Source organism: Meles meles, chromosome 21 (genome assembly GCF_922984935.1).
Source record: "Meles meles chromosome 21, mMelMel3.1 paternal haplotype, whole genome shotgun sequence".
Taxonomy (NCBI): domain Eukaryota; kingdom Metazoa; phylum Chordata; class Mammalia; order Carnivora; family Mustelidae; genus Meles; species Meles meles.
This window is the reverse complement of record NC_060086.1, coordinates 10,802,615-10,926,605: the sequence shown is the minus strand read 5'-3', so window position 1 is coordinate 10,926,605 and position 123,991 is coordinate 10,802,615. Positions and strand designations below refer to the sequence as shown.

Here is a 123,991-nt window from a genome sequence, read left to right as displayed (position 1 = left end):
GGTCACCGAAAGGCATTTCATTTACTCATTAACAAGTAATTGTTGCTGTCATTTAACTAGATACACCGAACTGTGTCTTTCAACACAGCTGCACCAAGAGGGCCTTCCTAAATGGAAGCTAATGTTTTATTCATCAGCAAACTCCAGCCACCTACTATGTGGCTAGGGACAAGGAATACAAAACAAATAAGTCACAGGTATAGCATTTCAGAGGCTTAGTGGCCAGGATGAAACAGACACAGGACCACTGACAAGGACACAGTGACTGCGGTGTGTGCTGAGGGTTAAACATAAATGACAAGACCATTCTGCCTGAGAGGAAAAAGATGGGAAGATCACAGAAGAGTCATTAGAAGACCTCCAACCAGGGGGCACCTGGGTGGCTCAGTGGGTTAAAGCCTCTGCCTTCGGCTCAGGTCATGATCTCAGGGTCCTGGGATCGAGCCCCGCATCGGGCTCTCTGCTCCGCAGGGAGCCTGCTTCCGCCTGCTTCCGCCTGCCTCTCTGCCTGCTTGTGATTTCTGTCTGTCAAAATATTAAAAAAAAAAAAAAAGACCTCCAACCAGGACTTAAATGCAGTGTTCAAGTTCGCTGGACAAGAGCATTGTAGGCAGAGGGAAGGACTTGTGCAGAGGCATGAGAATGAATGTATTTTCCACCACAGATTTCAGTTCAAGAGCCATAACGTTGTAGCTGCTGGGTCGTCTATATGCACACCTGACTCTAACGAAAAGTTGGGGAAAAAAATGAGGGGCGCCCAGGTGGCTCCATGGGTTAAGCATCCGACTCTTGATTTTGGCCCAGACCCTGATCTCATGGTCCTGGAATCAAGTCCTACACAGGCTCTGTACACAGCCGGGAGTCTGCTTGAGATTCGCTCTCTCTCCCTCTATCCATCACCCCACTCTCCCCCGCCCCCCCGCCACCTGCTGCCCCACACATGCACGCACGCACATGCACGCGCGCTCTCTCTCTCATAAATAAATCTTCTTAAAAAGTTGATAAAGATGATAAAAGGAATTGGCCCACATAAAATTCATCAGCCACAATTTTCTGCTAAGCCTGCGGACTAGCCCTTATCCTGGGCTTAAGGTACTTTGATATCCTTTCATCGTTTATCAAATTTATCAAAAATGCTATTTTCTAAAGATATCTAGAACAAGTAGATGGGAAGTGTTTAACAATTCTGCTGAGACAGAGATGAAATTTGGTGAGTATCTTCAAGTATCCTCTTTGCAATGACTTTACGAAAGAACATTTTGACCCTGCTTTCTGTGTAGGATTTGGCAGCTTATTTTATTTCTCCCAGATGTATCACTTGCCTTTGTCAGTGTTATTGGGCATTTGAAACACTTTCGGGGAGGGGGGAGGGTAAAAATCTCCCTTTGGATCTAACTGTAGTGCTTCTCAACCTGTCTTTTGAGTCCCAAACCTCTTCAGGGAATCTGATGGAAACAACCATCATCTGGGTCCTTTGCCAGAAAAATTCATATGTGCAAACAGGCACCAAATTTACATCCAATTTCAGTGGATTCATGATCTCCTGAAACCAATTTGTGGATCCTGTAAAGAACCATAGCCCCTAGATTAAGAACTCTCAGTCTGAAGGAAATGATCAAGCAAATCACACTGGGAATATCCCATATGTGTGTGTTCAGGAGCCAACACAGCAGAAACCCCTTTGGAAGGCAGTGGGTATGCATCCTGAAAAGAGGGTGGCTATGGCCCACATACACTCATACTCTGGCCCCCTACCACTTACCAATTGGTGGCAGAGCAAGTGTATTAAAGTCACCAAGCCTCGGTTTATTCATCCATACAATGGAGATAATAATAGTGCCTCTCACCAAGCAGACCCTTGGTGAATGGTAATTCTTATTAGCACATGTGAAATGCAGGCTAGTCTTTCCTCCAAACCTACTAGTGCTATTACCCTAGGGAAATCAGGAATATTGTGCAGAGATTCCTTGGTGGCTACACCGTGCACCTCTCGGGAGTACACTGCTATGCGTGAGCTAGTACCTATGGCCAGTGGCTAGAACAGACCAGCCTTTAAGATCTTTCCTAGATCCAGGATCTGAGCCTCATTTGCTTTTCACCCAAACATTAAGTTTTTAAAACAATCAGATATACAAAATTGTGATTAGCCAACACATTTATCTATCCTTCTATGCCAAGTAGCCTTTAATTATATACTGAGCTTAATATTACCAATATGCAGGGCGCCTGGGTGGCTCAGTGGATTAAGCCACCGCCTTCCGCTCAGGTCATGATCTCGGGGTCCTGAGATTGAGCCCCGCATCGGGCTCTCTGCTCAGCAGGAAGCCTGCTTCCTCCTCACTCTCTGCCTACTCGTGATCTCTCTCTCTCTGTCAAATAAATAAATAATTTTTTTAATTTTTAATAATTTTTTTTAATTTTTAATAAAATTTTAAAAATAAATAAATCTTTTTTAAAAATTACCAATATGCAAGTCTTATTATATTTTTATCATTGATAGAGCTTATTTTTGTTGACAGGATCTTTTGTTTATTTGAGAGTGTGCATGCATGAGCAGGGGGAAGGGGCAAAGGGAGAGGGAGAGAGAGAATCTTAAGCAGATGCCACACTCAGCAGAGAGCCCACATGGGGTTCCATCTCTGAGATGGTTCAACCCTGAGATCATAACCTGAGCCGAAAACAAGAGTTGGATGCTTAACTGACTGAGCCAGGAATCCCAGTCACGTCTTTTTTGATTTAAATGTCTATTGACATCATTGTAGGTTCACATGTAGTTATAAGAAATAACACAGAGAGATCCCTTGTGCACTGTCTCTTGTTTCCCCAATGGTAACATTTTACAAAATTATAGTACAAGATCACAACCAGGATATTGACATCAATACAATCCAATGATATTCAGATTTTCCCCGTCTTACTTGGACTTCTGTGTAAGTGTATGAAGTTCTATACATTTTTAATATCTGTGTGGGTTTAAGTACTCACCACCACAAATTACTGAACACACCAACAGCACACCCTCCTCATCCTCATGTCCTTTTATCCCACCACCACCACCTGGCAACTAATCTACCCTCCATTCTTAAAATGTGGCCAATTCAAAAATGTTACATCGGTGTAGTCGTATACAATATAGTCTTTTAGAATAGGTTCTTCTCACACAGCATAATTCCCCAGGAGACTGAACCAAACTGTAACCTTCTTATATAGTATATTCCTTTTTATCACTAAGTAGTATTCCACAATTTGGATGTATCACCTTTTAACCATTCACCCATTGGAGGACAGCTGGCTAACTCCACAGTTTTGGGTTACTATAAGTAAACAGCTATGAACATTCGTGTGCAGGCATTTCTGGGAACATAGTAAGTTTTAATTTCTCTGGAATAACAGCCTTAGAGTACAATCGCTGTGTCATATGGAAATTACACGATTAGTGTTCTAAGAAACTGCCAAACTTTTCCAGAGTGGCTTTTTTTAAAAGATTTTATTTATTTATATATTTATTCATTTGTTTGACAGTGCCACCAAGCAGGGGGAGTGGCAGGCAGAGGGAGAGGGAAAGGAAGCCCGAAGCAAGGTTCAATCCCAGGACCTGGGATCACAACCTGAGCCAAAGGCAGACGCTTAACCCACTGAGCCACCCAGGTGCCCCAGCATTTTACTTTTCTACCAGCGAAGTTTCTCTGCATCCTTGCCAGCATTTGGTATTGTCACTGTCTTCCCTTCTGGCCATCCTAATAGGTTAGTGGTTGTGTTTTATGGCTGTAGAATTATTTGAGATTTAGATGATTTCTTCAAATATATGCAGCCAAGTAATTAGGGACAATTCTAGAAAAAAATAATTCCTTTAAAGATCCTAGTTGTGGGGGCGCCTGGGTGGCTCAGTGGGTTAAAGCCTCTGCCTTCAGCTCAGGTCATGGTCCCAGGGTCCTGGGATCGAGCCCCGCATCGGGCTCTCTGCTTGGCAGGGAGCCTGCTTCCTCCTCTCTCTCTGCCTGCCTCTCTGCCTGGTTGTGATTTCTCTCTGTCAAAGAAATAAAAAATTAAAAAAAAAAAAAAAAAGATCCTAGTTGTGGGGCACCTGGGTGGCTCAGTCAAGTAAGCCTCTGCCTTCGGCTCAGGTCATGTTCTCCGGGTCTGGGAATCAGGCCCTGGGATTGGGGCCTGGGATAGAGCCCCACATTGGGCTTCCCGCTCAGTGTGGAGTCTGCTTCTCCCTCTCCCTCTGCCCCTCCCCCCAACCCTGCTCCTGCTCTCTCTCTTTCAAATAAATAAAATCTTTAAAAAAAGAGAGAGATCATAGTTGAACCTCACAGTCAATGTTCAGAAACAGATAAGGCCATAGTGGAAATGAGAAAATGATTGAACTACTTTTATAAATTTAAAAATGTAGTTTTGTCTACAGAGTAGACACTTAGATGAGCAGTGTTTTAAACAATTGATTATCCTAATAAAAGTAATCAAGACACTGCTAAGAATATGATCAACTCATTTTTTCCGACATGACATTTTTTTTTGTAAATAAACAAAGTTGATGCCCAGGCTTCTGGTCTACTACTCTCTCAGAATCTCATGATTCTATTGGTTTAGAAAAATAAGTATTCCCTAAGTTTGTTGCATCTCATCTGTAATATACAAGCAACAATAACCAAGGAAATCAACAAATCAAAGGAAATCCCAAGCAACACTCTGAATCATTGTGTATTGGCTAAAAATTGTTGCTAGTTTTCGGGCAGGGCTAGAGGAAACGCTCCTGTAATAAGCCAACGGTTCTCAAAAATGTGGCCCACAGAGCAGCAGCAGCAGCAGGGGACTGTTAGAAATGCAAATTCTCAGGCAGCATCCCATACTGACTGCATCAGAAACTCAGAAGGTAGACCCAACAATTCACAGTTGAACAAACCCTCCAGGTGATTCTGATACGGGTTTGCATGTGAGAGCCACTGTGAAAGGCACTTTCGTATCACCCCAACTTTAGGAAAAGAGAAGTGATGTGCAAAATCCAAAACAAAGATACTTTGGCCAGAATGTCAAAAACAGTTATAGGTAATTTAACCAAAAATGAGATATATTAGAAGAGTTTCGGCGGTGGCAAGGTCAGGGGGAGAGGTTACAGAATCCTTGCTAGATTTCACGATAGAATATGGGCAATGATCAAAACACCTGAACAGCCGAGGAGAAGATTTTTTTTCTTAAGGAGAAACAGTATGGCCAGGACGCAACCCCTGCTCCCCTAGGACTTAATGCCATCTGTCCGTACATCTTAAGATTGTAAGCACTAGAAGTTCCCAATAGGCTGAGTCTATACCAGACCCTGAAGCCCTGGCTGCCAGGGGACAATAAGAGGGGAAGATAAAGCCACTTTGACTTTTGTAGTGAGAACCAGACACTGCCTCCTGTCCAAACGACACACAGGAGGGCCTTCTCCCTAATAGGAAGAGAACAGAACAACCCTCATGGCTAATGTGTGCCTCAAGAACACGATCGGGGAAGGAGGGCAACAGACTAACATTTGCTATGATTTGATTAAACTGATACCAGGAATTTAGAGAGTTCAGTTTTTGATTCCCCAAGCACATGCTGACTCTAATGTGAAGACAGAGGAATCCTAACAAGAGGAAAGGCTGAAAGAATTCACCAGAAAATTCATGAATCACACACAGTCGCGCTAATTATAAAAAAAAAAAAAAAAAAGAGTTGTAGTAAGTGCCCATCTGTGACAAAAATTAACTAGGGTTTGTGCTGGCAAGGAGGTGACCCAGTTCTCCAGTCCTACAGATGCACTGAACCAGTCACCAAATCATTGCTCTCTGCATTCTGCACAGGGTTTGAATCAACCTCATCTTTCTGTGGAGCGCCAGCAAGGCTCTAATCTTACCCTGATTGTGCAAAAATAGAAACAAGTACAGATGAATGTGACAAAGTTTCCCCTAGTACCAAGAAAGGGGCGGGAGCTGTGTACCTCATTATTTAAAGGCATTCATATAAACAAATTAAGTTAATTTGGGGTTCTGGTGTGTGTGAGGGAGCGATGCTTCTATAATTATTAGCTTCCGTTCCTGCTAAGTGCACATGATAAAGATTTTTCAAGGATAGCTATTTCCAATCCAAGTTCATCTTTTCTTCAGTGCCCGTCCATAGCACTGTCCACATGCTTAAAGTAGACGCTCTGTCCATCGTCCATCTCTCTAGACTGCATCAACCCTCTGTCTGCCCAGGATCTCCCTAGAGGGAAGGGAAGGTGGGGCTTAGGCCACAGAATAGGTTGCTGATGCCCATTTTTTCCTCACCAGGAAACCGGTTTTGTCATTTGTATGCACTGATTTTAACATAAGTTCACTTTCCCTCTTTATTATACTGTAGAATATGAGCAAACATTTATCAGGAAACTTCAGTGTATCCTGCAATGTGCAAGGAATTTTTTTTTTTTTAGAAATATTTTTGTTCTGAAATGTAACACATGTAAAGAAAAGTGAAACTCCTATGTAGTCACCAGGAGGTAAAGAAATAGAACATCTCCAGATCCCAGAAAACCCCTACATTCATCCTCCCAATCACAATCTTTCCCAGCCTCCTCCGTGAGGAACCACTCTCCTCTTATTCGAATTTCTTCACTTTTATTCATAGTTTTATCAATTAAGTATCTCTTTTGCCTGTTTTTGAACTTTCTGTAAATGGATCCATACAGTTTGGACTATTTTGCAACTGATTTTTTTTCTAACTCAACATTATGTTTCTGAGATTCATCCATATTATTGTGTTGTGGCTATAGTTCGCCTATTTTTATGGTTTGCATAGTATTCTTTGTATAACTATACGTCAATTCATCCATTCGTAGACATTTGAAGGTCCCACTTTGGGTCTAATGTAAACATTATGTTAAACTGCATTTTGACTAATATGAGCATTATATTAAATTGCCTTTTCTGATTATTAATAGGGTATTACTTTGGCTATTTGGAATCCCTTTAGCCAAGTGCACATGCAATATTTGGGGGGTTTTTTTCTCCATTTTTTTCTATGGGATTCTCTGTCCTTACTGATTTATAGGCATTCATTATGTAGTTTGGATATGAGCTGTCAGGTTTTTTTTTCCCCAGTTTTTTTATTATGGAAAAATATGCATAATATAAAATTTGCTATCTTAACTACCTTTAAGTGTAAAGTCAGTGGGATTAAATACATTCAGAATGTTATGCTTCACCATCACCCATCTCCAGAACTCATTTCATCACGTAAAACAAACTCTGTACACATTTAACAATGCTCCACTGTCTCCTTCCCCTAGCCCCTGGCAATCACCATTCTGCTTTCTGTCTCTGTGAATCTGACTATCCCAGAGACCTCATATGAGTGGAATCATATGATATTTTGTCTTTTTCTAACTGGCCTGTTTCACGGAATGTAATATCCTTAAGATTAATCCATGTTGGGGGCGCCTGGGTGCCTCAGTTGTTAAGTGTCTACCTTCAGCTTAGGTCATGATCCCAGGGTCCTGGGATCAACCCCCCCATCAGGCTCCCTGCTCGGAAGGAAGCCTGCTTCTCCCTCTCCCACTCCCACTGCTGTGTTCCCTCTCTTGCTATCTCTGTCAAATAAATAAATAAAATCTTTTAAAAAAATCCACTTTGTAGCAGATGTTAGAATTTTCTCCCCTTTTAAGACTGAATAATATTCCATTGCCTGGAGAGACCACACTTTGCTAATCATCTGCTCATCTGCTGTTAATGGACATCTGGGCTGCTTCCAAGTTTTAGCTATTGTGAATAATACCATTGTGAACACGGGTATACAAATCTCTCTTCAAGACCGTGCTTTCGATTCTTTGGGGTAATACCCAAAAATGGAATTGTGAGATCCTATGATAATTCTATTTTTATTTTTTGAGGACTCACCACACTGGTTTCCATAATGGTCACACCATTTTACATTCCCACCAACAGTACACAAGGGTTTCAATTTCTCCACATCCTCCTCATCATTTCTGGTTTTTGACGGTAGCCATCCTAGTGGCCATGAAGTGGTATCTCATTGTGGTTTTGATAATCCATTTCCCCCATGACTAATGACATTTATCATCTTATCACGTGCATGTTGGCCATGTGTAGGTCTTTGGAAAAATGTCTATTTAAGTCCTTTGTCCATTATTGAATCAAGCTGTTTGGCAAAGAATTTTAAAAGGTCAATAAGGTATGGCCCTGAATTTTGTGGCTCCTGTCTGGTAGTGGAAACCATCACATAAGCAAATAGTGTATAAATAAGAGAGAAGAGCTACACTGAAGACTTACCTTTAGGGGACAAGGGGAAGGGTTTGGCTGCTTCACCTGGATGCACATGGAAACAGATTTGCACGTGTCTTAAGCTTCAAGTTTCTAAAGCGTTTCCAAAAATGAGCTGTGATTCATTCAGGAGCATTACCAATTTAAATTTGATACTCAGGATGTATGCCTGATAACTTTTTTCTCATAAAGCAGCCCCAAAACTTGCTTTTTCAAAGACTTGAACAGCTTTCTCAACAAGCCACATCTATTTCTGCTGTGAGTTTTCATCTTAGGTTGTCACTTAGAGGTATAATCAATTTAGACATTGCAGTTTGCTCAGCGAGCAAAGTCTGTGATGTCTTAACTAAGCCCAGGACAGGACTGCCATGCCTCTCTCTAATAAGTCAAAGTCTTTGGAACCATATGGGAATACAGTTTTATTCTAAAGGAAAGCACTAGCTGCAAAGGAGAAAAACTGTACTAACTACATTGCATTTGGATTATGGTTGGATTCTCTACTCATTGATGAAAATGAAGACTCTTGAATATTGTTATCTCAAATAAACTATATTGCATCTGAATGCAATACTTTGATAATAATGGGCTGGTCTTAGGAGAATGCCTTCCTTCGAAAAAGGGTAGAGCTAAGAATCGTTAGAGGCGTTTAATGGATCCTTCCCCTAAAGTAGTTTCCACAGTCTGAATGCAATCCTTTGCAGAATAATTCCTATTGAAGCAGGAGGGAAACGGGTTATTGGGGGACTGGGGCCAACAGTGCATGACTTAGGCAAGCTATGAACTTGTCAGTGCCTGAAATACTGTATTGGGGTAGCACTAGGTTTTTGGTTTTTTTTGTTTTTGTTTTTGTTTTTTGACAAAGAGCTAGTTCTCTTCTTATTAGGAAGAATTGGACTGCAGGTTCAAAAGAAAGAGCTGCCAACTTGACCCTTGGTCCCTCAGCTTAGAACGTTCCTGGAGTTTTGATAGAAGAGTACCTGTAGTTGGGAAGCCAGATTTATGGCCTCAGACAAAGAGAAAGAAAGGCCCTGTCTGCAGTATAGCTGGTAGGTATTCTCCTTGGAAATCCTTCTAGAGAAGTCCCATAAAAAATCACTTTCAAGCTTCCCACATCTGCACCTGTGTCTTCACCTTCCAACCAGTGATGGTGGAGTGTCCCCCCACCAAAAAAAAAAAAAAATCACTTCCAAGCCTCCTTTGGATTCTGATATCTCGATGACCCAAACACTCCCTTCCCTACCTTTCTTCAAGACTAGAGACATGTCACAAAATCTTTCACGATCACCAGAGTTTGCTTTTCTTAAAATGCACAGAGATCTAAGAACCAGGGTAAACCCAGGACAATTAATCCCCCAGTGATCCCCACATTAGGGATACAACTGTGAGTAGATCTGGCATCAGCAGAATGGGCTTAAATGCTCCCCTATTCGCTGGTTATGTGATCATGGGTGATTTCCTTACATCTTTGAGCTTCAATTTCTTCCTCTATAAAATAAATAGAATACCAACATCATGCTGTTTTTATAAGAATTACTGGTATGGAAGATGTTACAAAGACACTTTGTAAAAGTGTCATTTCAATAATTGGTCTTAATCTAGAGGTGTTTGTATCTACACCGCCGCCTCCCAGAGAAGACTTTCCTTCGTAAATTTATTCAGCTGAATGTATAGGTAGTAACCAGTTTCCCATAAGTTTTTTTTTTTAAGATTTTATTTATTTATTTGATAGAGATAGAGATCACAAGTAGGCAAAGAGGCAGGCAGAGAGAGAGGAGGAAGCAGGCTCCCCGCGGAGCAGAGAGCCAGATGCGGGGCTCGATCTCAGGACCCTGAGATCATGACCTGAGCTGAAGGCAGCGGCTTAATCCACTGAGCCACCCAGGCGCCCCTCCCATAAGTTTTAATAACTGTTAAATGTTATGATTCTCCCACTTCCCCTACCCCCACCAAAAAAAAAAAGAAGAAAAAAAAAACTTTAAATGTTTTCTAAACAATCACATTTCTCAAAGAAAAGCAAATCAGACACATGGAATCTTTTGCCATTTATGATTCACCCAAACCGAGTGAAAGGGTGTTTACTTTAGAGAAGAGAAACTCACACAGTGAAACGCCTTTTTATTACTGGTAACTCCCAAGTCATTTATCAGACTTTCATTGTATGGAGTTATGCTTCAGGAATTCAGGACTCAAACTCATATTCATGCAATACACCATAAGATTACACAATTCTAATGTCTTTGAGGTTTTCTATTTTTAATTATTATTAAAACACTAGCAATAATAGAAGTGGGACTCCCCTCTCTTCTAGCCAGAGATTAGCAATTTGGTGAATAGTCTCCCAGAATGTTTTTTCTATACATATACTACTAGATATATAATATCCTCACCAATAATAATATATATATTTATATACTATATAAATATAGTAATATATTAAATATATAATAATATATAAAATATATTAAAATATATAAAATATAACGAAAAAATACATATATATATAATACACTGGTATTTCTTTTTTTTTTTAAGATTTTATTTATTTATTTGACAGAGATCACAAGTAGCCAGAGAGGCAGGCAGAGAGAGTGGGGAAACAGGCTCCCTGCTGAGTAGAAAGCCCGATGCTGTCCCAGGACCCTGAGATCATGCTGTGAGCCAAAGGCAGAGGCTTTAACCCACTGAGCCTCCCAGGTGCCCCTACACTGGTATTTCTTGATTTAATTTAAGACATTATCTGACTCCCCATTGTGGAAGATAAGGAGTTCCCTCCTCCTGACTCCATTTTGGTACTTGCTTTGTATTTTTGCTTCTTCTATTTGTACTTTACAATTTTTTTTGCGCTCATGTTTGCTCTTCCATCAGCCTGTAACTCAAGATCTCCTCCACATTAGATGAAGATATCAAGACCCTACCTTCTCTTATGCTTGTCCTCTACACTCCCAACTCCATATTTATCAGGTAAACTCTGACAACGTCAAGGATGACAGCATTCACATTCTCTTCTGCAAGCAGAGTTGACTTCTCTGTTTTATCTGCTGGTTCCATGAGTTAATTGTTACAGAATCAAGATTAAAATCACACCACATTTTGGTTTGCTTCCTGTTTGGCCAGGAGTTTCTTACATAATTTTTTAGCTTTTATTTCTAATTGCCTTACTTTCTTATTGATGGAAGAGATTTATGTTTTCTTCATCAAGTCATTAACATGATCTGACTTCTTAGTCATTCTGTTACTCTGGTCTGTTTCATTCCTCTCGTTGAAAATATTCTGTCTGGAGCTGCCTTTCTGTTCTAATAAGGAACAAACCACTTTTCAGCTTCACCGTTCAACTGTTATTCTGGGATTGCATTTCAATGGATTTCTCAGTTGATTCCACTATTTCTTTTATCCTGTGTTTTTCTTTTTAGTGTTGGTGGAGGGTAGGATGGGGAGGATTGTTTTCACCCTTTTTTGATGGTGTACATTCTCAAGTAGCTGACTTAGAAAATAACTTGAAAGGTAACCCTCCTGAGTTTATATCTGAAAATACCATTATGCCTTATATGACTAGAGAATTCTCAGTTGTAAGTAATTTTCCCTCAGAACTTTCAAGGCTCTGGAGTGCCTAGTAGCTCAGTCAGTTAAGCATCTGCCTTTGGCTCAGGTCATGATCCCAGGGGCCTGGGATCAAGACCCACATTTGTTGTGTAAGGAGTTCTCCCCCAACTCTTACTCTCGCTCTCAAATAAACAAAATAATTTAAAAAAAAAACAAAAAAACTTTCAAGGCTTTGTTCCACTATATTCTACCATTCAGTGTCCCCAGAGAGAAATCTGATGTTAGTCTCATTCTCATTCTTTTGTACATAACGTTGTTTCTTCTTGGAAATTTTTTTGGATTTTCTATTTATTCTTGGTGGTCTGAAATTTCACAACACTGACTGTAGATATTCATCTTTTTCTCATTTATTCAGCTTTGCATTCCAAGTGAGTCCTTCAACTTAGAGATTCCTTCAATCTAGAGAGTCCTTCAGTTTTGATAAATTTTTTTTATAATTTGTTTGATATGTCTTTCCCTGTGTTTTCTCAATTATTTATTTATTTATTTATTTATTTTGGAACTCTAGTTATTCAGATGGTGGGCCTCCTGCATTGATCCTCTCTCATTTTTTCTCCCAACTTTTATATCTCTTTGTTCCATCTTTCCTTATGTTTACCTTCAAACCCTTACCTTGAATTTTGTCCTGATAATTAATCTGAGATGGTTCCTGGTTCCTGTTTCATTGCCTCTTCTTGTTTAATGCCTGCAGTCCCTGTCTTCTCAAATCTGTTGAAAATACAGAGAACAATTTCCCTAGTGTCTCTTGAGTTATGTCTGTTTTTCCTGGGAATAGTTGTTTCATTCACCTTGGCCTTTCTCTTTTATTGTGGTTTTCTCCTTGTGCCTGATCATGCGTACTTAAGAATGGGGGCCTAGGTTAATTTTTCTGGATAATTGGTTCAGATTTTTTATTTTTTTATTTTATTTTTATTTTTTTTTAAGATTTTATTTTATTTATTTGACAGAGAGATAGAGATCACAAGTAGGCAGAGAGGTAGGCAGAGAGAGAGAGGAGGAAGCAGGCTCCCCGGGGAGCAGAGAGCCCGACACGGGGCTCGATCCCAGGACCCTGAGATCGTGACCCGAGCCGAAGGCAGCAACTTAATCCACTGAGCCACCCAGGCGCCCCCAGATTTTTTATATATACACATCTGTGTGTTCCCATTAGGAATTCTCCCATGAATAGATTAGCTGACTGAGTATCCTAAAGAGTGATCTTTGTCATTTTGCTCTACTTTATGGGAGTTTTCCTCAACGTCATCATCCAACCCTACTGTTGCATTGTTCATTTCTACTATCATTTTTAATTTCCAAGAGTCCTTTTTGATCTTGGACTTCTGAAAATAGCGTCTTATTTTTGCTTCATGGAAGAAATACCTTATCTCTTGAGTATGCTAGTATTGTTTTTTGTTTAATTTTCTTTCCTTTGTATGGCTTTTCTTTCAAATCCCCTACCAGCACTATTTGTTTTTGTCTCTTTTATGTCAGAAGGCTTCCTCAAATGTCTGGTGATTCTTGATCTATTTATTTAAGTGAGATACTAAAAAGCTGATCAGAAGTGGTGAGACCCTGGGGTAATCTAGTTGGGTTGTTTCCTTGTGGAACTCACAATGTCAGTGTCTTTAGGTCTTTCCTCTTGGGAAGGTCACATTTCCCTGAGAAAGATCTTCTAGGATCCTGTGTGGAAGATATACACCTGCCTGGTAGCATTCCATTTATCCAGTAGGGTGTGGGGTAAGTAGGGGCTCACCATTCCCTAAACAATTTACTTAATCCCCCTGCATTCAGCATGAATCTGCTTTTAACATTGCCCAATGTATTCTATTACAGAGACCTTTTTTCTACCCAAATGAGGAAACAATCTTTCAGTTTACTATCAGGGTAGGGAAGGGTCAGATGATCAGCTTTGTGGAATAAAAGAACACAATGGCTTTTAAATTTTTTTTTTTAATTATTGGGAAATTCCTATGTTCACAGGAAAAAAAAAAAAAAAGAATGGCATAATACCCGCATCCCCCATGGTCCCATCACCAGCCCCTGCCGCCGTTATTGCATTGCCAGTCGTACCCTATATATCTCTCCCTCTTCCACTTCCCTTCTCCTGTACTTTGAAACAAATTTCAAACATCATTCCATCTGTAATCACTCAGTACATACCTTTGAAAGATAAGGACTTTTTAATAAACATAACCTTAACATGATTATTCAACCTAAAAAATTAACCTAAGAAAACCTAAAAAATTAACACTTCTTTAATATCAAACCTCCATTCAATGTTCAAGTTTCCAGTTATCTCCTAAATGTCATGTGTTTTATTTACTTTACATTTGTTGCAACCAGAACAGAGCTAATAAGCCACATATTCTGGTGATAGTCAATAGTCTTTTAAATCTCTAAGTTTCCTTCATGTGTGATTTTATTCATTGGAATTTATTCAATAAGGAAATGGAATGGTCTTGCAGAGTTTGTTACAGTCTGAATTTTGCCAGTTGCATCTCTGAGATGTAATTTAACATTTTTCTCTGTCTTCTGTACTTCCTGTAGGTTGGTAGTTGGATCTAGAGGTTTAATTGCTTCTATTGGTCTGTCTTCAAGTTCATTAATTCTTTCCTGTCTGCTCCATTCTGCTATTGAGCCCATCTAGTAAACTTTGATTTCTGTTATATATATTTTTAAGATTTTATTTATTTATTTGACAGAGAGAGAGAGAGATCACAAGTAGGCAGAGAGGCAGGCGGGGGGAGAGGGAGCAGGCTCCCTGCTGAGCAGAAAGCCCAATGTGGGGCTTGATCCCAGGACCCTAAGACCATGACCTGAGCCAAAGGCAGTGGTCTAACCCACTGAGCCACCCAGGTGCCCTTCCGTTATATTTTTTAGTTCTAAAATTTCCATTTGGTTCCTTGCTTCTTCTTTCTCTTTGCAGAGACTTCACTGACCCTAGGCTATCTTCAGAATGATATCTCTTAAAATGTGAACACAGGGGCACCTGGGTGGCTCAGTTATTAAGCATCTGCCTTCGGCTCAGGTCATGATCCCAGGGTCCTGGGATTTAGCCCCACATTCGGCTCCCTGCTCCGTGAGAAGTCTGGTTCTCCCTCTCCCACTCCCCCTGCTTGTGTTCCCTCTCTCACTGTGTCTCTGTCAAATAAATAAAATCTTTTTAAATAAATAAATAAAATGTGAACACATGGTGGAGTGGCAGAGTGGGGTAGTCAGCCTCTAAGGGGGCTCCCAATGATCCTGTTTCCTAGTCTCCACTTTCTTGTGTAGCCCCTCCCACATTCTACTAGGGTCAGTCTGTGTAACTTACAGCATATGGTAGATGTGATAGTAAATCAGCTTCTGAGATTATCTTATAAAGGACTGTGGCTTCTATCTTGAGCAGTCTCTCCCATGTACGCACTCTTAGATCACTTGCTCTAAGAGAAGCGAGCTTGTCCTATGGAGGGCCTGTGTGATGGATAACTGAAGTCTCCAGCCAACAGCCTTGGACAAACTGAAACCTACTACCTACCACGTAAGTGAATTTTGAAGCACATTCTCCCCCAGTGAAGCCTTCCGATGAAATGTAGTTCTAAGAGAAGTTTGAATGCACTCTCTGGAGACTTTGAGCCAGAACCAGCAGCCAAGCAGTCTCCAGATCCTTGACCCACAAAAAAATGTGTGACCATAAAAAACTAATAGGGTTGGTTTTTTTTTTTTTTTTTTTGAGCTGTTAAGTTTTAGGGAAATTTGTTCTATAACAGATAATACATCAGGGTTTGTACCTGAGTCTCTGCTCTACCACTTAATAAAAGATGCAAGACATACTGAGTAACATTGTGAGCTCCACTTTCTTTCATTGGAGACTGATAACCATTTCTGCCACACTTAACCTTTTCAAGGTTATGACTTGCACATCAGAAAATATGGAGACATTATACAACTAGTAATTTACTAAGCCCAAGCTCCCTATTTTGCAGATAAAAACTGAAAGCCCAAAGGAATGTAAAGAATTGACAGATGAAGCATTAAGGAACAGAGATATTATAGGACTTGCCCTGGCTTCAACTAGTTAGAAAAAGAGCCAGGACCAGACCCCAGAGCCCAGAACTTCACATCTGGCTATTTTTGCTACCATGCCTAAATATCATGTTCTGTTGTCATTAAACATGGTCACCCCATGTTTCAGGAAGATCGGCAACAGGTGAAGTGGGGGTTGTAGGGTAGACAGGAGAATGGCTTCTCTTCCATGGTACATGACAAGCTTTAGGTAAATGCAAGAGTCATTTGTTCCAGCTCAGCTTTTACATCATAAAGCTGACATTGAGCCAGTTACTCCCTTCTTTCTGGTGCTCTGCCAGTCATCCCAACACCGAGTCCAAGCTCCTAGGCAGCCAGCCAGAAGGTGACTAACACCAACTCTTTGCACCTAAGCCTTGTCGGATAGGCAGATGGTTCCTTTTTTAAAAACCTCGCTAGACAAGTTGGTATCAGTATCCTGCAACTACAAATGCTCCTTTGTTATGCAATTTTTGTAAATATAGTTGACTGGGAGGGGAGAAAAAGGCTAATAGTATTTTGAGTCAACAAGGTCAGGCCATTTGGGCAATGACTAACCTCAACAGGATTTCAAACTTTTTTTCTCAAGGTATTTTTGTAAAGCACCTCACCTTCTGCCTTCCCCTCACCTTCAGTCTTCGGACGGGGGAGGGGGAGAAGGTGGCATTTTTAAATGTTGAAAAAGAAGCGCATCTCGATCAGATAAAAGAAAAAAAATGTATACATGGACTCAAACTGGAAGGGAAAAACACAAACGTAAATACGGTTGTGTTGATAGGACATCTGGCTGGCTCAGTCTGTAGGGCATGTGACTCTTGATCTCGGGGTCATGAGTTCAAACTTCACCTTGGGCATTGATTTTACTTAAAAATAATCAATCCAGAACAGTTGTGTTGAAATGGTAGGATTATTTTTTTCCATTCTTAGTTTTGTTTTTAATTTTAAAAAATTTGTATAGGATCGGGGCACCTGGGTGGCTCAGTAGGTTAAAGCCTCTGCCTTCAGCTCAGGTCATGATCTCAGGGTCCTGGAATCGAGCTTCGCATCGGGTTCTCTGCTTAGCAAGGAGCCTGCTTCCCTTCTGCCCTCTCTGTCTGCCTCTCTGCCTACTTATGACCTCTGTCTGTCAAATAAATAAATCTTTCTAAAAAAATTTGTATAGGATATATAATAACTATTATGTATACTATATAGAGATATATACAATTTGTTATGTATTTAACTCGTGTTTTCAAACTTTATACAATGTATCTTGACAGAATGGGATTTAATAGATCTTTTCCATTTAAATTTTTTTAAAAGATTTTATTTATTTATTTGAGAGAGAGAGATCACAAGTAGGCAGAGAGGCAGGCAGAGAGAGAGAAGGGGGAAGCAGGCTCCTTGCTGAGCAGAGAGCCCAATTCCAGGTTCGATCTCAGGACCCTGAGATCATGTCCTGAGTGGAAGGCAGAGGCTTAACCCACTGAGCCACCCAGGTGCCCCAAACTTTTCCATTTAAATAACTAGTTACATTATTAGTTACATAATTAGTTTCTCATCCATGTTTATCAGTTAAGATTCTTTAGTTCCAAGCAACAGAAACTATTTCTGGCTATCTAAACAAAAAAAATTTATCATAAGAGTATAGAAGAGCAGGGGCTTCTTGGGATTGAGTCCTACATCAGGCTCTGCAATCAGCAGAGTCCGCTTGTCCCTTTCCCTCTGCTCCTCCCATTCCACTCGTGTGCATGTGCTAATACATGGATAAATAAAATTAAAAGAAAAAAGTATGGGGGAGCAGACAGGACCAAAGGGAAGCCTTGGAGAAGCAGAAGTCAGGTAACCACTGAGCATGTCTACTCCACGGAGCATAAGGTCCTGCTGCTGGAGTAAATGAACCCTTGCCAAAATTTGTTTCTTCTTGCTCAGTCCCTGGGTCTAAGAATCAAAGTCCTTGTCGAGTGGGATTCTGCTTGGTTGGAGATGTACCAAGCTAGGGTGTCCTAAACTGATGAATGAAAGAGGGAATTGAAAAGGAGTTTCCCGGGTCCTCTCCATTTCCATGTGGAAGAGCAAAACACCGAGGATCCCATCCCACCAGCACAGCTCTGGGCAGCGAGCATCGTCACCCCAGAAGTTGATGAGGATACCTATCAGAAGATCTCATGTCCACTAAATCCTAGATTTGTTCTCGCCATTCCATGAAAGGTTTGTGAGAACATGAATGTTCTTCCAGCAGTATTTTAGATGGACTCCCACCCAGCTTTCCTCCTCACTTGTCTAGGACCAGCAAACACCTGCTCTGGGCACGACATTTTGGTGGGATCCTTCCGCACCACAAAAGAACGTAATTTGTATTATTTGAGTATAGAGGTGGCTCAAGTCCAATCCTCCTTAAAGCATAATCCCACATGCATCACAACGCTGCCTAGGATCATTTTCCTACATCCTTCCCACCCTCCTCTCACTCTCCTTTTGACTATCGTCCACACAGCTTTCCCTGAAGAATGTTCTGTATTAGCAGGCATTCCATGACAATGGAAAGGGGAGAGAAATATAAGAATGGTGGGTTAAACCAAGTCTACAAAGCTGAAATTTGTCTAACTAGCTGTAGACCATTCTACTGTTTTCAGGGTTCTTCCTTTAAGATCCTTAAAGGCAACCACTAAACCACACATTCTTAGAAAAAGAATTCTAAGTGACTTTAAGACATAAGCAGTTTAACGGCAGTTTTGATAGATGGAAGTGAATGTGTTGAAAATTTTATTAACATTTAGTTTAAAATGCTTTACACCTGTGCCATGCCAAGACATAGAAGGTTCTTAAGTTCCCTGTTAGGGTTTGCTCCTTGGTTTAGGAATCAGGGGGCCTTGATATTTTTTTGTGAAGCCGTTTAAGAATTCATGATCTTGGTCCAGGGCTGGTAATATTGCGCCACTTTCTTCTCCCTTCAGGGAAGAAGAGACACTATTATACCTGCACGCACTCAGCCTACTACTGCTGCACTGTTGACTCTTCAACATGTTCCGTGGATTAGCAATTCAGCCTCAAGTCTCCCTCAGAGGAGAGGAGCACAGAAATATTTCTCAGGCTGGATCTTCAATGGGAGTTTGTGTGTGTGGTAAAACATAGATACCAGAAACTTGCCATCTCTAACCATTGGCTCAGTAGCATTAAGTATGTCCACATTGATGGGCAGTTACCACCATCCATCTGCAGAAGCTCTGTACCTATTAAATACTAGCTCCCCCTTTCCTTCTCTCCCCCAGCTTCTGGCACCCATCATTCTGCTGTAGGTCTGTCTGAGTTGGACCCTTCTAGATCTCTGATGTAAGTGAAAGCACTCAGTATTTGTATTCTTGTCTGGCTTATTTGTAAGTGCAGTTTTGATGCACAGAACAGTGCCCTTATGGTGATTAGGGACACAGCATATGGATCTGTTACTTCCAAATCAGAAGTCTTTAGCCTGGGCCATTGGAGGAGTCCTAGAGATCCGAACCTCCTTTAAGAGATGGGTCTCCTAATTCCAAGATGTTCGTAGGAGCCTTAACCCAGAAGCTGCTGACTGCTGTTCTGGGTCCTCTCTGCTTAGAGAGCATCCTCTTGGTCCCAAACCAGTATAGGCAACACACCACCAACATGGTCCCATTTATTGTATGGCTCCGGATTTTGCTGATTCAAGTTTGATGTCTAATGGGGTGCCACCCCAGCCTCCTGGCCACTTAAGAACTTTGAGCTTACTGTCTTCCTATGAAAAATATCTAATATAAATGTAACTCAAAACCACAATGAGATACCACTTCACACCCATGAGGATGGCTATGATTAAGAAAAGAAAAAAAAAAAAAAGGCAAGTACTGGCAAGGATATTGAAAACTGGGAACCCTCCCGCGTTGCTGGTGAGAATATAAAATGGTGCATTCACTATGGGTAACGGTATTGTGGTTCCTCAAAAATTAAAAATAGTACTATCCTGCGACCCAACAATCCCATTTCTGTATATACACCCAAAAGAACTGAAAGCAGGAATTCGAACAGATATTTGTACAACCATTTTCATAGCAACATTATTCATTATGGTCAAAAGAACAGTTCAAGTGAGTATCTATGACGAATGGATCAACAATGTCATATCCACACAATGGCATATTACTCAACCGAAAATATAAAGGAAATTCTGGCACCTGCTGCAACATGGATGACCCTTGTGGGCATTGTGCTGAGTAAAATGAACTAATCCCAAAAGAACAAATGCTATAGGATTCTACTTATGTGGGGTACTTAGAGTAGTCAAATTCACAGAGACAGAAGTTAAATGGTGGTTGCCAGGGCGTGGGGGTGGGTAGAGGAAGGATGGGGTTAGTATTTAAGGGGGACAGAGCTTCATTTTGCAAAGATGGGTAAGTTCTAGAGATGATGCTGGTGAGGTCTACCTAGCAATGGGAAAGTACTCAAGGACCCTGAACCGTGCACTCAAAAGTGGTTAAAATGGTACACTTTTATGTTGCACATTACAATAAAAAGTGGTTTAAAGAAGTGTCTAATGCTAGCTGGTCATTATTCCCTGCTTCTGCAGAGAAGTTAGAAGCCCTGTGTACAGTTTATCCCGAACCCCATCTTCTGGGAAGAGACAAAATGTGTTAAGTAGCAAAATGCTTTTCAAAAGTTGGGCCTGCTTTAGTTGTGTTTCTCAGCAAAGAAAAAACAAACACCTCAGCATCATATCCCCTCCCTTCCTCCATCCATCTGCCCGTCCCCATCAAAAGAAGCAAGTAGGGGGGTAAAAAAGAGAATAAAATCCTAAACCAGAGACAACAGGACAAGCTTTTATGGGCCTAGAATGGTCTTCCAGGAGCCAGGAAGCTGTCATTCAAAGGCGGCCCATTCAACACAGATGGGAGAGAAACTCAGAGCTAAGTCACGAGAGAAGCCGTGTCCGGTCGCCCACCTCAAAGAGCAGAATGGGCACCTGCCCAGTCATCGCGGGCGTGCCAGGAGGCATGGGCACTCCTTTCCCCTCTGAAGTCGCTTACCTCAGAAAAATGGTTCTCGATAATGTTCAAAGCCGTCAGGGCAACCTGCGGGTTCTCATGAAGTTGCAAAGCCTCAATTTTATCAATGCCGCCCATTTCTTCGATCAGAAGACACAGGTTTTCCTTCTCTGAAAGCTGCTCTGCTGCCTGTGGGCATATAAAGAAAAGCAAAACTCTGGGCAGAATCCCTTCAGAGGGGAACTTCACCACTGTGGAGTCAGACCAAAGGCTCCTGTTCCAGAATGGCAGCCACAGTTTAACTGTGCCCTCATGAAGATGGCAGGATCGGGGTGTCTGGCTGGCTCAGTTAAGCATCCAACTCTGGATTTTGGCCCAGGTCATGATCCCAGCGTTGTGAGATCGAGCTCCCTGCTGGGCTCCATGCTGGGCATGGAGCGTGCTTAAGATTCTCTCTTTCCTTCTCCCTCTCGCCCTCCCCCTCTCTTAAAAACAAACAAACAAAAAAAAACCTACTTCAGGATCTTTCTCCCCTTTTAGGTGTTTATAATATATGTATTTAGGTTATATTAATATTTAGGTTATTAGTATTTATATTAGTATTAGTATATAATTATTTATATTTATTTTATTTTTAAATTTATTTTTATTATTTTATTTATTTATTATTTTTATTATTTTATTTATTTTTATTTATTTATACTAACTAATTAGTATATATAAATATTAGTATTTAGGTTATATTAATTGCACAAAATACAATTTTGGCCAAGTATGCTGCCCTCCGTAAATACATTGCTATTACTATTTAATAGATATCTCCCTTCTAATTAATGGTAATTGTTTAAAACACAGTTTGAAAAGATGTTCAAGTAATGCTATTTAAATGCAGGTGTCTGGCCCTGCCCTCGCTGGAAAGCCTTGAGAGGTAAGACTGAGGGGATGCTTAGTAACACCATGGCAAATAACCAAGTCCCTAGAAACAACATGAGTGGATTTAATCCAATGTAGATCATTGGATTTATCATCTAGTGCTATTCCTTCACTCAAACATTTGTACATGTGCCCTGGGCGAGGCCTTCAGAACTAGAGATCAAGATGTGATTTAGAAAAGGCCTTTTCATAACTCACATTCTTGGGGCAGACAGGTAAGTAATTGTTGCAGTACAGAAAGCAGAATATAGTAGATGATTGGTGGTTTAAGTTACAGAAGATGTGCATAAAAGGCTTGGAAAGTAACACACATTCTTTAAAAAAAAAAATAAAGAGATTTATTTATTTGACACAAAGAGAGAGGGATCACAGGTAGGCAGAGAGAGAGGGGGAAGCAGGCTCCCTGCTGAGCAGAGAGCTCCATGCAGGGCTCAATCCCAGAACCCCAGAATCATGACCTGAGCTGAAGGCAGAGGCTTAACTCACTGAGCCACCCAGGTGCCCCAATGAAAGTAACACACATTCTTGATGAACAGGGCTGTGCCAGGGTCAACCATAGGATAATCATGGCATTCCCCAAACAAGGAGGGACAAGGACAAAGACATGAAGGAATATATGTCGCATATTAGGAAAAGAGGGAGTAATTCAGCTCAACAGCCTATTTGGGGGAATTGAAGAGAAATAAAGAAAAGGCTTTGGTGGCAACTCTTGAAGGACTCTGCTCTCTATTTCGTGAGCAGTAATAAGAAAACCTCTTGTGGTTCAAATTAAACATGATTTAGTCCACACTGTCTACCTGATCAGAGTTTGCACTGTGTGTCTAAATCCTGACATACTCTTTCCTGGCCACAGGTCCAAAATGAGGTTTTTGGCTCTGAAAAAAGAAACCGAGGCAGAACAAATGTGCTAGGTTAGCCTTAGAAAGAATGCTGGAGAGTGTAGGATGACCAAGAGTGGTCAGAGCTCTGGAGAAGGAGTTTGGATGTCGACACCACAGCAAATGGCCCCAAAGTCACTTCAAAGAACTTTATACTCTGCTGCCGATTTGAGACTCTCTCCTACCTCATCCTCCTAACCTGCTATTTCAGTGCCTCTTGCTGGTCTACCAGATGTGGTTTTCCCAGACTCTCCCAAGGAAAAAAATCCCAAACATTTAGTTCAAATGAAACAGATGAAGTTAAATTTCTATAGCCCACAAGTGTGCTTTCACAAATGTGTGATGTCGTTATGTCCAACCTTGTCTGCGGGTGGGCCAAGTCTCTCCTCTTCATCTGTGTGATTTGCTCAGTCTTAGTGTCTAATTGGGTGCTGTTTCAGATCCGTTCCTGACTCAGGTCAGTTCTTTCCAAGACAGTAACATGAAAAGGATGCTTAAAGTGAGCTTTTAAAAGGAGTCCCCTGGTGTTACTTTGAAATTTTTCCAGCAGCTTAGTTGCATATAAAAGGACCTTAAACAGATGAATATAGCCAGCCTTCAAGATGGCCTCAGATGCCCCCTTCCTCCTGGTACTGAACACCCTTGTATAGTTTCCTCTGATGTTGAGTGGGGCTGATCTGTGTAACCAATTGGATGTTGTTGAAATGACTTCCAAGGCGAGGTCATAAAAGCCACTGGGGCATCCACCTTGCTTTCCTAGATCACTTGTTCCAGAGGAAGCCAGCCGCCATGATGTGAAGACACACAAAGGGCCCTACGAAGAGGTCCATGTAGGGACAATAACTTTCCAGGCATGTGAGGGAGTCATGTTGGAAGATGACCTTCCAGCCTCCATCAAGTCTTCAGATGAGACTGCAGCCCCAGATGACACCCCGAACCTCATAAGAGACCCTGAGCCAGAACCTTCCAGCTTAGCTGCCCCCAGATTCCTAACCCCAGACACTAGGTGAGATAATATTTGTTCTAGACCACCAGGGAGTAAATCAAGTATGCAGCAATATAGAACTGACACACGGTTCATGAACATAGGCTTTCTGTCGAAATAAAACTCTTCGAGACCTCTAATTCAAGTCTTTCTAGTCAGTTTCAAGATCTATTCCTGCTAACTTCTTGCTGGTCTTTTGAGTGTATCCTATGTTTTAGCCTTCTAAAGAGCTAGCCATGTGGTTCACGGACTGCTTTCCCCTGCTTTGAACCTTTGATTGGTTTTTCCATTTCACTTAGAGTCAGCGGAGTTCTCCTACACCTTATGTTATCTGGATGCTCTGAGCCTAACCTACCACCTTCTATCCATTCCCTCCCACTCATCCTTGAGTGCTCTTCCTCAGATATCCACACAACTCACTTCACTCTTCTCAGGGCTTAGCATAAATGCTCTTCCTGAGACAAGTTTCTCCTGCTGACTGCATATGAGGGATTCTCTCCCCACTCTGAGCCATCAGCGACGGCCCTTTCAGCCTCTAAACTCTCAACTCTTGTGTCTGGTTCCCTCTCCATTAATACATAAGCTCAATCAGAGAGAGGATGTTGTTCTGTTGTATGCTGAGCATCTGAAATGATGCTGGGCACACAGTCGCCCCTTTGAAAAATGAAGAGGGACCTTCTTTGAAAATTCTCTTGTTTAGGTTACCCATAGGATATTTGGCCAGGAGGGGGTGAAGGAGTGGAAAGAGAATCCACATGAGAGTTTTAAGAATCAAATTAAACACCTTAAATTTGGAGACTGCTATTTAAAAACCAACCTGCTTAGAACAGCTCACCTGGAGGATAAAAGAGAGAACATCAAGGATGATTTTAACAATTTTGGTGTCTTGGATGGTAAGCAGATTCACCAGTGGTTCCAGGACACCAGAGTGAACAAGGTAGATCAACTGGTCTATGGTGCCTCCAGTTGTCAAGTTAGCCACGGTCCAAACAGCCTCTTTCTGGACTTTAAATTCTCCCTGCCGAAAGAGAACATTTAGATTCTTTATAGGTCCTAAGGAACTTAAATACAGTGATGCTAACTTAGTTCAATTTGTAAGTAGGCTGGGGACAGCCAGGACAGTCTGTGCAATTTACATGGACCACCTCAGCAACCTGCCTCTAGTTCCTGAGCAGAAGACAGCATCTTCGAGAAGCCCAGAAGCAGGCAGGCAGACTCCCATGGGGCCTTAGAAGAAGGTTCTAAGTTTGAAGTAGACTTACTTCCTTAAGTTACAGGTTATAGGAAAAATAGGCATTATGCTTGAAATTTTAGGTTATAGTGACCTAGGTTAACATTTCTGGTCTTTCTGTCATGGGAAACTATGGATGAAAAGCTCCCTAGCTATAAAGCTGAGTACACAGAAGCGATCTCAGGGACTGAGCCAGCCCAGAGGTGACAGAGGAAGGCCACTGAAACATCTCTCAATGTATCCCTTGCATTTATAAGAAACACTTTGCCCAGACATATGGGAGTCATTTATTGTAGAACCTTCTATCCCCAGGCTGGAGTTATTCCCATTTTATGGTTGGGGAAAAACTGTGACTTCGGCTTAAAAACACAAAACCAAAAACATATCGATAATCAAAACACCATACGGCTCCAAGCCAGTTGTAGTTCAAAAGGCAGTTTGAAATAAGAGTCCTCCTTGACACGTGATTGGATGTTCTGTTTAGAATATGGACAGACTCACGGACGCACACGGGATAGGAAGCATCCGAGGGATTGGGTTGAGCCCCTGATTTGAGTGGGGCAGCTGGGAACCCACCATCCAACCTGAGGGCAGGCGTCCCACAGCAGCTTCTCCTTCCCACCCTACTCCACCGGCCTCCCTGCTCCCTATAAGACTGAACCACCCCTGGCTGGTGTCACATGTACATGATTTAAACAGAACTCATCCATCCAAAGGTGACCAAAAGAAATGCTGACACATAGTAGCTGTCCCAGGGAAGGGAAGTAGGAATCAGGAGGAAGAAGGAAGCCTTACTGTATTTACACATTGTATCTGGATTTTCAGTGTCTATTCCCACTCTCATCGATGTCATTTTTTTTTAACGCTGAAAAGGCCACTTTCTTCGGTGTATCATATCACCATAACCTGATAGGTTTTTCCTCCTAAAACAAAACACCCCCCCCCATCTTTTGGCAAGTAGAATGGATGGTACATTCTTTTAACACTAAAGATAAGCCAATATTTACCAGCTCAAGATTTTCCTGACTGTTAGAGCTGTGGGGATCACCTTTCCGTGGAACAATGCCTATTTAGTCTCCTAAATCTTTTACTGGTTATCCCAAACAGGATGCCTCTTCCTTTTTCTAGGGCAAGTTAGGAAACTAAGGTTTCCTCGCTCTGTTGGGATCTCAATTGATTTGCTTCTTAGCCTGCCTCTGAATTCCTGAAGGAGTTGAACACGGGGCTGATTGGAAAATAGCCTTTTGTCGTGGACACAGAGGGCACCACTCACATTTTTTAGCAGAGCCACCAAGGGAGGCAGCATGCCGCAAGCAATCAGCCGCTGGATGTGCTGGCAAGGCCCTGCAGCCACGTTGCTCAAGGCCCAAGTTGCCTCCTTCTGGATGGAGGACTTGGGGTGCATCAGGAGCTGGGGCAGCACGTTCAACATGCCCGCGTCGATGGCCACCTGGGTCTGGTGATCTGTTCCCGTGACGATGTTCCCCATAGTGCGGAGGGAGGGGGTCTGGAAGAACAAGGCTACAAGTACAACCAAGCATTGCAAATTTCTGGGAACAGAAGGGGACAATCACACCAGGCTCTGCGCGTTCCCAAGTATTCTTCATGCTAGATTCATGGCACTCTGGAAACCCAGGAATAATTATTAAATCCTTGATCCCTGTTAATTCAGCACATCCATGGTCATTTGCATAATTTAAAGGTACTTGCTAGCCTCTCAATAGTTCCAGCTCATGTGAGATAGAGGCCAAGGGATGCCTTTATTAAGAAATCATGCTGCCCCTTTTCGTATCCTTGTGGTGGGAAAAAAAAAATCGCTACATTGATTACAGGGTTTATAATGTGATAACTTCTACCGAGTTTGTCTTTAGTACCAATGTCAAGTTTCTGTTGTGTATTTAATTGGAGCTAATGAGATCCCAACGGCATTTTTTTTTTAAATGTATTCACAAACTCCCTCTCAACTCCAAAGGTCCCCAGGAGGAGTCTGCAGTTGGGCTCAAGATACCCATCCCCTGAGGGCTGACTGTGCATGTTTTTTGGTTCGTGTGCACTGTAGTGACTGCCCCCATGCAGACGGTTCTAGAGTTTTCCTAGCCTTTTATGCTGGGTATCTGCTATTTCAGTGAGAGGTGAAGTAGTGCTACAGGCCAATCACAGCCTCGGCAGGACAGCTCCAAATGAGCCCTATACCCCCCAGGACTACCAGCTTCTTCTAGATATTCTTATACCCTCCCTCTCCCCTATACTATCCTCAAACTAACCTTGACGTCCAAGGAATACTATGCAAATTTAGGCATAGATGATCACTAAGGCTGCATAAATATTCAGCATAGGCCACAGAAGTCAAAACCAACTTGATGTTGGTTTCCTTGTTTCATTTTACCTATACTGAAGTAGACTAACAAACTGGGGAAAGGATAAGAGGGAATTTTTTTTAGTACTTGAGTAAGAAATTCAAATGTTACAATGAGTTTTATGTTAATACACATGCCTGGGCGCACACACACACACACACACACACACGCTGTATTAGCCAACTTGTTAACATCCATATGCACCGACCCCTAGAAGGAAAGGCCACAAAAGAACAGTTTACTGGGTAGAGGGATTATTTTAATTTGGTGCCTGTCTAGATTTGCTAGTTGTCAGATTAAGACAGAGTAAGTTATTTAACATCCACTAGGACTTTGGGTCAAAACAGATTCAAGTCTTTGGCTAGGGAGTAGCAGAGACCTGGGAAATGTAGACAACAAGCTTTGTTCTAGACAAAGTATGAGACCCGAATGTGGAAGACCAGGGCTGGGAGAGGTCTCGTTCAAGGGAGTATGACTCACACATTCTCCTGTGAAGGCCCAGACAGAGACAGACGGGACTGGGGACATTTACCAAGACATTGAGCTCCGAGCTGCTCATGAGCTGGACCAGCCTGGGCAGGACCCCCGTGTTGACCACTTGGCCAATGCGCTCGTTGGAGCCATCAGTGAGGTAGGACAGGGCCCAGCAGGTGTCCGAAAGAACTTCGCTATCTTGGTGCTGCAGGAGGTGGGACAGGACAGGCAACATCTGCTTCACGGCTTTCACGGAAGGGTAAGGGTTCTTGTTTCGGCATAAGTTGGACAAGGTCCACGTGATGTTCCGCAGAAACGTGATCTGTAACAAGGAGACTGCTTCCAGCATCGGGTGCAAAGGAGGAAAAATGCCAGTGGCTTATGTCCTTCCCATCCCTGACCAATACTATTGACAAGCATGATGCAAAGCATTTGAGCTTCACGCAGAATCTGTTCTCGATCGCAATGCATGCTAGGAAGACTGAGAATGAGGTTCAGGTTTCATACTCAAATGTTAGGTGGAGGTTTCCTTGTATTCTTCAAAAAAGTTCCTCCCGCCTTGACTCAGTTGATGACCTAATCCATTTTTCATTGACGAAACAAAGGTGAAGCAGAAGTTACTTGGTCTGCCCATCGGTCAGTCACTTTACTGACATAGGGTAACCACATTCTTGATCTTTGTTGGAGGGTCAGTCCTCCTACCCCGCATCTGGATCCCACTTTTGCCCTTGAAGATTATATCCCCATGATCACTTCTCTCCCCCCACCCGCCACCCCTCCCACACTCTGGGACCCTCCACCTCTCGAGCCATCTTCCTGCTTCTATTTTTCCAGAGTCCAGCCTCCAGGATCATCGCTATTCACTGTCTACCTTGCAGCTTCCATTTGTTCCTCTACCCTTTCTAGTCTGATTTATTTCTGCCCCTACTTCTTTGCATTGAGTGATGAAATCAGCTTCTTCCAAGCTACCAAATCCAACAGCTGTTTTTTCAGTCCTAAAGTTACTGCTCCTCTCAGCCATCTTTAGTACCCCTCTTGGAAAAGCTCTTCTTGACACCTATGACACCAAACCTGTATTTCTCTTGCCAAACTTCTCAGTCATTTGGGCAGACTCTGACTTCTGATTGTCCGAGCCCTCGAGACTTTGTCCCAGGCTCTACTCTAGGTCAGAGGTTGGCAAACTTTTTCTCCAGGAGGTCAGAGAATAAACACATCCAGCTTTATGGGCCATAGGGTCTCTGTTGCAACTAGTCCTCTCTGCCCTTGTAACATTACAAAAGCCACAGGCAGCATGGGTCTAAATAAATGGCAATGGCTGTGGTCCAATAAAACTTTATTTACAAAGCAAGCAGCTGGCCCCACTCTAGTTGATCCTGCCCAGCTAGATGGCGGATACGCGCATAGTCATCGGGATCTGCATTATCCATCCACCTGACATTGCTGCGGTGTGCCTCTTACTCGCTTCAACTTGTTATGTTTAACTAACGCTGATTCCTTTTTCCCTCCATCTTCCCCATTTCTCCAGGAGAACAACCTAACGTGAAACCAGAGGGCATTCTTCCTTCTTCCTATCCCCCGTGTCCAGTATTGTGGCATCCCAGCTCCCTCTGATCTCACTTTATCAGTAGCCAAAAGGGTCTTTCCAACTATCAGATCACTTCACTTCCTGCTTGCCTCTGCCAGCAAGTGGGTGTCTAAGTCCTTCATCCCACTTGTCATCTTGCTCTGTTCTTTCCTTGCAAACTCCCTGGTCGTGCCAGCCTCTTACTGGTCCTACCATGTCAGGTTATCTCCCACCTTGAGGGATGGGTATTTCCTGGGATTTTAGAAGCTACCTTACCTTCATTTTTGTTTGGGGAAAATCTAGAACCAACATTCATCCAGCGGGGTTCCCTGTTGTTGCCACATCAGTCAACTTGGACTCTAAGGTTCGAACCTAGACCCAGTACCTAGGAGCAGAACTGGTGATCCATTAACTCTTGTCTGTGCCCCTTGAATGGAGAGCTTAGTCATCTACTTTTGCAGGATTGAAATCTTAGAAAAACTTTAATGGACCTCTTCCAATGTCCCCTGAAGAAAAATTAGCGCTATAGGCCCTTGGGGCCAAATGAGAATCCATCTCTGCCCAATGTGATATTCAGTCCTAGGTCTTACTTCTTTTTTTTTTTTTTTTTAAGATTTTATTTATTTATTTGACAGAGAGAGATCACAAGTAGGCAGAGAGGCAGGCAGAGGAGTGAGAGGGAAGCAGGCTCCCTTCAGAGCAGAGAGCCTGACGTGGGACTCGATCCCAGGACTCTGAGATCATGACCTGAGCCGAAGGCAGCGGCTTAAACCACTGAGCCACCCAGGCGCCCCCCTAGGTCTTACTTCTAACTGCTGTCGTAAGGGGCAAGGCAGCAACCTCATGACCTAGCATTGACTTGAAAGTACTCCCCCAATTTCAGAAACTTGTTACCTAGTTAGTTTTTCTACTTTAAAGATGCTTACGGGTATAGATGATGAAACGAGGGCCAGCAGATATGGAATGGCATTGCTCGAGATAACGAGGTCTCTGAATTCTGGGCCATCACCTACAAATAGATAAAAATGTGACATTCAGGGGACACCTGGGTGGCTCAGTCAGTTAAGTGTCTGCCTTCAGCTCAGGATATGATCCTGGAGTCCCAGGATGGAGCCCCTGGATTTAGCGTCACCTCGGGCTCCCAGCTCAGCGGGGAGTCGACTTCTACCTCTGCCCTTTACCCTGCTCGTGGTCTCTTGCTTGCTCACTCTCTTTCTCTCCAAGAAATAAAATCTTAAAAAAAAAATTTTTTTTTAAAGAATGTGACATTCAAATCGGGAGCAAAAGGAATCCTGAGCTAAGTGGCTACTTTTCTGAAACCCTGGATAAAGGGTGAGAAGCCAAAACACATCCCCGGGCTAGACAAGTACATAGCATAGCCATGAACTAGATCCTGGGTCTCCATCATGTCGTTTGGGTAGACAGGCCAGACGGGAGGAGCAGACACCACACAGCAGCAGTCTGGGGACACATGAAGGAGTCAACCAATGGGCCCAGGAAGTGCCCTTGAGACTCTAAATGCTGGTGGCACTTCACAACACAGATCTCAGGAAGATGAAGGCTATTGCAGGCCAAATTGTCTTTACAGGAAACTTTGGCATGGGGTGGAATCTTCCAAATGCAGCTTAGAATCTAGCCTGGGAGGTGGGTCAATGCTAGCTACCTGCTGTCTGCTTCTCAGGTGAGAAAACTGATTTGAGACCTTAGCAGTCTCCATTTTTAATTCTTCAACCACCAAGGCAAGGCATAGGTTACTTTAAACCACCCAATTTTGCCTGTTCTTTACTGAACCAAGCAAAACGAGGGACAAAGTCTCTGTAATAGGTGCTTCCTTTCTGCAAGCATTTAACAAGCAAACTTATTTTATATTCTGTGTTTGCTAATCCCAGTATCTGAAGTCCTTGGAGGTCTAATCATACTGTTTGTTTCTGCTGACTCAGTCATGGTGGATTGTTGATTCTCTGAACTTGAAACTGCTAATATTTGGCTGATCATAATTTATCAAAATCCTGAGGGGCCCAATTGAGTTCATATGCCCCCAGGAGCTTTGTATTTATTTTCAGCCAGGGATCCTGGAGCTTCCAAGCCTACAGCACTAACTCTTCATTTTTTGCTTTCCTGGACCACGTAGGGAATACAGCATCAAGCCCCAAATTCATGAGGCCATATTAGGGTTGTCTTTACAGGACAGACTTTAACTCCACACTGAGCAAACACTTTTCTGGTCTGTTCCCTTGGCAACTTTTGCCGGAGGTAGAATTCTTTCAGGCTCCTGGGTGATGCAAGAGTCTGTCCTAAGTACTGCACAGGTCAAAGGCTTGTCTTTGGTTCATGAAGCCATTAAGACCTGAGGCTGTAGGACTCCGGTATTGACAAATGTCACCAGGCAGCCAGTAGCTTCGGTACACACTGCATTATCTATCTGGTCATCACTTTAATTTAGAGTCGGACTCTGAACCTGACTCTGGATTTTGGAAAAGCCTGCCATACTCTTCCCAGCGTTTCTAGATATTTATAGTGAGAATATCAAATCTTTATGCTACACAAAGAACTCCCATAGCATGCCAGACAGCTGCCCACTGGTTTCCTCCCCACCCTGAGGAAAGAGTCTCACCTGCGATATTACCAAGAGCCCACACCGCCTGTTCGCACACAGTCATGTGGGGGGAAGACAGGAGCTCAACCAAAGGTGGGATGGCCCCACCTTCCACAACAGCTTGAGTCTGCTCCGAAGTCCCGGAAGCGATGTTGGTCAGAGCCCAGGCTGCCTCAAACTGCAAGCAGGGGTGAGGCGACAACTTCAGGAACTCCACCAGCCTGGGAATGAGCCCTGCTTCAACAATCAATTTTAGAGGAGGGTTCTTTTCTTGGGACAGCATTTTCCTTTGCAACGAAAAGAGAGGGAGGGAATATATATATCTATACATATATATATATACACACACACACACATATGACAAGTCATGTGAGGCTGATATTAAGAATCTCCTTTATAAACATTCCTGGCATTCCTAGCTATCAAATGAGACTAACATCTGGACCAGAGCTCCTTAATATTCTCAAGTCCAACCTATAGCACTTTGCAGTGACAAAGCAACATTTTTCCCTTTAGGTATTATCTATGAGCAGAGATTCCTATAGAGGCCAATTTAAATTAAGCAATTCATCTCTGACAACGCTTGCATATCTTAAGTTGTTCTCAAGGACAGTGGAGAGAAACGATTTAGTCTTGCTTTTGAGTGGACTTGCCTCTTACATCGTGCGGGCATTTTGCCAGTGCCACGAAACCAAATAGGCCACCGGAGCTCATTTCTAGCTAGGAATCTATAAACCACAGAAGTCTGTTTGGCAGTACCTGGCTGCCTGGGTGGCCTGGAAACATAGGTCTGGATCTGAGGCGTTCACGCCACTGATTATTTCTTGCAGGGTGAGGCTGACCTGCAAGGAGAGACACATTCAGGTCAGAGTCTCTGCCCACAGGAACCATGAAGGTCATCTAGTCCAGCCATCTGTCTGATTAGAACAGGCTGGCTTGGACAGTATGTCCCAACCTGCACATTGGTCTTCATTAGGGGAGAGAAGAACACTTGGTGGTCTTATAGGTCTCATGGATCTGTGGGACACTCCCCATATTCTGGGGAAGGGGTAATTCCTATCATCACTTGGATCCCCAGCACCTTTTCATCCCATGCAGTAAGAACATGTTAGGGATGACCAGCAAAAATGGCAGAGGAAGGACCTCCCAAACTTGTCTCCTCCATAAAAACAAGAAAACCTACACAAGTAGATCAACCTTCCAAACTCTAGAAATGGACCAAAGGCTTGTAGCCATTTGTTTTCTTTGAGCCAAAAAGATTGTTCAAGAAAAACAGCTAATCTCAGCAAGAAGGATTCTAGGGGAAAAAGTGTATCGACATATGAACGGGATTATACATCATGACCAATTAGAATTTAATCCAGGAGGGCAAGGGCTGTTCAACATATGAACATCAGTATAGTAGGTCATAGTAATAGGCTATAGGGGGGAAAGCACACAATCGTCTCAGAAAATTCAGGATAAGCATTTGACAAAATGCAGGCACGCTTCTGTGAAAATAAACATTCAGCAAGCTGGAAATAAAAGGCAATTTCCTCAACCTGATAAAGCCATCTAATAAAACCCCCAACAGCTAGCTCCATACTTAATGGTAAAAGACGGAAAGTTTCGCCTTCAGATCAAGAACAAGACAAGGATGTCCACTCTTGTTATTCAACGTCATATTGGAAGTTCTAGACAGATTAATTAGGTAATTAATCTGAAAAGAAGTCATCCAGATTGGAAAAAGAAATAAAATTATTGCTATTGGCAAAATTCTAGAACTTGTATAAGGAAGATTAAGGAATCCCCCCCTCACACACACAAAAAATAGAGGTTCAGGAGGTTTCAGGATTAACATATGAAAATCACTTGTGTTGCTATATACTAGCAATGAACAATCTAAAGTTGAAATTAAGAAAATAATTTTATTTTCAGTGACATCAAAAAGAATAAAATACTTGGGAACAAATTTAACAAAACTACGTGACTTATATGCTGAAACTACAAGAAAAATTAGAGGGTATCTAATAAATTAAAAAATACCCATGATCATGAATTAGAAGACTTAACATTGTCAAGATGGGAATACTCTTAGAAACTGATCTATAGATACGGTGTAATCGCCAATAAAATCCGAGTTATCTTTACAGAAGAAATTGACAAATTGGTTCTAAAATTCATATGGAAATGCAAGAGATCCCAAATAGCCAAAATAATCTTGAAAAAGAAGATTATTCTTGGTGGAAGACACTTCCCAATTTCAAAACCTACTACAAAGCAATCAAGTCTGTGTTGTGCTGACATAGGAGAAACATATTGATCAATGGAAAAGAACCCAGAGTCCACAAATAAACTCTCACATTTATGGTCAATTGATGTTAGACAAGGGTTTTAAGACCATTCAGTGGGAGAGAGGATGACCTTATGATGCTGGGACAACAAGGTATCCACATGCAAGACAATGAAGTTGGACCCCTACTCACACCATTTACAAAAATTGACTCAAAATGGATAAAAAGGTCTAAACATAAGAGCTAAAACCATTAAACTCTGAGAAGGAAACTTAGACATAAATCTTTGTGATCTTAGAGCACTCAAAGGAGTCTTAAATAGGATACCTAAATCACAAGCGACCAAAGACAAAAGTAGACAAATTGAGCAGTTACAAAATTTAAAGCTTCCATGCTCCAAGGATTCTACCAAGAAAATAAAAAGACAATTCACAGAATAAGAGGAAATATTTGCAAATCATATATCTGGTAAGGGTCTAGTCTCCAGAGTAGACAGTATAAAGAACTCTTACAACTCAACGATACAACAAATTACTCAAGTTTCAAAATCAACAAAGCGCTTGAAAGGACATTTCTCCAAAGAGATCTACAAATAGCCAATAAGCACATCAAAAAATTATCATCAATCGTTAGGAAAACATATCAAAATTGTAACCCTATAGCCCTTTGAACCCACTAAATGGCTATAATCCAAAAGCAGACAACAACAAGCGTTGGCAAGAAGGTCAGAATGTACAAAGGTACAGCTACTTTGGAAAATAGCCTGGCTACCTATTTGTTTCCTATTGTTACTGTAAAAATCACCACAAATTTAGTGGCTTCATACAAGATATTCTCTTACAGTTCTGGAGGTCAGAGACTCATGATTGGTTTCACTGGACTAAAGGCAGGTCTGTCTCCTCCTGGAGGCTCTAAGGGAAGAATTGGTCTCCTTCCTTTGATCAGCTTCTGCTGGGGCCACCTCCGTTCCTTGGCTTGTGACCCTCTCCTTCCATCTTCAAAGCACAACATGTTAATCTCTGCTTCTGTGGTCCTCCCACCTTCTGCTCTAACTTGTCCTTCATCCTTATAATAAGGACTGATGTGATTACACCGGGGCCTGATGCGGAACTCGATCTTGGGACTCCAGGATCATGACCCAAGCCAATGGCAGTTGCTTAACCAACTGAGCCCCCCAGGAGTCCCCATATGATGAAGTATTAATCCGCTATAAAAGGGATGAAGTACTGGGGCGCTTGGGTGGCTCAGTGGGTTAAAGCCTCTGCTTTCAGCTCAGGTCATGATCCCAGGGTCCTGAGATCGAGCCCCACATCGGGCTCTCTGCTCAGCGGGGAACCTGCCTCCCTTCCTCTCTCTGCCTGCCTCTCTGCCTACTTGTGATCTCTGCCTACTTGTGATCTCTGTCTGTCAAATAAATAAATAAAATCTAAGAAAAAAGAAAAAGGGATTAAGTACCAACGCATGTTACAACATGGACAAACGTCGAAAACATTACACTGAGTGAAAAAGCACATATGGCAACTTAGAGATTGTGTACAACCATTCTGTTTGATGACAACTAGCGCATCATTAGACCCACTTGCCAGACTGTCCCGTAAGAGTCCTGACCCCAGTCAGGTGCAATGATGCACATGGATGGTTAGGTGGGACCCAGAGGGTGGCAGATCACAAAAGGCATGTAGATACAAGGCTACTAGAGTCAAAGAAGAGAAAGCCCCCCATCAGGGCATTCCAGAAAAGATCTGCAAAGACAGTGTTGGCCTGCAAGTCAACCCAGAACTTGCGGTGAGGGAGGCTGGGGTGGATGGAGAATGGAAGATAGAGGACAGCATTCAGGTCCCAGACAAGACTTTATGTTTAGCCACTGGATTCTCCTGAGAAAGAACTTCTGTAACCCCTCATTTCCTATTTGGGACCAAGGGGTAGCAAGTGCATTTCCATGAGAAGCAGCACCTTGTGTACTGCTCAGAACACAGATCTCAGATCAGTCACAAACCTAACAGCCTTCAGCTTTCCAAAACCCACCAGCTCAGCTCAAGTCATCATCTCTCCACCCCTCTCCGCAAAGACCCTCCATTAGAGCTTGCAAGTGCTGAATCTATTACACATTTTCCAGCCAGAGAAACTTCCTAAGTGTGTATTTCACATACACAACTGTCCTGACCACCACATTCCCAACATACCCCTTTGGTTAGCTGTCCAGAAGCTGGTTCAGGGGAGAAATTGGTGATATTTCTTCTCTTTAAGGCCTGCTCATCTTTCTTGGCCTTGCGGAGTTCCAGGCTGACTGCCATGCGTTGTTGCCGCCGGATCTAGTGAGGAAAAGAAAGAACTGGAGCCCTTAGAGAGCAGGGAAGTCAGGTTCTCACTACATTTCGCTTTTAGCACTCACTTCAAAGTGTCGGATGTCACTTTTACAGATACAACAGGCTGGAAGTGTTAAGATCACACAGTAAATAGTCTCAGCATGGCCTACCTCTTCCACTTTCTCCTACTATACCATGTCCCCAAAAATCGTCAACCTTCTTCCCAAAGTGAGGGAAGCCTACCTATAGTCTTGGCAGGCCAGGACACTCTCAGCTGTAGAGCCGTGTGAGTAAAGCATCCCATCGCCCCAAGTCTGAGCCCATTCTCCCCAGCGCTGATTAGTCCCTGAGGAGCAGGGCTGGGCCTCTCAAATGCAGGGATCCAGGCAGGGCTGGGGTCTATGAAGTCTAGGAAGACATGCCCCACATGACACTGACCATTTCCATCATTAGAAATCCATCTACAGGTCCTTCAAGCCTTGATTCAGTCCAGTCCCGGGGGTTTTACTTGGATGCCAGACTGAGGGAGGTTGCAATTAAAAACAAAACAAAATAATACCCTTTCTTCCTGGATCAGAAGAAACTCAGACATTATTAGCATCAAGAATCCTGGGGGAAACGATCTCTTCTTTAGATCTCTATTTTGCTATATTTGCTTTGTCATCCCCGTGTCCTGATCCTTCACTCCATTTTTTTTTTTTTAAGAAGGGGAGTGTGCATGTGTTTGAGCATACATGCTCCTGAGCAGGGGAAGGGCAGAAGAGGGCGGAAGAGAGGGAGAGACTCTCAAGCAGGGTCCATCCTCCGTGCAGAGCCACTGGGGCTCACTATCACCACCCTGAGATCACATCCTGAGCCAAAATCAAGAGTTGGACGCTAAACCGACTGCACCACCCAGGCGCCCCCAACCCCACCCCACTCTGCTGCACTTCAACCATGAGACTTTCACTGCACTGCTCCTCCATAGACGGAAGCGGTGGCTCGGTACTCACAGACGCATCTTTGCCTCGGTACTTAAATTTTCTCAGCCTCCCCTCCGGAGCGTCTAAAGTTGGCATATTGACGGGAAGCAGTAATCCGCCTGCAGGTAAGACAGTTGCCGGGAGACTGTCAGGGTCCGGCATGCAGGTGCCTATGTCACAGCTGTCCTTGCCATAAGCCCTGGAAGGTTTCACAGTGGGTGGGCGAGCCGGACGCGAGAAGTCAGCTTCCGGAGGCATCACCACACTGACTCAAGAGGCAACGAGCACCATGGGAACCAGAGGAGACCAGCCCTGGGCTGCAGGAGTGCAGGCTACCTTTTGGAGGCAGTTCAGCTTCAACCGGGCCTTTGATGGCTCGAGTAGGTTGGAAGGGAAGCACAGAACCCTCTCATGGGGCTACGTCCAATGGGTTCTGTACGGAGCGTATGCACAGGATGGTGGTGCCCAGCCAGGTCAGGAAGACGGCCCTTTTCTCCCACGCCCGGTCCACCAACCTTGGGTCATGACAGTTTCAAGCATGATCTGCTCCTTCTAATTCTTTGGTTGATTGCCTCCACTCCGAGCCAGGCCACCACCGTCTTGCAGCTACTCTATGGCAACTGCCTTCCTCCTGTTCTCCTTGCCTCCAGCATTGCTGTATTCCAAACTGTTCACCACACCGAGGTCATGTGATGTCTTAAAGGTAATCCCCCCTGCTTCCAAACTCTCTAGTTTAGCTGCCTCCCGAGTTCAGGAGAAAACTCAGACTCACTATGATGCCCACCCTGTGTGAGCTGGCCGCAGCCTGTTTCATCAGCAGCAACACTTTGAATTCCCATAGAAGAATCTAGGTATCTTCCTGGCTGGTTTTCTATTCTCCATGCTTTTACCACCACCCCAGATTTTCTTGTGTGTGCATCTTCCTCCCTCTCCCCTGCAAAGATGATGGGGTCAAGTGCATCTTAGGTACGATTCCCCAGCCCTTTTACAGTGCATGACATATATAAGTAGGTACTCAAGTATTTGTCGGAGGAGGAGGGTGGGTGATAGGTCACAAAGGGAGCCGGTTCCTAATTAGAGGCGGTTGTTCAAATCAGGCCACATTTTAACTTTCTGTAAGGCAGCAGGGAATGACATTTCTTATAAGGGCGCAAGGAGTACCCATCTGTTTCCAAGTACACAGGCTGAGCCAAACTACATTGCAGAGACGAGAAAACTGGATAAAGACAACCAGAGTCTATTGACTCTATTCTTGAGTGTAGAACCGCTGGGAATAGTTTCGGGAGGAAAGACGCATTTAGACACATCAATTTGGATGGGACAGTGTAGACAAGTAGGAGGCTTCCAGAAGTGGAGAGCCAAGACTGAGGTCTTAAGAAGAGAGATGAACTCTGCGAGAGGACAGAACATGAGCTCAGTCTTGGTGACATTCCCTACTGGGCCCAGAAGAATGAAGAACCAACAAGGGACAAGGAAAAAGAAGGGAATTTGAGTCAGAACAAAAGAATGATAGTGTCCAAGGCACTGGCGGTAACAGCAGCTACCAGGCTGAGCCCAAGTCCCTAAACAAAGTGCCACCAGCCGCCCACAGCAGGGTGGAGCCAATGTGCTGAGCCTCAGAGCAGAGTCATAAGCATCTCAGGCCAGAGAGCAACCATGTCCTACTACCTTTCATCTACTTTTAAGTAACCTCAAAATCTGCTTTGTAAGGAAGAAAAGTTACTTTTCAGGACTAAAAGGTAAACCGGAACAGCGTTTTTTAATTTTAATTTTCTTTTTAATTTTTTTTTTAAATATTTTATTTATTTGACAGAGAGAAATCACAACTAGGCAGAGAGGCAGGCAGAGAGAGAGGAGGAAGCAGGCTCCCTGCGGAGCAGAGAGCCCAACGCGGGGCTCGATCCCAGGACCCCGGGATCATGACCTGAGCCAAAGGCAGAGGCTTTAACCCACTGAGCCACCCAGGCACCCCAAATTTTCTTTTTAATTTTAAGTGGGCTCTGTACCACGCCCAATGTCAGGCTTGAACTCACAACCCTGAGATCAAGAGTCACATGCTCTACTGACTAACACAGCCAGCTTCCCCGAGGACATCCTTTTAAAAAAAGCCTGGGTGGCTCATTCAGTTAAGTAACTGCCTTCAGCTCAGGTCATGATTCTGGTCATGAGTCAGGTCATGAGTCCCCAGATTGAGTCCCGGATCAGGCTCCCTGCTCAGTGGAGTCTGCTTCTCCCTCTGACCCACCCCCTTCTCATGCTCTCTTACTCTCTTTCAAATAAATAAATAATAGTTTAAAGAAAACAAACAAGGGGCACTGGGTGGCTTAGTTGGTTAAGCATCTGCCTTTAGTTCAGGTCATGATCCCAGGGTCCAGGAATGGAGCCCTGCATCGGGCTTCCTGCTCAGCAGGAAGCCTGCTTCTCCGTCTACCACTCCCCCTGCTTGTGTTCCCTCTCTGTGTCTCTGCCAAATAAACAAAATCTTTTAAAAAAAAATAAAATAAAATAAAAAAACAACAAACCAGCTCAAGAGTTTTCTATTTGCTATAATAACCGGGGTCAAGAGAGTTATCAGCTGGACGTTGGAGTGAGGAGCTATACCCTCCATCTCCAAGAGATAAGGCACATGGCATGTTCTTGGTCTGGAGGAGATTAGTATTAAGGGCTCAGTTCAGGGAGCAATGGGCAAAACACATTTATCACATGCCAGGAATATCAGACATCTGGGATTAAATGAAGCAACATTAACAGTAAGGTGGGGTTGGGGTGCCTGGGTGGCTCAGTTGGTTAAGCATCTGACTCTTGATTTCGGCTCAGGTCTTGATCTTGGGGTCATGATTTGAGCCCCACTTTGGGCTCCATGCTCTGTGGGGAATCTGCTTAGGATTCTCCCTCCCTCTGCCCCTCCCCCCACTCCCCCACACGCTCTCATGTGTGCGTGCTCCAAAATAAATAAAATCTCTAAAAAAAATAGTAAGGTAGAGATAGTCCCATTTTACGGATAGGAAAACCATCTCAGAGGTCACTTCCCGAGGAAGCCCAGAGTGCCCACAGCTGTCGGGCATCGGGACCAGGACTTCAGCCTAGATCTAACTCCTGTGTCCATGGTTGGGATCACCAAGCTTTGCGGCCAACAGGCTGTAAGGAGTTCTGATGAGGAAAACGAGTCACCCCCATGGGTGGAACTTAACACACGGAGGAGGCATTGGAAATAGGAAAGCACAAGCCTCCGGCAAGGGAGGCCATTTCTGAAATATCCGCTAAACATTGCTGTCTCAGTGTCCACGAGACCCTCTGAATATGCCTCTGTGTGAGACCAGTTTGGTACTAGGGGCTGAAACACTTTGGTTTCTGACCCAAGGCAGTGCCTGGTTCCAGAACTATTTCACAAGAACCATTCGTCCTTTGGCCACAGCCCAGAACATAGGGCCATTAGGGAAACTTGGAAGTGGGTCCGGGGGTTCTTCCCTCAAATATCAAGGGGAAGACCAGTATGGCACAAGCAGAAAAAAGGTCATCTTCAGAGGGAACAGGGTCCTCCCCCTGAACCACCCCCTCCCAGGGGACATCTTGAAGAAAGAGTTTGAAAGTCACAGATGTAGCCAAACCACTCGTTTGGGGACAGCCTGCAAAACGACTTCTTTTGGCTTTCACAGGTTTCTCTCGTCACAGCTCAGAGTGTGCTTCCTTCCCCTCACATTGCTATTTGTGGCATCCAGAAGAACCACTACCCCGTCACCCTTCACCAGTGGCACGAAAGAGCCAAGCTGGAGGTTTTGAGTTAGGCACAAGATCAAAGCCAGAATCTTTCGTCATCAGCTCCCGGAGTCTGAGATCCAAAGAAGGCCAAACTGTTCTTTGGGCAAACAGCACCAACTTAAGGGCTTTATTTACACACACAGCCAGGCCCAGGCCAGCTCTACCACCCCCCCCACCCCCACACACTAGGGGACCCCCACCCTAGGAGCATCAGGTGGCAGAGGTCCCACCAAGGGACGCTGGCTATACTCATGGTCTTCCAGGCTCTAAACTAGGGACTCTAAAATTTTGTTCATGGCACTGAGTCACTCTGGAGCATTACAGGCCATTTTTAAAATACTTTCCTAGACTTAGCCAAGCTTTGACTGTTAGCATCTTTCAAGAACTGAGAACGGTTTTAAATTAAGATCGAAATCATCCAAGAGTTGGCTTCTAGAATGGAGTATTTCTGATTTTACATTAACACACACTCATGGTGTAGACAGTTTAATACCTCGGAAATGTATTGAGCGTTAACTCCCATAACCTACCCTCCTCCAAGTTAGCCTTTAAAAACTCACACCCACCCTCAGGGGCTAATTATAGAAGGGGAGTTTCATAGACCTGGTTTGGCCACACATTTTTCCACTTGCTTATACTGTGGACTTTTTTTTTTTTTCAAGATTTAAGTAATCTCTCTGCCCAATGTGGGTCTTGAACTCACAACCCTGAGATCAAGAATCACATGCTCTACCCACTGAGCCAGCCAGGAGCCCCAACTATGGATATCTTTTGATGTCAGAATGCTCAGATCTACATCCCTAACAGCCACTTCTCCAAACTCAGTGGGATTTAAGGTAAAATTACACATGGGGTTGGAGTGAGAGTCATTCCCCGGGAAGATCCACTGACCTCACCCCCAGCGTGCACGGGTCAGGAAGCAAGAACAGCTGGGGCAGGAGTACTGGGAAGAAGAACCAACCATGGGAGCGTGGAGGCCTGGCGGGGTGGGGGGTGGCTTGCCATGGGGTACCATGGGGTGGCAGAGACCCCACCTTGGCGCTCATGGGGCTTTACCAACATTGACAAGACGTGTCCAGACCCTAAGTTTGATGGAGGGAGACACACAGGCATCAGGTGTCCCTCCAAGGCTCACACTGGCCCAGAGGGGAAGCAGAGGTCACAGCAAGAAAGGACAAAAGAACCCAAGCCCTCTTCCCAGTGATCCTACCTCGGGGTTTGGGAATGCTCTGGGAGGGGGTAGAATCAGCCGGGGATGATTGCCGTGGGTGAACATGTCCCAAGGGTTATTTCAGGGAAAGGGAACATAGGTAAAGGGGCAGACACATAGATCTATAGGCTGCTGTATGGTCAGGCTCCCCGTACCCTGCCAGCCCCCATCTGGGCTCTACAGAGTAAACGGACACCCAGCCATCACCACATCCTCCTTACCCACCCAGAAAACAAGCCCAGCGCCACTTAGCACAATTTCGTTAAACTGAGACTGATTTCAACAAGGAGAGACCCAGCCTAGGCCCTCTGGAAGCTGTCCCTCTGAGCAGGCCACTGACTTTTGCCACGGTGGGGATGAGGGGCAAGACTGCAGCAGCCTCACCCAATCCCCCCGAGCAAGACTAGGGGTCTCGTCAATAACCAGACAGAGGAATCTGGGAGGACACGGCCACACTGAGAGCCCCCGGCACCCACCTACCCACCACTCACCTGGAAGAGAGCCACAGCCTCCAGCCTCCTGACCGGCCTTAAATGCCCTCAGAAGGCAGCAGGTGTTTTGGGGCATTTCACCCTTTCCCCGAGGGTTGGTCTCTGACCAAAGTCAATGGATCTTAACTCTAGGTGCAGATTGGAAGCACCCAGGGAGCTCTAAGCTGCCGGCCGCCACGTCCCTAGCCCTGAGGCTGATTGAGTTGGTCTGGGGGCGGCCCTGATCTCCAGGTGCTTCTCATGTCCAGAAGAGGCACAGAGAGGAGCCTCATGGTTGCCCTGGACCTTCGGCCTCGGCAGCTGCAGCTTCCCTCAGGAAAGGGGTTTGTGTGCTGGGCATTTAAGGCTCCTGGGATCTGGCTGGATTGGCCTCCTCCTAAAACTGGAGTATTAGGATTAATGCTGCCATGGAACGGTTGGCAAATGTTTATTCCCAAGGCAGGCAGGGAGACTGGGTGATGGTGAGAATGGGTTGGCTTTGTATCAAAATGGAAATTGAAACAATATTTCACATATTATTTAACTGGGGCACCTGGGTGGCTCAAGGCATCCAACGCGGGAATTCAGGGTTGTGAGTTCAAGCCCTACATTAAACATGGAGCCTCGTCTTAAAAAAAAAAAAAGTTAAAGGGCATATGCTTCTAGAAATTTTGGGGCCCCGGGCTGGCTCAGTCCACGGAGTGCGCAACTCTTGATCTCAGGCTTTGCAGGTTTGAGCTCCATGTTAGATATAGAGGTGTTTTTTTTTAAGATTTTATTTATTTATTTGACAGAGAGAGGGATCACAAGTAGGCAGAGAGGCAGGCAGAGAGAGAGGAAGGGAAGCAGGCTCCCCGCTGAGCAGACAGCCCGATGCGGGGCTCAATCCCAGGACCCTGAGACCATGACCTGAGCTGAAGGCAGAAGCTTTAACCCACTGAGCCAACCAGGTGTCCGATGGAGAGATTATTTTAAAATAAAATGTTGGAAAGGATGTGGAGAAAGGGGAACCCTCTTACACTGTTGGTGGAAATGCAAGTTGGTGCAGCCACTTTGGAGAACAGTGTGGAGATTCCTGAAGAAATTAAGAATAGAGCTTCCCTATGACCCTGCAATTGCACTGCTGGGTATTTACCCCAAAGATACAGATGTAGTGAAAAGAAGGGCCATCTGTACCCCAATGTTTATTGCAGCAATGGCTACGGTCGCCAAACTGTGGAAAGAACCAAGATGCCCTTCAACGGATGAATGGATAAGGAAGATGTGGTCCATATACACAATGGAGTATTATGCCTCCATCAGAAAGGATGAATACCCAACTTTTGTAGCAACATGGACGGGACTGGAAGAGATTATGCTGAGCGAAATAAGTCAAGCAGAGAGAGTCAAGTATCATATGGTCTCACTTATTTGTGGAGCATAACAAATAACATGGAGGACATGGGGAGATGGAGAGAAGAAGGGAGTTGAGGGAAATTGGAAGGGGAGGTGAACCATGAGAGACTATGGACTCTGAAAAACAACCAGAGGGTTTTGAAGGGGCGGCGGGGGAGGGGGGGGAGGTTGAGGAACCAGGTGGTGGGTAATAGGGAGGGCACGTACTGCATGGAGCACTGGGTGTGATGCCAAAACAATGAACACTGTTATGCTGTAAATAAACAAATAAACGAATTAAAAAAAAAACAAACAAACAAGTATTTATCGAGTCCTGACCATGGGCCAGGCCCTGATTCTCCGACAGTGATAGGATGACCTGGTCTCTGTCCTTCCATCAGAAGCAGAGATGGGCCCTCCCAGCAGAGTGGGAGCAGGACCACAAAGGGACAACACAGGGCAAGGGAGGTCAGGGAGGGCTTCTGAGAGGAGGTGGTGCCAGAACCAAGTCCTCGGGAAAAGCAGGAATTAGCAGGTGAAAAATTGTGAGAAAAACGCTCCAGGCTAAGAAACAGCATAAGAAAAGACACTGAAACAAGAAAAGTGGTCATGGTTCTCCAGGGAACAGAGGCCATTCAGCACTGCCACCGGGTGGGATGCCTGGGTGGCTCAGTAGGTTAAGCGGCTGCCTTTGGCTCAGGTCATGATCTCAGGGTCCTGGGATCAAATCCTGCATTGGGCTCCTTGCTCAGCGGGGAGGCTCCTTGCTCAGCGGGGAGGCTCCTTGCTCAGCGGGGAGCCTGCTTCATTCTCTGCTGCTCCCGTTGCACACGCTCAGACTCTAACAAACAAACAAATAAAATCTAAAAGACAAACAAAAAAAAGGATGGCCGGAGGGAGGACAGTGTTAGGTGCCAGAGTAAAGGTGACCGGCATACAGGGGTGGGGGCAGTGGCAGCTGCCCACCCTGACCCAGGCACTGTGAGGGCTTGTACTGTCTGTAGGGGTTTGAAACCAATGATAAAACCAAGTATTAAGTTTGCTGCCTTTTATCACCATGAGCCAGGAATTCTGCAGTGTCGATGAGCCGCACCCCACCTTGTTAACTCACTCTGAAAGCGGGCTCCCACCCCGAGAGCAGGGGCGAGCCCACCCCAAGGCTTCATCAGTGCTCCTATTTGCAATGTTTTTGCTTTTTTATTATGGAAAGTTCCAAATCTGTAAAAGTTGAGAGAACAAACAAATCCTCCAGTTCCGGTCACCCAGGTTCCGCAATTACCAACACCATCTTAATTCTTCTCCCGACACCTTTTAAACTTTGGATTTGTTGATATTTGTTGGTGTGTGGTTTTTTGTTTTTTTATTTTATTTTTAATATTTGTTGATATGTGTGTTTTTTTAAGATTTTATTTATTTATTAGAGAGAGAGTGTACAAGAGCAGGGGGAAGGACCAGGGAGAGGGAAAAGCAGGCTCCCCTGCTGAGCAGGGAGCCTGACACAGGACTCAGTCCCAGGACCCTGAGATCATGACCTGAGCAGGTCAGCCGCTTAACCGACGGAGCCACCAAGCCACCCCTATTGGTTGTGTGTTTTAAAGGAAATAGAATTATATTACTTCACCCATAACTACTCAGAATGAATCTCTCACACATAAAGACAAAAAACTAAAATGAAAATACCACGATCCCTCCTCATGAAATCCACAACCTTTCTTCCTGCGTCACTTTAGAATATCTAGGTTAGCCGTGTGGAGATGAGAGGCAGATTCTGTCCGGGGCGGGGCCAGGGGGAGGAGGGGCAGACAGGGGGTGAAGGTGGGTGGTGGTGGCGGCAGCCGGAGTGGAGAGAGGAAGGTCGGACCCCACGACACCCTGGTTCCTGGAGGCGAGGGATGGGGAGAAGCTGGACTCTGAGAGTAAAGCACGGAACTCCAGGATGGGACCCTCACATCCAGGTGCCTGGAGGACACCAAGGTGGGGATACAGCAAAGACCAGTCGGTGCAGAGCTGGGGCAGGACTCGGTGACCCGCTGGCCATGGTGGTGGGTGACAATGACGGAGACACATAAGCTGCCATTGTAGTTTCAAACAGAGGAGGTCGGTGAGTGGTGTTGTCAGAAGAGAGGGCATTCAGGACGACATAAAGGAGGCCTGAACTTGTGGGATCCATGGTTATCAGAGGGACTGGCCCAGGCCCCCTGTTCTGCCCAAGGCATTGAGACAACCCACCAGTCCCCCTGCACCTGAGCAGCCACACAGCTAGAGGATCCCTTGAACATGGAGCTCAGGTTATACCACTTTGCAGCTCGAACACTTCAATGCTCCCAACATGCCCGCAATCGCCTTTTTAAAGGCCCCCTGCACTGCCTTGCCCCACATGCTGTTCCTTCTGGCCTCGCTCCCACCACGGTCCTACTCTAGACACTCCAGACTCCACGTTGCCCCTCAAATGCTTCAGGCCCATGCTGGCCTCAGGGCCTTTGTACCCGCTGTTCCCTATGTCTTCCTCACTTCCTTCAGGTCTTAGTTTTTGGAGACCACTCCTGTTCACCATGTCTAAAATCAAACCTTACCTCAGCCACACATTTGCATTCCTGTCCGACTTCCTAGAAGCACTTGTTAACATTTAAAATGCAGAACATTTACTTGCTTGTTTATTTTCTGTCTCCTGCTCTGCCACCAACCCCCATGGAACTGGGTAAGCTCTATGACAGTGGGGGTGTTGTCTGTTTTACTTGCTGCTTTATCCCCAATGCCAGGAAGAGTCATTGCTCATTATATTTCTTGAATGCATAAGTAGGCACACTGGCCCCAAAGCCAGGCTCTCCCCTCTACCCCCACTGTGTTATAGACGTCCCTCCTCCATCATCCAGAATGTACCCAGGATATACAGTGGGTGTGCTCAGTAACCTTCCCAAGCCAAGCATCAAGCTGGTGTCCTTTGAATAAACCTAATTAGCACACACAGCAGGGCCCACAGGTGCTACATAAAGGACTCAGAGACACGGGAGGAAAAGCACTTTGGATGGAATCTGAGTCCTTAAATAGAAGTCACTTCATCCTCCCCTGTGCTTAAGCCCCAATCACGAGTAGTGGCCACACCATCTGACCCGCCCGGAACCCTACATGGGCCTCCCATTCCCTGTTCCTTCCTCCATCAGCCCCATCCTCTGTTAAGGCCCACTCCTCAGCCCTCCCAACCTCTGTTCTGCTGATCATGGTGGGCCTTTTACCCACTGGTCCGGCAACATTGTCCTAGAACACCCATCCAAGAAACTCTTAACATTAGATTTTCAAAGAATGAATTACCAAGATGGGTTTATTTACCTGGCTAGTTTAACCTGTCTTGACTCCTCTGATGGAATTACCAATCCCATTTCACAGTACAGGAAACTGAGGCTGTTGACATTGACATGACTTACCCAAGGTCACATGATGGTCTCCGAAAACTAAAACTGTGTGGCCCCATCTTTGCCTCAGTGCTTGGGCCCGTGCTGGGAAGTTGCCTGACTCCCTCCCTTCCTCCCACCCTCTCTCTTTCCCTTCCTTCCCTCTGTCTTTTATGGTGGGAACATACACAGAACATAAAACTGACCGTTTTAACCACTTTCAAGTATACAGTTCAGTGCATGAAGTGCCTTCAGTCTGCTGGGCAGCTGTCTCCACCATCTGTCTCCAGAATCTTTTCCACTTCCCAGACTGAAAGTCTGTCCCCATCAGACACTTAATTCCACAAGCCCCTCTTCCAGCGCGGAACACCCAGCCTTCTACTTCCGGTCTCTGCGAGTTCGACTCCTCTAAGGAGCTCATGTAAGTGGAATCATACAATGCTTGTCATTTTGTGACCAGCTGAATTCCACTGAGCGTAAAGTCTTCAAGGCCCATCCATGTTGCTGCAGATGTCAGGATGTCCTTCCTTCTGGCTTCTTTCTTTGAAAGAGGGACACTTTTTTTTTTTTTTTAATGTTGTTGTAGTTAATACTGTTGTTTACAGCAACATCCCAAGTTCGGGGCGCAAGGCAGATGTTCTCCTGGGCAGGGAGGGGCATTTATCATTGAACTTCGTTTATAATGGCCAGGGCAGGGTGGTAATAAAAGCAGGCTGATTTCTAGTCAGTTTTCACTCTTGTTTCAAATTCTCCACAGTCAATGCACCCCTTATTCCCCATATTCCTGGCCAACTGCTCCCACCATCCCCCTTCAGCTTGGTCCATCGCTGATTATTTATAGACGCCTACTCATCATATCATGATGGAAAAGTTGTTTAAGAAAAAGGACTCTGGAATTAGAAAGCTGATGTAACAATTCCTCGGGGAGGGGGGCGGTTAGAAGTTCTGTGATTGAGGCCAGTCTCTGGGAATCTACTGGCTCCTGACAAATGCAGCCGCCAACATGCTTGGCCTCTGCATGTAGGAGCGTGTGTGCGTGCATGCGTGCACACACAAATGCGTCAGACAGTCCCTGGGGTCTAGGGAGAATTTAACTTCCCAGGATGATGACCCTTAAGAAGCTAATTTTAGATTCTTGGTAGATGCTATTTGGCCCAGAAGCAGGAGATGAGAAAAAGGGATATTAAGGAAAGGAAAAGGCGGGGTGGGAAGACAACAAAAGAAAACCAAAGGCTGGTTGTTCATCAGGTCTGTGGGCTCTCTGGTAAAATTAGAGCCTGAATTCCTAGAAGCGCTTTCTGTTTAATGGGGCCTGATCTGTTAAGTGGGGCCTGATCCAGCCCCATTGCTCCCAAGGCTCCTCATCTGCCTGATTAGGCTAAGCATTTTCTTTTCCAACCGTGGGGGCAGTCTACAAACATTTCTCCTCTCTGGGGCCTCTGAATATCAGAGGCAGAGATCATACCCAGAGCCCAGGGTCCTGTGTGGCTTTCTTCTGGCACCATGTGACCCAAGAGCTGAGCTGTGGACCAGGCTCTGCAGGGACCAGCAACTGGGCACCCACTCTGTGCTGAGTCTGCCAGGTGCAGGAGTGAATCAGACAGGGTCCCTGCCACCAACGAACTTAGAACTCACCTGTCATTACTTGAGCACCTGGGGTCTAATAATCACACAAGGTCTTTCTCTCTGCCATTCGCACCTAACCTTGTAACAGTTTGGTGAGATGCATATTATTATAATCCTAGGTAAGGAAGTGAGTTAGGTATTCAAAGACAGCACTGTATATCTAGCACAATGCTCTTACTCCCTGTAAGGGTTCCATGGAGGACATGTTCTCCTCAGAGGGTGCAGGAAAATAAGGCCAAGGTTCATTCCAACCCAGTCCCTGGCTCCAGAGGGAGCACCTGCTGAATGGACAGATAGATGAGTGAATGGATAGATGGATGGAGGGGTGATGGCTGGATGATGGCTGGATGAATGGATGATGGGTGGATGGATGGTGGGTGAATGGATGGTGGATTATGGAGGAATGATGGATGGATGATTGATGGATAATGGAAGAATGATGGAGGGATGGATGATGCATGATGGATGAGTGGCTGATGGACAGATGAGTGAATGATGAATGACAGATGAATAAATGGATTGGGGACAGATGGATGGATGGATAGATGATAGGTAGATGGATGGATGGATGGAAGGATGGGTGAGAGGATGATGGCTGTATGATGGATGACAGATGGGTGGGGGATGGATGGATGGATGATGGTAGATGATGATGGATAGTGGATGAATGGACATATGATGAATGGATGACGGATAAAGAGGGATGATGAATGGGTGGATGTTGGATGACGGATGAACGGATGGATGGATAGATGAATGAGTGGATGATGGATGAGAGATGGATGATGGATGGATGGATGGATGGATGGATGGGAGATTACCCAGCTGAGTTGGGGTGTGAGTCCACCTGGGCTTTTCAGACACTGGGATTTATTCAACCTTGGGAGGCTCACAGAAAAAGAGATTCTCTTCTTTGGAAAAATAAGAATAAATACTTCTTGGCAAAAAGGCATGATGCCAGGAGGATGAAAAGTTGGAAAGGTTTTTAGATATTTTTGAAATAATAAAATAAAAATGGTACTTCAGTGTCAAATAAAATCAAATTGAGATGTAAGTCTAAGCGCAGTATGAAAGAGAAAGAAATGGAGCTGGAGAAATTGATCTCCAGCAGCCTTGATCACCGTGTTTCTTGGATCCTATAAATTCACCATTAATGAGGAAATCTCCAGCTGGCTTGGAATCAGAGACTTTTCAAGCTGAGCTGACTTTGGAGAACTCCTTGTCCGGGTCCCACGTTCTTTCTGTCCCAGCTGCATAGCACTGTGTTCAGAAGAGCATGTCTTAAGCCCTCTCTTTCATTTCAGAGCCTGCAAGGAAGATTCCAGCAGTGGCCTGCTGGGGCTCACCCTTCCCTGAGATGACCCTACAGGATTCCAAGGGTCTCTGGGGCAAGGGGCTATTTCTGGGCCTCAGGCTCTGTGTCCATGTTTGGTCTTCAAGGAGCACAATGTGAACTTTCCTCCACCTGCCAAGGCTTCTTCCTGCAGCCCTCCTGGGAGGACACTGATCCCCTTTCCTCCAAGATGGCAAACAACAGCTGAGAATGTAGCTTCTGGACCTTACCAGGAAGGATCCTGCAACCACCACTCTGGGGCACAAAAAAACGAAGGGAGCATCTTGAGACACATCGATTTGACATTTGTTTTCTCTCTTTATTTTTCCCCCCTAAAAAATAACTCCGGGGCCTCAAAACAATCTTCATTGAAAAAACTTCAGGCAATACGATACGTTAAAGACAGTTTAACTTGGGATGCCTGGGTGGTTTAGTCAGGTAAGCAGCTGCCTTCGGCTCAAGTTATGATCCCAGGGTCCTGGTAGAGCCCTAGATCAGGCTCTGTGCTCAGCAGGGAAATCTGTTTCTCCCTTTCACGCAGGCCACCTCCTGCTTGTGCGTTCTCTCCAGCCCTCCCTCTCATTTTCAAATAAATAAATAAAATCTTTAAAGAAGGTTTAACAAAAAAATCACCTGACATTCCCTACCCAGAGCTAATGCGTGGGATCATCGGGCTGAGCATCCTTTCAGACAAGCTCTTGCCATATCTGCTCACACGGGTACCATTTTGCAAAAATGGCTTCAAACTGGGCACCTGGGTGGCTCAGTGGGTTAAGCCACTGCCTTTGGCTCAGGTCATGATCTCAGGGTCCTGGGATCGAGTCCCACATCGGGCTCTCTGCTTGGCAGGGAGCCTGCTTCTCTCTCTCTCTCTCTCTCTCTCTGCCTGCCTCTCTGCCTATTTGTGATCTCTCTATGTCAAATAAATAAACAAAATCTTTAAAAAAAAAAAGGCTTCAAACTATTCCATAATCTTTCTTAAAAAACAACAACAACAACAACACTATGCAGTGGGCTTTGTTGAATGCCACTGCATATGAATTTACATTGTTTTTTTTTTTTCATTGTTGGTTTTTAAAAAATTAATTGTGCCTTTACTGAACTTTACCTATATTTGTATTATTTACATCTTTCATGTTATTTTTATATTCACATTATTAACTCATTCCCTACAGATGGACATTTAAGTTGTTTCCAACATTTTGTAGAAAGCCAGCTCAGAATTGCCTGAGAAAGGGGGAAGGGAAGTAGGAAGGATGACCCTTGGGCTTCCAAAGAGGTCATCCAAGAGGCTGAGGCGGGAGCCTGGGCTGGGCGGTGCCTGGTGAGGGGCAGCTCTGAGCCCAAGGCTGGAGGTAGGTGTCAGAAGCCTCAGGCTTGTCTCCGTGGCTTTTCCAGATCAGAGGGTCCTGGAGCCGAAACTGCCCCAGGGCTGTGGGTCTGGGAGGACCCTGCCCTGCCAACCTAACAATAACCCACACACTCAAACTGTGTGGCATGTGGAGCTGGCACAGAGAGGTGGCAATGAGATGCCCGCCTAGGGGGCAGGGATCAGGCTTCCAAGGACATAATCTTGCAGACACCTGCAGAAACCAGCTGAGGAACACGGAAGCATGATAAATGTATTCCAATTCTCTTCCCTCCCCTCCCATCTCCAGCCCCAAACCAAGTTATCAGAACTCCTGGCTCCAACACTTGACCTTGCTCAGAGAAGCCCAGCTCGCTCCATGGAAGCCTCCCAGGAGATAAGCATTAGTAGATGGAGGTAGAGTTTCTTGGGGTGTCTATTCTGTGTCATTCGGGGAGACCCTTAACAAGTAGGCAGCATATTCCTACTTAAAAGCATTTTCAAGGGGCGCCTGGGTGTCTCAGTGGGTTAAAGCCTCTGCCTTCGGCTCAGGTCGTGATCCCAGGGTCCAGGAATGGAGCCCCACATCTGGCTCTCTGCTCAGCGGGGAGCCTGCTTCCCCCTCTCTCTCTGCTTGCCTCTCTGCCTACTTGTGATCTCTGTCAAATAAAATCATTTTTAAAAAAAAAAGCATTTTCAAGACAAGCCACAGACTAAGAAAATATTTACAAAATACATATCCAACAGTGGTTTTATATGTAGGATATATGAACAATTCTTAAAATTCAGTATAAAAGGGCATCTGGGTGGCTCAGTCAGTTAAGCATCTGCCTTTGGCTCAGGTCATGATCTAGGGTCCTGGGATCGCGTGTCTTGTCTGGCTCCCAGCTCAGCGGGGAGTCTGCTTCTCCCTCTGCCCCTTCCCCTACTCGTTCTCTCTCTCTCACACACACAAAAATAAACTTAAAAAATCTTTTTAAAAATTCAGTATAAAAAACATACACACAACTACCTGATAACAAAAGGCCGGCAAAAGATCTGAATGGACACTTCACCAAGGAAGACACGTGGGTGGCAAATAAACAAGTGAAAAGATGCTCGACATCATGAGTTGGTGGTGGTTAGTGAAAAGTTTAAGAAAGCATTTTCAGGGGGCGCCTGGGTGGCTCAGTCACTGAGTGGCTATCTTCGGTTCAGGTCGTTATCCTGGGGGCCTGGGATCGAGCCCCACATCGGGGTCCTTGCTCAGTGGGAAGCCTGCTTCTCCCTCTTGAATTCCCCCTGCTTGTGTTCCCTCTCTTGCTGTCTCTCTCTCTGTCAGATAAATAAATAAAATCTTTAAAAAAACAGCACTTTCAAGTCCATAATTCCACTTGATTTTTCTATCAATGGTCATTTATCGTTATCATTATTTTTTAAAGATTTATTTATTTATTTGACAGAGATCACAAGTAGGCAGAGAGGCAGGCAGAGAGAGAGGGGGAAGCAGGCTCCCCACTGAGCAGAGAGCCTGATGCAGGGCTCGATCCTAGGACCCTGGGATCATGACCTGAGCTGAAGGCAGAGGCTTTAACCCACTGAGGCACACAGATGCCCCAATATCATTATCATTATTATTACTTTTCCCATTTCATAAGGAAGAAATAGCAGAACTGAGACTCAAAGCCATGGAACTCTTTCCACTTGGGATGTTTCTGTGTTCTAAGAATGTTCTAGAAGCAAACACTTAGTATCTGATTGGATAAAGCCACACTTCTCATTTCAAGCAAGGAGAGAAGGCCACACCCCATCCACATACCCCGCACCCCCACCATCATGGATAGACAGACTGGTCTTGTAAGCAGTAGGATGCGGGTGCCAGAAACGTCCTGAGTGAGTGACTGTTGAATGTCCAGTAGCAGGGGCTCTCACAAGCTGGAAACCATCCCCTGTGGACCTTCAACAACTGGCCCTTTGCTTCATAGAAAGGGGAGCTCTTCCAGGAGGAGCTGGTTTCCAGCCGCGGCGTGGCACACACAGCAGGAAAGCTAGAGTAACTTTGGCTTCCTGGCCCTGGATCTGGACAGGAGTCTGATTTTCTTCAACATCTCTTGACTGAGAACTCTGTTGTTGTTGAGGTTCTGGGCCCTGGTCCTGGCAGTGGGGGGCCGTCCTGGGGCACTGAGTGTGGGGGTCTCAGGCTGGCACGGGACTGACCAGGTGCCACTCCTCCATTTTTATCTGCTGTGTCACCTCTGCCCTCTGCAGTTTCCCCCCCTCCCCAGAGGCTAAGGGGCCACAGTGCAAAGCCCTCCATGGCAGAAAAAGTATCTAGTTTATTGTATATCATTGCTAGGGTCCAGCAAAGAACTTAGCGCATAGCTCACAGAACTGGGAGAAGAAAGGAAGGCACGTAGGGCCAGCAGCTCTATTTCCTAAGCCAGCCATTTAGGGGGCAGGGCCCAGCTCCCCATGTATCTAAGTCCAAGGGTTTCTGGATGTAAATGCCAAGAAAAATTCCCATCTCAACCACCACCCGAACACAGTATTGTGCTTGGAGTATTGTTCCCACCGTACAGTTCCAGCTTTCATCCACACAACACATATTTATTGCTCATCTAATAGATGCCAGGCACTCTACATGAGCTCCCGTCTTTCTCTGAACAAACCTATTTGTAAGTACCGCTACCATCCCCATTTTACAGACAAGAAAATTGAGGTGGGGAGAGGTCACAGAGCTCCTAAGGGACAAACTCAGAAAATCTGGCTTCAGAGTCCAGTTTTTGATCAACACACTCTATTGTCTCCCAGGCCAACGCCTGTCTTCCACCACGCTTACGTTCGACAAGGGAAGGAGCTCAGAAACCGTCTAGTAGATCCATGACGGCGCTATTGAGAGTGATAAGCGTTAGAAACAAAAATAGGGCCATGTCTCAGACGCTTACTCACTGTGTGTCTTTGGGCAAATTGCTTCACCTCTCTGAACTTGTTTTCTCATCCACTAAAAGCAAGTCATTACTCATCTGCACCACCCACCCGCCCAGGGTCAAGCTGGAAAGATCCAAATGAGCTAATGGACTCAGGAGCACTTTGTTTTTATTGTTGTATCAATACCAAGCCATGACTCCAGGGAATTTTTTTCCCCTGGGGCATCTAAGTCAGCTTTCTATAGAGAGGTATAACAAAACTTCCCCCAGATATCTTCATGAGCCAGATAATTACAAGCTCAGTGCTATTCTTACCGCATTTTTTTAAAGCAGAAACCACCGCGTGTATCCACCCACTCTTGGGAGGTAGTACTCGCCTGACAGTTACTTTGAGGGCCTTCTCCCAACCAAGCATTCCTACTGAGATGGAACTTTCTGGAACATGAGCCAGAAACACTCCCTACTGAAAAGTTCAGGAGAGACAGAGGGGAAGGTGCTAGGTATCTTATGTTTCCTCCACTTGTCCCGTGTCCCAGAAGGCTGACCTCTACTGGCTGTCTCCCCAGGTCCCTGCTCTCCAGCTTCTGGTTGGGTGTGGCCAGAGGAAATGAGGGGAGGAGATGGGTGAGCAGGTGGGGAGATTAGAGCAAGGCCCTCCTCCTCCTGGGTCTGGTTGGGCAGTAGCTGGGCCATCCCCCTGAGGATTTCACTTTTCCCACTTTTCTGGGGTGTGGTGGCTTTCCCATTGCCTCTCTGCCCCCTCCCGTTCCCCTAAACCCTGCCCCACCTTATTCAATAGGCTCTCCCTTAAACTCCAGGCTGTGACCACATTGGAGTATGCTTTCTCCTGCTGGGGTCTGGACTGAAAACCTCCTCCCAGGGAACATTCCTTCTCAGAACCACTATGAGTGCAGGCCCCTTTCTTCTCACTGTCCCCCGCTCTCGTCAGCCAGAGGATGAAGATCGTGTGGAAATAAACTGGGAGGATGCTGGCTCTGGGTGGGGCACTCTGAGGATGGACTCCTGCAGCCTCTCCAGGATAACTGTCTTTAAAGGCCCCCCCGGGACGGTGGTGGGGTATGGGGAGACCACCTCCCCTGCTCTCCCCAGAGAAGCTCCATTTATCTCTGTTGATTCTCTCTCTCCCTCTGCCCCTCCCTCCTTCTGCACAAAGTTCTGCCTATGAAAAGTTCTGAGGCTAAAGAAATTGAAAATGACCCTGTCAGGTGATCAGAATTTGGGGAGCAGCTGAACGGTGGGAATGGCACCCCAGCAGCATTGAAGGCATCTCAGCCAAACTCTTATTTTACCTTTGGGGAAACTGAGGCCTGGCACAGAAGAAGTGGGGTCCGTCCTCGAGGGGTGAAGTATTCAGGCAGATAGGAAAGGGTCCATGTCGTAATTGCTTATTAATCCAATTCTTCATTGACAGATTCCAGTTTTCAGAACACAATAATAATGTTGCGGGGATCAGTCGACAAAAGGAAGTGTCTGCAAAACATTAATTAATATGCATTAAATAAAAAGTTCTTTAGTTACCTCAGTAAAGTTGCTGCTTCCCAGGCCCAAACCCGGAGGGACAAAAAAAGGAAATCAGCTCTGTGCTCAGGTGGGTCCCTTTTTTCTTTAAGAGGGAATTAAGGAAACTACAACCTAAATATAAAATCGAAAACCATACAACTCTTAGAAGAAAATGCAGGGGCAAATCTTCAAAACCTTGAATTTGACAACAGGTTCTTAACTATGATGCCAAAAGCATAGGCAACAACAACAACAAAATAGGTTAGACTTTGTTAAAATTAACTTCTGTGCATCAAAGGGCATTATCAAGAAATTGAAAACGTCTACAGAATGGGAGAAAATATTTACAAATCATATGCTTGATAAAGATCTAGTATCTAGGGGCACCTGGGTGGCTCAATTAGTTAAGCATCTGCCTCTTGATTTTGGCTCAGGTCATGATCTCAGGGTCATGAGATCGAGCCCCGTATCAGGCTCTGGGCCAAGTGTGGAGTCAGCTTGAGATTCTCTCTCTACCTTTCCCTCTGCCTCTCCCTTTCTTCCCCATTTCCCCTGCCCCTCCGCTCACACGCTCTCTCACTCTCTCTCTCTGCCAAAAATAAAAAAGGATCCAATATCTAAAATATATAAAGAATTCTTAAGACTCCACAACAGAAAGACAAACAACCCAATTAAAATGTGGGCAAAGGACTTGCACAGACATTTTCCCAAAGATACACAAATGACCAACAAGCACATGAAAAGATGCTCAACACCATCAGTCATTAGGGAAATATAGATAAAAACCACAATGAGACACTGCTTCACACCCACTAGGATGACCATAATTAACAACAACAACAACAAAACAAAACAAAAAGGAAAGTAAGTGGTGCTGAGGATCTGGAGAAACCGTGAATCATTGGCAGGAAGGTAAAATGATTCAGTCGCTGTGAAAACAGGTGGTTCCTCAAAAAACTGAACACAGGGGCGCCTGGGTGACTCAGTCAGTTAAGCATCCGACTCTTGGTTTCGGCTCAGGTTGTGTTCGCAGGGCTGTGGGATCAAGCCCCATGTCTGGCTCTGGGCCCAGCAGGGAGTCTGCTTGAGAGTCTCTCTCTCCCTCTGCCCCACCCCCCACTCCCACACGCGCAGGCATTCTCGCTCTCAAAATAAAATCTTAAAAAGGGGGGGGGGATAGAATTACCAACTGATCCAGCAATTCTAGTCCTAAATCATTAGAAGAAAAAAAAAAAATCGAGAACCCGAGCTCAAATAATTACAATCCTATGTTCATAGCAGCGCAATTCACAGTAGCCAAAAGGTGGGAACAACCCAAATGTCCATCAGTGGGTGAGAGGATAAAATGTTGCAGATTCTACAACAGAATACTGTTGGGCCGTGAACAGAATGAAGTCCTGACACCTACTAGAGCTTGGATGAACTTTGAAAACATGATGCTAAATGAAAGAAGCTGGGCACCAGAGGTTAGATCTCGTAGGATTCTGTTCATAGGAAATACAGAAAATAGGTAAAACCATAATGATAGAAAGCAGATTGGTGGTTGCCCAGCCTGAGAAGCTGTTTAAAGGGTACCAGGTTGGGCGCCTGGGCGTCTCACTCAGTTAAATGTCTCTCTTCAGCTCCGGTCATGATCCTGGATTGAGTCTTGTGTTGGGTTCCCTGCTCAGTGGGAAGTCTGCTTCGCCGTCTGCCCCTCCCCCACATTTGTGGGCACACTTGCCAGAGCGCGCGCTCTCTCTCTTTCTCTCTCTCTCTCTGAAACAACAACAATAATAAAAATCTTTAAAAAGTGGGGGGTACCAGATTTCCTTTAGGGCAGATGACGTATTGAAACCAGGATGGGGTAGTGGTTGCGCAACTTTATGAATGTACTAAATGCCACTGAGTTACTCACCTACAATGGTTAATTTTATGTTAATTTGTCTCAATTAAAAAAAAAACGGGGGTGGTGGAGATAAGGGCGTATATAGGGAGAGCCTGGAAGAAAAGTCCCCCAGGCAGCTTCTCCCTCCAGACCCAGAAGCCGTATCTGAGCTCTAGAAGGGTACAGATGGGAAAGGCAAGCCCAGCGAGGGCAAGGACTTGTGCAAGGTCACGGAATGTGTAGGAATCCACGCAGGAATTGGAGGCAGGCCCTGGGACTTAAACTGGCACTGCTGGCCATAATGAGCGGGAGGGGCCCGCGGCCGTGATCAAATGAGTGAAGTCTAAGCTCACAATGGCCTTCCAGACTGACAAAATCATCAACCCATTGGTTATCTGGGCTCATCCATGCCAACGGCTTTGGATGAGTCAACCCGGGTCTTCCTCCTTGAGAGGCGTCCCCCTCCGTGGGCAGAGCCCTAGCTTTAAGGAGAAAACGCATTAGCCAACTGTTCTATTTCTGCCCACAGCTTGCACCCCTGGGCTGAGGTCATCAGTTTCCCCACAAGGGCCACGGGAGGAAGGAGAATGTCCTAAAATGACAGCATTCACTGATCCCCCCTGAGGGACCTGGGAGCATCCAGTCTGACTCTGGAAGGTAAAGTCAGCTGAGCAAACAGAGCCCTGAGGGGTTCTTTTCTTTTTTAAGGTTTTGCTGGCTCAGACCTGTTGGACAGGTATAAAAGGGAATGGCCAGTCTCTGCTCGGCACCCAGTCTCTTCCAGTGTGGTCTCAGGTGGGTGCCATTGGGACTGCGGGGGCGGGGGGAGAGATGGGAAACAGGGAGGTGGGCGCCCTGGAGGAGCCACCTGAGGAAAGTGGGTGGACTGACGAGAGGTTAGCAAGGCTGAGCAGGAAAGTGGGTGGACTGACGAGAGGAGAGGTTAGCAAGGCTGAGCAGGAGGCGAGCATTTCTTGAGCCTCGGGCTGCAGAGGGAGCATATCATTCAGCGCTCCAAGGAGCCTGGACCTGCGGGCAAGGAGGCAGCTAGCTGCTGGGGCTCGCACTGCATTCCACCTGCATTCCACGGTGAGACAAGGGCAGCGCTGGGAGTCAAACCCTGACCAGCCGCACTTCACTGCACCACCTGACTTCCCTGGTTGGGGGAGCGAGGGGCTGGGTTTCCCCAGGGCTCAGTCCCAGCCCTGTCCTTCCCACACGTAATGCATCTCTGCTCCTTCGCCCCACCCCCAGAACCCTTGCAGCTTTTGCTGAATGTTTTCTTGAGCTGAATGTTTTCTATGTTCTGTGGTTTATGATTTTAAAAAGGGGGTCTGAGGGGTGTCTGGCTGGCTGGCTCAGTTGGAAGAGCACGCGACTCGATCTCGGGGTTGGGAGTTCAAGCCCCAAGTTGGGTAGAGAAATTGCTAAAAAAAAAAAAAAAAAAAAAAAAAAGAACTTAAAAATTTTTAAAAAGAAAGAAAGAAAAAGTGGGTCCAGGGAGTTATCAAAGATGCCTGGGGAGAGCTGTTGTCTGCAGGGCCAGGAGTTGCCTGAATATGCAGGGGTACCTGGGCTCACTACTAAGAGCTGGGCTCACTACTGAGCAAGGAACTGTGGTCACTGAGAGGGGTGGAACCTGATGTCAGAGCCTGTACAGCTGGTGGGGGGGCTGGTCCCAGGGGTTCTATGACCCAGGCCCCCAGGCCAGGACAATAGCAATGACACCTTAGCTTATGGTTCCAGGCAAAACCATTGTCAAAAAAACAAAGCAAAACACAGAAGCAGCCTAATCCGAATAAACAAAGGAGAATTTCTGGCCCTTCCTCCCACATTAGAACAACTTAAAAAGGCACCTAGCCCTCAGATGAGAGCAGTTGCTTTGTTTTAATGACAAGTCTAATGCATTTTAATCTGACTTTGCTGATACTTGCATTTTCTTTTTCATGTGGATTTTGGTCTCATTTCCCTGGTGACTTCCATCTGTGTTAAACAGAAGCAGGAAAATGAGGCAGCAAAAAGACATTGCAACTGAGCCATTGGGGACAACAAATGACAAAAGGGAGTTCATGTTGAGCAATCCTCTCTTCCAGAAAGGGGGAGGGGGAAGAGGCCGAATGCAGCCTCCACACTGCCCAAGGTGACTTGTGGCAGAGCCGAAGGAGGGCAGAGCTCCTGGGTGCTGGATGGACTGCTAGAAGCTCTCGGGACACTGAGGACTCCTAGCTCAGTGCTCCCCCGGAACAGGACTCAGGATGAGTTAGGCAGGGTTCTCGTCCCAGGCTCTGGGGTCTTCAATGGGGAAACAATTCCATCCTTTAACAGAAATGTATCGTTCATTCCTTCCCCTTTGTAACACAGGCAACAAATCACAGTCCCCAGCACCTGTGACTTTGTTTTCATAGCATGGGACAATGTTGCAGAGAGCTTGAAAGATTGTTGGTTCCCATCATTGCTTCAGAATGCTGTTGGGTTGTAAGACCCACGGCCAGATCATGTCATTTGATGTGTTAGTGAAGGAGGATACGTATTACTGTATCAAGCAGGTTTACTTAATTTTGTTAATTATATTTTAATACCACTTGTTTCCTTGGTAATCCTATGCACCTTACTACCTGAATTTAAAACGTTCATTTTGTCCAAAGGGAACACAGGCATCACCAGGTGGCACAGGGCGCCTATCCCCTTCCTCTCATTTTCATTTTCTGTGAAACAGACCAGCTTTGGGGCTGGGGGTCCTGAAAAGAGAGGGACCCCACAGAGAGATGAGACCAGGAACAAGTGTCTGGTTTTGCCACCACCTCTTGGCTGTCCTCGGTCAGCTTCTTCTGGAAACACCAGAGCCCTTGACAGAAAAAGCTGGAGCCCTCCTGAGGATAGCTCAGAGCAGCGGGGATCCTGGGAGGCACAGTTCTGAGACCCTCCATCCCCAGCTGGCTTATGTAGAGCTGGAGGCTCTTTCTGGCCTCTAGAACAGCCCTGCTGGACAAAAGGTCCCAGACCCACACCCTCCCCAAACTTCTGAGAAGGTTCTTCACCCCCAAGACAAACTGGGATCCCCCTGACTTCTCTCTTTGCTCCCATGAATCCCCAGTTCTTCCTCCTGGTGGTTTGGTGAAATTCTCTGGGTTTGGAGACCTAGAGGCCCAGGCTTGCCCCCAGGCTGGCCTCATCTTAAGAGAGGTAATCCCTGAATCCGGCAATTGTTCTGGACCAACCACTTGCTTAGCATCTGGCAAAGCCTATAGACCTCAGCTCAGATTACTGTTTTTAAATACATTAAAAAAAAAAAATACATGGGGTTGCAAAGGAAACCGATTGTATTAAAATACAGTTATCAAAATATTTACAAGTTACCCTGGGATATAGTCATTAAAAGTATACTTCTTTGTAAGTAGATTTAAATAACAGCTAACTCGGGATCTAATAAGACCATGATTTCAAAGTTCGGATGAGGGTAAGTAATATTTTAAGATGTCTCCAACCAGGCTTAAATGAAAGATTAGCTGTGCTTTCTGCTGGGGACAAACCCAACAGGAACTGTGTTACTGGGGTCCTACTTTGCCTTGTGGCCTCTGTTCATACCTTAAGGGAAAGCAAAAACCAAGTAGTAATTGTTTTCTTGTACCAATTTCATGGTTAAAATCCTTGCTTTAGCCTCCCCAGGCTCTCGTCTTCTCCTCCGTAAAATGAGTTTCCTGATCCCTTCCTCACAGCCTTAGTGTGAGAGGCATATGAAAGGACAGGTGGCAACAGTATTTTGCAGTTGGTGGGGGGATATAACAACACTGAGGTGCTATTAACTAATTTCTAATTCTTGATTATTAAGACCTAATGCCATAAGACATCCAAAGTGACCTGAGAGAAGCAACCCCATCTCTCTTGGGGCATTTGTTGCAGCCTACCCATCAGTCTTGGCAAAATGTCCTTGTTCTTCCCTATAGCACCCAGGGAAGACCTGGTTCCCTCCCTTGGTTCCCTCCTGCTCCTCCATCAGCCAAGCCGCGATGCCTGGTGGATACAAAGGTGAATGTGGGGACGATGTGGACCCGATGCCCTTCCTGGCACCTCCAGAAAAGGAGAGGATCGAAGCCATGAACAAGCCCTATGACATCAAGAAGTCCTGCTGGGTCAAAGACGAGAAAGAGGGCTTCGTTGCTGGGGAGATCCAGTCTGAACAGGGCGACCAGGTCACTGTGAAGACAGTCAACAACCAGGTGAGTGGGGAATAATCTCCAGGAAGAAACTGAGCTTAGGGAGTGGCAGACACCCAGGCTCTGCTGTCCATGCTCAAGAGGCAGGATGGTAAGAGGGCAGATGCCTCTGAATCCTGTGTGCTGACTTGACTACACTTGAACTATGGCCCTGGGCAAGACACCTGCCCTCCTTGAGCTTTGACTCTCTCCCAGTAGAGAATCCAACATGGTAGGACACACGCAAGTACATCGTATGCTCTGAAATAGCATGCACGTGCACAAGATTGTGTGAGAGTTACTTTCATGGGGCACGGCAGTAAGCCTCGCAGACGTCGCACTGTGTGCTCACAGCGGCATGAGGAACGTGAGGCAGGGCCCAGAACACCCTGGCTGACTCAGGGAGCTCTCCACCTGCGTGCCCACAGAGGGAGGCTCGGAGTCCCTTGCCGCATGGCGGCAGTGCTGGAGCTGGCTTGTCCTGGCTTGTGAGCACCCAACACCCAACGCTAAACAACCAGCACTTTGCAGCCGAGTATTAAACTTTTGGCAGCTTGATGTCTTGACAAATGGTATAAATCAGGGATTCCCCGCCCCAGCCCATATAGCTGGTTTACCAGCATGCCTCTCTCTCTACTGGTCTCCACTGGTTTCTGACTGTGGGGAGGACTTGAGAGAGTGGATAGAAAGTTTGGTTGGTTAAACCGCTGCCCTACGGCAGACTCCTGGTGAGGCACTGGATGTTTTGTTTAATCCTTTCAATGATCTTCTGTAGTGGGATTTTAGGTGTTAATATTTTGTAAAGGATGAAGGAGGCCCTACGTAACTTGCCCATGGTCACAAAGACAGGAAACGCCGAGCTCAGATTCAAACCTAGCTGTATTGGGCGCAAACACCCACGTGCCCCCAAGTCACAACACCATTTCCCCGTGGTGGGCCGAGCAGCAGGAGTGTGAGTTGGCCCTCAGTCTGTGTCAGGAAGACAAGAGGCCAGAGACCTGCGATCAGAACCTGCAGCTGCTGAGCTGAGATCTGTGCTTTGCTTCACTTTGAGGGGAGCAGCAGCAGGGAGATGAGGCTATCCCCGGGTTCTAGGGGACTGGAATATGAAAGTCAAGCTGACTTCTCTGGAGAACCGACTTTTCAGAAGGGCAGAGCACTGCGGTGTTGTGAGGAGTAATGTACGAGAGCTTGGATCCCCAGGGGCCCTGGTTGGGATACACATTAAGGACAGTGCATAACTTCTGTGAGCACGGCAGGTCTGGGACAAAGACTGACTCACCTGACCTCTAAGAGAAAGGTAAAGGCCCCTGTCCTCTGCCTCCACTGAGAGAGAGAGAGAGGGAGGGAGAGAGAGAAGTGTTTGCCTGAAGGCGAGGCGCAGAGATCTGGGAACTCCCAGAAATGGACTCGGAATAAAAACCAGCTCTTGATTTACCATGGGTGTGGTGACCATTAGTGGTAGATTTTCCAGAACTGTCAAGGTTTCAAGTTATCTGCCTAGTGGACTCATAAATTATTAAAAGTCCCAGAAATCCCAGTGCGTGTTCAAGCCTCACATCTCGGGCTATAGGCAGCTTGTCAAAGATGTTTATTTTCTGGATCACATGGCTTGAGCTTTGGTCCCAGATGCAGGAACTTAAGAGCTGGTGCTAGTTTTCATTTACACATGAAGAAATTGGGGCGCAGAGGGAGGGTGGGGTTTGCCTGTCGTGCTCAGGCACTCCAGGATCCTAACCCTGTACTACTACTTTCACCCTGACACATTTACTGCTCAGGATTCTTTGTAGCATTATTATTATTATTATTATTATTTTGGTCTTGTTTGCTCACTTGCTTTCAATTTTATTCTTTTTTAAAAATTTATTTTTCAAATCTTTTTTTTTTAAAGATTTTATTTTTATTTTTTTGACAGACAGAGATCACAAGTAGGCAGAGAGGCAGGCAGAGAGAGGGGGAAGCAGGCTCCCTGCTGAGCAGAGAGCCCAATGCGATGCGGGGCTCAATCCCAGGACCCTGAGATCATGACCTGAGCTGAAGGCAGAGGCTTAACCCACTGAGCCACCCAGGCGCCCCTCAATTTTATTCTTTAAGGTGGCTTGGGGGGAGCAGGGAAATGTCTTTTTTTTAAAGATTTTATTTACTTTATTTTATTATTATTGTTATATATTACAATATTATATATATAGTATTATTATTATACTGACATAACTACTCAGGCAACCCCTTATTTATTTTAGAGATAGAGCAAGAGCAGAGGGAGGAACAGAGGGAGATGGACAAGTAGACTCCATACTGAGCATGGAACCCAATGAGAGACTTGATCCCACAAGCCCAAGATCATGACCCGGGCTGAAATCAAGAGTCGGAAGCTCAGGGGCACCTGGGTGGTTCAGTTGGTTAAACGTGTGACTTTGGAGGCACCTGTGTGGCTCAGTGGGTTAAAGCCTCTGCCTTCGGCTCAGGTCATGATCCCAGAGTCCTGGGATCGAGCCCCACATCAGGCTCTCTGCTCAGCGGGGAGCTTGCTTCTCCCTCTCTCTCTCTCTGCCTACCTCTCTGCCTACTTGTGATCTCTGTCTGTCAAATAAATAAATAAAATCTTTAAAAAAAATAAAAATAAAAATAAAAACGTGTGACTTTGGCTCAGGTCATGATCTCAGGGTCTTGGGATCGAGCCCCATGTCAGGCTTGGCACCAACTGGGGAGTCTGCTTCTCCTTCTCCCTCTGCCCCTTTTCCCACTCATGTTCTCCTCTCTCAAATAAATAAATAAAATCTTTTAAAAAAAGAAAAAAAAGGTCAGACTCTCAACCAACTGAGCCATCCAGGCGCCCCCTCCTTTTTTTTTCAATGAAGAAGTTCACACTGTTTAGAAACCACTGCCAATTCTCAAGGCAGAGAGCCAAGAGTCACATCTCTGCAAAGTGTCCCTGGGATTGAAAAGCAAGTTCTGCTCAGCTGTCAGCACGGACATGGCAGGAAGAGAAGCAGGGTCCAGAGATCCTCTGAAGGTAGGGATGGAACTTAATAGCTTATAAGGTATTTTACATGATCCCGCTTAAGTTAATAATAGTTCTTGCCGCAACCAGCCAAGGAAGCTCCTGTCATCCCTCTTTCAGAGGAAGGGCAACCTGGACTTGGGTGGCCTTGGAGGTCTCGCATCAGCCCAAGCCTCACAGTGGGACATGGCTGGACCAGGAGTCGGGCCCACTGGTCACCTGACTCCAGCTCATTCCAAGATACCAGAGAGTCTGTGGTACCTTGTGCCAGAGGCTGACATGGCTGCTGACCGTACTGTTCCCTTATTCCTGTTGTGCCTTGACACTCCCCCACCCAGACTCTCACTGTGAAGAAGGATGATGTCCAGCAGATGAACCCACCCAAATTCTACCAAGCCAGTGACATGGCAGACATGACTTTCTTGAATGAGGCCAGCGTCCTGAACAACCTGCGCCAACGCTACACCAACATGAGGATCTATGTGAGTTCTCCAGGGCTGGCGGTGGGGACGAGGGGTGGCTGCTGACCTTCTGCGCCCCTCCTGATGGGAAGGGCACAGCTGCTACTCTACCTTCCCAGCAACCGTCACACGGTATGGCTCAGACAAGGGCAAAGGGACCATGTTTCTGATGCATTAGAACTTCCACTCCAAGCCTTCAATGTCTCAGTGATGGTGCCATCTCCACGGGCAGCTGGTATACCTTTTGCTGAGGTTGCCATCCAGGAGTCTTCCTCCCCACTACACCACTGCAGACTCTCCCATCAAGACATCATTTTCCCTCTGGTGACATCATATGGCCTTGTTAGATGTCACCCCCTGTCTGTCCGTCCATCCAACCAACCATCCATCCATCTGCTGTCTGCCTCACCCCCACCCTCAGACAGGACTGGCGGGAAAGAGTGACTCAGTGGCAGGGGTCCCAGGGCGATACACTGTGTGTCCTACTCTCAACTCCTTAAGTGAGCTCTATCTCATCTTTGTTTCTCTTTCTTTGGGTCACTTTCTGTTTAATAAGATTCCTCATAAAAACTTAATATGTATATGGCAGCTATGCTAAGAAGAAGCTGGCGTCAGGCAGGGAGGCATTTATTCCCATTTGGGTCAAGGCGGAAGGTTTTAAAGTCTAACTGAAAAGAGGCACAGTGTCGGGGCTGGGCTATCAGGTGGGTGTGAGGGTCCGGCAAGGAGACAGTTTGGAACTCATGGATGGGGACCCATGGACGTGGCTGTTTTCTGCCCTCTCTTTTTCTCCCCTTTCTTCTACTACTTCATTGGTTTTTCTGATTTTCTTTTCTTTTTACTGGGACAATTTCCTTACAAAATTGCCTTGTGATGAAAAGAGAAGATGATGCCTCTTCTTAAGAGTAGTTCAAACCAAGCTGTCCACTAGGGGTGGGGTGGGGGGGTGAAATGTGTCCACCAAGGGAGGGCTTTGCAGCTGTTAAAACACCCCAGAAGTCTCTCTGTGAATTCTCATGGAAATCTCCCAGATAGATTAAACGGGAAAAGCAAGATATAGAACAGTATTATAGAAAGCTATCTTTTGCTTTAAAAACAAGAAGTCAGGTGGGTAAGAACGCATCCCTGGATTTCTTTGTATATGCATCAAAAACCATGGAAGGGGGTGTTAGAAATTAACACGGTGCTTCCCCAGAGGGAGGAGGAGTTGGACACCGAGCAGCTGGGGAGACCTTTCCTGCATATTTGCCCTTGCAGTGACTGTGTTATCTACGCAAATAATTAAACCAGAAGAAAATGAAACAAATATATGAAAGCTAAGGATTGTTTTGCTCGCTGACTAGATGCTCCAATACAGATTTTGCCTCCAGGAGGGGATGCTACTGAACCTCTCCAGGTTGGCAGCGCGCTCCCCACCCAGGCTGCTCTAGGACAGGATAGGGCTTGGAGGGAAGAGGACATCAGGAGGAAAGGCCAGCTAACAGTCTTCCTCACCTCCCACCAGACCTACTCGGGCTTGTTCTGTGTGACAGTCAACCCCTACAAGTGGCTGCCCATCTACGGAGCCCGCGTGGCAAACATGTACAAAGGCAAAAAGCGCACAGAGATGCCACCCCACCTCTTCTCCATCTCTGACAACGCCTACCACGACATGCTCATGAGTGAGTACAGCAGGGCCTGCTAGGGCTCTCAGGGTGGGCAACAAAAACTCTTTTTGCCATTGGCTCCAAGCATTTTAGAATCATGGGCTGCCCAGTCCAAACCCTGACTCCACGCTACCCATTGAAGTTCTTTGCTACGTGCTGAGAAGTGGCAAGATGTGATGTTAAACTGGGTACCAGGGCCCAGTAAGGGCGCAGGGCACTTGCTAAGTACCAGCCCTACCTCACACCGCATCCCTTCTAAGCTTTACAGAAACATGGGATGCCAGGTTAAGTAACTTGCCCAGGATTCAAGTCAATACTTAACCATTCCCTGTATGATCTCTGCAATGTGGCATGGTGGCCCATGAAGTGATTTTTATGTTGCTTATGACTGGGTAGTTAAATAGAATAGGGTTGTAAATTGCAGTGGTAGGCATGTGGCCATGGACCCCACCAGACACGGGCGTCTGGGCCTCTGGTGGTCGCTGCACCCCACCTCCCAGCTGAGTGGGATGCAGGGAGATGCGGACCGATTGGCCAGGGCGATGTCAAATGTCTAGTTTCTAAGTGTTTCCTAATTACATCTTCCTGTTGCTGTCTTCTTCCCTGCAGATCGTGAAAATCAGTCGATGCTAATCACGTAAGTGTCCCTTCTGTCTCTCAGTCTACATACATATAATTAGGTTTGTGTCTTACACATGTAATTAAGCCTTCTTAGAATTAATTGGTGGGACTTTGTATGGAAATCTGCAGGTTGTGAGTGGGCTTAGCAGGACATCAAGGCTGCACCTGTGAAACTGGGCGGGGGGGGGCCTCTGTGTCCCCCACCCCCACCCCCAAACCGTCTGTCCCTATCCCGGCTGAGGGTGAATCATGGTGACACTCAGCCTGCAACTTATACTGCTTTGCTTCTCTGTGGCCAATCCCCTCTTTGTGCTTCACTTGCCTGCTTCGATTTTCCACTTGCAGTGGAGAATCTGGTGCTGGCAAGACTGAGAACACGAAGAAGGTCATTCAATACTTTGCAAACGTCGGAGGAACTGGCAAACAGTCCTCGGGTGGAAAGGTAGGACCAACGGGCACCCTCAGAGTCTGTCATGCCAGCCCACCCTGTTTTCAGGCACACACAGATGGGCACGCACGGGGCGGGGGGCACACACAGCAGAGCCCATGTGACCCTCACAGCTGTCCTGTGGGTTTGGGCCTTTTAACAGAGGAGTAGACAGGCTTGGAGAGAAGGGTGAACCACAGAGGGAGAAGGAGGCCACAGACCTGGGTCTCCTCCTACAGGATCTATTCTACTGTCCCAGGTCACGTCCGTCCCCAGAAGGGCAGGTGGCAGAGACACTGGTGCCTGGCAGGGGAGAACGGGGAACAGCAGCTCCCCCTCAGCTGCTGCTGCAGACCCTGGTGGCCTGGGGGCCCAAGGAGCAACAGCTGGGCCAGTGGCATCTATAAAAGCCCACAAAGCAAAGGAGAGTTTGTAAGGAAGACCAGGGATGCCCTGGGAAGGGTTTTCAGGCTCCCTCGGGAGTCTCTCCTGCAATCACAAAGTACAGAACAGCTAAGAAGCAAGGCCTGTCATCTGCCAGGTGCCCCTCCCATGTCAGGGCCGCAGGGAATGGTCATCAGGTGGTGGCCCTCTTCCCGGGTTCCTTCCTGCCCCGATTTCCAGGCCTCCCAAGGCCCTTCCCCTCCTGGCTCCTGGCTCCAAAGCCACAGTGCTGTGAAAGCCCTGACTCTCCAGGCAGCACCCAACCTTGCGTTTCTCTCTGGGTCAGGGGTCCCTGGAGGATCAAATCATCCAGGCAAACCCTGTGCTGGAGGCTTTCGGGAATGCCAAGACCATCAGGAACAACAACTCCTCTCGCTTTGTAAGTGTGAGCAGCGGCAACGGTGGCCCCTTGAGGGGAGGGGGGATAGGTGTCACCCCATTCCAGGTAAGGAAATTGGGGTTGATTTAAACATGCAAATAGAATGAAGAGAGTCATTGCATCTCCTTCCCAGAGATTTTTAACGTCTTTATCTGTCAGGGTCTATATCAAACACAATCACATCAGTATTTAAATCCAGTGATGTTTCAAGCAGAGACTTGGTGATGGAGAAAGCAGTGACGGTGATGGAAGGGCTGAGAAGTCAGACAGGGGAGCCAGAGATGCACATCGGCTGAAAGCTGTAGACACCTCCCCTCATTCCTCCCCTCCAAACACCACTGTTGGCCCGTTGGAGGGATGCAGGAAACGTGCTGTCCCCAGGGCCCTGGTGGATTCTGGAGCCAGCTCAGTCCTCTTGTGGGAGCTCTACCTTCCACTACCTGAGGTGCTGTCCAGGGAGGAGAAATGCCTGGGCTTCCCTCCTGATTCCCAGTCTCCTGCTTGGGCCCATCATCGCCTGAGCCAGTGGGTTGGCAGGGAGCCTAGGTAAACAGAGCTGGGCAGGGAGGAAGGGAAGGCAGGTGAGAAATAGAGGTGAGGGGCAGATGGGGAGGAGCAGTAGGGATGGAGACACAGAGACACCGATTTCCAGGAGAATTTCCCGGTGGTTCTACCAAAGTTCAGGGAGAGGGATGCAGTGTGTCAGTAAGGAGACTCCGTAATGTGCTTCCTATACCTGCTGGCCAAATTCCCCCCATGCCTGCCTCTAAGCATGCTTCCCAGAGGTCCCAGCCCCTCCTGCCAGTGCTCCTCTCCCCACAAATGCCCAGTGGGGTTACCCCACAGACCCTAAATTTTGCTCCAAGCCCCATGCATCTTCTCTGCCCCTCTGTGTGGGAAATCCACAGCTCCACAAACAGTGAAGTCTGGCCCAGTTATGTTCCCAATAGGACCCTTGGAATTCAGGGGAGCTGCAATGAGGGACTCTGTGGGTCTAGAACTACCTGTATCCTCCCTCATAGCCCTCTCCTCCCTGCTCAGGGCAAGTTCATCCGAATCCACTTTGGAACGACAGGCAAACTGGCCGGAGCAGACATTGAGAGCTGTGAGTCTGGCCCCCTTTGGGGGTTCTTCTGGGATGGGACCAGCTACACAGTGTGTGGGGCCCAGTGCTGTCTCATGCCTGGGGGGCTGACCCTGCTCCCAGGCTCTTGGGCTCCCCTCCATGGACAATCAGGCCCCCAGCAGCCATGCTCGGGGCAGAGGGAACAGCCCCTGGACTGGCTATTGCGTGGGGCTGTGTGGAGAGGGGAGCCCGTTGGCTGTGGCACCCTGCACTCCAGAGAGAATGGGACTGTATTTATGGACATGTTTGCACCTTCCTTTCCAGATCTCTTAGAGAAATCTCGTGTCATCTCACAGCAAGCCGCTGAGAGGGGCTACCATATTTTCTACCAGATTCTCTCTAACAAGAAACCTGAACTTATTGGTAAAGATCTTTATGTCTATCTGCCTGCCCTTAACTTGCCTTTCCTCTTTTTTCAGTAACAAAACAGCTCCTGAGGACAGAGGGTCCAGTAACAACCCCCCCCCCCCCCCGCTTCCGTGGTTCTGCAGGAATCCCTTTGAGTTACATGTATAGGTTACACAAAACTTTCTCAAAGTTCTACTCACATCCCATCTTCACAATGGCCTCATGAGACCAAACACCACTGCTGGCCCATACCACAGATGGGATTTTGGAATGCCTGCAACTCATGGCTGAGACACAGATCTGCAGTATGGGTCTTGGACCTGCTGCCTCTGGGCCCAGTGCTCAGACAGGAGCAGAGAGGTCAGCCCAGGACCATCTCATGTGTGATAACAAGAGGCTCCCCTCTGGGTGGACACAGCCCACACTGAGTGCATAATCTGATGAGCAAAGTATACTCATTCACCTAGATGCTCTTGTGCAGCCATCAACCTGCTCAACTAGTCATGGCAGACCTGCTGAGGGTAAAAAGTGAGGGGAGAGATCAGTCTTCCGCATACACACCTCTTAACCCTACCAGAGACTAGGTACCATTCCCCACTCACAACTGGGCTTTATCTGTGTCAGACACACTGTCCTTTTTAATTAATGGATAGCATTTTGAAATTGGAAGACTTCACATTAAAACACACACACACACACACACACACACACACACACACAAACCACCATTATCTTCTTGGTTTCTCTGGAGTAGCAAAAGATCTGGTACTGGGGCGCCTGGGTGGCTCAGTGGGTTAAAGCCTCTGCCTTCGGCTCAGGTCATGATCTCAGGGTCCTGGGATCGAGCCCCACATCGGGCTCTCTGCTCAGCAGGGAGCCTGCTTCCCTTCCATTCTCTCTCTGCCTGCCTCTCTGCCTACTTGTGATCTCTGTCTGTTAAATAAATAAATAAAATCTTAAAAAAAAAAAAAAAGATCTGGTACCCATGGGCCTGCCGTTGCACAAGGTGCTAATCAAGGCAGTTGAGTGCTGGTGGGCCCTTCGGATGGAGGGCAAGCTCTCTTGTCTACCACCCTCCCCACCAGGCCCTATTGCCTCCCCGACCCTAGAGCAGGGTGACAGCCAATATTTATCTTCCTTCTCCGGCTCTAGTTTTTCCCAACAGTAGAGATGAAGGCACATGAAAGTATTTCTTGCACCCACGTTTCTTCCAAAAGTGGAAAAACAAAGATAGACCAAGAGGGGCACACATATGAAGAAAAATAGAAGTGAGTATATTTCTTTATAAAAGCAACAGTATCCGTGCGTACCATGTACAAGTGATTGTTACTGCCCACTGCAGACACTGTGTTACCTTCTGCCTTAGAGGGTAAACTGCTATTTATTGGACAGAGGAAAGAGAAAGATAGGAATTAATTTATTCCAAAAATATCTACGGGGGGCCCAATAGGCACCAAGTACTGGGCCAAGTAGTGAAGGACACAACCAAGTGACTGAGACCCTCCTTTCACCCTAAAGCTCATCCTGTGTCCTATTCAAGTCCCCCCGTGACCCAGAGAGACCCTGTTTTATCCAGCTCTGTAACCCCATGATACCCACTGTCATGCTGGGCACAGGGATCCGGCTTAAAATGGAAAGAGAAGAAAACCACACATCACTCAGCTGCTAACCTGCTTTCCTGCTCTTGGCAGAGAGTTTGCTGCTGGTCCCCAACCCTAAGGAGTACCACTGGGTGAGCCAGGGCGTCACGGTGGTGGAGAATATGGACGACGGGGAGGAGCTGCAGATCACAGATGTGAGTGGACCCTCCGGGCGGGCATGTGGCAGGGAGAGTCAAGACAGAGACTATGGGGGCCCTGCACGCACTGCCACCTGGGGTGGGGACCCAAACGGGGTGGGGACCACTCCCAGCAGCCAGGCAATAGCCCACATTCTCCCCTGGAGATCTCTGGGGCTGCAGCTGGCACCTCTCTCACCTGGCATAGCAAGCAGAACCGAACTAGAATTCCAAGGAACCGAACGGGCCACGTACTCCAGCCTGGCTAGGAACGACCCTCCCGCCTCTGCAGTTCCTACTGTACCCCCTCTCTCCTCATATGACACTGAGCACCTGTAACTTCTGTTGGGGTCTGACATTAGCATCAATTTCTGATGCGCCTTTGCCTTTCCCTCTCCCGGTACCTACCGTGAAGCCTTAGCAGTAATAATGACGGTGATGATAATGTGATTTCCCGTTTGTCATTATCTCTCAAGTGCTATGTATTAAGCATTGGACTAAACGTTGAAACATCATTCTGGTTTATCCTTATGACCACCTATGACCCCCCTTTTGCTGATGACTAAACAGAGACCAGGGAGAGTAAAGAAATACAATGACTACACTGCTGAGCATCTGGTCTGGGCTCCTTGGAGGAAAACTGACCTGCCTCCAGGCCAGGGTGTGTTTGACCTCCAGAGCACACGCCATACCACCGTGGTCACCATGGCCCACCGGTGCCACTCCCACAGCTGCAGGGCCATGGCCTCTATTCTGTGGGGTAAGAAGCCAAGAGTGTCCTGACTTTCTCTTCCCTATAGGTCGCCTTTGATGTGCTGGGCTTCAGCCCAGAGGAGAAGATTGGCGTTTATAAGCTGACGGGGGGCATCATGCATTTTGGGAACATGAAGTTCAAGCAGAAGCCCAGAGAAGAGCAAGCTGAAGTGGACACCACGGAGGGTAGGTGTCTGGCTGTGACTCTTCAAGGAGGAGGGGGCCAGTGGCAGGGGTTCAGGACTCTCTGAGGCTTTGTGCACATTTCAGAGATGTGCTGTAATCAACAATATTTCTTGGACATCCAGACATTGATAATCTCAATGTGACAGAGAGTCAGAGTAACGATTTTGGTTTCCATGCTCTGCTTTGCCATTTGACCTTGAGTGAGTATGAAAAACCCTCTCAGATGTCTCTTCTCTCATGGGCAACATAGAGTCTCTGCTTCCCTCTCCTTCCTCCCTTCCCTAACCATGATAGATGGTGCTGGGTTTCTCCGGGTCAGGATGTCATGTTTCTCATTCACCTGCTTTTTCTGTCCCTACTCAGTGGCTGACAAAGTCTCCCATCTCATGGGTCTCAATTCTGGGGAGCTCCAGAAGGGCATCACCAGGCCCCGGGTCAAAGTAGGCAATGAGTTTGTGCAAAAGGGCCAGAACATGGAACAGTGCAACAACTCCATCGGGGCTCTGGGCAAAGCCGTCTATGACAAGATGTTCAAGTGGCTAGTGGTCAGGATCAACAAGACCTTGGACACCAAGATGCAGAGGCAATTCTTCATCGGGGTGTTGGACATCGCTGGCTTCGAGATCTTTGAGGTGTGCCAGCCCTGGCATTCTGTTTCTGCTTTGGGGGTGACCATTTTCCTTTTAAAAGCTACTTTTCACCAAGTTCTCTTGTTTCTCATCTTGGACCTGGGGCGGGCTGATCTCAGTTGTTTGCTCTTGGGTCTCTGACTTTGGGCATCCAGAAAATTCCATCTTCATTTGTATGGCGCCAAATCATGAAGAATAGGGTAAACAGACTGGACTGAATGGTGACATGCTGGGGCTGGCCTGTACTGGCTCGTGAGAGCTGACCGTTGAGTTTTCAAGAATTTTGCGATCCAGCTGACATCGTGTTGATACATGACATCACGTGGATCCATTTATACAAGGGAAATTGGCCAGCACTTCAAATAAGGTTTTTCTTTCTTTTTCCTTTCCTCTCTTTCCCTCCCTCCCTTCCTTCTTTCTTTCCTTCCTTCCTCTTGTTTTTGAGAGAGAGTAAGCTGATTGGCCAGCACAACACTGGTAGCCTCCCACTTCTTTCCAACACGAGAGAGACTCAGGTCTCCTCACAGACTGGTGTTGTGGGTCGGGAATATTTTACCTCTGTAACTGGAGGCAGCATGATTAGGAGTCAGTAGATCTGGTTCTGGACTCAGGTTGGCCCTCAGCTAGCTGTGTGGCCTTAGGATAGTAGCTACCCCTCTCGGAGCCTTAGTTTTCTCAACTCTAAAATGAACAGATTGGAAGAGATGATCTATATAAAGTCCTTTCCACTCCACTATCCTATTATTTTAAGATTTCTACTGGCCACAGGTGGATTTTTTTTTTTTTTTTTTTAAACAGCTTAGCCCAGAGGCACCTGGGTGCCTCATTTGGTTCAGCATCTGACTCTTGATCTTGGCTCAGGTCTTGATCTCAGGGTCATGAGTTCAGGCCCCAGGGGCTCCATGCTGGGCATGGAGGCCACTTTAAAAAAAAAAAAAGCTTAGCCCAATTTCTTTCAGGCTCTAAAGGGCTAATCTGACTGCCATCTACAATAGAATCCTTTAATTTCAGAGGCGGAAGGAGGTTTAGAGTTTCCAAACTGGGTTCCCTGACGGCCAGCAGGGAATGGACTAGGGGAAAGGAGGATGGTCTGTGTCAACAATAGAGTGCGTGCAATAAACAAACAGGGTTCGAATCCCAGCTTGCCCACTTCTAAGCTGTGTGCCTCTCTTTCTCTACCTGTTAATGGGGACACGACTCCTTCTTGCCTTGTAAGGTTTTGAGCAGGTGCAGCTTAACACAGGGTCTGACACACAAGTGTGCCCTCTGATTACAACGGCACCTCTGCTCTAACCTATTTTTCATGGGGCTTTAGCATGGGATTTCATTAAGAGAAAGCACTCTCTGATTTTTTTTTTTTTAAGCTTGTAAACCCCTCAAACCCTTTCATCCTCTGGATGAGGATAAAGAAACTGCACCCAGAGAGTGAACTGTCCAGAGGCACGCAGGGGGTCAGAAGCGTAATGCCTCTCAAATGATTCTATCCTGGGAAGAAGTGATTCTTTCCACAGTGATTTTCATTAACCACATGAGGGAGGGAGGGAGGGAGGGAAAAGAGGAAAGGAGAAAGAAAGAAAAACCTTATTTGAAGTGTTGGCCAATTTCCCTTGTGTAAATGGATCCACGTGATGTCATGTATCAACACGATGTCAGCTGGATCACATGTTGATACATGTCACACATGTATCAACACGATGTCGGCTGGAATGTTCCCGTGCCCCCTCCCCTGCACTCTCTTCTGCCCCCTCCCCCACAACCCTGTTCTGCAGGTTCTAAGCTGCTCGGGGCCTTTGCAGGGGAGGGTAACTGAGAAGGGCTGATGGAGGACCATCCAGTGGTCAGCATTCGGGCACCTGGAGCAGCACCTGACAACGGTTGGCCCACAGCAAATCTGAGCTCGGCTTGTGCCTCGTCCCTCAGTCCTGGTCCCAGGGAGGCTCTGCCTGGGTCCTGGCTGATGTCCCGCTCTCTGCCCTCCCACCCCAGTTCAACAGCTTCGAGCAACTGTGCATCAACTTCACCAACGAGAAGCTGCAACAGTTCTTTAACCACCACATGTTCGTGCTGGAGCAGGAGGAGTACAAGAGGGAGGGCATCGAATGGGTCTTCATCGACTTTGGCCTTGACCTACAGGCCTGCATTGACCTCCTGGAAAAGGTAACCTGCTGCTCAAGGTGGGGCTTAGAGGCCAGGGCCCTGAGTGTGGGTGGGGGGTAGGGGGGCTCAGAGGGGGACTTCCCTGGTGCCTGAGGGGGGTGGCACTAACAGCACTGCTAACGACCTTGGTTGGTCTGGCCTCTAGCTTTCTTTCTGCAAAATGGGTATGATAGTTTTGCAATGATGACTGTTAGGTGGGCTGTTGGATGCCTCGACTCACTGGCTCATCCTAAGCTACCACACATGTGTGTGTTTGGGGTGGGAGTTGGGGGTGGTGGTGATATATTACACCCATTTCATAGATAGCAACATTGAGGCACAGAGAAGGGAAGTAACTTGTCCCAGGTCACACAACCTGTGAACGGCAGAGTCAGGTTCTAACCCAGGCAGTCTACTGGCCACCCCTATAATCGTACCATAGGAAACATTTTAGCAAAGGGCCTACTTCAAGAATATATATGGTTTGATCAAATGCAGAAAAGGGATAGAAAAAGGACATTAACAGGACAGATAACAAAATCTGAACAGTCCACTCATAGAATTGTATCAATGTTAATTTCCTGTTTTTCATTATTGTTACCACAGTTGCATCAACATTTCCAGAAGTCAGATGAAAGACACGTAGGAATGCTTCACACTCTTTTGCAAGCCTAAAATTATTTCAGAGTAAAAACTTAAAAAATAAAGGAAGCAAAAAACATATGCCGTCTTTGAGGCTCAGCCTAGGGGCCATCATAGGGAAGCTACCGGCCAGGCAGCCAGGGGTCTCCAATGTGAGACCAGCCTTAACCTCCCAGGAAAAGAGTCTCCAAAAACAGGCTGTGTGCACAATCCACCTGTCCCCTAACACCTACAAACACCTCCCTATCCAGCTGTCACAGAACCTGAAATGTCCTCATGTTTGACCTTTGGGGTTAAACATTGCCCTCTTCCAGAAATATTCCTGAGAAATCCAGACCCTCCATAGACTGGGGTGGAGGGACAGCATTTATGAGCTCCCTTGTTCTATGAGAAAAGACCTAGAACCATCTGCAGCCCCTGGTAGCCAGGAATGTCTTTGAGGGCAAGAGCGGATAGAAGAGTGTTAAACACAAAGAGGACAGGTGTCATTGACTTTACCATTTTCCTGAGGGCCAAGCCTGCCTGACACCACTGTTTGGGAGGGGTTAGTATTTGGGGAGCCATGTAGCCCCTTCTGACCTCCATTGTCCCTTCTGTTAGATTCAATGAATTCTAGCCTCTTTCAATCTAGATGACCTTAGCATTCGAAGACCAGACCGTGGAGCTACTGCACCATTACCAGGGCTCCTTGCCCAGAGTTCTGCTTCCTGGCCGGCCACCTGGGTGTCTGGGACACCCCTCCCACCACCCCCACGCCAACACCGGAGTGGCCCCGTTGGTGTCCTGTGGCCTCCTGTAACGCCACCCACTACTCTTCCCTTCTAGCCCATGGGCATCTTCTCCATCTTGGAGGAACAGTGCGTCTTCCCCAAGGCCACCGACGCCACCTTCAAGGCAGCGCTCTATGACAACCACCTGGGCAAGTCCAGCAACTTCCTCAAGCCCAAAGGGGGCAAAGGCAAGGGGCCTGAGGCCCACTTTGAGCTCATCCACTACGCAGGCACTGTGAGTACCCCCTCGGCACCCCCTGTGGCCACCTTCCTGCTGCATTAGGGTCTGGGTCCTGTAGGTCCTTCCTGCCCTGCCCTTTCTGATGCTCCCTGCCTCCAACTAGCACAGTCACCATATAATAGGGGTACTGGCTCGGTGAAATGACCTCTGACTCATACTTCCTCATCACTTCCCTCTCTGAGACTTCCAAAGCAATCAGGGAGCAGCCAGCAGTTGACGCCCTCAGACCCGCCAGGGCTACACCATTGTCTGCAGCCCTTGGTTTGATGGCTGAACTGAGATCTTGGACAGAATTTCTAACACTCGCAAAAAGAGAAAAGAAACACCGCGGCCCACCAATTATCCCCCAACTTTGCGCTCTGACAGCTCGTGGCCACCAAACCAACAAAATGACATCTCAGAGTGGCTTTTTCACTCGTGACAAACTTAGTCCTTGGGGAAGAGGGAATTAAGTGCCTCCAGGACTCGGGTTCTATTTGAATAATTGATAGGCGAGACAAGGTTTGTTCAGCCAGCTTTTAAGAATGAGTTTGGTTTCCTTGGGATTGCAGTATTGCCGTAAATGCCAAGGCTCCTGTTACCACCGGAGTTTGTTGAGGCTCTGCGGGTTTAACTGCAGGGAAACAGCAGCCTTAGGACAGAGCTGTCAGAAAAGCTGCTGTTGGATTGGGCCAGGAGTTGATGATCTCATCAACCATAACAATGCCAATCACTTGCAAAATGAATCGTGCCAATGCCTAGAGCAAACAGCGGGTTGGGAGCCTACCTCACTTCCCACAGTGAAATGACAAGAGCTCTGTATTTGTAGCAATGGAATATTCCAGTTTAATGGGGCCTCTGCACTGCTAAGAAGGCTCTAAAGTAAGCCCAGAGGTGATGAACGTCTATATGCTATATAGGAGAAGGAAACCCCAAAGGTTTTGGCTTCTTATCTGCTTCCTTCAGTTCCCTATGCTCAGTGGAAAAATCTGAAAAGTGCTTCCTCTTTGCCTCCAGCTAGGGCCAAATGGGAAGCAGAAATTAACGGATGTCCAACTACCTGAGCACAGGGAGCCCCCAGTTCTGGATGGATGGAACCCTCCCTTCCACCAGGCAATGTCCAAGGGATGTGTGCCCTTGAGCAAGGAGAAACCAGACACCCTTGTCTGAAGCTCTTCATGTAGGTCAGATCAAGGCCAGTCACTCACAGCAAGGGCTGAGCCTGAAAATCCGCCTGGGTAGCAGAAGAGTCAGAGGTCAGGCAGTCTTGGAGTGTCCAGCAGAACAAGACATGCAAGAGAAGGTCACAGCCTGACAGAAAGTAGCTAGAGTCCTGGTTTGTCAGAAAAGCTCGGAGACAGGGTGGCCTCAACAGGCAAAATGTGAATGCCCAAGAAAGCAGATAATGGGGCCTCCACCTCATACTGTGGTTCAGGGACATCCCAGGACTCCAGAAAATGTCAAGAATGGAAGCCCCCGGAGATGGGGTTGAAGGTTGGTCCTGGGAGCCCAGAGCAGGCTAAGCTGTTGGTAGAGGTTCTGTCTGCAGGAGCTGGAAGGCAGAGGCTAGACCCGAAGGTAACCACTGGCACTTGCCCCCCCTCCAGGTGGGTTACAACATTACAGGATGGCTGGAGAAGAACAAAGACCCCCTGAATGAAACAGTGGTGGGCTTGTTCCAGAAATCATCCCTGGGACTCCTGGCCCTTCTCTTCAAAGAAGAGGAGGCTCCAGGTACAGCTGAGTGCTAATTGTGTCCAGTCTCCCCATGCTGATGTCCTTTAGTGACCAAAATGGAAATAAGGAAACAAAACTCTCTTATTCAACTCTTGCTAAATGGATAAATGAATGACAAGTTGCTTGAGGGAGGCCATGGACGATGGTGCAATGGAGAGATACAGATACATTCTGGGAAATTCCATCAACTGATTTGGTCGCTGGGCCCATATCACCTACAGGTGGAGTGACCCTGCTTTGGAAGGGTTGAGGCCCGAATGCTGTGTCCTTATTTTCTGCTCCCTGTCCTCCTCTGTCTGAGGCAAAGGCCAAGCCCAGCCCTGCCTTCTACCCCTGGAGGTCTTGTGGCCCACAGGGAAATACCCCAGGGGGAGCTTCCCAATATGGCTGCCACTCAGAAGGGCAAGAACTTCAAATTTCCTCGAATTCAGAGATGTTTTCATCATCAACATGCAATTCCTCCAGGTGGTCTATGGGCTTCTCTTCCTTCCCAGGCAATGGGAACAGTTTGTCCCCTTGTGTAGCCTTAAACCACAAGGGAAAACAGACTCTCTAAAGAGCATAATGCCCCTTTTGACAATTAGGCGGTAGTCATCCCGTTCACTCATTCCTTGGTAGATCTCTCTTTCCTGGTGTGAAGGCCCCACCTTACCTAGTCCCAAGGAAAGCCTTTTTTTTTTTTTTTTTTTTTTTTTTTTGAGAGAAAGAGAGAGAGAGAGCGTGTGGGGAGGGGCAGAGGGAGAGAAAGACTCCCCGCTGAGCACGGAGCCTAAGGCAGAGCTCAATCCCAGGACCGTGAGATCATGACCTGAGCTGAAACCAAGAGTCAGACACTTAACCAAATGAGCCACCCAGACACCCCCCCACAAGAAAAGCTTTTTAAACCAGAGAATGCATTTCCTTGACACAGAACACTTAATGTCCTATGCTGTGTTCTGACATGAAACATGCTTGTCTTTCTTCCTCAGCTGGAAGCAAGAAGCAGAAGAGAGGGTCTTCCTTCATGACAGTCTCCAATTTCTACAGGGTGAGTAGGGGCTTCCCTGTAAGCCACTGTGCATCCAATGAGCCCTACCCTCCATCGAACCCTCCCTTCTAATGGTATGGTGGTCCGCCTGCCACCTCACAGCCCAGGACAGGATGATTTCATTTCTATGCCTACGGCTGCCTCTTTCATTCAAGGAGTCTGCTTCCTTCTGATGGGGTCGCAGAACCACAGGACCTCAGGGCAGAAAAGACCCTTAGAGATGGCACAGTCCAACCAAGTCGTTTCAGACTGAAATCCAGAGAGTGGTATCAATGGACATATCGGTGCCTAAGATCTTGAGCCCTAGAGTTGGCTGGCAGACCTTCTGGGCTGATCACAACTTCCACAGATTGGGGGCATGACTGGGGACATGTTCCAAAGTGTAGATGACCAGCACAAAGGAAGAGTTCAGTACTTCCCAAGGATCCGGCTGCCCGAAGGCAGAGCAGGCTACGTCATTAGAGTTATCCAAGCTGAGAAGGAGGGACCGACTAGTCGGAGGTCACAACGGGCAGGGGTTTATCCTCATAGGTACTACGGTTCCTTCTAGTACTGAGACTCTGATGAGCCAGCATTGAGTGAGAAGGGCCCTGTCATGAAAAACCATATCAAGAAAACCATGTCACTTTGGGCAAGTCCCTCTGAGAGGACAGCCACCACCCAAGATGCTGTCCATGATGACAGCCACTAGCCAGATGTGGCAAGAAAGTCCTGGAGAAGAGGCTGGTGCGGCAGAAGAGCTCAATCTGAATTTAACTAATTGAACTTTAAATACACAGCTCTGCTGAGCGTGTGTGTCCTGCAACACCAACACTGAGCTCTACTCAGTCCTTCTGCTTCTTGTTCCTCCGTCCCCAGGAGCAGCTGAATAAGCTGATGACCACCCTCCACAGCACTGCTCCCCATTTTGTCCGCTGCATTGTGCCCAACGAGTTCAAGCAATCAGGTACATCGTGGGGCTCTGTGAAGTTAGTGTTGGCTCAAATGAAGTACCGACCCTTTAAAGAAGTTTAGTTACTTTTGAAATATGAAGTACTCTCTTTTTTTTTTTTAAAGATTTTATTTATTTGACAGAGATCACAAGTAGGCAGAGAGGCAGGCAGAGAGAGAGAGAGTGGAGGAAGCAGGCTCCCTGCTGAGCAGAGAGCCCGATGCGGGGCTCAATCCCAGGACCCTGGGATCATGACCCGAGCTGAAGGCAGAGGCTTCAATCCACTGAGCCACCCAGGCACCCCGAGTACTCTCTCTCCTCCTCCCTCTCTTCCCACCAATTTTTTCAAACTTGGACAATTTTACCCACCGAAACAGTAACAGTTAATAAAAATAACTAACATTTGTTGGGTGCAAACTGTGAGCCAGGTATGAATTAAGTCCATGTTTAATCAGGAGGGATGACTGGGGCAAAGCAGGGCACCAAGGGATCCCCAAAAATGGATCATCCAGGGGCACCTGGGTGGCTCAGTCAGTGGAGCATCTGACTCTTGGTTTTGGTTCAGGTCATGATCTCAGGGTCCTGGGATGGAGCCCCCATGGGGCTCAGTACTCAGCGTAGAGACTGCTTGTCCCTCTTTCTCCCCCTCTGCTCCTCCCCTCGCTTATGCACTAGCTCTCTCTCAAATAAATAAAATCTTTAAAGAAATGGATCATCCAAAATTCATGTTCTAGCTGCTTTGTAAAGCAAAAATCATGTTTTTGGCTGGGTGGGCACCAGCTGGAAGTCACACTGGGGAGGGCTTTGGGTGTTGGCTGAATTGTGGGGCTCCCTGGGCAGTGATCGGACAAGACTGGGGTTGATGACACAGATGCTCACTTAGCTTTCTGCGGTGGCAAGGAGTAGCCTGTCCCACCCCAGAGTCCTGACGGCACCCTGTGCCCTCCCCCTTGGCAGGCGTGGTGGACGCCCACCTGATCATGCACCAGCTGGCTTGTAACGGAGTCCTGGAAGGCATCCGTATTTGCAGAAAGGGCTTCCCAAACAGGATGCAGTACCCAGAGTTCAAACAGAGGTAAGTGGTGTCTCCCTGATACCGTGAGTCTACAGTTCTCGGTTGACAGGGACTGACTAATGGAGAAATACAGTCCTGCTCTCCCAGACGCTACACCTCACAACAGATACCAACTCACCGTCATTACTTTATGCTTTGACTTGAATTTCAACTGTTAGCATGTGCATTTCTTTGCCTGAGGGCCTCCCCTGGCTCTGGAACCTGCTTTGCTACTGGGCAGGCTCAAGTCTCAGGAAGTAATGTCTCCCCAGAAGCAGCCCTCAACCAGTGACTGAGGACAATTGGCAAATAAATACTTCAACTCCCTCACCCTTCTTGGTGGCCTAACGATGAGGCATGTTCTGTACTGGCTTCCAGATAAGTGTCTAACAGTAGGCTCTCCAAGTTAAATTTTAAAAAATAATAAAAATTTAAAAGCCCTGGTTTGTAGGGTCTTTGGATTTCCATGGGATAAACTCTCTCATGGCCAATTTCAAGCCAGCAATGAGACGTCACTGAATGACTGAAAGTGGGTTTGGGTAGAGGTACATACTACTGTTCCCAGTGTCCCCCAGCAGGATTAAGTCCCAGCTGCCCATTGTGATAACTAGTCTGATAACATGCCTCTTATTAACTTCCCTGACCCCTTTCCCAACCCTGCCACCCTCCACCCCACCCACCGACCTACAAATAAACCATTTATACTTGGATCCTTGTCTCAAGGTCTGCTTCTGGGGGAACCCAAACTAAGACCTCCACCTAAGGCATTGTTTTCCTTCTATCCCCTCCCTATCTGCTGGAACATATGACCACAGACGGATGGAACAGGACATGTCACTAGAGGTAATCTTGTCCAAGTCCCCTGAAGGCTCTAAACAGGGAAGGACTCATGGAAATCACAAAGAGGGCTGCTGGCAGGTTAGGAAAGTCAGCACTTCTATTCCTGGAAGGAAAGATCAGGAAGGAAAGATTTGGGTGTCTTCATTTCTAGGAGCATCTGCCGCCTCATGGACTCCTGACCAAGACCAGTGTTTGCTCCCCAAGGTTACCTGTCAGTCCCACCCACTGCCTGCTGTGGCCATCTATAAAACAGGTCTAACCCATGACTCCAAGACCATCACAAAGGTCAACCGCGTGGATATGCTTCCTGAGCTGCCAGCTTGGGCACAACGACAATTGTCATTGTCTCTCTCCCACCAGGTACCAAGTGCTGAACCCCAACGTGATTCCTCAGGGATTCGTAGACAACAAGAAGGCCTCAGAGCTGCTGCTCGGATCCATCGACCTGGATGTGAATGAGTACAAGATTGGGCATACCAAGGTAACCTCTTCCGGTGACACTCCCTCCCTAAGCCACCCGGCCTTGTCCTCAGAAGGTGAGCTTCAGGGCGTGAATTCCAACTGCCTGCCTTGGGCAAGCCCGCCCCCCAGCCACAGCTGAGGAGAGCCTCAGTTTCCTCCTCTGGAAAAGGAGAGCTGATACAGCTGATCTCGTGGAATTTGGGGGATGAGAACCCAGCTCAGACAGGTACTTACTAAATGGTAGATTATTTCCTAGGCTTGTATGAACCCCAGTAAGAATCGAGGTCCTGGGTTTGACTGGGACATGAAACTGTGTGTGTTTGTGTTGGGGGGTGGGGTGAGGTCTAAGCGTAAAGCACCATAATCCCAGCCCACCACACTGAAAGCTCCAGCCCTGAGCTGGCAGGTGAGTCGGGGCTGACTCAGAGAGGCTGCCTGACCCTGACTCACCGGACCTAGGCTGCCCTGTGTCTGTCCCACTTCCTGGCCCTGCAGAGTCCTGTTGGGATTGGCAGGACCAGCCAGGCTAATGGTGTGAGGTGTCCCTCTACAGCTGCCTGAGCAGACTGCACCCCAGCCTGACAACCAGGGTGATCCAGGAGGATCCCAGCTTTGCATGCAGGAGCATCAGGCTCAAAGCCTGCCGCAGTGTAGCCCACAGACCTGGGGAATCACAGGAATGCTCCAGGCTATGTGTACATCCCATACCTCTGGCCACTTAGCAAATGTTGCCAAGCATGGTTCCAGGCTCTAGGGATACACCAGCGAAGAGAACAGAGTCCCCAGCTCCCTGGAGCTTGCTTCTGGTAGTAAGTGCCGGCAGAATCATCACACTGCTCTAGAATCTGCCAGAACTACTAGCTTTGGCCTCCTTCACAATTAAGACATGCCATGCACAACTAAACTGACTTTGAGGAACACTTTGGGTTTTGTCATAATCACTGAATACCAGATGCTTCCCCCACCCCCACCTTTGAAGGATGGGAAACTTGAGGAAGTGGGGACAGGGGCATGGAGCTGATGTGCCCAGCTCTGCAGAACCAGGCAGGAAGGAGCAGGCCTCGGACCCCCAAGATGCTGCTCGCGGGAAGGGGAGATAGGGCTGCCGTTGCTAGCATCTGACGCAGCTACTGGCTGGGCAAACGGACTGCATTTGAGGTCGTGCAAGGGTTGCGTGGGAACTGCGGGTCCAGATAAAGGTCTGGGGATTCTGGGGACAGCTTTGCTCCCCAAGCAGCCGGGCAGGCTCTTATGACAGAGGCAGAACAGAGAACAGGATGATTCTGCAGGTCAGCTGTGTCCCTTATCCACATCATCGGCGCATGGGGGCCCCACCGCCAGGCACACGCTCACCTCACCGCTCCTGAAAGGACACACCTCAATGAGCAGCCATTGGGAAATATCAAAAAAACATTTCATTAAATCAAGCCCAGTGTCTCAACCCCATGATGGGTAGCTCTTTGAGTTTTTGTGGGGGAAGAAGGCAGGGAGAGAAAACTTTCTTTTCTAGTTGGTACCATAGCATCCACATAAATGATTTCGCTGGGGGCTCGGCTTCCTGCCCCAATGTGTGGAATCACAGACTCTCGGGGCTGGGAGGACTCAGGGTCCTGCACTCCCACTGAACAACAGGGGAGATCGAGCCCTCCCCAAGAAGAGTAGCTTGGCTAAAGCGACATAGCACATCCAAGGCAGCCTGAGGCCAGGTACAGGTTTCCTGGCACCTTCTATCCTTCTAGAAGTTTCTATTATGTCCTACTTGAGGCCTATAAAAAAGATGTTACCTTATGAAACATATTAAAATAAAACAACCACCCAGGAGCCCACTTAAAAATCCAGAACTTAATCTTCACATCTCTTTCCTCTCCTTCCTCCCCACCCCCAGGAGTAAACTTTGTCCTGAATGTTAACCACCCTCCTGCCTTTTAAAAAATAGTTTTTCTCGCATATGCATCTGACCTTGGTTTCTGCCTGGTTCTGAGCTTCGTGGAAGTGTCATACTTGATACACTCTCCTGTGACATGCTTTAAACCCTTCATTGTATGTCCAGGATCCATCCTGTTGGTTAGAACATGACAATCATTCACATATCTTGCTGCCTCAGACAGTCACACCACAATTATCCTTTCTTCTGTCCTTGGAAATAGTTTTCTCCCCCCAGCAGTAATTAACAATGCTACTTTGAATATCTTTCTGTGTGGTCCTATGTAGGGGTTTCTCTAGAATGAAATTCTCAGCCTTGGCTGTACATTAGAATTTTAGGGGGAGGGGTAAAGATACCAATTGTTTGAAAGCCTTGCCCCAGAAATTGTTTGAAATCACCTATGTCCAGGTATCAGCATCTTTCCAAGGCCCTCCAGGCAGAAACAATGTGCAGCCAGGACGGAGATAGATATGTTAACGCTGAGGAGGACAGTGGCCTGTTTCGGGGTGTGCAAACATCTAACTTGACAAGGGAATGCCAAACCACCAACCCACCTTCCCCTTGATCCATAACCTTGCCAACCCTTGCCTTTTCTGGTCTTAAAAGTTACAGGTGGAGGGAGGAGTGACTGGTATCTTGAGACTTGACTTTACATTTCCTGGAGGCTGGGTGTTTCCTGCTCTTTCTGACAAATTGCAAAGCTGGCCCTGTTTTCCTGGGGCTGTGCCCCGCTCACACATCAAAGCTGGGTGCCCCAAACTGCGCAGCATTTGTAAAATTCTCTATCCTTCCTACAGAGTCAACCCCACCCCCGCCCTCATTAGCCCCTCTTCCCACTCCCAGGTCCCAGGCTGTTTTGCATGGCGGTAAAGAAGGAAGGCCCCTTGCCACCCCGGGTGCTGGGCAGTCACCATAGCAGCCAGGATTATGAAGACAGAGCACGTTTTACTTACAGCTTCGCAGTTTATACAAGACTTTTCCACCCAATGTCTCCAATCCTTATAGTAACCCTCGGGGAGAGATCAACATCCCAATTTCACAGATGAGGAACGGAGGCCCTGAGATGTGAGGAGACACATTCAGGGTGACCCAGCCAGTTAAGTGCAAGGCCCATAGGAGGAGCCAAGGGCAAGGGGAAACAGACGCTAGGGCCGGCCGTGATCCTGCTGTTGGCGGTGTCTAGGCTGGGGCCAGCTGTTCCCAAGGGGCCTCAAACACCAGCCCTAGCCTGGCCCTCTTAACTTTTAAGGACTTTTCTGGACCCCTGGTGCCTGGATGGAAAACTCCGTGCAAGTGGCTGCCTCTGGTGACAGCGGGCCTCTTTTCAGATGGGTGTGTCTTTCCCCTAGGTGTTCTTCCGAGCCGGCATCCTGGCTAAGCTTGAGGACATGCGGGATGAGCGGCTGGCCAAGATCATGACGATGCTACAGTGTCGTCTCCGGGGCTTCCTTATGAGGATTGAGTTCAAGAAGATGCTGGAACGAAGGTAGCCCTCACCAGCACCAACAGGGGTGGGCCGCAGAGGCCACACTCACTCACACAGGATGACCAGGGACCCTGCCACACACACAGCTCTCAGCTGTGTTAGCAACATCGGGCAGTGAGATGAGGGGAGGGTGCCAGTGTCTTTGCTGGCCCAAAGAAACCTATTGGGGGCCTCTATTCGTTTTCTAGGGTTGCCATGACAAAGCACCACAGTCTGGCTGCCTTAAATCAGTGGAAATATATTGTCTCACAGTTGCAGAGACCAGCCGGTCTGAAATCAAGGTGTTGCAGGCCACACTCCCTCCAAAGCTCTAAAGAAGGGCCCTTCCTTGCCTCTTTCTGTCCTGGTGGTCCCAGGTGTTTCTTGGCTCGTGGCCACATCATTCCAATTTCTGCCTCTGTGTCCATGTCTCTACACTGGCTTCCTTCATTTTATATGGACACCAGGCCTTTTGGGTTAGGGATCCACCTTTCTCAACTATGACCTTCTCTCAACCTAAGTAATGACCCTGTTTCCAAACAAGGTCACACTCCTAGGTACTGGGGGTTAGGACTTCAACGTATCTTTTTGAAGGGGACACAATTCAACCCCTAACAGGGGCCACTAAATATAAATCCTACAAGTCACTTCCCCTTATTGATGACAGGGATGTGGTCGGGCCAGCACCCCGTGGAAACTGAGGCCAGAAGGGTGAAGGGCCTGGCCCCGGTTCATGCAGAAAGAGTCAAGACTGGAACCCAGAAACCCTCACTCCAAGTCCTTGCCCCTGGAATCCTGTTTCCCAGCGGTGTCTCTAAAACCATCATCAGAAAATAGCTCGGGCTCTTCTGGATGGCCTCTGGTTGACTCTGGGTCTTTGTGGCCGTAGTATTAGTAATAATAACAGAAATGAGCAAGTAACAACAATAATGGGTTCCTGATATCCACTAGGCGCTCTGCGACCCCGGCTGAAGGCAGGGACCCCGGTCAGGAGCGGAGGGTGGGACAGCAGCCCAACCCCACCCAGGGCCTCGGCACACAGGCGGCTTCGGTAAATGACAGTTCGGTAAAGGTGCTAGGGACAAAGGTGGGCTCCAGAGACTGCAGATGGATCGGATGCAGAGGGTAATGGGTGATTTCCGCTGAAGGATCGGAAGGAAGGGTAGTGTAAGAAGGAATGAGTGGTCTGTCCGAGCCTTGTGGTCTCTGAGAAGAACTGTTCCATCCGGGAAGCCAGGCCCTAACACCTGCACTCTAATCCACGAGACCCCCGCTTCCTTTTTGCAGAATGGGCCTGAAAGTCATCCAGCGGAACACACGCAAATTCCTGGAGCTGCGTTTCTGGGGCTGGTGGAAGCTCTACAACAAGGTAGGGTTCAGGGCGCCAGGCCAGCCTGCTGCTGTGGGGGGACGGGGGACCTTGGGTCCGGGTGAAGGTACTTCTCAGGGGTGGCAGGCCACAGGATGCTGCAGGCACAGTCCAAAAATGAGACGAAGGCGGAATCTAGCCTCCTTCCAGACAGGGGCAAATTCCTCTGTAAGGAACAACCACAGTGTGTCTTCCGGCCTCACCTCCTCCCTGAGAGCCTCCCGCGCGCCCCCCAACCCTGCCCCAACACACACTACAGAAAGCAGACTTAGTTATCAGCATCTCTCCCTGGGCGTGCTGAAGCATCTTCAGCTCCTTTAGTGAAGGCCTCAGCTTTGGCGCTGGAGTGACCTCAGGAAATCGTGGGGGCTGACCTCCCAGTCCTCAGGTTCTTCCGAGATGGCAGAGAGGGCAGTGAGTGAGCCAGGTGTTGGGGCTGCGGGACCCCCAAGCAGCCAGCCTGCCCTTGACCAACGCAGGAGGCCATGAGTCGTCCTCCTGATGCAGGCGGAATCATAGTGGGTGATGGTGTCCCCGCCTCTGGCCCCCCATCCCCCACCCCCACCCCCCTTCAGGGGGGACACCCTGCTAGGCCCCAGAGGAGGCAGGGCTGCTGCATTCAGGAGCTGGGATGGTGTTGTCTCAAGGGGCAGCCAGGCGGAGGTGTGAGTTCTCTCTCTGGCCCTGTGGCCCCCATGGCTCATGCAGAAGCTTCTTTCCCCTCCCTGTGGGAAAGCGCTTTCGAACACAGTGCTGGCCACAGGTTTGAAGGAGGGATAGTAGGTCTGCATCCCCAAAGGCACCCACACATGGGCCAGCCTGCTCGGGGGCCTGAGATCACAGAGGAGTCCAGACAAGCATTTCTCAGAGTCCAGGCATCGCTGCTCATTTCCCCACCTGTTCCCCACCTCTTTCCAGACATCCACTCACTTTTTTATTTTGAAATTTTTATTTTAAAAGAAATTTTTTATCCTTATCCACTTTAATCGCACCCTTAGCAAGCATTACACATCCACAGGACAGTGGATTTGACGAGTTCTTTTCTGTTCTTAAAAATTATTATTTAAAGAAATTAGTTATTCAGTTTCTTACTTTTTAAAAGTTATTTTTAAAGTAACTTTGTAACAAGGACTATCAAAAGGGTTTCTGTGTGATGCCAAATCTGTGGCGCCTTCCCTCTTTGTCTTTGTGTTGCTCTCTGGGAAGCCCCAGGCCAACAGCCATTAAGATGCTTTCAGGCAGGACACATGTTCCCAGATGAGAAGGTGAAGCCTGAAAACCTCCCATTCTTTACTAGAAAGTAAAACCACTGATTAAAGGCAGTGGAGCAAGGTCCTATTCCAATGAGTACAAAAAGTAAAATAAAATAAAAATTCTTTTCTCTTAGTTTTTAATTAAGCTCTAATCTTATTTATGACAGATAGGATGAGTTGATGGGGGAAAAAAAACAACATGTTGTGGGAGGTTTTCATTGAATAAAAAGAGTTACATAGTTGTGGGTTCACGTGGACCCACCACTGTGGCATCCCAGGTCCCCACAGCCCAGGCTGGCAAGGTGGCTTCCCTGTCATCTTCCAAGAAAGGTGATGCCTTCTCCCAAATCCATCTCCATGGGGGCGTTTGCCCTCCAGAGAAACACATCCATTGGTCAGGACATACCCTGAGGGCCTGTCCTGCCAGCTCTGCTCAGAACTGTAGGGACACGGAGGGCATGAGGGAGATTTTCGAGGGACTCAAGGTCTAGCAGGGCGAGGAGTACAGGTGGAGGGAGCTGATGGACCCAGGCCCTCCTGCAGGGTAAGAAGGGCAAAATGCATAGAGAGGTCCGGTTGGGGGCGATGGGTGCAGAAGAGGAGCAGGGGCTCCCGGCCAAGGGACAAGGCAGGTGCAGCCCTATAGAGCGGGGAGCAAGAGGACAGAGGCAAGATGTACCCGCTGAGCGGGAGCAGGGTGACTGAAGTTGGATCGTGCGAGGCCTGGAAGACCACGGCGGGGAGCAGATGAAAGAAAAGTTAAGTGAGAAATACAGAGAGACACGGAGAATATACATGTGACAGGGAGAGAGACCGAGGGAGGAATCAGTGAGGGAGAAAGGTAGGTGAAACCAGAGCTTGAATTCAGCCAGGGCTCCTGAGCACACAATTTATAGAAGCACTGGGCGTGGCTAGATGCCAAAGAACATCTAACTCGGTGTCCTGTAGGATCAAAGAGCACCCTGAGGATTGGTCCCCAGCCAGGATGGGCCCTCTCTGGGGAGGCTAGGGATGTTTTAGGGCATCTACAGAGAGGTTCCTCCTCACGACTACCAAGAGCTGTTTTCTACCCCAGTGGAGGTGTGACGTCCTGTCTGAAGCAGAGCCCACAGCCCACCACCGAGGCCCCGCCAAAGCCATCCCCGTGACACAGTATGGTGTTGCTCTCCACCCAGGTCAAGCCACTCCTGAATGTGGCTCGGCAAGAGGAGGAGATGAAGGCCAAGGAGGAGGAGCTGAGGAATGCCATGTCCAAGACACAGGAGCTAATAAACAGAGTAAAGGAGCTGGAGGAGAAGATGGCCACGCTCAGCCAGGAAAAGAACGACCTCACCATCCAGCTACAGGCCGTACGTGGGGCCCTGGAGGGGACGGGAGGGGTGTGGGGGGTGGGAGCTGGGAGCCCTCGCAACTAGTAGGATCCCCAGCGTCACTGAGAGTCAGACCCAGAGAGGGAGAGCCTTCTGAGAAGCCATGTACAAGTGAGGTCCTGGCAATAAAAGAACCACCAGGGGCACCTGGGTGGCTCAGTGGGTTAAGCCTCTGCCTGGGATCGAGGCCCGTATTGCGCTCTCTGCTCAGCAGGGAGCCTGCTTCCCCCCTCTCTCTCTCTGCCTGCCTCTCTGCCTTCTTGTGATCTCTGTCAAGTAAATAAATAAAATATTAAAAAAAAACAAACCACCGATTCCTAGAAGCACCTTCATGGGCTCCACCCCTTCATGCCTCACGATGATCTGTTTCCCTTATCGTACAGACAAAAAACTGAATTTCAGTGATGTTATGCCATGAATCGTAAGTCACACAGCTGGTTTGGTTCGACTCTGTGGTCAGTTACCATCCTACACCACTAACCCCATCTTGGGGAAATGCCGGTGGACACCCAGGTTGTCCCTCTTCTGCCCCCTCCTGTCCGCTTGACCTTTGACAACCCCATCCTCCTCTGATATCAGTTCCCTCATCCCCAAACTAGCTTATGGTAACATCTGCCTGGCTCGCCCCTCGGGGTTGTTAGGAAGAGGAACCGGGGATGGGAAATGGCTTGTTAACGCAGAAGTACTGACTCAGCACTGGCAGCTAGTTGGGCGGATGGCCCAGGCCCCACTGACAAATGGAGCCACGGGCACATCCGGGCTCTCAGCAGCTGGGACAGCAGAGCCTACGCTACCGGTGCGTTGCAGCCCGAGGGTCCTCCCCTTCTCCTGGACCACCTCTGCTGTCAACTTACCAGGGATCTCGAGAAAATGCAGATTTGAAGCCAGCAGGTCTCGGGGGAAGCCTGAGACTTGGCATCCTACTCAACTGACACATGATGCCACTGGTGGCCTGGGGATGGCACCGCTAGACCGTTTTGTTGCACACATCACACGAGGAGGCTTGGAGCTCGTGCCTGGACCCGTTTGGGACCCCCTTGACGGCTGCTCTTTCTTCCATCAGGAGCAAGAGAACCTGATAGATGCTGAGGAGCGTCTGACCCAGATGATGAAGACCAAAATGGAGCTGGAGAGCCAGATCTCGGACATGCGGGAGCGGCTGGAGGAGGAGGAAGGCACCTCGGCCTCCCTGAGCGCCACCAAGCGCAAGCTGGAGGGGGAGATGAGCGACCTCAAGCGGGACCTGGAGGGTCTTGAGACCACGCTGGCCAAGACGGAGAAGGAGAAGCAGGTGAGGAGGCCCTGGGGCCTGACCACACTCCTTGCCAGAACCAAGGAGTCTGCGGGGCTCACACCTGGAGTTCCCACTGTAGCACTGCCCAGGACCCTCGCCACCAGCCACAGCAGGCTAGTAACTTAACTCGATGCAATTTAAAATGCGGCTCCGCTGTTGAGCTAGCTGCATTCTGCCGGCTCGGCAGCCACACGTGGCTAGTGCTACCACTATTATCGGATCGGCAAGTCTGGTGGGGCCTGAGGATCCACTCTTGAAGACACTGCTGACATCTGAGGACCAGGCTGGGATAGCAAAGGCCTGAACTGGTGGCTCTCACTGCCCCCCTCACCCTAAGATTCTGAGGCAGTCGGTTAGAGTGTGCCGTGGGCGTCAGCATCTCTCAGGCTCCCAGGTGACTCGGGACTGTAGCTGAGCTGTAGAGTCCCTCTCTCAGAGCAAGTGTCTCCCCCAAGGGTGTTCCCAGCCTTAAGGGCCTGTCTCTCTCTCCTGCCCCCAATTCCAGGCCCTGGATCACAAGGTCCGCACCCTGACCGGGGACCTCTCACTCCGGGAAGACTCCATTGCCAAGCTCCAGAAGGAGAAGAGGGCCCTGGAGGAGCTGCACCAGGTGGGCACCGCCAGCTTGCCCTTGGCAGAGCAGGTGGAGCTTGGAGACTAGAGACCCAGATTCAAACCCCAACTTTGCTGCTCCTCAGCTGGGGCCCATAGGGAAGGCGCAGAGTCTCCCAAAATCTGTTTCCTCATCCCTGAAGTGGGCGTTGTCATATCTTATTGCTGTCCTCCCAGGTTGGCTGTTAAGTAGGGTGACCGTATGATTTAATCACCCAAACTAAGACGGGTCAAGCGTCCCAGGTGCACTGGAAGGTATGGTCCCCAGACTCATCAGGATGAAGCGGAGGTACATAGAAGTGCCCTGGGAGTGATGCCCCAGTGAAGCCTGATACATCTTGGTGTCATGGGGAGACCCACTCGAGAGTTATGAGCTCAGGCTTCTGAACGCAGAGCCAGCTCTGACCAGCTGCCAGTGCTGACTGCGAAACAGACTGCTTCCTAGCTCTGGAGACTGAGGTACAAAGAGCAAGTCGAGGCCCAGAGCCAGCCAGTGGACCCCCACTGCCATGTTTGCTGACACCATGAACACACAACCCATCTCCCGAGTGCCTCTCTCTGCTGCCTCCAGAAACACCACCCCTGAGACTGTGACTCTCAACTATTTCAAACTCAGAGCCCCCTTCCGTAACAAATACGGCCAGTTCTCATTATTTGAGAGAGTCATGGAGCTCACCGTCAACAGCCCTATATTTCATGCCTGAACAAAATTTACCTGACATACAGATTTCCTCCGTGGGGCACGTCACAGCTTTCTTGTGCTTGGGAACACTAACTAGACAGCGTGGCAGACTGTGCATGGGGCCATTTGAGAGAGCAAAATCACCAAAACAAAACCACCAAATTGTAAAACCATGGCACTGAAGAGACTCTGAAAGACACCTGTTTGCAGTAGGAGTGGGAACAAGAAGGCAGGGCCCCATCTCCTCTGACTGCAGCTGGGAGAGTGCGCCCCAGGAGACTCAAATTTTTCGCTGCTCTGCGCATGCCTGCAAAGGACCTTGAAAGCACCATGAGTATTGATTTGGGATTACAAATAAACTTGAGCTAGTAGGTAAACTGGCAAGTAGATAATCCACAAATAATAAGCACAGGTTATATTTTGGAAGCCTCTCTTACCACTCCTAAAATAAAGATTATTGTAAGCCATACATAACTTCAAAAAAATCAGTAGTGTACTCCTTCTTTTTTAAAAGGGGGAATGAAAGGAGTGAAATTTGTAATGAACGATGGGGCTGTCAGCATGTCAGAGCTCGGGCAGATCTCCGAGAAGGTGTCATGAGCAGGCGGGCGTCCACTGAGCCTGCCTAGGTGGCTGCAGGTGGGCACTGAGGGCGTGTGGGGGACACAGATAGCACAGTGTGGATGCTGTCTGTGATGAGAGTTTACATAATGGTGAAGAATTCTCAGGGAGACTTTGACAATAACAAAGCTTCTGTCTGTTTTCACAGTAGATCATTCTTCAAAAATGTATTCTATACTAAATGAAAAAAAAGAGCTGAGTTCTATGGAAAGTGGCGCTGGGTGCTCGGTTCAGAAGAGCCTAATTGTTTCGCTTGTGTGAATGCCTGGATGGGGCATCAAGTGTGCGGACTGCAGGATTCTTCATGGCGCTGGATTGTTTCCAGCAATCCTAGAAACACCCACTAAGTGCCTGTGGGGCCCCCAATTATGGTAACAACCAAAAGCCCCCCAAAGATTTCTGACCTATTCCATGGAGAACCAGAGCCCCACTGACCAGTGAGGGTCCCCCTGCAGCTGACAGGTACTTGGGTCTGCTCCCCACCTCACCTGGTGCCAAGGGCAGGTGCTCAGTAGCTGTCGACTGAGCTCAGAAGTGATGGTAGAGAACCAGCTCTGTTCAGCTCTTCCTGCCTGGCTCGTGGGACACACGTGTATATCTTTCCCTTCAGAAAACCCTCGACGACCTGCAAGCCGAGGAGGACAAGGTGAACCACCTGAATAAGACCAACAGCAAGCTCAGCACCCAGATCCATGAGGTAATGCCCTGTTGCTGGGGGCCAATGCTATAGCTCAAGGGCCGGGTCCATGCTGGGGCACAGGGTCCTCAGATGCATCTGGGGAACTGGACTGACCCAGGCCTGGGCGAAATGAGGGCTTCTCTGAGGCTACAGCGAAAGAACCAGGTCCAATCTGGTTCCTCATCGCATTCCAGTCTCAGACTCACCTCCCCACCCCGACTTCCTCTTCCTTTTCTTGTTTCTGCAGCTGGAGGATAACTGGGAGCAAGAAAAGAAAATCCGAGCGGAGGTGGAAAAGGCTCGTCGCAAAGCTGAGAGTGACCTGAAGATGACCATTGACAATCTCAATGAGATGGAACGGTCCAAGCTAGACCTCGAGGAAGTGGTGAAAAAGTACGCCCGTGCAGGCGTTCATTCGCCCATAACAACAGTAGCAGTACCTAGCACTTCCTGGATAGGGTCAGGAGCCAGGCACTGTGCTGAAGGCTACACGTGCTTTAATGTATGGTCCCAGCACCTGTTGTGTGCCAGGCACTGTGCCCAGGACAGAGGATCTAGGGAGTGGGGAGTAGGTGCTGTCCATTCACAGGGAGCTCCAGGCCTCACACAGGGCTTGTTGGGCACTGGAAAGGAGACTAGTACTAAGCAAGGCTTAGTAGAAATCCATAAAGCTGAGCTCTCAAAGATCACAAGAGTTGAGGGGGTATTTTCTCAGTATCACTGCCAATAACACGGGAGAGCTGGATGGAGCAGAGAAACACTGGAACCAGGAAAGCAAGGGGAAGGCTACTGCAACAGTCCAGGTGTAAACCTGAACTAAGTAAGAGGCGAGGGATGGAGATGAGGAGATGGACAAGGAGAGCTCTCAGGGAGTGGAATTTGGACAATGCATCTCTGAGGTGCATTTTGCTAAGACAGGTTCAAAGCACCACGGACTGCTAGGAAGGTGGGCAGCTAGCTCTGCCTCTCAGCATTTCCTCTGTGGCACGTCAGGAGATGCACGTGACCTTGACCATCCTGTTCATCCACTTGGCCTCTGGCGTCTTAGTTCTCACATGTGGCTCCTGGCACACAGAACCCACATGTCAGAAGGAGACGTCCTTTGGTGGAAAATTTTTAGAGGAAAATTTTCCCTAAAAAGGCAAAGCCAGAGCCCCTGGCATGTAAGCTGTGCCAGAGCAGTGATTTCTGTCTGGTTTGTTCACTGATGTGTCCCCGGAAGCTCAAACAACGTCTGGCGCACAGGAGATACTCGATAAACTTGTACCAAATTAAGAAGCACACGAGTGAATGAATAAGCGGGTGGAAAGTGTGTGCAGCAGATTCTGGGGGCTCTGCAGGTGAGACCTCCTGGGCAGTCACCCAAGAAGGCCAGGCGCTGGGCATGAGTGGGTCTCAGCAGGTTCAAGGCCTCCTCCGGCAGCCTGGGTTCTGTTCGCTCACCAGCCAGCAGATCTCTCCTCAGAGCTCTTCGCTCAGGAAATCAAACCTTCTCTTGCAGGAGGGATATGGAAATCAATTCTGTCAACTCCAAATATGAGGATGAGCAGTCCCTGAATTCCACCCTCCAGCGGAAACTGAAGGAACACCAGGTGTGTCCGGGACTGGGACTGAGAGGACGGATCTCTCCCTCCCAAATGCACTTCCAGGCCCCTTTGCTCCCCCCAGCTGCTTGGCGGCCTGGGTTTCCTGAGGAGCGAGACTGGCCCAGAGTCCTTGAGACTGATCCTTCTTCACCTCACTCAGACTTAGAGTCAAAGCCCCTAAGATGATCACAAGGCCCTCCACAACCTGCGCTGTTCCCTCCCTGACCTTGTCACCCAGCCTTCCCCCACCACTCCCCAGCCTCCTTCCTGCCTCAACACCATTGCACATGCTGTCTGGGCCCTGTTCCCCTCTGCTTTTGACCGTGTCCCCCTGGGCAACTTGCCATCACTTGCATATTAAAAGGCCAAGTGGGCAAGTTTGTAACTTCACCCGGAAGAGATAACCCCCCTTGGCTTATTTGTGTGCTAGGCCCGAATTGAGGAGCTGGAGGAGGAACTGGAAGCGGAGCGGGCAATGAGAGCCAAGGTAAATAAAATACTTCTGCACTTTTTTGAGTCTAAGGACCCAGTGCCAGCCACAATCCAACCATACACAGACACTCCACTCAGGAAAGCAAGAGGACAGGTTTCCAATTGAAAAGGCCTTACTGATTCTCAAGCTGTGCACCAGGCCCGGTGCTACTGTGCAATGTTAATTATGACGTAAGACGCACAGATACTATTTCTGGTGTGAGTCCAAGGAGAGGAGGCTCGTTCTGCCCAGGGCAGGTAGGGAGGCAACATTATTAGCCTAGCGACTTGGAGACTGAATCCAACAGCCTGACACCGGGAAGAATTTCCAGGCAAAGAGAAGAAATAGCACCTCTCTGCACAGTGACAAAGATGTGAAAAGAAAAGCAAAGGATGGAAGGAGGCTTTCTGGAGGGAATCCGAGGCCAGAAAGCTGGGGGAGATGAGTCCTCATACACCTAATCTCCAGATTCAGCCAAACCAGGCCAAGGGTAGGGTGGGCGGGAAGACCGGGAAGACCCCCCACCCGGTGCAGGGGAAGGACACAGGCATCCTTCACTGGCTGTGCAGGGTGGCAGGCAGAGGGCAGAACTCCCCAAGTGCAGGTCCCCAGCCTTACAAGACACCATGTGGTCCCTGTAGTCTTTACCAGAGAAGGGGGGTGCTCCTGCACCAGGCTCCCATCACGGTCATTTGATCCTCCCCAGGTGGAGAAACAACGCAGCGACCTGGCCCGGGACCTCGAAGACCTCAGTGACAGGCTGGAAGAGGCTGGGGGAGCCACGTCTGCTCAGGTACCATCCTCAGGGGACCCAGGAACCCCAATTCCTGTCCGCCTGCAGGGAGAAAAAAAATTGCTGGATGATGACCAGTGGGGGGAAAAATAGTTAGTTTTTGCTGAATTTGGGGGGCTAACTCGAGGAGAAAATAATAATAAAGAGGCAAGAGAGGGGCTGGTTTGGTCCCCTTTATCTTGGGGCTCCTTAGCCCAGTGGTGTTGACAGGAGCAGCACTGGACTGAAGGCAGAGGGGGGGCATTGTGCAATTCGTGTTTATAGAAAATGTGAGCTGCAGTAAGGCCAGCAGATCAGGAGAGGACTGCCACCTAAAGAGAGTCTGTGACAGTTCCCAAGAAGGGGGGGCATGCCATACAGTCCCACACGGGGGAGCACGAAGGTCAGCAGGAGGCAAGGGCAGAGGGAAATTGTACCCAAGAGCCTCTACTGTCGTTTCTGAGGGAAGAACCGGGGAGGCAGAGTGAGCAGGCTTAGGATGGGCTAGTTTGGATAATTCCAGCAGGCTCTAGGGCACAGGGGCTGTCCCCAGTTGTCTGGTACCTGGCCATGGGGGTACTGAGGACAGGCAGACAATGGCTGAGAGGGTGAGAACCCCAAGAGGAGGGATTGGAGAGAGAGAAGGCTCTAGATTGGTTGCTTTGCTTTGGAAATTTGGTTGTTTGCCATCTCTGGGAGTTAGCTAACCCTGGGAGGGGCTGTCCTTCCAGGGTCAGCAAAGTCCCAGATTTCAAAGCATCAGAACACAGAAAATGAAGACACGGTTAATACAGGGGGTCACCCCATACTCCCAGGGCTGGAATCCAAGCTGAGCCTCTGGTCTGGGATGCATCTTCTTCCAATTCACCTAAAGGCAACGTGGAGACAGGCAGAAGACACTTGAAACTCTCCTTCTAATTCCGTGTAGTTAGGTCTCTTACAAATGCGGACCCTAGGTCAGAGCTGACAGCAGGAATGTGGACGGTGTCCCTTAGCACTAGAAGGCTCCCTGGACTCCACGTCCCATCCCCTCACCATCTGGCCACAGTCTGCTTGCTGTGGAGGGACCTGCTGAGTTGGTGCTCTGCTGTGGTCGCGGTCCCAGAAGGAAAGGCATTAAGAAGGGATGATGTCTAGCGATGCAGGGAAAGTTAAGGGAACAACAGGATTCTGGGCATCAGGGGGATGGGAGGAAGTGAGGTCACGGGGCTGTGTGACATGGGGAGCCATGCAGAAGGGGCTGCTTGGTGGGCTCCTTCTGGAGGCTCTGAGGGAGTGTGTGTCCAAGGCCTCCTTTGTGGCAGCTGGTGGACTGCCGGCAGACTCTGGTGTTCCTTGCTTGTAGCTGCATCGGTCCATCCCTGCCTCCGCGGGCATGTGGCCTTCTTCTCGTGTGTCATACTAGATCCAAATACCTCTCCTCTTAGAAGGACCTAGGGCGCCCTCCTTAATCCAGTTATGGCATTTTAACTTGTTTATATCTGCAAAGACCCTGTTTCCAAATAAGGTCACCATCACAGATATTTGGGGTTAAGAATTGAGTGTATCTTTTTAGGAGGCACAACTCAAGGCACAACGCTATCTAAATGAATGTGGTGGGCAACCCACCCTAAGGCTCAGGATGGATATTTCCATTAAGACCTCCTATCAGTGGGGTGCAGAAATAGTAGGGCACCGCTTGGCAGGTGGTCAATGTCCAGCCTCAGGAGGCCAGTGCCGACCAGTTCCGCTAAACTCTGCTTCTCCTCTCTTCCAGATTGAGCAGAACCGCAAGCGGGAGGCAGAGCTGCTAAAGCTGAAGCGGGAGCTAGAGGAGACGGCCCTGCAGAGTGAGGCAGCGGCATCCACGCTGCGCAAGAAGCACACGGACTCGATGGCCGAGCTGACCGAGCACGTGGAGAACCTGCAGAGGGTCAAGTCTAAACTGGAGAAGGACAAGCAGGTCATGAAGGCTGAGATCGATGACCTCAATGCCAGCATGGAGACAATGCAGAAGTCCAAGGTGAGGGAGGACCCCCACAGAGCCACAGGGGAGTGCCCCAGTGCCCAGCCACTTTGCAAATATTTCCCAAGCCTCTCAGCAAGCCCGAGGCGTGTTCTTGATGTTGTGAAGGGAACCGAGACTGAGACCAGCCAGAACCCACTTGATGGTTTATAACCTTGGCCAGGTTCATAACCTAACTGTGCCTCAGTTTCCTCATGATTAAAATGGAGACATTAAGAATCCCTACTCCACAGTGCTGTTGGGAGGGCTACAACCGTCCCTGACATGTAAGAAAAGCTCAATAAATATGAGCTATTAAGATGACCATTACATTAGGATGACTACATCCTCGAGGAGCTGGGAAACTAGGAGGATAAATGCATACATCCCCGCAATGAAAAAGGGATATGTGGCAAGAGGGAAAAGCAAGTAAGCCATTCAACATGCATTGACCAAGCATCGGCCATGTGAGAAGCATTCTTGTGACATGAGGGAAAGGGGGGCTCCAAAGGTGAGCAGGGAGGATGCCTTGGGGTCCCATCCGCAGCCAAGTACTACACCACACTTCAGGCACTCACGAGGTGTCTTCACAGATGCTACTTTATCTGCAGATCCCTGCACTACGCTAGTATTTTTTTTCTTAAACTGACCCATTGCATTTTCTTACTGGGTGAGGTCTGCAGGGGTCCAGAGTAACCATAAAATGGAGATGAGCCAGAGAGTGAGGGTCTGTGTGCCAACCCAAAGGTCTAGGCTTATGTTGGTACACATGGTGAGCTGCGGCGGGGGAGTGGGGTGGGGAGATTGTTCTGAGACAGGGACGTTCTAGAAGGACTAGGCAGGCAGTAGGGGAGGCTGCACTAGGGGAACCCAGGTGGGAAGCAGGGAGGGCCTGTTCCTCATTTCCCCACTGGGCTCATTTGTCCTGAGCAGATGAATGCCGATGCCCACATCCGAAAGCTGGAAGACAGCTTAGCTGAAGCCAATGCCAAGGTGGCTGAGCTGGAGCGAAACCAGGCAGAAATCAACGCCATCAGGACCCGCCTGCAAGGTGAGTGGGCCGCAGCCTACAGCTTCCTGAGGCCCCGTGTGTGGAACAGAATGAGGATCCTCAAGGAAACTGAAGGAGTAGCTGGGTCCTCTTCCCAGAGCTTTCTCAGCCTTGGAAAATTCACATCCCCCCGTGATGAGACAGGAGATTTGATTATACCCACTGAGTGTTCCAAGTATCATCTTTACAGCGTCAAACAGGGAACACTATTCAAAGCATTTCCCTCCCAGTTCTGTCAACCACCCTGTGAGATCAGCAGGAGGGGCAGCAGACACAACTCAATTTTTTAAACATTTTAAAACATGACCCGCATACTAACAGACAGTGAACATGTGTCACTAATGAAGGAGCCGGGAAACAGCAAGCCTGTCTTCAAAGGGCATTTGAGGGGCAGATATTTACACAGTCAGCTGGGGAAGGGACGCCTGTAGATACCTTTGCTAAGGTAGACCCAAAGCCAGTTAACGGCTTACAGCACAATAATCCCTCAACCTCTGGGTTTGGTTTGTTTTTTTCTTTTCTTTTTCTTTCTTTCTCTCTCTCTCTCTTTTTTTTTTTTAAACCAGAAGAGCTCCTATGCATCTCTAAGGCAAAAATGATTTGCAACTTATCACAATTCACTTAACATCTAACTTTGCAGAGGTCAGACCCTGATCTGCAGTAACAGCAAGACAAACCACCACGCTATTCCCTGAGAGAAGGAAACACTCCCTAGACAGGCCAGTCAGACAATGTTCCAGTATCAACCAGAGAACCGGCTGGCCTCCTTCGGCCTTATTTCCCACATTCTGAACACTTCCGAAAATCAATATCCCCATTTGACAGATAAGAAAAGGGAAACTCAGTGAGATGAGGTAACTTGTCATAAAACTAATGACGGGAAACCCTTGCTCGTCCTCTCTGGCTCATGCACATCTTCCTGGCCTCCGGCCTCAACAATCAGTTCACAGATGACAAGAGTATACGTTCGGAGACCGTGACAATTAATTTTTCAAAGTAAACACTCTCTGCCCCACTGTTTCCTTCAACCTGCTTTGCTGTAGCTCATGCCAGGGGCTGGGACTTCAGGATCAGAAGCCCCGTACCCCATGCAGGACGCAAGAAGTTGGCAGTGCTTGGACAATTTCATCCAATATTTCTCCCATTCCCTTCTCACCCAGCTGAAAATGGGGAGCTGAGCCGGGAATATGAGGAATCCCAGAGCCGGCTCAACCAGATTCTGCGGATAAAGACATCCCTGACGTCGCAGGTGGACGATTACAAGAGACAACTGGATGAAGAATCCAAGGTTTGTTTGGGGATGGGGTTGGGTGACAGGGCTGTCTCTCAGAAGAGAGTTGCAGGTTATAAAGTTGTAGAAGGAACATGGAAAATATGACTCAACAACAAGTTAAAAAGTTAACTACAAGACTCTGGTGTGCCATGTGTGCAACTAAATGAAATCTGACAAAATTCCATATCCTCGTGGCCGGTAATTTTAACAAAACAAAGAAAATAAGCCCTAATGGTTTGGGTTATAGAAGCAGGGGTCCTTTTCCCCCTTTACGTGCCGCAATGTTGATCCAACATTGTGTATGTCTGAAGGATGGCCCTGGCGGCCACAGGGACCATCAGGGCCTCTGACGGGCTCGGCTGGTCCCCACAGTCTCGAAGCACGGCCATGGTGAGTCTTGCCAACACCAAGCATGACCTAGACCTGGTGAAGGAGCAGCTGGAGGAGGAGCAGGGAGGCAAGTCGGAGCTGCAGCGCCTCGTGTCTAAGCTCAACACTGAGGTGACCACCTGGAGGACCAAGTATGAGACCGATGCCATCCAGAGGACCGAGGAGCTGGAGGAGACCAAGTGAGGGTCACCCTGCACTGGAGAGCACGGAAGGCTGGGGTGGGGGTGGTCCTGGGGGTCTGACCACATCAGCCACTGAGGAGGCCAGGACCGCAGCCAGGAGAAGGCAGTTCACAGGCTCCTCTTAAAAAGGGGGATGCGTGTCTGGACAGCAAAGGCCACTCTGTGCCCTCAGTAGAATACCCAGCCTTTGGGTTTCCTTTTCAAGGCTCTCTATGGCCTCTGCCCTAAAACACTCAGGCTCCCTGTGGGGAGGTCAGGAGCAGGGTCTCCACCTCTAGGCAGGGCTTCTCTGCCCCTAAGTGCTTGGGAAGCTTCCACAGGTCTGGTGGGTCTGGAGCAAGGCCTCTGGGCGATGCTGGGAGGACACGAACCACACTCAGCGGAAAGGGCCCTCACTCTGCCAGTTCTCCCACTCTGTGCGAAATGCCCTCAAATCTTGTGACCTTTCTTCCTCATTTGCAAACTAGGGAAGTGGACACTCTGCCTGATAGGCCTGAGGAAATAAGAGTGGACACATGAATGTGGGTCTGAGCCACCTTCTATAGGAACAGGCTGGCTTGGTTGCCCATGGGAAGCCCTGTGTGTGTGAGCCATCCTGCAGCAGGCAGGGAGGGGACGCTGGCCTGCTTGGTGGTGCCTCCTGCCCACCGGGATTTGTGGCGACAAGATAGCAATAAGCACAGTGGGCTCCAGCTGACATCAATCTCTTATCAAAAGCTCTTTATACATTGATCCTAAATCTATGTCCTGCAGCTCCCCACTTCCTATTTTCTGTTGAGAGCATCCAGGAGCTGCCTGGTCCCACTCCAAAGCTCAGGCTGAATCTCAACCCCTTACCTCTCTCTGCCTGGACCTTCTTCCCTAGACCCCTGCAAGGTCCTTGCCCTCTTCCTCTGCTCATGTGTCCCCTTCCCCACCTTACTTTCTCCATGGTGCTTATGTCTCTGTGTCTATCCCCCAGCTAGAGCAGAAGTTCCATGAGGGCAGAGGTCTTGGTCTATTTCTCTAATGCCTAGAATGATACCTGACCCAGAGCAGAAAAATAAATAGTTGCTAAATGGACGGACGGATGTACGGACAGACAGACAGTGACTGCTTTCCTCTAAACACTCTCCATTTCATTTGCATCTTCTCCACTGTGGCGCCAGAGCTCAGCACCACAAACGCAGCCCGCAGCCCATGGGCTCCTGTGTTTCCCTGACGGCCTCTCTTGCCCTCACCCACAGGAGGAAACTTGCCGCCAGGCTCCAGGAAGCAGAAGAGGCAGCCGAAGCTGCCCAGGCCCGGGCTGCCTCCCTTGAGAAAAATAAACAGCGACTCCAGGCGGAAGTCGAGGACCTCACCATCGACTTGGAGAAGGTCAGGGAGTCAAATAATCACGGGATCCAAGGGACCCCACAGAGTTGGAGAAAACTATCACATGTCTGGGCTTAGCAAGAAGAAATGGGTGTCCAACAGGATGGAGCACGGGGTCTGTATTCGGGCCCCCTGGACACAGGCCCCCATCTGATCTTAACACTCAGTAGGCCACTATTCAATTGAGTCTGTGATGAGGACAAAACTTAGTCCCAGGAAGTCATGCAGCCAGTCATATCTCTGTTCCCCTTTTCCTCATGCAAACCACATCCCACACACTTTGTGTGGCTAAATATTCTTGTTTGCATCCCTGGTTCAGACTGATCTGCAAGTCTCTGGGCCAGATTAAATAAGATTTCCACTGGCACACAGCAACCTGGTCCTGGATAGGGCATAGATAGGACATATAGGCAGAGGATCATATCCACGTGAGAACAGTCCCAAAACCTGAAAACCTTTTGCTCCCTCACCCCCGCAATTAAGAAATTAAGCAGAAATTTACAAATTCCAATATTGTACCACAGCCAATACATACTTGCCAGACAGTTATGAAAAAAGGTGAAAGGCCTATGAAAAGTAAGATCTGAGAAAAATCAGCTTTGATTCACAAGAAAAAGAACACCAAACCCATGTCTGAGTTGGACAATGACATATAACACATATTAGTAAATTACAGAGAAATAAGCTATGGAGAGCTGGGTGAATGTTTTAAATCTGGGAAGGCTGCTGTGGCCCAGATGCCTCATTTTACACCTAAGAAAACCCGAGCCCAGGACCATAAATAAGATGGACTGCCCAAGGTCACACGTCTTATAGTAGATGTGTGGGTGTGGCTCCTTCCAGACTCCTTGCCCCGTGCTTGTGCCGTACATGTGGAATTATCCCCCAGAGCTCAAGAAGTCTGCGGTCACCAGAGTTACTGGGGAGGGGCGGGGAAGCTGGGGAGGAACACCGAGAAGGGGAAGGGGCTGGAAAGTCAGACCCACGGAGACCAGCCCCACCTCTCCCTAGGCCAATGCCGCAGCCGCTGCCTTGGACAAGAAGCAACGGGTCTTTGACAAGATGCTGGCCGAGTGGCAGCAGAAGTGCGAGGAGCTGCAGGTGGAAGTGGACAGTTCGCAGAAGGAGTGCCGCATGTACATGACAGAGAGCTTCAAGATCAAGACTGCCTACGAGGAGTCCCTGGAGCACCTGGAGTCCGTGAAGAAGGAGAACAAGACTCTGCAGGGTGAGTCTGCCGACAGGGACAAAGACTCAGGCGGGGCCTCCTTCCTCCTGAGTGTGTCATGGGTTTGAGCACCCGGCACATGGTAGGCACCCGATAAATACCTACTACCAACACCGTGTAGAAGCAGTCAGGCACTCAGCAGCAGCACTGCCAGCAGGCGAGTCTCTTAACCCTTCCGTGCCTCAGTACCCTCACCTATAAGTTGGGGAGATGAAGTCTTCCTTGTAAGATGGGTGTGAGGATATGTGAAACCTTCACTCGGGAGAGTGGCTGGCACAAATAGGGGCTCAGCAGAGCCCTTTGTGTATGGAGCCCTTACATCTATCATACGTATATAATATACATACACATGTAAGAATTTTTTTTAAGATTTTTATTTATTTATTTTTGAGAGAGAGTGTGCCCGAGTAGGGGTAGGGGCAAGAGGGAGAAGCAGACTCCCTGCTCAGCAGGGAACCCAATGCGGGCCTCGATCCCAGGACCCTGGGGCCATGACCTGAGCCGAAGGCAAACACTTAACCGACTGAGCCACCCAGGTGCCCTACATGTAAGATTTCTTACGTATTGGAGGCTTCACGCTGGAACTTCATTCTGTTGGATATTCTTGGAAGAATGCTATCTATTGAGGATCATTTTGCCATTCAGAGATCTGACTGCTTTATTTGCTCTTATGGCAGGTGCACGTTTCTAATCCCAAAATCAGTTGTGTGAGAGATGTCAGTATTTTCATTTTCAAGAGCTGTTTTGGGATCCCTGTTCTGCTTAGCAGCAAATGAAATCTCAGTCAAGACAGGGTTTCATCAATTCAGGTTAGGTGCCTGATGGAGGGTAAAAGCAGAAGGTCCCTGATTGTCCCCCAAATATGCCCAAGGTCCTAGAAGTCCCTCCCTGGGGAGCTGTCAGCTTACAGGGGAGAACTGTGAGAGCCCAGTGTTTGAGGTATGAAGGCTCTGCATTTGTAACCTCAAAAGTCCAAGAACGAAAGGACGTGAACATAAATACATGAGTTAAGACTGGGGAGGAACGACCAGAACACGGACACCGAGGTTTCCTGGACCGGGCGACGGCAGAAAAAAGGAGGGAGGTGATGATGAGGCACTGCTGAGGGGCCCTGCCGATGGCCCTGCCTCCACTTCTACTCCATTCCCCATCCACACCCTCGCACCAGCTCCTGGTGCAGATGATAAAACTCCCTCGTAACCTAGGGGTTAAGAGGAATATGCACCTCACCTGGCAGGTGAAGCACAGGTGAGAATTGGGGGAACAGGTGGTGGGTAATGGGGAGGGCACGTTTTGCATGGAGCACTGGGTGTTGTGCAAAAAGAATGAATACTGTTACGCTGAAAAAATAAATAAAATGGAAAAAAAAAAAAAAAAAAAAAAAAAAGCTTGTAAAGTAGCCTCAGCCTGGTGGGAGCCACAGAGGACAGTGGCCGAGCAGCCTGCCTGGGCTGAGAGGGGGTGAAGCAGCATCACAGCGTTGCTGGTTGTTCCAGAGCAGTCCAGTGGGGAATGTTCCAGAAACCGCCACTATGTTCAGGTGACAGGTGATGGGAAGCTATGTGGACTACAGGTGTCTATGATGCCCGCACAGGTGGACACCAACAGCTGAGACTTGGATGATGCCCCCCAGTGCTCTCTAAACCCCACCTGGAACTTAGAAACCCAGGTTTCTAAGACCCTGGATTAAATGAGATTTCTCTGAACTCGGAGAGGCTTGATGTAGAAATGGAGGTTGGTCACAGGTTAATCAGGACACTTACATTTTTCTGGACACCTCTGGTTGTGGGCTGAGATTTGTGATGGCTCCAAGGGACTGTAGGTCCCTGTGGGTTCCTCTGGGTGGGCAAGAGAGGTCTCCCAAATGAGGAAGGAGATCTGAAAGGCTCTCATCCTCCTGCCTTTTCTTGTGAGGTTGGTTTTCAGACCTGGTGGCGGGGAAGCAGAGGGGAGAAGGGACTCTCTGAGAAAAGAAGGCTTCACAGTCCCAGGGAGTCCTGGCCACTGGTCCCAAGGCTGCTCTGTGGTTGTTCACTCTTCTCTGGGCTTCAATCTCTCAACTATAAAATGAGGAGCTTGAACCCACTGTTCTCCAGTGTCCAAGCTCTGATGCTCCATGAGTCTATGACTTGGGAGTATGTTGTTTCTCTTTAGACACAGTGATACTTTAGACACAGTGAGTGCCTGCTTCTGCCTGACGTTGCATTGTCTGTGCCACATGCTATGACCCTGGGAAGCTGGTGGTCCTCATGTGTCTTATTAATGAGAATATTCCTTCCTCAGAGGAGATAAAGGAACTGATTGATCAGCTGGGTGAGGGAGGACGGAGTGTGCATGAACTGCAGAAGTTGAAGAAAAAATTGGAGATTGAGAAGGAAGAACTCCAGGTGGCCTTGGAGGAAGCTGAGTCTTCCCTGGAGGTAACCACACGGTCGTCACCTGGGAGGCTGGACCCTTGGCCAGGGACCACACACCTACTTGGCCAGAAAGTCTGATGTTGATATTCCCGGCAGGTTGAAGAGAGCAAGGTGATTCGAATTCAGCTGGAACTGGCTCAGGTGAAAGCTGATATCGACCGGAGAATCCATGAGAAAGAAGAGGAGTTTGAAGCTACGAGGTATGGGGCTAAGGCAATGGGAGGCTGACTTGAGGTAGCATGATGGAGTACAGTCTAGAAACCTGGGCCTTTGCTGCCCACTAGTCATGTGACCTTGGACAACTTAGTTGAATACTTTGAAATGTAGTACTTAAGTGATCACAAAACCCCATGAGATAATAACCCATAATAACTCAAAAACGGACAAAGGACTTGACTAGACATTCCTCCAGAGAGATATACAAATGGCCAATAAGCACACGGAAAGAGGCTCACTATTACTTGTCCTACGGGAACGCAAATCAATGAGATACCACCTCATACACATTAGGAAGGCTACAATCCAAAACACAGAAGATGACAAGCGCTGGCAAGGATGTGGAGAAACTGGAACCTTTGTGCACCTCTGATGGGAATGTAAAATGGTAGAGCTGCTGTGAAAAACAGTATAGAGGCTCCTCATGAAATTTAAAATAGAATTAACATATGATCCAGCAATTCTACTTCTGGGTATCTACCCAAAAGAATTGAAAGCAGGGTTTTGGAAAGAGATTTCTACACCTGTGTGTTCATAGCATTATTCAGAAGGTCTACAGCATGAAAGCAACCCGAATGTCCACTGACAAATGAATGGATTAAAAAGTTGTGTTCTGTACATACAATGGAATTTTTCAAAGGTTTATTTGAGAGAGAGAGCACGCATGTACACGCATGAGTGAGGGGAGGGGCAGCAGAGGGAAAGAAGCAAGACTCTTTGCTAAGCATGGAGCCCAATGCAGGGCTCAATGCAGTTCTCGATCTCAAAACCCCGAGATCATGACCTGACCCTAAATCAAGAGTTAGAAGCCCAACCAACTGAGCCACCCCAGGCGCCCCCATACAATGGAATTTTATTCAGCCTTAAAAAGGGAGGAAATACTGACACTTGCTATAATATAGATGAACCTTGAGGACATTATACTAAGTGAAAAAAAGCAGTCACAAAAGACAGATACTGTATGATTCCATTTACAGGAAGTACTTAGAGCAGTCATGGTCATAGAAACAGAAAGCGAGGGGCGCCTGGGTGGCTCAGTGGGTTAAGCCTCTGCCTTCAGCTCAGGTCATGATCTCAGGGTCCTGGAATCGAACCCCGCATCAGGCTCTCTTTTCAGCAGGGAGCCTGCTTCCTCCTCTCTCTCTCTGCCTGCCTCTCTGCCTACTTGTGATCTCTGTCAAACAAATAAATAAAATCTTTTAATAAAAAAAAAGAAAAAGGGGCACCTGGATGGCTCAGTGGGTTAAAGCCTCTGCCTTCAGCTCAGGTCATGATCTCGGAGTCCTGGGATCGAGCCCCACATCGGGCTCTCTGCTCTGCGGGGAGCCTACTTCCTCCTCTCTCTCTCTCTCTGCCTGCCTCCCTGCCTACTTGTGATCTCTATCTGTCAAATTAAAAAAAAAAAATCCTTAAAAAAAAAAAGAAAAGAAAAAAAGAAAAAGAAAGTGGAATGGTAGTTGCTGGGGAAAAGAAAAAAGAAAAGGGAGTTAGTGTTTAACGGGGACATGATTTCAGGTTTATAAGATGGAACAAGTTCTGGAGATGGATGTTGGCAATGGTGGCATAGCATTATATATTTCATACCACTGGACTGTGCACCTAAAAATGGTCAACATAGGAAATTTCATGTAATGAGCATTTTCCAACAATAAAAAAATTAGGAAAAAACCCCTGTGAGATAAGTGCAACTGTCCCATCTAACAGATGTGAATCTTGATGTCTTCCTCATCCCAGCTCTGGGGTGTGGGGAAGATTAAATGAGATGGTAGATATGAAATACATTGTAACCTGTGAAGCCATACAGCTATGTTACTGTTAACATTTATGAATCCTTACAGAACATCCAGCACATTATGGAAAAAATTGATCTCTTGGGGTGCCAAGGAGTGCTGGACTTGGAAATTCCTTTTTAATCCAGTGTCCTCTGTTGCTGCTTGAGGTTCTAAGAAATTTTTAGACTCAGCACTAGGTTCTGGTTTACAGAAATATGATTTGTTGTGATTCTGAAAAGATCAACACACTTGCAACTGTCCACATTGGCACCCTGCCTGAACTGCCTGTCTGAAATCTCTCCGCACTGTGGCTTCCTGAGTTTACAACATCCTCTACAATCACTCCTGCAGGACGTGGGGAGCCACTGGGGAGAGAGGCCCCATGATTCGGCAGCCATCAGGCTAAACTTGACCTCCACCCTGAATACCTAGTTATGTCACTATGTGGTGTGTGCATGCGTGTGTGCACATGCATGTGTGAGAATGAGTTTACAATACATTTGAGATATAACTTACATACAGTGTGCCCATGGCAAGGGAAAAATTGAATGGAGTATTTTTTAAGATTTTATTTATTTATGTGACAGAGAGAGAGAGATCATAAGTAGGCAGAGAGGCAGTCGGTGGGGGGGGAAGCATGCTTCTCGCTGAGCAGAGAGCCCAATGTGGGGCTTGATCCCAGGACCCCGAAATCATGATCTAAGCCAAAGGCAGAGGCTTAACCCACTGAGCCACCCAGCTGCCCCAAATTGAATGGTTTTAAGTTATGCAATCATCACTACAAGTTCAGATAAACCCGAGATAAACCCATATCCCTTAGCAGTCATGCCCCCATAGCTCCCTACCACCCCCACTCCCAGCCTGAAGCAACAACTAATCTAGCCAACGACTTTCTTTGGACTTGCCTATTCTGGACATTACATATAAGTGGAATCATCCAGTATGTGGTTCTTTTTGACTGGCTTTTTTCAACAGAATGTTTTCAAGCTTCATCCATGTTGGGCCATGTGTCAGGAAGTATTTCATTCCTTTTTATTTTTTTTAATTAAAAAAATTTTTTTTTATTTGACAGACAGAGACCAAAAGTAGGCAGAGAGGCAGGCGGTGGGGGGGAGGGAAGCAGGCTCCCCACCAAGCAGAGAGCCCGATACAGGACTCGATCCCAGGACCCTGAGATTATGACCTGAGACGAAGGCAGAGGCTTTAAACCACTGAGCCACCCAGGCGCCCTCATTCCTTTCTATTCCTGAATAATATTCCATCATTTGGGCTGGTCACATTTTATTTATTCATCAGCTGATAGACATTTGTGCTGTTTTCACCTTTGGGCTACTATGGATAATGCCACTATGAACATTCATATACAAGTTTTTTGTGTGGATCTAGGTTTACATTTCTCTTCAAAGTATACCTAGTTCTGGTCTGTACACTAGCTCTTATGTTTAACTTTTTGCAGAACTGTCAGGTTATTTTCCAAAGCAGGTGTATCATTTTACATTCCCAGTGTTAAGGACCGCAGTTTCTCCAGATCTTCTTCAACATTTATCATTATCTTCTTTATCGCAGTTATCCTAGTGGATGTGAGGTAGTATCTCCCCATGGTTTGGAATTGTGTTTCCATTATAGCTAACGATGCTGAGCATCTTTCATGTGCTTATCGGTCACTTCTATATCCTGTTTGGAGAAATGTCTATTCTAGTCCTTGGCCAGTTTTAAAAACCAGGTTGTCTTTTTATTGTTGAGTTGTAAGTATTCTCTATATATTCTGAATACTAGACCCTTCCTTTATCAGATATATAATTTGTAAGTATTTTCTCCCATTCTGTGGGTTGCCTTTTACCTTTCTTAATTTTATTTAAAGATTTATTTTTCCCAGAGAGAGGGAGTATATGTATGTGCATGAGCTGGGGGAGAGGGAGAGGGAGAGAATCTCAAGCAGACTCCTTGCTGAACAGGGAGCCTAGTGCAGGACTCCATCCCAGGACCCTGAGATCATGACCTGAGCCAAAATCAAGCTCTCAGACCTCTTTAGCAAGGGTTAGCACACCCTGACCAGTAGGCCCAGCATGCCAACACCTTCTCTGTTTGGACTTGCAGGAAGAACCACCAGCGCGCAATTGAGTCATTGCAGGCCAGCCTGGAGGCAGAGGCCAAGGGCCGGGCAGAGGCGCTTAGGCTTAAGAAGAAGATGGAGACGGACCTGAATGAGATGGAAATCCAACTAGACCATGCCAACAAGAACAACAGCGAACTTGTAAAGACGCTGAAGAGGCTGCAACAGCAAATCAAGGTAGCAATCTGGGAGGAGGAAGAACTAATCACAAAGTAAGCCATTCCCAAGCCTGCAGGTTTCCAGGAAGCTGACTATGCATGTCTGCAGCTAGGACAGGGGCATGAAAGTGACAGCATGGGGAGGCTGGCAGCAATCCCGGGAGCAGGAGACCTGGGGACTGCATACATGAGAGGCCCCAGCCTCCAAAGTCCATATCCTGGACCACTGAAAAGAGGGAAGAAAACAGGAAAAGAGAAAGTTGGGCTTGTCCTGGTTTTTAAAGTCATTTTTTACTTATTAAAAGTAGATTCAGGTACAGAAAAACGAAGAACATAATACACTATTACCCACCACTTTCTTTAAGCAATAAACATTAATAGAGTTGAAGTCTTCCTTTATCCCTCTCTGTTGTCAGGCTTGTCTTTCAAGCCTCTGTAGCTGGATCTATGCATTCAACACATGGTTATTAGAGACCTGCCTGGTCTAGGCACCCTATTAGGTCTAGGAAATACAAGAATGGACACAACAAACAGACATCCCTGCAAATAGGCAATAAATAACCAGTAAATAAAACTAGTATTCAAGCAAAAACAATGAATACTGTTATGCTGAAAAAATAAATGGAAAAAAAATAGAAAAAAAAAAAACTAGTATTCAAAAAGATGATAGTCACTCTAGAGAAATAGTAGGACGAGGAGAAGGGAGATGTGGATTAGCCAGTAGGGGTGTAATGGTCAAGGCCATGGAAGAAAGGCCATGAGAAGGCCTTGTTGGAAACACCAGGTGGCTCTATAATCAGAAAAGCCTTGGCTTCATGCTAACCGCCCACTGGACAAATCCTCTGGATGCCTGGGACCTGGCCAGCTAGGCCTCGACCAGACGTTAAACTCCGCAAGGGCAGGTCTACACCTTGCACTCTCTTCCTCTGTGGTCTCCACCTCCCCAGCCCTGCACCCCACTGCCCCGGCTCCCTGCTGAGCCTGGTCCATAAAGATCTGAGCACCCTAAGGCCTGGCCAGCCCCAAACCATGCCAGGGCCCAACAGGTGGGCTCAGGCCAGGTCCTCTTGCCCCCCAGGACCTGCAAATGCAGATGGACGAGGATGCTCGGCAGCACGAGGAGCTGCGGGAGCAGTACAACCTGCAGGAGCGGCGCCTGAGCCTGCTGCAGACCGAGCTGGAGGAAGTGCGCTCCGCCCTGGAGGGCAGCGAGCGCTCCCGCAAGCTGCTGGAGCAGGAGGTGGTAGAGATCACCGAGCGGCACAATGAGGTCAACATCCAGGTAGGATGCTGGCTTCCTGGGGGGTGCTAGGCAGACCCACACTTGGGGCACTGGGACAAGCCAGGATGGTGCCTAGATCCTGTGGGCTCCCTTCAGAACAGAGGCAGATAGTGACTCCACTTGGGAAATCCTCAGAACTCACCTGCGGAGACCTTACTTGTTATGGCAAGAAGCCCCTAACGTAAAATGTACATCTTCACCATTTCCAGTGTGTGCAGGCACACTGTTGCCCAGAGCTTTCCAAGACTCCTAGGCTCTCCCCTGGAGATTCTGATCCAGTGCGTCTCTGGTGGGACTTCAGAAATCGAAACTTTTAAATTCAAACTCCTCAGGAGAGTCTGATGACTTAGCCAATTTCAAGGATCACCGTTATCTCTAGCGTAGCTGAGGACAAACTTCAGAACTGGAAGGGATCTAGAATATTCCAAGGTCTGACATTCACTTTTCAGATGAAAAACCATGATCCATGGTCAACAGTGGGGACCCCTATCTCCTGCCAGTGGTGACACCAGTATGGCTGATAGTCCATCCTTTACCAGCACAGCTTAATCCTTACTAAGCATCTCATGTGAATTCACCAAAAGAAAAAAATGTGCTTGGGACATATAGGAATGATAACCCTATTTTAGAGATAAGACCAAAGCCTAGAGGTAAAGAATTTATCCATGTAGGTGGAAGTACTGGGACTTGAACCTGGGTTTTCCCAGCTCAGAGTTCAGGATTGTTCTAGAGCTGCCACCTACCCCAGGCCTAAATGACATTATTCCTGGACTCCTTGTGACATAAGTGGCTCTAAAACCCAGAGAAAGATGCAGGGAGAGACCCTACCCCAAGCAGAAGCCCAGGGCCATTTCCTGTTGGGGGGTCTGGCAAATGTGTCTGGGAGAGGATTGTTTTTCTTTCCTGGACACGGGAAGGGCTGCGCAGACTTCTGGCTCACAGCGATGTCTTCATTTTCCCCTCCAGAACCAAAGCCTCCTGGTGGTGAAGCGCAAGCTGGAGTCAGATGTCCAGCGCATCTCCAATGAGCACGAGGAGCTCATCAGTGAGTTCCGCTCGGCTGACGAGAGGGCCAAGAAAGCCATGACTGACGTAAGTGCGCACACTACCCGGTGCTGGTGGAAAAGGCCTGGGCACCCCAGGCCATCCTCGGCAGGGAAGGCCACTCCCACCCCTCAAGGGTCACTACGCATAGGGCCCTGCCAGTAGGACTGTGGTCCTTGCTCTGAGGAGTCTGGAGGCTTTTCTGAAACCCCAAACACATGAAAGTAGGGAATAATTACAAGCTACACATGACCATGTGAGAGATCAGCAGTTGAGGCCTGGGGCATGGGTCAAAGGAGCTACTGAAAGTGGGGTTTTCTGGGCAGGCCTCCTGGCAAGGAGGAGTGTTAGACCAGCCTCGAGGACAGCGTTAGTGAAAGGAAGATGGGTCTCGTGTCGGGGGCTCAGGGGCAGATTCAGCAGGACGTGCTGCCAGTGGTTTTGCCTCAGTGTCCCTCTGGGGACTCACACAACTTTGAGAGGCAGAAACCACGTACCCCACTTTAAAGATGCGGGAATACAGACCTCATTGCCTGGTTCCCTGCACTTGTTCAAAATGCCAGGAGCGCAGGCTATTGCTGGTCTTATTCGGTGCTATGTCCGGAAAGCACACACCCATACCCAGTATGCAGATTTTCTATGAATACTTGTGGAATGAATGAACACAAGGATGAGAGGGTAAAATGACTTGCTGAAGGCCACACAGGGGCCGGATGTGGACCTTCATCTTCCTTCTCAGATCTGTCCTCTTCCCACCCTCTGTGCTGTGTGCCTCATGGAAGAGACAGCAAGGAGGGGCTGCAGAGCCCCAGGCTGGTGGAGTCTATGGACTGGGAGGCCTGGCTGCAAGTGCATGAGCCTGCCTCCTCCCCTTTCACTCAGAGGGACCCAGGAGCATGGGGTACCCCCTCTACCAAAACCCAGCAGCACACCAACAAGGGTCTCCTTGTCCACCACTTGGACTTCTGGAGACCAGCGGACAAGGTCCCTCATCTCTCAGAGGCACTGAGACTGCACGGAAACCCAGTCCCAGCTGCCCACTCTTCTCCGGTCCCACAGGCTGCGCGCATGGCAGAAGAACTCCGGCAAGAGCAAGACCACTGCATGCACCTGGAGAAAATCAAGAAGAACTACGAGATCACCATCAAAGACTTGCAGGCCAAGATGGAGGAGGCTGAGCAGCTGGCCCTGAAAGGAGGGAAGCGCACGATCATGAAACTGGAAGCCAGGGTGAGGGCACCCCTGAGCTGAGCCAGAAGAGAAAAAGGGGAGCTGTGGGGGGCAGGGGCCTTTTCCCAAAACCACCATGCCCAGAGCTTGATGAGGAATTGGGTTATTCAGATGCTGGGAAGGAAAAAGAAGTTGAGACAAGAGCTGTAATTTATTTATACAAAGGTCTCCTTTCCTCCTCCTCCCCCTGAAGCCTTTCCCCCAGAATGTGCTTCACCTGCCCAGTCTATTTCCAACATTGTTTCCCCCTTATTACTTTCTTAAAACAAGCCTTAGTCTTCAGCCGTGGGGTGTCAGAGCTAGAGGGGCCAGGATGTCGGTCACGTTGTCCAGCCTCGGCCTCCCCGACTTCCCAGAGGAGGAAACTTGAGGCTCAGGGAAAGGGACCAATCTGACAACCACAGCAGGTGTGTGAAAGGCAGAAGCCACCCGACCCTCCTGGCCAGGGCTTGCCTGCTCTTCTCCGAGGAGGAAGTGGACATGGCAGCCATGACACCCCCACCCAAGGCCACTGAGCTCCCAAGTTCAAAAACCTACATTCCCTTAGCCATGTTCCCCTCTTCTCCCCCAGATCAAGGAACTAGAGACAGAGCTGGACGGTGAGCAGAAACAGCACGTGGAGACGGTCAAGACGCTGCGGAAGAACGAGCGCCGCCTCAAAGAGCTCATCTTCCAGACGGAGGAGGACCACAAGACCAACCAGCGCATGCAGGAGCTGGTGGAGAAGCTGCAGAACAAACTGAAGGTCTACAAGCGGCAGATCGAAGAAGCGGTAGGTGCCCACTGCATGTCCTTCATACGCCGTCCCCTCCCAGCCCAGGTCTCAAGACTTGGTTAGAACTGACCGCAGGGAAGGAATCTGGTACTGGCCAAAAGATGACCCCTGAGAGCTTTATGTCCATGGCACTTCATTCTCACTATCCTGTTGGAAGCAGCCTGACACCACACACTGGAGAGAAGAACACGTAGAAAATGAAAAGATCCCCTAAGAACTCCAGTGCTAACGGAGGTACCCGCTGCAAGCTGTGCTCTAAAACCGGGACAGTCTTGGCGGCCTTTGTCCTGCTTCTACTGCCCTTTGTGGTCTCTGCCAGGATAACTTCTCTTTCCTGCTCCTACTGTTATGTACAAGACCCTTTCCTTATTTGATCCTCCCCATCAAGGCAGGAAGACTTGATACTCTTAATCTATTTCACAGGTGAGGAAACAGCCCAGAGTGGGATATTTATGTTATGTTAGTAAATGTTAAAATCTAAGTTAAATGGTTAGCAAAGGATGGCTTCGAGTCTCAACCCTAAACCACAGGTCCCCCTACTGGCAGCAACCAACCCTCCATCCCCACCCCGAAATAGATATTTGACCCTGCCATTGCTCACTGCCAATTCTGGGGCTACCACACTGAATCCATCAGCCACCCACACAACCAATGCCTTGCCCAAAAAGCTCGATAAAGACCAGGCTGACAGTTAATATGGTTCTAACCAAAGCAGCACTATGACTCTCTTGGGGAGACAACGGGATGGGAGGTGAGTGCTGGGGGCTAGGGAATACGCTAAATCCGCATCTTTCATAGTAGGGCACCACTCGCTGACACCTAAAGCCACAAATGACAGAAGCAGCAACAGAGTACATTTTATTTAGAAATAAGGATGTCAAGGACAAAAAAGAATCAGCTAAAAGTACTGGAAGGCTGGACTCTCATGCGTCTGTGTAGAACTGATAACAATGCACATTTAAGCAGAAGCAGCCAGGTTTACACCATTTTCCACTGTGCCTTTGTCACAGGAGGAGCAGGCCAACCAGACCTTGGCTCGCTACCGGAAGACAGTGCACGAGCTGGATGACGCCGAGGAGCGGGCAGGCATGGCAGAGACCGCCCTGAACAAGCTGCGCACCAGACACCGCGTGGCTGGCAAAGGCATCACGTCTGTGGAGATCATCCAGGTGTCCAAGACAGGCTCCTCCAAAACCCTTTCTGAGGAATGAGGGTCTCCACCTTCCAGCCCACAGCCAGTAGGTATGGACTGCACTCTCAATGCCCATGCTCCAAATTTCCCTTCCCTGACCCTACTTTGCTCCTTCTGACTTCGATGCTTCCTGTCTGCCCTGATCTCATGCATTGGGAATTCCAAAACTTTCCCGTCCCTTCAGCGGCAACACTCCCTCTGCATTCTCGAAGCCCTCGGGCATGGTGCTGTCCACCTGTAACACAGGGGCCAGAGGTCATGATGCTCCCCCATCTGGATGGAAGCTCTTTGAAGGCAGTTTCCATGTCTGATGCCACTTGACATCAGGCCTGGCAGACAGGTGTTAATGCTTGTTTTCACTGGACAACCGTAAAGACATTTGCAAGCTTACAGCCAATGTGTACTTCCCATCTTTCACATCCCCACAATATCATTATTCCAAAGGATTCATCAATACTGGTTGAATTTAGACTTCTTACATTAATAATAATAATAATAATAATAATAATAATTGGTTGCTGCTACCATTTCTGAGCACTGTCCCATAGGGGACAATGTAAAACAGTCCTTTCTTATTTTCTTTCATTAGAATCAACTGAGAAAAAGAAATAGGAAACAAACATATGAAAGTCAAAATGCTAGTCTTATTATAATTCTAGATTAAGAATATAATGGGTATCCTACCTGGTTGTCCTTGTATTTCACCCCAGAATTTAAGGCACCTGCAGAACTGAACCACCACAGCCCTCCAGAAGGAGCAGCCACTACTCTGAGGGGAGGGATGACCAGAACTCATCAAACCTACAGGCAGATCCAAAAGGAAAGACCAGATTTGGGGGGGGGGGGTGTCATCCCTTCCTTCCTGGTTCCTGCTTCCAAACACAGGATAAATCACTCCCCTTCCCATGAGTAGAGCAGGGGAAAGATGAGGAAAGTGGCAAAGAACATTATTCCAGAGCAGTGGTTCCATAAAAACGTGGTCTTTTTGACCAGCAGTAATATCAGCATGACCTGAAAAATTATTAGAAATGCAAATTCTGACACTTTACGCCAGACTTACTGAATCAGATGTTATTGGGAGATGGGCCCAGCATCTGTGGTTTAACCAGCCCTATGGTGACCAGATGTGTGATCAGGTGTGTTAGAACCAATGCTGTAGCAGAAATCTCCCCTTACAGAAACACAGAGCCAGGGGACAGAAGTTTCTCCTACTTTTACCGGAACTAGGCACATGGTAATGTTTCTCACTATCTTATTTATTCCATGGTAAAGAGATACATAAATATCTCCATCTGTCAGGCGAGATAAATGAGCTCAGAGAAGTTCAGTGACTTGCTCATGGTCATACAAGCCTTGTGCTATGGAAAGGCAAACTGTCTTTTATTTTGATGACTATGGAGATGAATAAGGCTGCCCTCTGTTTAGGATTAAACAGAACAACTCAAGATCAAGGATTTGGTTTAGGTTGGGAGGGGATGGAGCTGAAGTCTCAGTGTACCAATGGTCCAACCTCCATGGATTATGGGAATTCTCCTCTGGCCTTGTGCTCAAACATCCAGACAGATCAGCCCCCCAGTGAGGATAAGGTTCCCACTCCCAGCTCTCTTTCAGTCCTGGGTCAGTTTGGGTTTTAGTCCAAAGTGATAACCCCACTGACCTTAGAATTCAAGCCGAGCCTTTTCTTACCATTTGCTTAAGGAGGAAACAAAAGATAGGATTTTTCTTCATTCTCTAACTCTTAAATAATGATTAGGTCAAGAAGTTAAGGAAACCAGAGGCTTGCCTTTGGATGAATATACAATTAATGTATAACCATCTCCTCTTGGGGCAGAACCCTGAAAGGGGTCCCATCTGCCGAACTCTCACCTTGGCGGAGGCTACCCAGGAGGCTGCCTGTGCTGCCCAGATTCAGGAGGTTCTCCAGTCCTTCCACCTGCTAAGTCTCAGCCTCCGGATTAGCTATCTTCGGGAACAGATCCTCTGCCCTGGCTTAGTGACTGTATATTCTTGGGGGGCTCGTCTTGATCCAACAGCTCTGTCTCCAAACCACAAGGCCACTGTCCTGCCAACAGCACCCAGGTGTGCTGAGGCTTTTTTTAAAATCCCATTTCCCCTTGTTGGTCACAAGGCTAGACATGTCATCAGTAGCCATGAGATGTCTTAAGCAAATTAGTACATGAGTCAACACTCAGCCAAGACCCCACAAGGGTTTAATTTTCCAAAGTGGCTTTATATTCAGTCCCACAAATACTGACCAAGCTCAGGGTCCTGATATCAAGGCCCACATTGGGCTCCCTGCTCGGCGGGAGACCTGTTTCTCCCTCTCCCATTCTCCCTGCTTCTGTTCCTTCTCTCTCTGTGTCTCTCTCTGTCAAATAAATAAGTAAAAAATCTTAAAAAAAAAAAAGTCTAAGAAAAGTCTAAAACAGTGCCACTCAATGAGTGGTCCGTCTGTTACCTGCCCAAGATAACTAAAGTACAGAAATGGAGAGGAAGTTTATAGACATTTTTACAGCAATTGATACAGCCATGACATCCAAATGCATGATAAAAGTATTTTATAAAAGCATTTGTTTCTGATATTAAGTAAAATGAATGAACACACTTTTAATGAAAATTAAAAAGAGTAAGTAAAATTAATCCCTCACCAGATAGAGAAGGAAGGAAAGGAATTCCAGATATAAGACCCAACATATGCCAAAGTGCAGAGGTCAGATCCATACAAGGGAGCAACATGACTAGGAAAGAGGAGCTCGGGAGGAGGGAACAGTGCTGGATGTGGTGGGAGACGAAGCTGGCAAGACAAGCATGCATGAGGCTGGGAAGGGCCTCACGGGGTACAAGTATTCCATAATTTCCCTAAGGAAATCTTGGTAAGTTTTTAAATCCATGTGTGGGATGTGATGAGCAGTAGCTTTTCTCTCTTGGGAAGACATACCACAATGGAAAAACAAGCCCGTGGGCCCCTCATGAGACACCGCAGGCAGGCTCGTGGTGAGTACTATATCCAAAGGGACCGTACTCCTGCCCTCTCGATGACCTGTATGGAGTCCAGGCCCAAAGGTGTCTCTAAATCTTCACAAACTCATACAGAATGGACCAGCTATGACCCAATAATGGTGTCCGTTATGAGGAAGGAAGCCTGTGCAGCTGTAGCCCAGGCATCCAGAGGACATTGTTTGTCTAGCAAGAAGGAAGCGAAGATGTCAGAACTCCCAGCTCTGGTCTACACGGTTTTTCTCACCCTCTCTCTTTTTTTCTTCCAGGGTGACACAGATCTCAACAGCAGACCATTAAGTGGAAAAACATGAAAATAGAAAAACTGGGTATCCTGAGAATGTTTACTATGAAAAAGAAAGTGCAAGCCAGAAAGAGACAGGTGCTACAGGATAAAGATAGCTGTGGGGGAAAAGGGTTTGAGGGTATAAATACCCAGCCATTAAAGGAACTAAAATTAATGTGGCTTCTCTGAGACAGCCTCAAGCTGTGTAAGCACTTGGATAACAGTAACAGTGGGTCTGTTTTAGTTGAGATCCTACATGTTCATGTCAAAGACAGAATATGTAATGTCTGTGTGCCCTTGCTGTTTTCTAGAAGTAATTCCTCATGTGGACAATGTTAATGCCCTGTCCCAATGCATCTTAAATAAAAGAAACATGGAAAATGGACTGGAGATTGTTTGTAAGTGAAGAAATATTATTTTTCTAAGGCCTCCCAAATCCAAAGGCAATTTTTACAATATGTCAGAATTCTGTTTTATCCCTATAACCTAGTTCACAGTCTTACTTCTATTGGAAACCATGAGAACTATGCCGTCTTGGTGAGGTTCACCGCAAATTTTGAAAAGGTGGACCAGAGATATGAAGACTAACCAAGTTTCATAAAGCTGAGGAAACTACAGAATCCCTGAATGGATGTTACAGGATCCATCCAGGCCAAAGACCCACAAGGCCCCCACATGCTCTACCTCGGCATCTCCCAAAATGTTCAGACACAGGCGAGTTTTCCTTAAATCAAAATTTAACTTTTCCTTAAATCAAGCTGAGCCATGCCCCCTTGCAGCGTCTACTTTTTAATCCCGGTTTTGATAACTAGGACCTGGCAGAAGGACCTCAATGAGAGACAGTTCTCATGTCTCTCCCAAGATTTCTCTTCTCCAAGGCTGAATATTTCTGGGTCCTTTAACCTTCCCAAATGTGAGAGGGTTTCCGTTGTCACCTTTAACATCCGGACCCTGTTTCTCCCCTCACCTCCCTAGTCTTTGGAGTGCAGGACTGGAGGCGAGAGCACCATGAGCGCTCCCTGCCACTGCACGGCCCTCAGATGGCGCCTCTCACCAACTCTCGGGAAACAGTGTCTTCCCTTTGACTTTAAGTACTCGGACTCTCTCCGACGCCCTGGCAGACAGAAATCATTGTTCAGTTGGTAAAGGAAGGGATATTAACATTCCATTGGTGGCTCTCCCTCTCCCTCTCTCCACACTGACCCATTTCACCCCTGTGATTGTTCTACACCCTGCCCTCCCTATACAGTTCCAGAGGGAACGGCTTGGTTCCTTCTGTACAAATAGATCAACTGTGAAGACACTGCCCTCTGGCGGTGGGGTCTCTAACTGCTTTGTGTGAATTTCCTGGGAGACACCAAATCACACAAAGAATTACACATACTGGAAATTTAGAGTGCAAAGGGATAGTCAGAGAGTGTCTAGTCCAACTCTCAGCCAATTGGGAGATTCCCTTCCATTACATCCCTGAAAAAATGGTAATCCAGCTTGGACCTGAATCCTTCCAGTGAAAAAAAGGCAGGCCATTGCAGTTTTGACTGACAGTTGTGGTTCAAAATAAAATGGAACCAGAATATGTCTCCCTGTATTTTGCCCTCATTCTGATCTACTCTTCACCTCTGTAATTACATAAAAAAAGTCTAATTCATATACTTTGAAGTCAGACAAATATGGGTTCCACTTTCTCAGCAGTGGGACTGTGGGCAACTTAACCTATCTCACCTCCTGTTTTCTCAACTGTTAAATGAGGAATAATAACAGTATCTGCCTCTTAGGAATGTGAAGTTTAAACAAGATAACCTGGCACAGAGCCTATTATGCACAACACTTAGACACTTGCCAAGTTTCTTCTAGCATTCTGTAGGACTTAACACTTGATCTCCCAAAGGAGGCTCAGCCTGGCCTGGCAGCCTGGCAGCTGAGAGCAACAAGCCTCTTACTGGAGAAATGCAAGGGGGATTCCATAAAGTTTTAAGACGTCACCGTCACTGCCTGGTGGATAGTCTACCTGTGGTCTCCCCACGTGTGGAGAATTTCAGAGCAGCTCCTCACTTTGCTGGAGGAGTTGTAGGGAGAGCAGATGTAGATGGGCTTAGTGACTTGCCCAACATCAGTTAACGGCAGAGCTAGAAATTCTTCTTCATCGGGTGGAACAAGGAAAGGTTTCTGATCCAGTATTTATAAGAAATGGATTCCTTTTAGCCACATATGCTGTTTTGCCTAAGGACATGTAATTTCAGAATGGCTTGAAGGTCTAAAAGGATATACTCTATGGCCTCACAAAATCATAGCATTAATTAGTATCCATGAAGACCAAAATCAGGTTCTACAGAATAAATGGAGCAAAGACTATTTAAATGGTTTTGCTAAACCTTTTGGGCTAGCTCTCAAGGCTGCTAAATTTTGTATTCACTGATTATATTAATTGTTTTTTCTTTTTTTCTGTATTTTTAAAAGATTTTATTTATTTGACAGAGATTACAAGTGGGCAGAGAGGCAGAGAGAGAGGGAGGGAAGCAAGCTCCCCGCTGAGCAGACAGCCTGAAACGGGGCTCAGTCCCAGGACCCTGAGATCATGACCTGAGCCGAAAGCAGAGGCTTAACCCACTGAGCCAACCAAGTGCCCCCTTTTTTCCGTATTCTTGATACACGGCCATCTGGGGCCTCCCTGACTAAAGAGGCACTGTCTCTCCCAGGGCTAGCCAGTTCTTACAGATAGCAAACGGCTTCATACAGACTAACCAATCCTGAGCCCATACTCCAAATCACCTCCTCTATTTTGCTCCTATATTCTAAGAGGCATTATTCCTCTGCCCTAATCATCCCAGGGCCAGATACGACAACTGGGGACAGCTTCTATGTTCCAGAGTTTACTGAAATTATTCAAACTAGCCAA

The 123,991-nt window shown here is 47.6% G+C and overlaps 2 protein-coding genes across 2 annotated transcripts; one reads left to right on the top strand and one right to left on the bottom strand.

Annotated features, from left to right (window-relative positions):
* Positions 1 to 18,721: 18,721 nt before the first annotated feature.
* On the bottom strand, positions 18,722 to 37,533 carry KPNA7 (karyopherin subunit alpha 7). The gene is made up of 10 exons (XM_045994156.1): positions 37,468 to 37,533; positions 36,353 to 36,481; positions 32,656 to 32,738; positions 31,915 to 32,183; positions 30,227 to 30,309; positions 27,795 to 28,058; positions 26,179 to 26,412; positions 24,510 to 24,692; positions 20,921 to 21,067; positions 18,722 to 18,835 (listed from the first exon to the last, which is right to left on the bottom strand). Exons 1-10 carry the CDS (start codon positions 37,531 to 37,533, stop codon positions 18,722 to 18,724), a joined length of 1,572 nt encoding a protein of 523 aa, XP_045850112.1.
* A 24,714-nt stretch (positions 37,534 to 62,247) lies between these two features.
* Positions 62,248 to 121,181, top strand: LOC123933857 (myosin-16). Its single transcript, XM_045993531.1, has 43 exons — positions 62,248 to 62,457; positions 65,773 to 65,916; positions 67,400 to 67,556; positions 68,151 to 68,178; positions 68,508 to 68,604; positions 69,320 to 69,412; positions 70,454 to 70,517; positions 70,803 to 70,901; positions 72,578 to 72,681; positions 73,464 to 73,602; positions 73,966 to 74,234; positions 76,218 to 76,388; positions 77,835 to 78,014; positions 79,607 to 79,733; positions 80,705 to 80,763; positions 81,622 to 81,709; positions 82,652 to 82,769; positions 83,949 to 84,069; positions 87,324 to 87,460; positions 88,727 to 88,808; positions 91,237 to 91,410; positions 92,495 to 92,722; positions 93,231 to 93,335; positions 95,251 to 95,337; positions 95,567 to 95,712; positions 96,821 to 96,911; positions 97,336 to 97,392; positions 98,084 to 98,170; positions 99,906 to 100,151; positions 101,067 to 101,184; positions 102,345 to 102,472; positions 102,830 to 103,026; positions 104,256 to 104,388; positions 105,397 to 105,613; positions 107,897 to 108,033; positions 108,127 to 108,230; positions 112,116 to 112,308; positions 113,368 to 113,571; positions 114,538 to 114,663; positions 115,675 to 115,845; positions 116,417 to 116,617; positions 117,631 to 117,862; positions 121,079 to 121,181. The coding sequence occupies exons 1-42, from the start codon at positions 62,248 to 62,250 to the stop codon at positions 117,829 to 117,831; spliced, it is 5,838 nt and encodes a 1,945-aa protein (XP_045849487.1). The 3' UTR covers positions 117,832 to 117,862; positions 121,079 to 121,181.
* The last annotated feature ends 2,810 nt before the right edge of the window (positions 121,182 to 123,991 follow it).

Coding starts and splice junctions, on each gene's coding strand:
- KPNA7 (XM_045994156.1), bottom strand. CDS start 37,533: ATGCCAACTTTAGACGCTCCGGAGGGGAGGCTGAGAAAATTTAAGTAC. Junction 36,482..37,467: donor ACCGAGGCAAAGATGCGTCT/GTGAGTACCGAG, acceptor TTTCCTCACTAG/ATCCGGCGGCAACAACGCAT. Junction 32,739..36,352: donor CTGGACAGCTAACCAAAGGG/GTATGTTGGGAA, acceptor CTCTCCTTGCAG/GTCAGCCTCACCCTGCAAGA.
- LOC123933857 (XM_045993531.1), top strand. CDS start 62,248: ATGCCTGGTGGATACAAAGGTGAATGTGGGGACGATGTGGACCCGATG. Junction 62,458..65,772: donor TGAAGACAGTCAACAACCAG/GTGAGTGGGGAA, acceptor TCCCCCACCCAG/ACTCTCACTGTGAAGAAGGA. Junction 87,461..88,726: donor AAGAAGATGCTGGAACGAAG/GTAGCCCTCACC, acceptor TCCTTTTTGCAG/AATGGGCCTGAAAGTCATCC.